Here is a 144179-nt window from a genome sequence, read left to right as displayed (position 1 = left end):
TCCGTGTGGTAATGCTTTTTCAACTCCTCTGGGTGAATAGAATACTGAGGAGCACAGTTACTGGATTGTCTGGTATGTTTAGCTTTGAGAGACACCACCAAGCTGGGCCTGGCACAGTGACTCATGCCTGTAACCCCAGCATTCGGGGAGGCTTAGGTGAGGGGAAGGCTCGAGGTCAGGAGTTTGAGAGCAGCCTGAAATCAATTTTTTTTTTTTCAAAAAGGAAACCACCTGTATTAAACCATTCTTGTATTGCTGTAAAGAAATGCCTGAGGTTGGGTAATTTATAAAGAAAAGAGGTTTTAATTGACTCACAGTTCTGCAGGTTATACAGGAAGCACTACCTACTGGCACCAGCATTTGCTCAGTTTCTGGGGAGGCCTCAGGTAGCTTTTACTCATGGTCGAAAGCAAAGCTGGAGCAGGCCCTTCACATAGCCAGAGCAGGAGTGAGAGAGAGCGGGTGGGGGAGGTGCCACATACTTTTAAACAACCAGATCTCATGAGTGCTCACTTACTATCATGAGGACACCACCGAGCCAAAAGGGATTCACCCTCATGGTCCAAATACCTCCCAGCAGGCCCCACCTCCAACACTGGGGGTTACAATTCAACATGAGATTAGGGTAGGTAGGACATATATCCCAACTATATTACAAACAAACTGCCTTCCAAAGTGCCTGTTCTGGCTGGGAATGGTGGTTTACACCTGTAATCCCAGCACTTTGGGAGGCCGAGGCGGGCGGATAACTTGAGGTCAGTTCTAGACCAGCCTGGCCAACACGGTGAAATCCTGTCTGTACTGAAAATACAAAAATTATCCTGGCATGGTGGCACAAACCAGTGATCCCAGCTACTCAGGAGGCTGAGGCAGGATAATTGCTTGAACCCGGGTGGTAGAGGTTGCAGTGAGCCAAGATGATGCCACTACACTCCAGCCTGGCAGACAAAGCAAGACTCCTTCTCAAAAAAAAAAAAAAAGAAAAACAAAGTGCTTGTTCCATGTTGCACCCCCACCAGCAATGAATGAGAGTTCCTGTTGATCCACTTCCTCACCAGCATTTGGTGTTGCCGTGTTCTGAAGATTTGCCATCCTAGTAGGTGCACAGTAGTCAAAACCAGATTTTGAAATGAAGTAACAAGGAACATATTTACCCTCCCCCTTGGAACCATAAAAGATCCAGTCAAAATATATGAAACCATGGACTTCAACACTTTGGACATCAGGCAATGAAGGACGGGAATTCCTGAGAGGCGGGAAAATGAGATGAGCACTAGGTTCCTCAGCTCAGCACCTTGAGAGAGTTTCTAGCCTGCCAGGGGTGGGGCGGGGTGGGGGGCGGCACCAAATAGAACTGGAAGACTGGTTTGAGAACATGGAGCTGAGAGCCTGAAACAACTAAGCTAGAGTTCAGAGGACCGGGAGCCAAAGAAGAGAGCACTGAAGAGAGCAAAGAGAGAGGTTTAGAGCATTTAGCAGAGTACTGATGGGCATGTGTGTGTAAGGAAATTACCCAGCTATGGGGAAGGAACTCTCCAAAATGATTAGAAGGAGCAATATGCCCCGCTCACACAAAGACAGCAATAGTGCCTTTTCCTACAGGCTGACTGGAAAACCTCATAATTTCACAGTAGGAGACTCAGGAATGTCTTGCCTGAGTAGTGCAAAATTAGTGCAAAATAATCAGTAGTGCAAAAAGATCAGACACTAGGCACTGATCCACACCCACCAAACAAATCATAAATCAAGACTTAAAAGATCAAGCTGTCTCTGAATAAATTAACTGCATTCCAGAACAAAGCTCTAGAAGATTTATAAGAATGGAAAATATTCAGCATCCGGTAAGGCAAACTCTCCCTTTTTTGACATCCAAAAAAGAAAAGAAAAGAAAAGAAAGGATTACCAGGCATTCACAGAGGCAGGAAAACATGACCCATAATTAGAATGAGGAAGTTATTTTTTAAAAAGACCGAAGCCAAATTCCTGAGATGAAAACTACTTTCATGGGATTAATGGGTGGGATTAATGGCAGAATAGGCACTGCAGAAGAAAAGATTATTGAACTTAAAAACATTGCAATTGAAACTACCAAAAATGAAGAGAAAAATAAATTTTAAAAATAAAAAGAGTATCAGTGAGTTTTAGGGCAACTTGAAGCATCCTAATAAATGTGTAACTGGAGTCTCTGAAAGGGCAGAGTCAGGCAGAAAATATTTGAGAAATAATGGCTGAAAAAATTCCAAAGTTGACGAAAACTATGAACGCACAGATTCATGAAGCTCGCCAAACCCCAAGCTTAAGAAACATGAAGAAAACTACACCAAGGCATTTTGTAATTGAATTGATTGCAGTGAGCCATGATTGTGCCACTGCACTCCAGCCTGAGTGACAGAGCGAGACTCCATCTCAGCAACAACAACAACAACAACAACAACAAAAAACAATGATAAAGAGAAGATCTTAAAAGCAACCAGAAGAAAAAGACATGGTATGTACAGAGGACAAAGATAAGGACAACTGTAGTTTTCTCTTTGGAAACAGTGCAAGCAGAAACACAGTGGAGATATCTGTAAGCACTGATAGAAAAAATAATAATAATTTTGATTTCTAAACGCTCCCCAAAATCTTTCCAAAAGAAAAGTGAAATAAAGACTTTTCCAACATATGAAAGCTGAAAGAATTCATCATGAGTAGACACAAACTACAAGAAACAGTAATAGAAATTCTTCAAGCAGAAGTAAAATTATACCTAAAAGAAGTCTGGATCTACACAAAGAACTGAAGAGCACCAGAAATAGTGACTACATGGGTAAATGTATAAGACTTTTTTATTATTTAATTTGCTTTAAAATATAAATTGTTTAAACAAAATAATGGCAATGTATTGAGTTAAATGTGGCAACAGCATAAAAGCCAGAGGGAGAGAGTACCATAGAAGATTCTTAGACCATATGTCAGAGTTTCTGAAACACAGCACCATTGGCATTTTGGGCCAGATAATTTTCCACTGTGAAAAACTATCCTGCGCATTGTAAGATTTTAGCAGGATCCCTGGCTTCTACCCACTAAAGGCCCCTAGACTCTGCATATCATCAACATTCCTCTGGAAGACAAAATTGTTCCCAGCTGAAAATCAGTGCTATATGTGGAAAGGTTTAATATCACTTGACGATAGTTGGCGATAAGTTAAAAATATACATTGTAAATTATAAAGCAAGTACTAAAATAATGAAATAAAGAGATAATAGGCCAACAGATAAAACAAAATTGAGAATAAGAAAACATTCAATCCAAAGAAGGCATAAAATGAGTTTAAAAGGAATAAAGAACGCATTAGATGGGATACACAGAAAACAAGGAAGGGTGACAGTCTTAAACCTAACCATGTTCAAAAAATCACATTAGATGTATATGGTTTAAATATCCAATTAAAACATAGAGAGTGTCAAACTGAATAAAAAATCAATACTAAATGACATGTTGCCTAAAACAAATACACTTTAAATATGAAGACAGAAACAGATTAAGAGTCAGGATGGAATAAAAGATATATAACACTAACACCAGTCAAAGAAAGCTACAGTGGCTGTGTCAATATAAGACAAAGATTTCAGAGCAAAAAATAATATTAGGGATGAGGAAGGTCATTTCATAAAGACAAAGGGGTCAATTTCCCAAGAGGACATAATAATAATAAACATGTATGCCCGTAATAAGGGAGCTTCAGAATCATGAAGTCACGAAGTAAAAGCTGATAGAACTGTAATGAAAAAATAGCCAGATCTACAGTTATGAATATTAATATTCGTCCTCAATAATTGATAGAATAAGCAGACAGGAAATCAGCAAAGAAATCGTAGAGTTGAATATTCTCAATCAACATGACCTGTTTGGCCGGGCGTGGTGGCTCACGCCTGTAATCCCAGCACTTTGGGAGGCCGAGGTGGGCGGATCACAAGGTCAGGAGATCGAGACCATGGTGAAACCCCGTCTCTACTAAAAATAGAAAAAATTAGCCGGGCGCAGGGGCGGGCGCCTGTAGTCCCAGCTACTCGGGAGGCTGAGGCAGGAGAATGGCGTGAACCCGGGAGGCGGAGCTTGCAGTGAGCCGAGATTGCGCCACTGCACTCCAGCCTGGGCGACAGAGCGAGACTCCGTCTCAAAAAAAAAACATGACCTGTTTGACATTTATGGAATGCTCCATGGCAAAGTGTTCTTTCTTCTCCAGTGGCTGCAGAACACTTACTAAGATATTCTGGGAAACAAAATTGGTCTCAACAAATCTCAAAATATTCCAGTCATATAAAGTACGTTCTCTGAACAAAATGGAATTAAAGTTGGAACCAATACCAGAAAGATGTCTGAAAACTCTCCAAATATTTGGAAATTATATAACAAACTTCTAAATAATTTATGGGTCCAGAAGAAATCAAAGAGAAGGTAGAAAGTATCTTGAATTTAATAAAAATGAAGGCATAATATATCAGAATTTTGGGGATGCCAGTAAAACAGTACCTAGAGGGCAAGAAAGGTCTCAAATCAATGACCTCAGTTTTCATTTTAAGAAAGTAGAAAAGTTTAATATGGGTCAAATTAAATTCAAAGCCAAAGAAAAGGAAAGAAAAAGGATCAATGGAGAAATCAATTACCACTGAAAACAGAAAAACAGAGAGAAAATGAAACCAAAAGCTGGTTCTCTGGGGAGATCCATAACCTTGGTAAACTTCCAGCTAAACCGATCCAGGAGAAATCAGAGAAGACGCAAATTACTGATGTTAGAAATAGGAATGCTGATATCATTGCAGATTATACAGGTATTAAAACAATAATAAGAGAATATTATGAACAATTTTATGTCAATAAATTCACGACTTAGATTAAGTGGACAAATTCTGGACAAATTTTGGCTACATTTCTGCTATTGCCTTATCGTCTTTCAACTTCTAAATGTTGGAGCATACAGGATTGCCATGTTCTCTTTTCAGCCCAACCAGCAAATAGGTCCCCAAAAATCACAGGGAAATTTGAGATGAAAACATAAACACAACATATAAAAACTTATGGGATGCAAAAAACACAGTGCTCAGAGAGAAATGTACAACTGTACACACCTACATTAAAAGAGAAGACAGATATCAAATCAACAACTTAACTGTGTGCATTAAATAACTAGAAAAATCAGAGCAAACCAAACCTAAAGCTAATAGAAGAAAAGAAATAATAAATACAGAGCAGATGAAACAGAAACGAAAAAACAACAGAGAGAATCAACAAAAGAAAAAGTTTCTTATTTGAAAGTAAAATATTAACAAACCTTTAGCTAGACCAAGAAAAAGAGACAATGCAAATACTTAAAATGAGAAATGAAAATGGGTACATTACTACTGCTTTACAGAAATAGTAAGGATTACAAAATAATACTATGAACAGCTGTCGTATTAGTTCATTTTCACATTGCTATACAGAATACCTGAGACTGGGTAATTTATAAAGGAAAGAGGTTTAATTTACTCACAGTTCCACATGGCTGGGGAGGTCTCAGGAAACTTACAATCATGGCAGAAGAGGGAAGAAAAGCAAGTACCTTCTTAGAAAGGTGGCAGGAGAGAAAGCGGGCAAAGGGGGAAGAGCCCCTTATGAAACCATCAGATCTCGTGAGAACACACTCACTATCATGAGAACAGCATGGGGGAGACTGCCCCCTACAATCCAATCACCTCCCACCAGGTCCCTCCCTTAACACATGGGGATTACAGTTCGAGATGAGATTTGGATGGGGACACAGAGCCAAACCATATCAATTTTACACCAACAAATTTGATAACCCGAATGAATGGAACAGATTGAAATTACCAAACTATCAAAACCAGCTCAAGAAGATCTCACAACAACAATCTACATAACCAACAGACCTATAAGAAGAAAAGAGATTGAATCAGTAATCAAAAACCTCCCAAAAAAGAAAAGCCCAGGACCATCACCATATTCACTAGTGAATTCTATAAAATATTTTAGGAAGAATTAATACCTTTTTTCAACATCTGCCCCCCAAAATAGAAAGGATACCTCCTAACTTCATTCTATGAGGTCATATTAATCCTGATACCAAAGTCAAACAGACACCACAAGAAGAGAAAACCACAGATCAATATTCCTTATGAATATAAATGCAAAACTCTCAACACTAGTAAACCAAACCCAAAAGCATGTTAACAGAAATATACACCATGACCATGTGCAATATATCCAAGGAATGCAAGAATGTTTCAACAAGAAAATTAAGCAACATAATAAACAACATTATGAGAATAAATGGGAAGAAAAAACCACATGATCATCTTAGTAGATGAAGAAAATGCATTTCACCAAATCTGACACACTTGCATGATAACAATACTAAGAAAACTAGGAATAGAAGGGAGCTTTCTCAAAATAATAAAGGGCATTTATGAATAAACAACGGCTAACATCATAATGGTGATAAACTGAAAAATTCTCCCCTGCTGTGGTTTAAATGCATGTGTCACTTTCAAATACATATGTTGGAACTTAACACCCAAAGTGGTGATATTAAGAGGTGAGGTCCTTGCGGTGATTAGGCCATAAGGGGTCCAGTCTCATGAATGGGATTAATGACCTTATGAAAGGGCTAAAGGGAAAGAGTTTCTCCCTTCAGCTCCTCCCACCATGTGGGGACACAGCAGTTCTCCCCTCTGGACAATGCAGCGACATGGCACCATCTTGGAAGCAGACAGTAAGCCCCTACCAGGCACAAAATTTGCTAGTGTCTTGATCTTGGACTTCTCAGCCTCCAGAAGTATAAGAAATAAATTTCTGTTCTTTATAAATTACCCAATCTAAACTGTTTTGTTATTCTAGCTTGAATGGACAAAAGCACCCTCAAAATCAGGAACAAGAAAAGGAGCACTTTTTCTTCTTCCTCATTTGCCGCCTGTATTCAGCATTGTCCTAGAATTTCTAGCCAGAGCAAATAGGCAAGAAAAAGAAATAAAAGTTATCCAAGTTGGAAAAGAAGAAGTAAAACTACACCTATTCATAGGTGACATATTCTATATATTAAGAAATCCCAAATAATCAATTTTTGAAACATACCAGAATAAATGAATGCAGCAAAGTGTAGGATACAAGATCAACACGCAAAACTCAGTGGTATTTTAAACACCAGCAATGAACAATCTGAAAAGAAAATTAAGGAAACATTCTGCTATGATTAAATGTTTATCCACTCCAACACTATGTTGAAACTTAATGCAACAGTACTAAGATGTGGGGCCTTTAAGAGGTGATTGTGTCATGAGGGCTCTGCCATTAACCACTAATAGCTAAACAGGTTAATGAGCTATTACAGGGGTGGGTTATTTATGGCGAGAGTGAGTCTCTTATAAAAGCCAGTTTGTCAGCTCTAGCTCCCTCTCCATGTGATGCCCAGTGCTGCTGCAAAACTCTGCGGAGTCCACACCAGCAAGAAGACCCTCACCAGATGTAGCCTCCAGAACAGTAAGAAAATCCAGCAATCCTACTACTAAGTATATATCCAAGGGAGATGAAATCAGTGTATTGAAGAGCAATCCTACTATATATATATATAATATATATATATCCAAGGGAGATGAAATCAGTGTATTGAAGAGGTATCTGCACTCTCATGTTTATTGCAGCACCATTCACAATAGCCAAGATACGGAATCAACCTAGGTGTCCATCAACTGATAAATGGATAAATAAAATGTGGTATAAATACACAATGGAATACTATTTAGCCATAAAAATGAATGATATTCTGTCATTTGTGACGACATGGAGGGACCTGGAGGACATTATATTAAATGAAATGAGCCAGGCACAAAAAAACCAGTACTGCATGATCTCACTCAAGTGGAATCTACAAAATGTTGATCTCAGAAATAGAGAGCAGAAAAGTGGTTACCAGAGGATGGGGAGGGCAATGGGTGGGAAGATGGAGAAGAAGGTACGAAGTTACAGTTAGATTGGAGGAATCAGTTCTGGTGTGCTATTGCACAATAGGGTGACTATAGTTAACAATCATATATCGTATATTTCAAAATAAGAGGATTTTTAATATCCTCACCACAAACAAATAATAAATGTTTGAGGTAATAGATTTGCTAATCACCCTGATTTGATTATTGCACAATGTATACATGTATCAAAACAGCACATTGTGCCCCATAAATATGTGTGATTATTATATATCAATTAAAAAGTACTATAAAAGGTCAGGCATGGTGTCTCACGCCTGTAATCCCAGCATTTTGGGATGCTGAGTCAGAGGGATCACCTGAGGCCAGGAGTTCAAGACCAGCCTGGCCAACATGGCGAAACCCCATTGCTACTAAAAATACAAAAATTAGCTGGGCGTGGTGGTGCGTGCCAGTAATCCCAGCTACTCAGGAGGCTGAGGCAGGAGAATCGCGTGAATCCAGGAGGCAGAGATTGTAGTGAGCTGAGATTATGCCACTGCACTCCAGCCTGGGCAACAGAGTGAGACTGTCTCAAAAAACAAAAAACAAACAAACAAACAAACAAAAGTTCTATAAAAGATAAATATATTTTCTTTATAAATTACCCAGTCTTGGCCAGGCGTGGAGGCTCACGCCTGTAATCCCAGCACTTTGGGAGGCCGAGGCGGGTAGATGACCTGAGGTCAGGAGTTCCAGACCAGCCTGGCCAATATGGTGAAACCCTCTCTCTATTAAAAATACAAAAAATTAGCCACGTATGGTGGTGGGGGCCTGCAGTCCCAGCTACTCGGGAGGCTGAGGCAGGAGAATCGCTTGAACCCAGGAGGCAGAGGCTGCAGTGAGCCGAGATTGGGCCACTGCACTCCAGTCTGGGCAGCAGAATGAAACTCCATCTCAAAAAATAAATAAATAAACAAACAAATAAATAAATTACCCAGTCTCAATTATTCAGTTATAGCAACAGAAAACAGACTAAGACAAATTTACAATAGCATCAAAAAGAATAAAGTACCTAGGAATAAATCTAACCAAGAACATGTACAACTTGTACATTGAAAACTACAAAAACATTTCTGAAAGAAATTAAAGAATACTTAAAGAAAAAAATTTCCATATTCAAGGATAATTCCAAAGATGGCAATAGCACTCAAAATTACCTACAGATTCAATATAATTCCTATAAAAATTCCAATGGCGTTTTTTGCAGAAATGGAAAACCTGATCCTAAATTCATATGGAATTAAGGAGCTCCAAATTGCCAAAGCAATCTTGAAAAAGAAGAATAAAGTTCAAGGACTCACACTTCCAGATTTGAAAATGTACTATGAAACTACAGTAATCAAAAGATTGTGGTAATGCCAGAAGTGTAGACATTTATAACAGTGGAATACAATTGAGAATCTTAGAAATAAATATATGTCTATGGCTAGCTAACTGATTTTTAACAAGAGTGCCAAGACTATTCAATGGGTAAAGAATAGTCTCTTCAACAAAATGTGCTGAGACAACTGGATATCCACATGCAAATGAATGACATTTGAGCCTTACTTCATACCATGTACAAAACTTAACACGAAAATGGATCAAAGACCTGTAAGAGCCAAAACTATACAACTCTTTGAAGAAAACATAAGTTAAATCATCATGACGTTGGATTCACATTAGTTTCTTAGATATGACACCCAAAGCATAAACAATAGAAGAAAAAATAGACAAATTACATTTTATCAGAATTAAAAACATTCATGTTTCAAAGGACACCACCAAGAAAGTGAAGACAGTCCACAGAAGGGGAGAAAATATTTGCAAATTGTATCTCTAATAAAACTCTAGTATCCAGAATATGTAGAGAACTTCTACAGTTCAATAAGAAAAAGACAGACAACCCAATTTTCAAATGGACAAAGGACTTGAATACACATTTCTCCAAAGAATACATACAAATAGTCAACATCATTAGTCATCAGGGAAACGCAAATCAAAACCACAAAATGGCACCACTTCACACCCGTTACAATGAGTACAATTTTTTTTAAACTAGAAAATAATAAGTGTTGGTAAGGATGTGGAGAAATTGGAACACACATGCATTGCTGGTGGGAATGCAAAGGGTACAGCTGCTGTTGAAAACAGTTTGGTAGTTGTGGACAAAAGTTAAATATTAAATTTAAACTCAATTAAACACAGACACAAACAATGGTCATCAAGTCCCGGAACATGTTGTGTGAGCCCCTTGAGGCATTGGTTCAGCACTGTTTTGGAGAAATCTTTATTTCAATCTATTCTTATATGTTAGTTATTGAAAAACAACAGATGATCCCAAAAGCAAGTTGACCTTTTTGTGTTCCTTAATCCCAGTCACGAAGGTCCCTGGTGACTGGACCTCACACCAAACAACTCGTTACAAAAAGAGCTGGGGTCCCAGACCATGCCGAAGCTTCATGAGACCTCTCCTCGTCTGTGCACGGACAAGTGGCTGACTCTGGAGCCCAGGCTCTTGCTTCCCAGTCTGGTGGTGAATCCTCCATAGTCTGGTGAGTGTAGTGGCTGACTCTGGAGCCCAGGCTGTTGCTTCCCAGTCTGGTGGTGAATCCTCCATAGTCTGGTGAGTGTAGTGGCTGACTCTGGAACCCAGGCTTTTGCTTCGCGGTCTGGTGATGAATGCCCCATAGTCTGGTGAGGGTAAATATGTATATATCTTTTCCCTTCTCCCCTTCCCATTGTAATTTGCTTATTATATCAATTTGCTTATTATATCATTTATTATATCTGCATTGCCATTTACTTGGATTAAAGGTTGTTCACCCTTAAAGGTATTGTGTGTGTGTTTTTTCTTCTCCCCTTGCGTGTTTCCCACACGGAACAGTAGTTCCTCAAAAATTCAAATACAGAATTTCATATGACCTAGTAATTCAAATTCTAGTTACATACCCCAAAGAATTGAAACTGGTACTTAAACAAATATTTGTACACTAATATTCATAGCAGTACTACTTGCAATGGCAAAAGGTGGGAACAACCTAAATGTCCATCAATGGATGATGGATAAACAAGCAGTAAGGAGGGGGGATAGAGAGTGACAGTCTAATAGATATAAAGTTTTCTTTGGGGGTGACAAAAATATTTTGCAATGTTATAGAGGTGTTAGTTACATAATATTGTGAACATACTAAATGTCACATTTAAATGGTTTCTTTTATGTTATGTGAATTACACCTCAATGAAATATCTATCTGGTCGCCAGTGGCTCACACCCGTAATCCCAGCACTTTGGGAGGCCAAGGCAGGTGGATCACCTGAGGTCAGGAGTTCGAGATCAGCCTGACCAACATGGTGAAACTGTCTTTACTGAAAATACAAAAATTAGCTGGGCGTGGTGGCAGGCGACTGTAATTCCAGCTGCTTGGGAGACTGAGGCAGGAGAATCGCTTGAATCTGGGAGGTAGAGGGTGCAGTGAGATCGTGCCATTGCACTCCAGCCTGGGTGACAGAGTGAGACTTCCTCTCAAAAAATAAAATACAATCTCTATTTAACATTTGATTATATATTTTCTAAAAGAGACTTGTATTAGTCAGGATAGGATAGGTTTGGTGCAGTGTGATCAAATCAGGATATTACTTTTGGACATTCAAATGTGAAATGTTATAAGCTATCATAGTGTAGCTGTTGAATAAAAAACTGAATATACACTTGTTGGAGTTCAAGAGACAGGTCGGGCTGCAGAAAAAAATCAGGAATCACAGCATTTAGATAGTGTTTAAAGGTATAGGATTAGGTGAGATCACACTGATAGTGAAAATAGGCTGTTGTTATGAGGTCATCTTGAGTCAGTTTTGGTAATTCGTATGCATATTAGTCCATTCTCACACTGCTATAAAGACATACCTGAGACTGGGTAATTTATGAAAAAAAAAAAGGTTTAATTGGCTCATTTTTCTGCAGGGCTGTACAGGCTTCTGTTTCTGGGGAGGCCTCAGTAAACTTACAATCATGGCAGAAGGCAAAGGGAAAGCAGACACATATTCACACGGCTAGCAGGAAAGAGAGAGCAACGGGGGAGTTGCTACACACTTTCAAACAATCAGATCTTGTGAAAACTGTACCACGAGGCAGCACTTGGGGGATGGGACTAAACCGTTAGAAGCCACCCTCATGATCCCACCAGGCCCCACCTCCAACACTCAGGGTTACAATTCAACATGAGATTTGGGTGGGGACACAGAGCCAAACCATATCAGTATGTGTCCCTTTCATATGGGTTATCTAATTTATTGGTGTGCAATTATTCATAGTATTCTCTTATAATCCTTTTTACTTCTGTAAAGCAGTAGTAATGTATCCATTTTCATTACTGATTTTAGTTATTTGCATCTTTTCCTTTTTTTTTCTTAGTCTAGCTAAAGGTCTGCCAATTTTGTTGTTCTTTTCAAATAATGTTTTTTGTTTTGTTGATTCTCTCTATTGTGTTTCTAGTCTCTATTTCATTTGTCTCTGCTCTATATTTATTATTTCATTCCTTCTGTTAGCTTTGGGTTTGGTTTGCTCTGACTTTTCTAGTTATTTAATATATTACAATTAAGTTGCTGATCTCTCTCTGAGTGCTGTTTTTGCTGTATCCACTACATTTTGGTAGGTTGTGTTGATATTTTCATCCATCTCTAAGTATTTTCTATTCCTCATACTTTAGAGGTATCTATTGCTTAAGAGTACATTGTTTAGTTTACATATATTTATGAACTTTTTAGTTTTCCTTCTGCTATTGAATTTTAGTTTTATTCCACTGTGGTCAAAAAAGATATTTTGTATGATTTCAAGCTTTTTAACTTATTGAGAGTTGCTTTATTACCTAACATGTTCTATTCTGGAGCACAGTCGAGTGCACTTGAAAAGAATGTGTATTCTTCTGTTGTTGGATAGAGTGTTCTATAGATGTATGTTAAGTCTAGTTAGATCTTTAGTGCTGCTGAAGTCCTCTATTTCCTTGTAGTTTTCTATTCATTATTTAAAGTAGATATTCAAAGTCTCCAGCTATTATTATGGAAATATTTTGCTTTTTAATACTGTTAATGTCTGCTCCATTTAATTCCATGCTCTCTTGATTGATGTGTGTATGTTTATAATTGTTATATTAATTCTTCTTAATTAATTGACCCCTTTATCAATGCATAATGACTTTATTTGTCCCTTATAATGATTTTTGACTTAAAGACTATTTTTTCTGATATTAGTGTAGCCACCCTAGTTTGTTTGGTTATTATTTGCATAGAATATCTTTCTCTATCTTCCCATGTTCAACTCACTTGTGTCTTTTGATCTAAAGTGAGTTTTCCATATATAGCTTTCAGTTGGATTGTGTTTTCTTAACTCACTCTGCCAATCTCTGCCTTTTGATTGGAGAGTTTAATCAATTTACATTTAAAGTTATTACTGATAAGAAAGGACTTATCTCAACCATTTTACCATTTTTTCTGTATGTTTTACACTGTTTTTGTTCCTTATTTCCTCCATTACTGATTTCTTCTGTTTGGTTTATTTTTTGGAGTGTGCCTATTTGATTCCTTTCTCATTTTATTTTCTGTGATATATATTATATATATATTAATTTCTGTAATATATATTACATATATATTACAGAGAAGTAATGTGTATTACATATATATTACAGAAAAGTAATGTGTATTACATGTATATTACAGAAAAGTAATATATGTTATATATATCACTTTTGCACCAACTGCTGCTATTCCACTTCTGGAACTTGCAGTTGGTGCAAGCTCATAGCAACGGCCGTGGGTTTGAGCAGGCACTGCATGATACAGATGGGAGCCTGTGGGGTCTAGGAAGTTGGGCTGCCACGAGGCAGTTAGCAGGATAGCATTCATTCCTGACTGTTCCTGCCTGACCCCACTTGGCCCTTCCCCATTGGGTGCTCATGACCCCACAAAAGGAGGAATGGCCAGAGGCAGATTACAGAAAGTGACATTTTTCAGGCTCCGAGTTTCAAAGCCTAAGAAGGCCCTTAGATTCTGCCTGCCATCATCAGGTGGAGCTTCACAGGGGAGGGAGTCACTGAAAGATAATATTTGACAGATTAATAGGATTTCATGTACAAGAAAAACATGGTGAATAAGAATAAGGATTCCACCACCTCTCCTTACTCCACCACCAGCCTCCCATCAATCAGGAACCCGTTACCAAGGCTATAGAGAAAACGATAATTTGGGGGAACAACGAGAGAGTAGATTTGAGTGGATCCCAAAGAGGGGGTCCTACAAGTTGCTCACGGGCTGAGACAGAGGGAAACATAAGAATACAGGTAAGTCTGTTGAGTCTATGAGCAGAGGCAAGCTAAGCCTGTATCCAGGTAAGACTCTGGAGATGTAGCAGGGGTGTTCTCAAGAGAAATGGTTGCATCAGGCCAGGCATCGTGGCTCATGCCTGTAATCCCAGCACTTTGGGAGGCCAAGGCAGGCAGATCACTTGAGGTTAGGAGTTCGAGACCAGCCTGGCCAACATGGCAAAATGGCGTCACGACTAAAAATACAAAAATTAGCTAGGCGTGGTGGCGTGCACCTGTAGTTCTAGTTACTTGGGAGGCTGAGGTATGAGAATTGCTTGAACCCAGGAGGCAGAGGTTGCAGTGAGCCAAGATTGTGCCACTGCACTCCAACCTGGGTGACAGAGTGAGACCCTGTCCAAAAAAAAAAAGGAAGGAAGGAAAAAAAGAAAGAAAGAAAGAAAGAAAGAAAGAGAGAGAGAGAAAGAAAGAAAAACAGACGGAGGGAGGAAGGAAGGAAAGAAAGAAGGGAGGGAGGGAGGGAGGGACCGAGGGAAGGAAGGAAGGAAGGAAGGAAGGAAGGAAGGAAGGAAGGAAGGAAGGAAGGAAGGAAGGAAGGAAGGAAGGGAAGGGAAGGAAGGGTTGCATAGACATCTAAGCCAAGGGAATCTTAGGCAATCTCTCAACAGAAGAATTCCTGAGAGCGAAAATCAGCCCAGAAGGGGCAGGAAGGTAGCCAGCTAGACCCTAAGAGGTCACGAGGTCACAAAACAGGGATGAAGGAAGCCACCCTCCCCACCCCATGACATGCACAGACAAATGACAACAAGAAGCAGAAGCCCTCTCTTCTCCAAATTCCAGCCTCAGCTGTAAGGGAAGAGAGAAGATCCTGTGTTGGCCAAGATTAGGATTCCTGCACCTCATCAGAGTGGGGGTTGGATTAGAATTTTAAAAGATTTCTATTTCCTGCATGCCTGAGTAGTGACTGCAATTTACGCTTATTGCTGTAGAGTGCAAGACCGGTAGTAGAGGCAGATGTGAGAGGGTGGAGGCAGGATGTGCACTGGAGAGAAAGACATGGTGGGGCAGACAGCACCAGATCTTCCAGACTCCGCGGCCAGTGCCTCTCCAGAGTTACACACCTCTCAAGGTTCCCACAGCCTGTTGGGGTGGGGTGAGGCAGGAAGGGATGCTCTGAGCATCTGTTAGGCTGACATCTGGTCTCAGCTCTGAGTTGCAGAACAAGAGCGAGGCTGCCAAGACCTTTTTGTTTCTTTTTTCACATTTCCTTGACCCAACAGCAAATGAATGGATTAATGCAGTAAAATAACCAGGAAGTGACCACTCCTGGCTCATCTATCCATTCATTCAAGGAACGATGTCCCAGGCAGCAGTGTAGGGAGGTGCTGATTCTTCCTGGCACCACCAGGGGGAGCTTCACAGAGGAGTGATTCATTGAAAGGGGAACCTTGAAAGGTGAACAGGATTTCATGGACAAGACAGGGTAAGGTGAGTGGCTCTATATCCAGACACATGAGGAAAGGCTGTTGGGTCTGGAATCTGGACAGAAGGGCCATGGCCCATTTTCCTCTGTGTTCCCATCACCCAGCAGAGAAATCGACCGAAGGAGGACAGATAGTCAGATAAATGGGTAAAGGAGTCAGTGGATGGATGGTTGCACTATGGCTATTTCAAGCAAGGTGGAGAAGACTCAAGAAACACAAGAAGCAAGTTCAAGTCTATAATACAGTCAGCCGAGGTGCCAACTCAACCTCATTTCAAGCTTGCCCTTCTGTGTGCAGTGCCCTGCTCCATGGCTCAGTGTGATGAGCTCCAGCTGAGGCCGAGAGCCAGCATGGTGTGGTGGATGCACAGCCCTCAGCTCAGCCCAGCCTCCCCTCCACCCCTTGCACCATCACACCCAGCCCTGCTCAACTCCGCGTGCATCTTGAACTGGCAGACTCCTTTCATATGGGCCGTCCTTCCTCCTGGAAAATCACTGCCCTCTCCATGTCCACTGAAGTCTGATTTATTCTTCGATCCATTTGGGGACCCAAAAGGGAGTCTTCACTCTATTGTATGGGTGCCCCCTCCCTACCACTGCCCAGCTGTTAGGGGATTGCTTCTCTGCCTTTGTAGCTGTTCTCTTCTCTCCCCTCTAGAACATGTGGGGTTATTCTACTTTTCTGGGGATATTCGGCTTAGCCATCATTCTTTGGGAAACCTTCCCTGATTCTCCCACACTGGAGGAGTTGCCACTTCCTGGATGCTCAAAGAACAATCTGCATTTCTCACATTCAAGTGTCTGTCCCACCACACCCAAGTCACATCACTCTGAGTGGCATGGCCAAGATCTGGACAGCAGCCGGTCTGAGATGAGGGCCCAGGCACTCAGTCAGTGAGTGACAATGCTCTCTGCCTTATCTCCAAGGACCAACAGGGAGCTGCCCCACAGTCATTCTGCACACAAACAACCCCCAGCCCAGTGGCTTACAGCAGGCTACAGTGAGCTGAGATCACGCCACTGTACTCCAGCCTGGGCGACAGAGTGAGACTCCATTTCAAAAAAAAAGAAGAAAAAAGAACTAATCAATACAAAATACAATAGGTAAATAATCACAGATAACATTTTAAATTGACTAAACCATAGATAAAGTAATAGTTCATAAAGAAAACTTGCAGAAGCAGAAGTTATATTGGCAAAATTTGACATGGATTCTTAAGGTCCAATGGATAAATCAAATCTTCACTGAGAGACCTATAAGAAAGATAATTTATCCTACTGAAGATACTTTCAGTGAAATAAAAATTAAAATGAACAACCAGAATGGACGCGATTGACGCAAACCCGAGAAAGAGCACGTCATTCTCAGGAATGACCAGATGGTGGCAGCAAAGACCAGTGATGGAATCAGCCCAGCCAAGGTTCTGGAAGTGTGGTCTTCCCACCAGTACCGGAAAGTGTAGAATCACCCCAGGCAAGAACAAACAACAGCTGCTGCGAACGTGTTAGAAAGGCAAATCCCTAACCCACTGAATCAGTAACTGCTAGGAGTGAGGCCCAGCAATCTGCATTTTGAGAAGCTCCCGGGGTGATTCTGGTGCACACTCAGGTTTACCCAAGAGTTAAAGCCTGCAGCCAAGCTCAGGGTTATGTTCTCCAACAGTAGCACATGCTACTCCAGGAGTTGATTATGTGTTTATTTTACCAAACAGTTTCTGCCTAGCCACTAAACTGCTTTTTTTGAAAGAAACAAAACACAGGCAGCTCTCTGTGAGACTCAGGTGCCTGCTGCAGTCAACCTTGAGTCCAGTCTGAAACAGGGACAGGCAGGGTCTAAGCCCCGTGTCTGCAAGAACAGCCCTGAGGCTGGTCACCCTTGCCCTAGCTGTCCTGCTGGCCTGGGCACTGTGGCCGCCGTCTCCACCTGTCTCCTTTCCTGCCTCTTGCTTCTCACATTGATTCCCTGGAGCTGCTAGTTTTCTGTTGGTCTTGGGTCTCCTCCCCATAATCTACCCTGGGGAATGGGGTTTGCATTTCTGGCTCTTGGCTCCTCCCAGCCCCGGCACTGGAGGTCAAACGTTATGCACCACAGAGCTCTCTTTCCATGGGTCCCTAGCCGATAAATTAGAGGAAAAACCCAAACCCGGCCCTCTTACTCCACCAGCTCTGTCCTGGTTCCTCCCACAAAAGGTTGAGTGATACCCTCAGTCACACCCCATGAGGGTGTTCCACCTGGGATGCCTGGAGGGAGGTGAAGAGATGATGGCATGACCCCAAAGCCTTAGAACAGAAGTCTGGATACAGCAGCTGACAGAGCATGGGCTGTGGAGGAGAACAGATCTGGCCCGGTCTCGGTCTATCACTTTCTGCAGGGTTCACCCAAGTCACCAAATGTCACCAAGACTCCATTGCTATTGAGGCCTCGGTTTGCAAATCTGTGAAATGAAGCCAAACCTACATTTCTCGCAGTTCACTAAATGAGCAAGCATGTAAATGCCCAGCACAGTGAGTCACACATGGTAGGGTCCCAGCACATGGACATCCTTCGCTTCCCTCAGGAAGCAGTAAGTTTCCTGTGCCTCGCAGTTTAGGAGCAGAAAGGGCCCCCCATTTTGTCAGAAACATTGTGGAGCATAGATTACAAACTCAAATGGCTACAGGATGCAGGAGAATCACAGAAACCAGTCCAGTAGCTGGATGGGGACTATGAGAAATGGGACGGTGTGTGCCTGGTCTAAAGGGCTCAGTGGGGCTGCTACCAGGCTGGTATGGGGCCTAGAGGCACCAGACTTTCTTGTTTTTCAAGAGAAGCTGGAAATGTGGATGTGGGTGTGAAGCCCTGGCTACAGCCCGTCACTTCTGTTCTACTCGACTGTAGCAGAGGGGACCCAGGCCCAGGTCCCTCCTGCTGTGGCCTGTTGCAGCTGGGAGTCTCCCGGGCTTTGCAGCTTGACTCCAGCACCCACTTACAAGAGATCTAGGAGCCTCTTCTCCATCTGTAAAGGGAGCTACTCTTCACACTGACTTTACCAGTGCAATGGCAGTTGTGAAAGGACTTTGAGACTGCATCCATAGTGGGGCCTTCCTGTCAACCAGGGAGAGCAAAGCGCATCTGATAAGGACTCCCAGCAAGGCACCATTAGAGCCCAACATGGTCAGGTTTGTTACCTTGATACAATGAGAGAGACTGCACACAGCACACCGGGGAGCATGGAGCATCCTCCAAGAGGAGTGACAGGCCACTACAGGATGGGGGGAAGGGCGGAGCACAGGGGCAGATTTACATAAAACAGGGCTGTAGGGAAGGGCTCTGCTGAGAGACGGACCTTGGCTCCTGTGCCCCTGGAAGCTACAAAGTTAAGATCAGTGTGGAAGGTTGTGTCTGAGGCCCCTTACCTGGAGATCTGCAGCTGGGTTGGAAATGGAGGCTGTTTCTCTGAGCCACAGTGATCCCCTGACTCGGGTCCTCCAGAGACGACTGGGAGGTCCCATTCTCACTTAGGATTCCAAGCAGCTCAGTCTCTGGCTGTCTAAGATTTCAGAGAAAAAGGTTTATCAGCACCTCATCCTCTGTGGTTCTACAGATGTGAGGTCCTAACAACAGTAGGTGCCCCTCCAGCACCGTCCAGGTTTCCTCTCAAAGTTGCATGCAGCCGGCTCAGCCGACTCCCTCCTGCTCCCGCTGCTGTGAGCAGCCACCCACCTCTATTCCCCACCTCCTCAAATGTGCCCTCCACCTCTGTGCTTTCCTGGATCCTGGATCTCCTTTTCTGTATTTGTTTGTTTTGTTTTGTTGCTTTTTGTTTTTCGGAGACGGGGTCTCTCTCTGTCACCTAGACTGGAGCACAGTGGCGCGATCATAGCACACCACAGCCTCAACCTCCTGACATCAAGTGATCTGCCCACCTCAGCCTCCCAAAGTGCTGGGATTAAAGGCATGAGCCACTGTGCCTGGCCAGGATCCTGGCTTTCTCTGGGGACATCATCCCTTTCCTGCCCTCCCTCTGGGTTAATTCAATAGCCCCTCCAGGGCCTCTGAATGCCAGCACCTGCCACCTCCTGGTCCCCATCAGAGGGGACCATGTATCCCGACTTGGCTACATATCATGGAGTGGATGGTTACCCAGCTCCAGTAAAGGCAGAGAACACCCAGAGACCTCCTCTGCATTAACACATGGGTCTGTGGGTGTACTTCTCCCTCCTCTCCCCTTTCCTGAGACCAGCAGAGAATCAGACACTGGAAGCATCCCCATCTCTTCTCTCATCCTCCTGCAGGGTCCTCAGGCCCTGCCCCACTCCAGCCAGCAGCAGGTGCTGGGCCCACATGGCCAGACTCTCCCTTCTTTCCAGCTGACATCCAGCTCTGTTTTCTCACCCACCCCCACTTTTTTACCTCCCCACTTGTACCCTCGTGTGGCATCCATTCCAGGGAGGGGTTACAGAGAGTAAACATAGTCCATAACCTATGTCACACATCAGATGGGGACAAGCGCTGGAAAAAAGTAAAGCAGCCCAGGTGGCTAAGAAGTGCTGGTTTGGGGTTTTAGACAAGGCCATCCTGGAAGCCTTCATTAACAAGGACAGGTGGCAGGGAGGTGAGGGAAAGAGAGAGCAGATGGGTTCCCTTCCAGGCAGAGGAAGGGCCTAGGCAAAGGACCTGAGGTGGACAGTGGGATCTGCTGAGGAGCCGCTGGGAAAGGTGAGGGCAGGAGAGGGCCTGGGAGGGAGGGACGACACTGCCAACCATCACCTGGCTGTCACTAAATAGGTTGGCTAGGATCCCACCTTAGCTTGTTGGTGTTTTAAAAGTGATTATCTTAAAGAGGCCCCATTCATAGTAGGTGAGGTGAAGCCCAGCGTCGTGTTTTAGATGACATTTGGCTTTCTGCACTAAGAGGTATAAAAATTGTTCTACCTCTACCTTTTGGACCAGTAATTACACACCTGGGACTGTATCCTTAACATAAGCCCAAATATCAGATCCCTCAGCTTGATCCCTTTCATTAGCCATGGGAAGGCAGGTGACTTCCTGGGCCTGGCACACTTTCCCTCCAGTCCCCAGGGCTCTGCAGTCCTACGTCCCCCTCCACACACCTGGTCTCCCATCTGGACCTGAACTGCCTCTCTGGGGTGGGACCTAGATCTGCCCCCCCTCCCCCCAGTGCAGGAAAAAGTCATCTTCCTCACCCTTCTTTTCTAAATGTCTTCAGTCCTGGGCCAGGTGCCTCTCTGACATCCCTTCTAATGGGCTCTAAAGATGGGCCTGTCTGACACAGGACAGGGGACAACTTGGGCCAGCCTCTCCCTCCTGCCACAAGTAGGAGGTCTTGTCTGGAAGTCTTCATGTGCGTATAACCTGGCCCCAGTGCCTGGTCAGTGGGCCCCACCCCTCACCACAGATGGCTGAGCAAGGCTACTCAGGGCCAGGCCTGGCCCAGCTTGTCTCCCTCCAGCCACCAGGGGAAGGACAGAGTCTTTCTTTGAGACAGGGTCTCGTTATCACCTAGGCTGGAGTGCAGTAGTGGGATCATAGCTCACTGCAGCCTCCACCTCCTGGGCTTAAGGGGTCCTCCCACCCCAGCCTCCCAAGTAGCTGGGACCACAGGCACATGCCACCACACTTGGGTGATTTTGTAGTGATGGGGTCTTGCTTTGTTGCCCAGGCTGGTGTCAAACTCCTGGCCTGAAAGTAATCCTCCCACCTTCAGCCTCCCAAAGTGCTGGGATCAGGTATGAGCCACTGTGCCCGGCCTGAGGCTTTCTGAGTCGATCAACCACCATGCAGACTAAACACTGCACAGAGAGTCTGGAATCTGCTCCTTATCTGGGGTCAGATGAGAAGAATGTCCCAGGTCATGCAGTCTGCATCCAGATGGCGTCTGAGATGTTCAAATGAGGAATGGCTCCTGCCCGTTTATCACTCGGTCATTTACAAACCATGGATGACCCACTCTGTGCCTGCCTGGCGGGGAATGGAGCCCACCAATGCTCAAACACATCTCACTGGGGCCTCACAGCCCAGGGGAGACAAGCACACTCCTTTATGAAAGATACATGTATGTGTCATCAAGAATTAGTTTGAAACTAGCTTTAAATGCAGTTTAATTAATAGCATCTTAATTACCCGGGAAAACAATGCTCTGGTAATTCTTCTTGGCACTCAAAGCAGACCATGTTTTCAACTGGGTTAGAGTGCCTGGTTGACCAGCCCCACAGACATCCCCCAACACCTGTGGGGTGCACACAGCTGAAGGCTACACCTGAATTCCTATCTCTAGCTACAAAGTCTCCAAGACCCTACCATGTCAGTATCTGGAGCTCCAGGCCTATCCAGAGGACACCCTCCTCTGCTCAGACAGCCATGAGTCAGGCCTTCCTGCAGAACTTGACCAATATGGCCAGTGGGACAGAGTCAGGGTCAGTCAGGGATGTCCGTCACACCTGTCCACAAGGAGCCAGTTCTTCCCAGCACGAAGTAGGCCTTTTCCCCAGGCCCCTTCCATGACATCACCAGGAGTCTGGGATCTTGTCTTCTCAGGCTCTCAAGTCAACAGCCCAGACTTTTTCTCTCATGGAGACTTCATCTTGCATGTGGATACTGTGTAGGCTACCAAGCTCCCTCAGATGTGTTTTAACATCCTGTATCTCAACAAGAGAGAATCAGAACTCTGGTCACTTAGCTTCCTGAGAGACCCTCCAAACAGAGCCACCTTTGGTATGTTCCCTCTGCATGGGTCAGGCACGGCACTGGGTGCTGGGACACGGTGATGACACATCTGAGAGGGTCACAGACCATGTGTGTGACGCACTGTTGGAGTGTGATCGCAGGTAATGATGGGGCTGCATTGCCTGGCAGCCCACTCTTCGTGCCCCAGGACTGCCCACGTGACCACCATTCCTCCTGGATACTGCTCTGGTGTCCTCCCTGCTCTCCCTGACAAGCTTCCTGTCCAGGTCCCAGCCCCACCCCTGAGCACAAATCGCAAGTGAGGTAACGATCCCAATACCTCTCGCCTCAGCACAAGCCCACCGTCCCCTGGCTCCTGCAGAGGTGAGAGGAGGGCTCTGGGAAGAGCCACCTGCAGCTGAGACTGGACCCTGGAAGGGAGGGTAAGTGCTCCAGCTCTTTCTTCCTGCCGCCACTTCCCAAAGGTGGGGAGGAGCTTGAAGCCACCCCTGAAGCCACTCAGTATGGCCTCCTGTGCTATGAGTCACCCAGCCCCTGGAGCCCTGATCAATCATTAAAGCTACATTCATGGGGGCTCGGCACACAGGCTCTGGGGCCACCTGCCTGGGTTCAGATCCCGGCTCTGTCACTTCCTAGTGGTGCAGTAAATTACTTCATCTCTCTGTGTCAGTTTCATCACATATAAAACGGGAGAGAATAATAGTATGAACATGATAAGGGTGTTGTGAGGAGCTTTAGGTTATAAAACCAAATTAGTGGGTTGTGAACAGCATTTAACAAATAAATGAATAAAAGAGCATGCAGTGAGGTTGGTATGCATGTGTGGCGCAAACCATTCCAGGTGTTTTTCTGCCTGAGGTCCCATTGTTTGGGCTTGGGAGATATGAGATGGATTCAACACAGGCCAATAGCCCTTCATGACAAGGCCGGGGTGGAGGCGTGTGCACAGGGGCCAGCACTCGCCTGTGTTGAGGACCCCATTCTTCTGGGAAAGGGGGAAAGAAAACACAGTCAGCAGTGGGGCCAGGACAGCAGGACACATGTGTCCTGGGAAGGCACCCTTGTGTGTGGCAGAGAGTACAAGGACTACACACCCAGGGCCTCAAAAGCCAAGCTGCACTGGTACATTTGACCCCAGGCAATGAGAATGTAAAGCAGGAGAACGATCCATTAGACAACTATCTAATGAGTTCCTACTACAGGGAGGAGCTACCTTTGTAAAGGTTGACTCAGGGAGCAGTTTGGGGAATCAGGAGCCGATGTCAACACTGGGTGAGGGGATTTGCCAACAGGTTACTGCAATAGCCCCAGCAAGAGCTCATAAGGACCCAGGTCAGTATGTCTGGAGAAAGAAGAGATAAAGGGTGCCCAACCCTCTGTACTTGGGGCTGAAAGGTCCCCCTTACCCAAGGGAGGACACCTGCATTGACCCTGCACACAGATCGGAGGGATTATGGAAAGAGAAGGCCACAGAGGAACCCCTCAGACCTCCAAGCACCAAAGCCACACAGCCAAGTGGATGAAGAACTCATGAGCGTGAGTCAGACGGCCTGTGTCTCGGCACATTACTCACCCGCCTGTGCTGCCAATTTTCAATTGATAAAATGGGGCCCAGAAGAGGACTGATCTCACAGGGGTGTTCTGAGAGCGAAAGCTAATGACAGTAAAAGCCTTCCGCTGCGTCTGGCACTGCGACATCTCCTGACCTCTCTCTCTCACATCAGACTTGCCTAGACACGGCAGTGACTGACAGCCTGGGAAGACACACGTCATTGAAACTGGGGGACTTTGCGGGCGCTGCTGCTCCTCTCTGGACCCAGCCTGCAGTGACCATGCAAGCACAGTGTGCGTGCTCCTCAGGGCTCAGCCTTCCCACTAGATGGGGCCTCCTCCTGTGTCTCCCCCGTCTGCATCCAGGAGCCCCTCTCAGCAGGTGCCTGTTTACTTCAGGATAGATGATTTTGAACCCATGGCTTCATTAACCAAGCACACAAGGTAGATGGTTGCTATCTACCCATCCAGAACAATTGGCTCCTAAACAAGCTTGTCCACTGGATTTTCACTGAGCCCTCCTCTGCCACTGTGTGCCAGGCACTGGGATATAGAGCAGAGGCACAGCATGTGTCTCCATGGGCATCCTTCCGAGGCAGTCCCCTGTGCACGACCCCACCCTCCCTCTGCCCTGGTGTCCTAGGAGACCCCTGCACCAAACCTACACTTTTCCAGTCTGAAAAAGAAAGTGACCTGGCTGATCAGTGCTGACCTTTCCAATCATGACAAGCTTCGGAATTCAGGAGAGATGGCTGGCAGCCTTCATCTGTCTCCTTGGTTTTCCCAACAAAGCCAACTGACTATAAAATGCAGTTTCCCTTAAACATCTGTTCTGCCTACCCAACTAGTCAACCAGGGTAGCTGTTTTCTGGTCTCCCCAGGGTGTGTCTGGAGTGTTTGTCAAGAATACTTCAACTTCCTTCTAAGTGTCCCTCCATCCACTCCAAGCTCAGTAGAACTTTGACGTAATGAGAAAGCCCTAATTCTTTTCAAAACTGACAAACAGGCTTGTTCCTCCATTCCACAGCTATTGATTCAGGGTGTTCTGTACCAGGCAGTGAGCCTAGCCACTTCAGCCCCTACCCTCAGCGCTGCACTCAGGGCGAGGAAACCGCCATGTGAACACATCCCCACCATGCAGTGTGATGAGTACAGTAGTGGATGCATGGTCATAACACAGAGGGGTTGGTGGGGGTGGGACACAGCTCGATTAGATCATAAAAGATGAATAGGAGTCATTCACATAGGCAGGAAGTGGTATAATTTACAACAGGATTATCTTACATTACAAGTAGTCTCATTCCATTCATACCAAACCCTACAAAGTATTGTCAATGCACCCATTTTATAGATGTGTAAGTAAGGTTTGAAGAGGTTAAGTAACTTGCACAAGGTCAGAGTTAGAAACTTGCAAAGAAGGGACAACTCTGTAAGATTTTTTAACTAACAGACCCTAGACCCAGAGCATGAAAGTAAATTTGTTCAAGGTTAGATAGACAGAAGGTGATGGAATCAGGAGTCAAATCCAGGCATCACATTGAGAGCATGGAGGTGGACAGATTATAGAGAATCTTTTATGTTGAGAATCTGGACTCTCCCATTGATGATGAAGAGGCTCTGAAGGGTTTTAATTGATGCAGCAACCTCACATCCACTCTAATTCATCCAGCCCAATAAGTATTAGCCATAGAATCTATTAGTGAAGAAGTAGCAATAATTTTCATCCACAATGTAAATATTTGGGGCAAAGACATTCTATTTTAAAATGTTGAGAAAAAGACTAATAGAGAAACAAGTAACAGGCAATTCTCAAAAGAGAAAATACAAATGGCCAATAAACATATAAAAAGGTACTCAGCCAATTAAACAATTAAATGATTAAAATGATAATAAATACCATTTTTTCTCAAGCTAGATTGACAAAATGGAAAAAGACAGACAAGACCAAGTGTTGGCATGAGTATGGGGAATTGTGTACAAACATCCGCCACTTACACGTGGTGTGACATGGTTTTTCAGCTTTGCAGTGGTGCAAAAGTGATATGCATTCAGTAGCAACCATACTTCAGATTTTGAATTTTCACATTTTCCCGTCTAGTGATATGCTGTACTATACCCTCAAGATGCTGGGACAGAGGCCATGAGCCACAACTCCCAGTCAGCCATGCGATTATGAGGGAAAACACCCAATACTCCATGATTTGTGACCAGATGATTTTGCCCAATTGTTAGCTAATGGAAACTTTTTGAGCATGTTTAGGGTAGGCTAACCCCAACCCCTTTGTGTAATGATGTTCCATACATTAGGTGTATTAAATGCATTTTCCACTTAACAATATTTTCAGCTTCCAGTGGGTTTATCAGGACATAGCCCCATCATAAGTGGAGGAGGATCTGTACTTCCATATGCTGTTTGTGGGAGGACAAGGGAGATACATTTATACCGCCACTTTACAGGACCATTTGGAGATTTAAACTTTGAAATGTGGAGACTGCTAGAATTGACCCAGCAGTCCCCATTGTTTTTGTATCACCTGGGGAAGTACCTCCATACAAGCATAAGGAAATCCATCTCAACACTGTTTAACGCCTAGAAATCAGACCTGACCCAATGCCCATCCATAGCGGACAGCTGAAAACACTGGGGCATGTTCATAACCAGAAATATTCTGCAGCAGCAGCTGAGAAAATCCAACTATTTCTATGTAGGCTAAAGTGGATATAATGTTGAGTGGAAAAGGAGAGAAATACAGAATGATACATATATAACAACATTTATGTGAATATATACTTGTTTAAGTATAATGTCCCTTATGTTAAATTTTATATGAGCTCATATGTATGTATGGAAACAAATTTAGAAAAGGTTTGGAAAACACACACCAAAACAATAAGGGTGGTGGCATCTGAGAGGTGGCCACCACTCAGAACTTTCATGGTGCTCTGATTTCTATGAAAAGAATACATATATATATGAATTACATGATTAATTTTCATTCTAATAAATGTAGAGATGGATTTTAAAAACCACTGACACATCAGTTCTCATGCAAAATGCTGTGGCCAGTGCTGTACAGAATGCCTACCAAACAGAATACAGATCTTGTCTGCAAGGGGCTCTGAGGTATACGGGAACACCTCCAACATGGTGTGGGACACATTTCAGAAGAGGAGTAGAAAATCTGTTTGGATGGGGGCATGTTCACAATGTATCAGGAATCAGGGAAGAATATGGCAACCAAGGAGATGCAAAGCTGGGCAGGAACCAAGGCAACGCTGGTTGAAAGGTGTGGAGGTAGGAGCTCCAGGGGCCTGTCAGGGAAGATGAAGATGGGAGGGGTGGGAGACACTGTGGAAGGAAGGCCACCATGTGGGGAGATGATGCTGACTCCAGTCCCAGGCAGCAGGGGACCCTGAGAGGTCTGTGAACAGGCTAGAAGCTTGCCTGAAACTTTGCAGAGAAAAGAAGCTTGGCATCCCTGCAGGGGTGGATTGTCAGGGTCGGGAGGCAAGAGACAAGTGAAGGGATTAACTGTCCCAGTGTGGGGGAAGATGTAGGATCTGGGCTGGGGGCAGGTAGGGAGTGGTCTCAACGTAGGAAGGAAACGAATCTGAGACATTAATTGGATTGAGATGGAAAGAAAGTGGAGAGAACAGAAACCAAAGGGATTTGGAGGCCATGCTTTCAACAAATGATTCATAGTTAGTGTCAGGGAGCCAGAAAATAGCAAGTGAGCAAGGTCTTGTCCCTTGGGAGCTGTAGAGAGGAGCCGTGGGGCCCACTCACAAAGCAGCACCTGCAGTCTCTTTCCCTATCGAAGCTCAGCTATGTTGTACACAAAGCAAGTCTGGGCACCGAGGACAGGCTGGCCAAGGGCAGGCAGGCAGGCACGTAGTCCTCTGGCTTCCAGCCACCAGACTCACAGGTTTCTGGGAAAGGCTGACACGGGCCACTTTGTTCCTTTGAATCTGAGAATATATGACTGGGGAAGCCTAAATTAATTAAATGATGCTGAGGCCCTGAGGCCCGCCTGAGCCAGTGCACAGGGGACAGGTTATGGAGGTCTGAGCAAACTGCACCCCCAGCCCCCAGTGCTGGAATCCAGAGAGGCTCATGAGCTTGATTGGAATGAAGCCTGTGCTTAAGTGCTTCCAGAGAGACAAAGAAATAATAAATCAGGAGCAGGTGCCCCACCCACACACTGCCATAACCAACACCAGCCTGCTTCTCCACAGAAATACAGTGGTTTCACCTCTCTAGAACCAGATGTTTCAGGGAAGCAACAAATGGCAAAGCCCTGGAACTGACATGGCCCCATGACCTTCTCAGAAATGAGGCCAGGCTGGGCTGGCACCTCCCTCCACAGCAGCACCCCCCCACCACAACCCACCCAAGACCTCCAAATACGCCCTAGACCTCACCCAGGCACTGGTGCAGCATGACTATCCTTCCACCCCTCCCAAACTCCCACACACCAGGACTCCCCCGTCCCCAGCAAGCCCCCCACCCCCAACATGGCACTGATCCAGCAAGGAAGAAATTTTAGTCCATCAGACTGTGGACACAGTTGTATCTTGTGGATAAAATGAGAAGAAGGGTTGTCAGCTAGAAATCACCAATTTGTCCCGATCCATACAAAATAATAACAATTAAGCTTCTACTAGGTATCAAGCATTGGGCTAGACACTTTCAAGCGAGCTATCTCGCAGTCTTTAGCCATCCTGCAGCAGGGCCACATGGCGGCCGGGAGCAGGATGCTGGAACTAAATCACCTGCATGTGAATCCCATCTTTACCACTTGTGAGCTCTCTGACGGAATGCATTACTTTACCTCAGAGTCTTTGCCTATAAGAAAGTAATATGAAGGTTGGTGAGAGAATTCAATGAGTTAATGCTTATCAAATGCTTAGAACGGTGCCTGATGCCTTATAAGCTCTTCTGTGTGTCTAGTAAACACGTTCTTTCCTTCCTCTGCTCATTCAACTTTCACTGAGCACCAGATATGAATGCTGCCCTAACAACTGCTATTTCTGGTTGAGAAAGGAGAGAAAAATGCTTCCATTTTCTCCTACAGGATTGGATGGGAAGTTCTCTGTTGCCTGCAAGTTATGCTCAGATAGAGGAGTCGGGAAAGGAATTTACCAAGCGTTCGAATGAAGGGGACGCCAGAGGGGCGGGGTCTCCGTGTGAGGCTTCTTGGTTGCAGTGGGGCCGGGGCCAGAACCCTGGACAGCTCCCCGCAGCTGGCCGGGAGAGGAGGCTTTTGCCAGCTCGTATCTCGGCTCAGACCCTCCGTAGCCTTTTGCTGCAGGGGCCTCTCGCCTCCCTGCAACACGGGCACCCCAGTATTTGGAGCCATGATGGATTGGGGTGGTGGGGGGCTGCCCTCTGATCTGGAAGTTAGAGAATGAGGGAGTTTAGTGTCTTTGGAGCCTCCTTAGGGAGCCAGCCCAGGACCTTCCTCCTCCCATGGATCTTCATCTGCCCCTCACCCCTACACTGTCAGCGTGCGGCCACCTTGGAGATGGAGCAGCAGGAGCACAACGCAGTGCTGGGAATAGGGAAGTAGTGTAAGGACCACAAAACAGGTCCCCCAGCCTGGGTTTAATTCCAGGATCTGTTGCTGGGAGCTTGACCAAGCAACCCAGCATCTCCATGCCCAGCTTCCTCACCTGGTAAGACCAGAGGAATAGCACCTACACTGCACCAGGATTGTGGGAGAATGGAGTAAACAGCACACATAATATTCCTGGCACAAAGCAAGTAGTAAATGAGTGTGCCTCCTGCCACACAGGAACTGAGGACTGGAGAGCTAGTCATAAGCCCTGAGACAACTTGGCTTCATGCTCAGGAACAGCCATGTGGGCCAGAGGGCTGGAGATGTGGTCTGCACCTTGAAGACCCTGGGAAAATTTCTCTCCTCTAAGATTCCTCTGTTCTTCAGCCACTAGACATTAAAAAAAAAAAAAAAAAAAAAAAGGTATCCTTCAAGTCTTCCTCTCTTTAATCAGACAGGGAAAACAGCATGTGCATAAATAATAATTGTTTTGTAGGCTGGGAGACTGCCCCTTTAAGAGCCTCATAATGGGAGAGTCAGAAGAGCCCAGAGGTCTCAAACTCAAATGAATAGAGAACCAGCAAGTGGCATAAGTGTGTGAAGTCAGCTGGGGCGAGACTAGGATGCGCTGGAGAGTGTGCATGTACTGACTAAAGGCTATCAAATAAAATTTAAAATAATTAGCCCACCCCCAAAGAGCCCTTCTGCAGCACACACTTCTGCTAAGGGCTGCAGTGAGTGGGCTCTCACCTCAACCTGAACCAGGCGGAGGCTGAGGCTGGGCCCCACTGAGGGGCTGTGACTTGTCCAAGGTCATCCAGGGCCAGGCCTGTGCCCACACTGGGACTCTTTTCCTCCCTCAGACAGCGGGCACTTCAGCCACTGCAGAGCAGGTGCTAGCAGCCCTTCAGTGGATGAGTTTCTCCTCCTTTCCCAGGGTGACTGGGTGGGTGGAGGGATTGAGCAACAGGTGACCAGGCTGCCCCCTCTCACCCTGACACAGTGGTCCCCATCCCTTCATCCCACAGCCATCTCAGGGACAGCTGGAGACACTCCAATGTCTTCTGGGTCCTCCACCAACCCAGACAGAGCCTGGAATCACAATGCCCACCTAACCAGAGGGATCAGCCAGCTAGCCAAGTGCCCCTCCCCGCCGTGTCTTTCATCTGTTCTTCACAAGACCCACAACTGAAAAATGAGGATAAACCGCATATTCTACACACTACAACAACATATGAAGTCCTTATACTGCTCTTAACTGTGTGACTGGCCACCTTAGCAGTAAGTACTATTATTACTCCATTTTACAAAGAAAGTAACTGAGGGACAGAGAGGCAAAGTAATTCCCTGCAGGTACTCTAATGAGTACATGACAGAGCTGGGAGCCATCCTGGTTGTCTGCCTCGAAAGCCCACACTCTTTGCACTGCATGGCGGCACTTCCTGCGGGGTGGGGGGCACGATGGGAGAAGCATCTGCGTCTAATGCTGCTTTGCTTTTGAGGCCAGAAAAATGAGAAGGCTCCCCTCTGACTCTGGAAGAGAGAGGCAAACTGTAATCTCAACAACACAACCCCCACCTCCAACCTCAACCACCCTGGAGCCTCTCTCCCGCCAGTCCGCCCACTGGAACACGGCCTCCATGTGCCATCCAGGGTCAACGCCGCTCTGGGGACGCGTCAGGCCCAGCGCACAGCCTGGGCAGCTCGTCCTGCCAGCTGAGCACGGGTGCCTCAAGGGGTGCGGCCCTCCCAGAAGGAAGGTGAGTCTCCCTGGAGCCTCTGACGACAGCGAAGTGGCTGGGCGCTCTCCGGGGAGTGGGCGCGGCACCCAAGAAGGGTTTCTTACAGTTCCAAGAGAGGACCCCAGCCACAGTCACTCCAGAGCCCACCCGGGGCTTGGAGGAGGCTCTGGAAAAGGAGGGATGGGGAGTGTGCAGAACAGGGGGCGGAGGCTGGCAGGAGCCGAGGGAGGGCTCGGTCGGGTGCGAAGAGTGCCTGGGAGGAGCTAGAGTGGGGAGGGGGTGCGGTGGCGGGGAGAGAAGAGGCGGAGCTGGGGGACCCGACCGCTAAAGCGGAAAGGGGGATTCCACGCAGGGGGAGTGTGGCCAGGCAGTGCGAGAGGGCGGCAGCGGCCAAGCTGATATTCGCGACCCCGGGTGGGGGCGAGGCAACTTCTGCCCTCAGTCCCCACAAGCTCCCGGCCGGGATTCGCTGCAGAGAAATTCTGCGGAGGGGCCGGTGGGTCAGAGCCAGGTCAGGCAGTTGCTGAGCCTTCCCCTCCCCTCCCGGCGGGGTGTGTGTGCAAGGGGCCAGGGGGCGGAGTCGGAGAAAGGGTTGGGGGTGTCCGTGTCCAGCGCTCGTCCGGATGCCGCTCCACAATCCAGCTGCGAGAACAGATGGACGCAGCGGCGGCTCACCTCGGGGGCTTCCTGCCCGCTGTGCGCCGAGGTCCAGGCTGAGGCGGAGATCGCGAGCCTCCGGCTCCCGCCTCTCTCGAGGGGCCGCGAGGAACAGGCTGCCGCGCCTCCCTCCCCAGGAGGAGAAGAGTGGGCGCTGACCCCGCGGGTCCTAGAACCGCGGGCGGGGGGCGGGCAGGGGGAGGGCAGAGGGTCGGCTCCGGGCGCGGAACACCCATCCCAGGGGCTGGTTCAGGACTTCCGCACCGAGACCCCTTCCTGGGCCTTCAGCCCTGGAGCATCTGGGGAGCGGACCCCTGTCCTGCCACGCCCCGCCCCCGGCCCCCGCCCCGCCGACGTCGCATTAGCATGAGCGACGCAAGTGGCCCGGGCACCACTCGGGGGCTGGGACTCGCCGCGTCACAGCCCCGAGTGGAAGGGAAAAAAAAAAGAGGAGGCGGCGGAGGAGGCAAGAGCCGACGCGAGGGGAGGGGAGCGCGGCGGCGGGGCTAACGGGCGGGCAACCGGGCGGGCGGCAACAGCATGCCCCTCTGCCAGCGCGGGCGGCCTCTCAGCGCGGTGGGGGCTGCTCTAGGCGCGCTCAGGGCACAGTGCGCCCAGTCTCCGGCCCCGGCCCCTCGTCGCGCCCGCCTTCCCGGCCGCCCCTGAGCCCAGCAGCCGCGGGTCCCGGGAACCGCTAAGAGCAGCGGCAACGCCTAGCCGGACGGAGTCCTTTCCTTTGCCGGGACGCTGGGCCATGAGCCCCGCGGCCACCTGAGGCACGGGGGGTCTGCTCGGCCAGGACCGCCTCCCCGAAGTACCGTGCCCTCGCCTCTGCACTGCGGGACGCCAGCGCTCGGCCCTGGCGGAGGCGTCCTCGGAAGAGCATCGGGGTGGGGGCATGGAACCCGCGGAACCTGCGGGCCAGGCCCGGGCGGCGGCCACCAAGCTGTCGGAGGCGGTGGGCTCGGCGCTGCGGGAGCCCCGGCGGCAGAGGCGCCTGCTGCTGGTCATCGTGTGCGTGGCTCTGTTACTGGACAACATGCTGTACATGGTCATCGTGCCCATCGTGCCCGACTACATCGCCCACATGCGCGGGGGCGGAGAGGGCCCCACCCGGACCCCCGAGGTGTGGGAGCCCACCCCGCCGCTGCCCACTCCGGCCAATGCCAGCGCCTACGCGGCCAACACCTCGGCGTCCCCGACGGCTGCGCGGCCAGCGGGCTCAGCCCTTCGGCCCCGCTACCCTACGGAGAGCGAAGACGTGAAGATCGGGGTGCTGTTTGCTTCCAAGGCCATCCTGCAGCTGCTAGTGAACCCCTTGAGCGGGCCCTTCATCGACCGCATGAGCTACGACGTGCCGCTGCTCATCGGCCTGGGCGTCATGTTCGCCTCTACGGTCATGTTCGCCTTCGCCGAGGACTACGCCACGCTGTTCGCCGCGCGCAGCCTGCAGGGCCTAGGCTCAGCCTTCGCTGACACGTCTGGCATAGCCATGATCGCCGACAAGTACCCGGAGGAGCCGGAGCGCAGTCGTGCCCTGGGCGTGGCTCTGGCCTTCATTAGCTTCGGAAGCCTGGTGGCCCCGCCCTTCGGGGGTATTCTCTACGAGTTCGCCGGCAAGCGCGTGCCCTTCTTGGTGCTAGCTGCTGTGTCGTTCTTTGACGCATTGTTGCTGCTGGCGGTGGCCAAACCCTTCTCAGCGGCTGCACGGGCTCGGGCCAACCTGCCAGTGGGCACTCCCATCCACCGCCTCATGCTGGACCCCTACATTGCCGTGGTGGCCGGTGCGCTCACCACCTGTAATATTCCCCTCGCCTTCCTAGAGCCCACCATTGCCACGTGGATGAAGCATACGATGGCGGCTTCCGAGTGGGAGATGGGCATGGCCTGGCTGCCGGCCTTCGTGCCTCATGTGCTGGGCGTCTACCTCACCGTGCGCCTGGCGGCGCGCTACCCACACCTGCAGTGGTTGTATGGCGCGCTAGGGCTGGCTGTGATCGGCGCCAGCTCGTGCATCGTGCCCGCCTGCCGCTCCTTCGCGCCGCTAGTGGTCTCGCTCTGCGGCCTCTGTTTTGGCATAGCCCTAGTCGACACAGCACTGCTGCCCACGCTCGCCTTCTTGGTGGACGTGCGCCACGTCTCAGTGTATGGCAGCGTCTATGCCATCGCCGACATCTCCTATTCTGTGGCCTACGCGCTCGGGCCCATAGTGGCGGGCCACATTGTGCACTCTCTGGGCTTTGAGCAGCTCAGCCTTGGCATGGGTCTGGCCAACCTGCTCTATGCTCCCGTTTTGCTGCTGCTCCGCAACGTGGGTCTCCTGACGCGCTCCCGGTCCGAGCGCGATGTGCTGCTTGATGAGCCACCGCAAGGTCTGTACGATGCGGTGCGACTGCGTGAGCGTCCTGTGTCTGGCCAGGACGGCGAGCCTCGCAGCCCGCCTGGCCCTTTTGACGAGTGCGAGGACGACTACAATTACTACTACACCCGCAGCTAGCATCCCCACTCCTCCTCCAGCCCACCCACCCGCCTTGGGTCAAGGCGGCTGCTCTGCAAGCCCACGGGCCAGCTCTGGCTCAGGGTCCACCTCCTCCAGCCAGTACCCCAACCCCTCCTCAACCTTGACTTCTGCCCGAATCCCCTCCCTGTGACCCATTCCATATCCCTTTCTCTCTTGTCCAGTGGGGCTTGGAGCACCGAGGCAAGCGAAGCCATCGCGCTCCTTGCAGAGGTGATGAGGACCCCGAGTCCCCATCTGCGGCTCCCCTGTGTAGAGCCTGCATCTGTCTGTCCTTCCTTCCATTGCTCTCAGTGCCAAACTTGGGCCGCTGCACCGCGGTGCCTCCGCCCAAATCAATAAACCGTGTCTGTCCCAGGAGGCCGAGTCTCTTTACTGGTGGGGGGTGCGTGGTGGGGGGCAGGGCCAGAGCAGAGGGGAGGGTGAACTGCGTCTCCAAGTCCCAAACCAGGCCTGAGCCAAACTAACAAGCAGGTGCCTGTAGCTCTTTTTCTACCTGGAAAAGGGAATAGGAAGGAAGCAAACCCAACAAAGGCTGTCACCCACGATCACCAAGGAGCACCACGCTCCCGTGGGCCCAAGACAGATCCTCCTTTCCAGGCCCAGCGCAGAGCCCGGGGGTGCCGCCCGGAGTAGCCTGAGGACCCGCTCCAGCTGGGCACGCCAGGCCCCGCCCTTTGAGGACCCGCCTCAAACCATCCACAGAACTCTGAGGCGCCTGGGCTGAGCTTCCCTTCAGACCAGAATCCCCGCCCCGTTCAGGCTTTGAGAAAGGAGTAGGAGCCGAGCATTCCAGCAGAGGAAGAAAAACGGCCCATCTTTTAGTCTGACCTCTGGAAATGTGTGTATGATGTGATATGTGTGTGTTTATTAGAGAACTAGGCTCTGTCCTAGGAGGAGTTGGGGAGCCGTGGTCGGTGTTTGCTGTGTCCCTGTCAGTTCTGAGGGTCTGAGTCTTGAAGGGAGAGATGCGAGTGTGCGACCTGGTGCCAACCCCCACTGCCACCCTATCCTGAGTGGGAGCAGCGGCCCAGGACTGTCAGGAAAGTTTCCCATCCTTAGTCCCAGCCCTGAGAGCCTCAGGCCAGCGTTTGCGCAACACTCCCTGTTCCGAAGACCGTAGTCTGATGATGGAGGCAGAGTCTTCCCATCCCAGCGTGAAGACGCTGCAGGTCAGGGTCGCCTGTGTGTTTGCTGCCTCTGTGGGGGTCTGCTCTGCTGTTGTGCGCATGTCTGTCCTCGATCTGCCAGTCGGGCTGTGTGTGCCTGGGCGGAGTCTGCCTTTGTCAGTCTGTCTGTGCTGTTTGTGTGTGGGGGTCTCTATCTGGGGTGGGGGATGCTTTGGTCTGAAAGGAAAGTCTGCCTCCTGCCGCAGTCCTTAAGCATCCCCATGTCTGCCATTAGAATTGTCCCAAGTCTGTAGCACCTCTGCTCCCCACCCATAGAGCCAGCAGGAATTGGATGGTAACAGAAAGGGAAGTCCTGCATGAACATTGAACCCAGTTATTGTTTCTTCTTATTATTTTGAAAGACGGTGTAGTAGGGTTTGAGACTGGTCTGGATGGTGGGGAGAGGAGGGCAGAGAGCAGAGACTTCCTCAGACCCAACCCTCTCCAGGACTCTGAGCAGCAGCACCCCAGGGCTAGAATAATGGGGTTGGGAAAGTGCGGTGACTGGGGAATGGTGAGCTAGGGGCAGGGGTCGTGGGCGGGACAGTGTTCTGGACCCCTTCTAGAGCCTAAATTTGTTGCTCTACTTCCTCCAGGAAGCCCTCCAGGTAGATTCTGGGGGCCGGGAGCTGGGATCCCTGGGCGGGAAGCAGGGGAAGGGATGGGGGACTGAGGACCGCGAAGAAGAGAGAAGAAGGGGGTCTTGGGGGAGGGAGGAAATGCAAGAGAGAGGAGGGAGGAGGAACAAGAGGAAGGAGAGAAGTGCGGCCAGCTTGCTTTCTCCAGTCGGGTGGCCGCGGGGACCTGGGCGACGTCGGAGGCCCTGCCCAGAACCCAGGCGGCAGCCCCCACCCTCGCGCTGCGACACGCCCCCCACCCCTTCCGGCTCACACCCCCGCCCACACTCCTGAGTGGTGCGGTGCAGCGGCGGCCAAGGCAGCAGAGCCGAGGAGAGCAGGTGAGAAGCAGGGCTGGGCTGGGCTGGCGGAGCGCGGTGCCGGGAGCAAGGGCGGCGGTCGGGGGCTCTATCCAGGGACAGCATCGGGGCCGAGAGGCCCAAGGACTCGTGGAGTCCTCCGAGTCCTGCGCAGCAGCGGCCGTCGGGGGTCAGCTGGGAAGCTGCAGGATTGCACTGCTTCTTTGCCTGGTCTTGGGGAGGCTTGACCATCAGGGCTTCGGGACTCCAAGCGCATGTTCTCACTTCACTTGGCCCAGCATCTGCTAAGCACTTTCTGTGTCTAGTCGGAGGGTCCGCGGGTCTGACCCAACTCGCCTGAATTGCTGGTTCGCAACCGCCTCTCCCGGGAGCAGGGGGTGGGGAAGAAGGATCAGCCGCTGGTGGCAAGTCTGAGCCAGGACATAGCCGATGACAGCCTGTGATGACCGGCCAGACTGGGGTTGGACCTTCCGGGCAGAGCAGGCAGCCCTTGGAAAGCCAGGCTGGCAGGATCATGGGTGCGAGGCACAAAACAGACAGACAGACATATTCACACATACACCCTCTAGGCATCCGCCCAGTAGTGATGCAGGAAGAGGAGCTGGCAGGTGGGACCACCAGGAAACCATCCCACCCAGCTCTGCCCTCTTCTTCAAGCTCAAGGTCCCTGAGGCCTGACTAGTGTCTCCCAAATGTGGGGGTGGGAGGGTCCGGGCCAGAGCAAAAGGAGGCATTGGCTGCATTGTCTGCAGGTCCTTTTCCAACCTGACCTTGTCCTTGCTGTCCCCTCAAAAGACTGCCATGCTCTGGTGAATGCTCACCAGGATGCCACCTCTTTCACTTTGCAGTTGGGGGCAGCCCCTATGAACCCACAGCACTGGGAGGCCTGGGAACCAGCCAGTCGAGAGTGTCCCTGCACTGTGCCAGCAAGGGCTTTACATTCTTTGCCCAGCACTGCAAGGCAGCCCCAGGCTTCTCCATCTTTGGGCCTGATTCATCCATCTTTCTCGACTCTCTGTTCCTGGCAACAACCCTGCCATGTGCCCATACGTGGACCATGCTTGCCTCTGGGTAGGGGTGGTGTTGGGCGGGGAGAAGGGTGAGGAAATGAGCTAAACATCAGCTTTAGACTTGAGAGAGAATAGAGTTTGGGCTGGTGGAAAACATCAGTATGTGCCTGTGGAGGCTTAGGTTCAGGGGGATCTCAGAGGATAGCAATTGTGACCCACAGCCTAATAATAACAGTCTTTGCCCTCTTGGCCTGGCTCACTTCTACTGTACCTTCAAAATTAATCTGCCTCTCCCCAGACTAAGGCTGGTGACCCCTAGGGGCCCTGGCTGCCCTGCCTCCCTACATACCTCCCTGGGCACTCCCATGGCATCTACACTGGCAGCCTGCAGACCCGAGACTACCTAGGTCACAGTCCCTCCAGCAGGCCCAGAGTCTCCCTGCCCTGGCCACAGGCCAGGCTCCCAATTAGCCCAGATGCATCCTGGAGCACAGGGCCTTAAAGGCCTCATTCACCCACACATGCATTTGTTTCCCTCAGTCAACCAACTGAGGAAATTCACCCTACTCCACACCAGAGATGTGGCCAGGCCCCAGAGATGAAGCCCTGAGCACAGTAGGTATGGTCTTACCCTTCAGAAGCTAGTGGGAAAGAGAGAGCTTGATCAGCAAAGCACTTATCTATTGGATTCCAGGCAGGAACAAAACCAGCACTCCGCCAGCAACCCCTGGTGGATTTGGATTGCCCTGGGGTGGTCAGCTGGCCTTGGGTGGCAACAGCCCCATGAGAGCAGACCCTCACTTTAGGAACCACTGTCTCCCATATGGGGGCCCAGAGAGAACACTGTGGTCAGCACACACAGCTGGAACTCGAGACTGGGGCCAGGCCTACAATGAGACCCCTATATACAACTGTCAGGCTCTGGCCTCCTCATGGAGCTGGGGTAGGGGTCTGTTGGTGGGAGGTGGAGGGTTTGTGATAGGTCTATGTGGCTGCTGTGTTGATGCTTCTCACTTCTTGGTCCCCAGGTCCACACTCTGCATCCCTGGATCAGGACTCACCAAGACACCCATCCTGGAAAAGGTCCCCCATAACATGGCAGCAAAAACTCCCAGCAGTGAGGAGGAGTCTGTGAGTGACTTTTGGAGTCCTATCTCAACCCTGCTTTCCCCACCCACATGCCCTTGCTTGCAGAACAGTCCTGACTGAGACTGGCCCCTAGCATTTGCCTGGCCCCAGCCCTGTCCTCTACTGGCACGAGGCCCAGGCTACAGCCCCGCCCCCAGCTTGCTGAGGATCCCAGAAGGGCCTGGAGGGGCTGAGATGGGCCTCAGGGTGCCAAGGGAATGCTAAGAGCTAAACTTCCAAATCCCTGGGCCAGGCTAGGCACTATCTTTCCTTTCAGGGCCTCTCTTCATCCCAGCTTCCACTTCTGATAGCTTTGAGCCCAGTGATTTTGCCTTAGGGTGGGGCTGAATTCCTACTCCAAGCCCCTCAAGTCCCAGCTCCAGCTGCTGTCTCTAGTTCAGCCTTGGAGCCTTAGGCACTATGTTCTCCACTGGCCTGAGACAATGCCATCCTCCCTGGGCAGGCATCCTCCCTCCCACCCCAGCCAGCCTTCGGGTGGCAGAGCAACACACCTGATTTCAGGTTGCTGCATGTGTTTCCCCTTTCCCACACTTGTCTTTTTGCCACTCCTCTTCCCTGTTCCCCCTTCCCCAAGCCCTCATTTGAAACCCTGAACAGAATTTTCTGGCTTCTCCCCAAGAAGCTGCTCACTCCATTGCCCTGACCTCTGCAGCTGACAAACATCTATTGTCACCTCTGGTCCACTGGCATGCTTCTCCACCCACCCCATTGGGCTGTGGCTTCCTTAAGAGCAGGCTCTGTTTCTCCATCGTCTCTCAGTTCAGCCCAGGATCTGACTCCCATGAACTGCCCAGGAAATACGGAGTTTTGGAGTATTACCTGAGACTCCCAGGTCCAAAGACCCTCTTAGTACAGGGCTAGAAGTCTGGGAGAGTCTGGGGAGGATCCCTGGGGTGGGGGGGCTGAGATGTCTGAGCTGCGATTTCCTGCTTTCTTTTTACCCACTGCTGATTCCCTGTTAGCCAGGCTAAGTCACAGTGCACTGTCAGAGCCTAGAAGAAGGCGGGCAGTGTCTGGTAGAGGCTCTAGCCAGACTTGTGGGCCCTTTTGGCCAGGCCATTAACTGGGCTGGGCTTTCTGTAGGTGCTCACCCACCCACCCACCCATCACACAGACCACCCCCCGCCGCAAGAGATGGAACAACCAGAATAGCTGGGTTGGGGGCCCAGACCTGGCTCGCTGGGGTTGAGCAGGGCAGCCTGGGATGCTGCCCAGATCTGTCCTCGCATCATTCCCCAGGGCAGAAGCAGCCCGTGGTTGGCATTGACACCCCACCCCTACCAGAGAAGTGAACCCTAGAGGCAGGATCAGACAGGCAGAGGCCGCCATTCATCCATCAGCAGCAGGGGCAGAGAAGGAGGTGCTTTTAAGGGGCCCCTTCACTCTGCAGCCTACGGGGAGGAACCTTTACTGTCTCATGGAAACTCATCACTGCACAGAGGAGAAGCCCCTGAAGGAAGGTGCCTCACTGTCTACCAGCGTGTCCCAGGAACCATGTTGCAGAATTCTGGTCATTAGGGCAGCACTGAATTATGTCTCTCATCCAAAGCCATCTTTCATCCTTCCAAATCTCTCCAGGTCTGCCTCCCGCCCCTCAGGTCTGGAGATCAGTTAGATTCTGGAGCCCCAGCTGAGAACAGTTTATAAATTAAGAGTGACTAGCAGCCAACAATATCAGTAACAGGACTATTTCATCTTAGATCCATCCTTCATGGCTTAAAAGCACTTTCACATGCATTAGGTCTTTAATCCTATGAGAGGGAGGGCTCACTACCCCCATTTTACAGGAGAAGAAATTGGACAATTTAAGCAATATTATTATAAGTTCTGCCTTCCTATTGTCAGTGGCCAAGTGAGGGACAAGAAGAGGAAAGGAATGGAAAAGGGAGTGAAAGGGAAGGGAGAGAACGACCCAGGAGAAAGAAGCAGAGTGGACATGGAAGACTGATTTTAGCTCCTTGTCTGCCATCAGATTTGTATGTTACCTTGGACTAGCTACTCCACTCTCTGGGACTCAGTTTCCTCATAAATAAATTGGAAGTCACAAAATTGAAGCCACACAGAAGCCTTCTGTGGTGAAAGCTGCTAGTAAACTGAGAGGCACAGCATGCGTATAGGAAGGCGGAGTCGGGGGGGTTCTTCCCAGGCTCTAGCCACACTTTGGGGCCCCCAAAGAGTATGAGTTTCCACTTGGGAATTCTTCTGGCAGTATAACACAGCAAGGTCGTAACATTTTAGATGTGCCTATCCGAGGCCAGTTGTTTCCCCCATTTAATTCTCTCTGTGTTCCTCTCAGGTAGGAATTATTATTTATGTCCTATGGATGAGGAGCAGAGGCTTGGAGAGATTCGGAGAGGAAGGACATTCACTGCATCCCCCCCACTGCCCCTAACACCCACATGAAACAAAATCCCCTGCCTGGGTTTTATAAGTAGGAGGGACTTATAAGAAGCTCAGGGCATGAATCATCTTCTGAGGAAACCTCTTGTAGGATTCTAGTCATTAGGGCAGCACTGAATTGTCTCTCATCCAAAACCATCTTTTATCCTTCCAAATCTCTCCTTAAGAGTGCCCCCTTCAGGTCCAGAGATCAATCAGATTCTGGAGCCCCAGCTGGGAACAATCCTAAATTAAGAGTCACCAGTAGCCAACAATATCAATAACAGGACTATTTCATCTTAGATCCATCCTTTGTGGCTTAAAAGCCCTTTCATATCTATTATCTGTTTGATCCTATGAGAGATAGGGGTTACTACTCCCATTCTACAGAGGAAGAAACTGAGGCACAGAAGGAGGGTGACTTGCCCAAGTTTGCAGAGCTGGTCAGTGGCAGGGTCAGGGTACAAACCCAGGTCTGTCTGGTGCCAATATCACCATATTTTCCTCTACACTTTACCCCTTTCTGGGGACAGAGCACAGTGAGGTCAGGGACCAAACCAAAACTTCCTAAATTCATAATTTTGCTGAGCTGAGCTCTAGAAATGGACAGGCCCCAGGGTAGAGAACAACACAGGGGCAGAACGACACAGATACTAGGGACCAACCTGGAGACAGGCATGGGGCGCACATATGAGAGGCACAATGCCTATGAACCCTCTTCTCCAGGGGCTGCCCAAACTGCCCGTGCCCCCCCTGCGGCAGACCCTGGCCACGTACCTGCAGTGCATGCGACACCTGGTGCCTGAGGAGAAGTTCAGGAAGAGCCAGGCCATTGTGCAGCGGTTTGGGGCCCCTGGTGGCCTTGGTGAGACCCTGCAGCAGAAACTGTTGGAGCGGCAGGAGAAGACAGCCAACTGGGTAAGAGGGGCAGACAAGGGACCCATAGAAGAGGGGCAGGAGGCAGACCTGGAGACAGAGGGAATTCGGTGAGAGGCAGGTATGGGACAAAGACAGGGCAGAAGGAGAGACGAGGGACAAGGATGGAGGATAGGGGTGGGAACAGGCAGGTGGCATGGATTGGAGGACAGGAAGGGACAAGGATGGGAAACAAACAAGATGAGGAACGGGAAATATGGATAGAGAAAGAGGAGGACAAATCGGGGACAGGAATAGGGGACAGATGGGGACAGAGATCGCATCAGGAAAGAAGAGAGGGTGAAAGGCAGGAAGGAGACACCTATAAGGACAGGCAGAGGACAGTGATGTAGCACCAAGCCACCAGGATGGGGACTGGGAAAGAAGAAAGGAGACAGGAGGGCGCAAAGGTGAAGGACAGGCCTGGTGGACTGGGAAGCTCCTGGCACATACCTGGGGCTTAGCATATATTTGTGGAATGAATGAATTAATGCTCTGGTGAAGTGTCCTGATTTTCTCTTGGGGCTGTCAGGATAGGACTGTTTGGAGGGATGTGACAGCCTTTCCCGCCCTCCCTGGCAGGTGTCTGAGTACTGGCTGAATGACATGTATCTCAACAACCGCCTGGCCCTGCCTGTCAACTCCAGCCCCGCCGTGATCTTTGCTCGGCAGCACTTCCCTGGCACCGACGACCAGCTGAGGTGAGGCCTTGGTGCTCCTAGCTCATAACCTGGGGACCCACCCAAGGCAGGGGCCCTTACCCCAGCGCCAGCAAAGAAAGGCTGAAGCTGGAGCCTCAGCTGAGCTTCCTGTGGCCAAATGCCCTGAGACAGTGGACGTCCAGCCCATCAGGTGGGGAGCAAGGTTAGGTGTGGCTGCACTCGAGTGACAATCACACGATCAGCCTTAGTCTGTATTTATCTTGCAGTGGAATGGGCACTCATGGAGGTCATGGGTCCAAATATCCCCACAGCCTCCACCTGGCTGAGGCCCCGAGAGGAGGCGTGTGGCCCTGGACCACACCAGTACTTGTCCCTGGGAAACACTGTCCCAGGCTGTCTGAGAGGGCCTCTGCTTCCCTCCAGAGCTTGCAGCTCTAAACTGAGGCCCCAGAAGGCTGGAAACAATTCCTCCCTGCCAGCAGCCAGAGCCTGTGCCATCTGCTGTAATTTCAGAGCTCACTGAGCCGTTGGAAGGGCCTCTGGCCGCTGATGACGATGGAGGATGGGGGCAGGGAGAAAGGGTTTCCCTTCTGGAGTCTCTCAGAGTCTGGTCTTAAGACCTGAGTGGGACAAATGGTGGGGACAGTTTAGAGGGAGGGCAGAGGGCAGGCCAAAATGTCCCAAGGGCAAGAGGCAGGGCCCACCTCACCTCTGGGCCGGGCTTAGCCACGCTAGGAAGACCTCCCCATCCCATCCTACCAGCTGGCCAGCCTTTCCTCCCACTGTAGCTGGGGTCTCCCCAGGGAAGAAGGAAGGTGTGGACGGATGAATGACTTCTGAAAACAGTTCTCACAACTGCATCTGAGGAGTATTTTCATCCCGGTGCAATTAAGCCAGGCCCAGCATCCCAGGATGACAGTTCCCGCTGCTCATTTCTCCAGTGCCTTTCCCCAAGCACTCAATTTCCTTTTCCTTAGTACTGGGGGGTAGGGGGAAAGGGACCAAATTACTGGCTTTTCCCAGGAGAACATTTCCACAAGACCAGGAGTCCTGCCCTGTCCAGCCCCAGGGCTGGCCTTTCCAAGGAAGAACTCCACCCTTCACCCTTCGTCCCTTGTGACCTGCTCTGTGGCCTCTCCTGGCTTCCATCTCCCTCTCTGCTCCCTCTCCTCTTCAAGGTGATTCCAGCTTCCTCTCCTCTCCCCAAGAGCTGCTCCACCCCCAATTCTCACCAAAGGACCATTTTGAATCCAAGGCTTGTGGTGGGCTCACGGCACTGGGCTGGAGGGCAGGAACCACATCTGATTAGTGCAGGAGCCACATCTGATTAGTGCACACAAGCCGGCATACAATGGGGGATCATAGAGTTTGGCAGCGGGGAGGAGGGAGAGAGAAGGGAGGGAAGAGGAAGGAGATGGAAGGGAAATGGAAGGAGGGAGGGGAGGCAGAATGGAAGGAGGGAGGAAGGGAGGGAGGAAGCCAGGCCCTGGGAGGAAAGGCTCAGGCCTCCCTTCTCCCTGCAGGTTTGCAGCCAGCCTCATCTCTGGTGTACTCAGCTACAAGGCCCTGCTGGACAGGTAGGACTGGGAGGGTGGTGCCCTGTTCCAGCACAGTCTGCCTATGCGTCCATCTCCCTTGCAGGGACCTTGTCTTTTTCCAACTCTGTATTCCCATTCCTGGCTCCTGGCACGGAGCAGGTGTCCCTGCCCTCACCCACTCCCCCACCATCAGGATGACCTTTAGCCCAGCTGGCCTGACTGTAAACTGTTCCTTTTCCTGGGGCAAGCGCTATCCTTCCTTGATCTTTTAAAAATGCCCCCTCCCTCCACATATATGTGCACAGGTGGAGTGAATTCATTTGAAGCTGGTGAACACATAGGAAGGCGGGGAAGAAACAGTTGTTAGAGTAAGGTGATGGGAGTCCTGATTGCCACTTGGAGGAATGGTGTCTCCAGCCAGAGCCTCTGTGTCCTCAATCCCCCCAAGTTCAGTGGACACGAGGCTGTTCTGACAGATGGAGAGGGCTGCTAAAGCACCGCAGGCTCTCTTTGATTTTAGGAGGAAAGTCCCTCTCCTGGCCAAGCTTAGGAGAGCAGGAGGGTATCTGAGAGCAGCAGGGAGAGTAAGAGGATCTGGAGGACCCAAGTCTCTCAAGGTACAGACTATAAGGGCATTAGAAGCTGGAAGGAGACAGAGAGGCCCAAAGAAGCATCCCTTGCACAGATGAGGAAGCTGCAACTCAGAGAGGTTAAGTAACTCATCCATGGTCACACAGCTGGGTGGTGGCAGAGCAAGGAGGGGACAAGGGGCAAACTTCACTCTCTGTTCAACTTGACTCAACTCAGTCTTTACCTAGCCTTGGGACAGAGGCTCAGACCCACAGCCCCTCCAGGGTAGGGCTACTCCCTCTGGAGAGGGGCAGGCAGGGCTCCCAGACTCTCAGGGTGGAGCAGCTCAGGCTGTCCAGGGCATTTCTGCACCACACGCTCTTGGGTGCTCTGTTCACTCCTCTCTAAATGCCATGGGTCACTAGGCCCTGGACTGCTGTCTCCTCATGGTGTGTCTTCGGTCTCTCCCTTCCTCGTGGACAGTGCTCCATTTCCTCCCAGAACTCGCCCCTCCAGCTCACTATCCTGCCTGTTTTCAAATAGCCTTGTCTCGCTGGGCCTGGGGACTTGGTGCCCATTCATCACTGACTGCCCCCACAAGACTTCACTTTCCTTCTGATCCCAGACTTCACATTTTTGTGTGCACACTCACACAAACACGAATACCCATGCATATCCACATGGAGGTTCCCATGTCCAATGACTGAAAAGGACTTAAGACTGGAACATTTTCCTGAGTGCCTGTTTTGAACCCTTAATTAATTAATTAATTAATTAATTCACTTATTCACTTTGCAATGTAGTTATGCTGGGAAGATGAAGAGAAATAAGGCCTCATCCTCCCTTCAAAATGTCCTTAAGCTATTGGGCAAGACAGTCACATAAACAGACACAAAATACAGCTGTGTCCCTTCCCCTGAGTCCCACACTCGCTCATCCAAGCCCCAACCATCCCCACTGGGGTGTCTCTCAGTCATTACAAATGAGCCAAGAGAGCTTTGCCTCTCCCTCCCAGCTCCCCAACTCCTCCCATACCTTGTTGAGCCATCTCTGTAAGTGCACTAGCGCATGCCCTGTTGGTGAGTCTGGGAACCTAGAAGTCACCTGTGCGTGTTCTGCTTTCTCCCTTGCACCTTCATGTGACCCATGGTGCTCAGATGTGGTCATTCTCCCTCCCCACCGTGTCCCCAAGCTCCCTCCTCCCTCCCTGCTGCCCTCACTTGAGACATCACTTTCCTTCTCTGCCGCAGCCTCCTTCCTTGTTCTTCCTGTGACAACTTTCAGTCCATTCTCCCCATATAAGCAGGGTCAGTAAAACAACAAAATGGAAACCCAGTCGTGCCCCTGCGTGCTGAAGCCTCCCGAGGGCTTTCACTGCACCAAGAATAAGGTGATAGCTCCTCCCCACTGCCACTGGAGCCCCACAAGACCTTGCCTGCCCGCCTCTCTGGCCCTGTCTTCACTGGGCCTCAGCCCTACTGGCTTCTCTCTGCCTTTGACCAGTGCTTCTCAAGCTGCCTCTGGGGAAGAACCAATATATTTTCTTTCATTTTGTAAAATTTGTGTAAAACAACAAAAAAATTGATTACTAGAAAAATGGCATGAAATATGAGACCAAATATTTTATTACAGGATTCAGCAGACATAAAACTCCCATCACATTGCTGCAAACATTTCTGGGTTCAGGCATTACACCAAGTCATGGGTCAGTCACAGCAGTTCAGTGCAATACTCATACTTTGAGTTGCAGTACTGTGGGACATTTCACCCTTAGGGCTCAGCTCAATCAACCTGCCTCAGTGAGACTGCCCCTGGTCACCACCTCCTGCCCCTGCCAACACTCTGTCTCACTACCTGAAAGTCTCCTGTTCACTGGTTTGCTGCTTGTGGTCTACTCCCCACCTACATATCCCAGGACCTGCACCCCCGTAGAGCAGGAGCTGCAGTCTTATTTGCTGCCGAATCTCCATATCCCAGAATGGTGCCTGGCCTATACAGAGGATGTGCTTCACAAATATTTGTTGGCTGAAAGAGTGGAAGGATGGCTGGCTGGCTGGCTGGATGGATGGATGGATGGATGAATGGAAAGATGAATGGATGGTGGATAGATGGTTGGAAAGATGGGTGAATGGAAAGATGGATGGATGGTGGATAGATGAGTGGATGGTGGATGGATGGGTGGATGGTGGATGGAAGGATGGATGGATGCTTGGTGGATGGATGGGTGGATGGAAGAATGGATGGATGGTGGATAGATGGGTGGATGGTGGATGGATGAGTGGGTGGTAGGTGGAAGGCGGGATGGATGTTTAGTGGTGGATGTATGGTAGATGTATGGATGTATGATGGATAGATGGATGGGTGGATGGAGGGAAGAAAGGGAGGGAGAGAGGAAGGACAGGCAAAAGGCATGCTGAGACCACAGGGAAAAAGAACTTCCTGCGTTGACCTCAGAAGAGGCTTCTAAAAGAGATGATAAAGGAGTAGGCTCTTGAAGGAGTTTTCTGAATAGAACAGTTGAGTTCTGGGGTTGGGGCAAATGCGTGCTGAGAGAAGATCAGCATAAGCAAAGATACAGAAGGCTAACTGGCAGGGTTTACACATGCCACACATGAGGCAGAGGTTTGGGAAAACTCTGAGGGTCTCCATGGGTTGCGGAAATGGGGCCCTCTACTACTTTAAACAGTGGAGAATTGAGCTCTGCATCTGCCACGGTGATGCAATTCTGGGTTCTGCGCCCCATTTTGCCTGATCGAGTTACAATAAAACCCATTCTCTGTCTCCCCTCAACCCCTGCCATCCCCTCGTGGCTGCCTCCCTTCCTGCTCCTCTTCTTCAGCCACTCCATTCCCACTGACTATGCCAAAGGCCAGCTGTCAGGGCAGCCCCTTTGTATGAAGCAATACTATGGGCTCTTCTCCTCCTACCGGCTCCCCGGCCATACCCAGGACACGCTGGTGGCCCAGAACAGCAGCATCATGCCGGAGCCTGAGCACGTCATCGTAGCCTGCTGCAATCAGGTAAGAAGCCCCTTGTCTTGGTGAGGGAAGGCACAGAGCATGCAGTGGCCATGCATTCACATCCATTACCTTCTCCGAGGAGGCTCAGTCTTCTTCCCTGAGTCATACAGGGAGCTGGGGCACCATGTCTCCAAAATGCAGTCCCCACTTCCAGTCAGTCCCATGTCTCTCCACCAGTTGGCTTCTAAGAATGAGAGCCGTCAGTTTGAGAATATCCTCACTGGACTCTCACTTCAGCCCTGATGCCCTGAGGGTCACGATCCAGACCTTCCACCTACACATCTATTCTTTTCCATGCAGTCACCCAGGCCCTGGCCTTTCTGGAGACCACACACAGGCAGACAGTGTTACAGACTGACAAATAGGACCTTTCATGTGCCAGCCTGTGGGCTCGGCACTTAACATGCATTCATCCCACTTAATCCTCACAGTGACCCTGCAGAGGGGGCCTTAGGATCTCCGTGTGACAGTTGAGGACATGAGACTCAGACAAGTTAAGTGGTCTGCCCAAGAATGGGAAGGACTCCTAGGTCTGGCCAGTACCCCAAGGTCAAGGTCTACCTGCTGCAGCTCGGGTCCTCAGACTGGGTTCCACAGAGCCAACAAGGACCCATGGGTCCTGGGGGACAGGCTGAGCATGAGGGCTCCTGACCTCTTCCTTGGACCCACTGCACTATATATTCCATATATTGAGCTTCACATAAATATTTCCTCTGACAAACGGTTTTTGTTTTTGGTTTTGCTTTGCTAAAACCCAAGTTTGGCAGCCATCCCAGGGACCCCTGTGGTACTTGCTCTACAATGTGATTTTGGGCTCACCTCACGTTTTCAGTAAGTTGGGAGCTCTGTGGAGCCCTGACATCTGAGGGTGGCTGTGACCTCTTTTCCTAGATTTGAAGGCCATCTAGGAGCTCTTGTAGCCCACCTGACACCCTGGCCATAGCCCAAGGAAGTTTCCCCATCTTCATTCAAAAGTCAAGCCAAATATTTCCCAGTTCCCACAGGCCACCGTATCCACCTCTTCCAGACATGCTCTGGGACCCTGTACTGGACCAGGCCATAGAGACACTGCTAGGGAGTTGGAGGGGAAGGGAAAACAAGGTACTCATGTCAGTCAGCTGAAAAGGGTATCTTGACCTGGATCTAGGAATAGACCCTTCACAAAGCCTGAGGCTCTAGCCTTCAAAGCTACAAAATGATAGAACCACAGGGCTGACATACAAAGCACACGTAGGTACACATGTGAAGGCGCACACACACGCACACATGTGTAGGTGCACATGCACACATGGTGTGTGTTGGTGTTCCATTTTAATCTTCCTCTGCATATGATTGCTGGCTTGCTTTTTTTCCTCCACTCACCAGCGTGTTTAAGGCCCATCACTGTGGCTCTATCTATTGCTAATTCACTCTTTTCAATGGCTGGGTAGACATGCCTCAGACACATACACCACATTTCACTTAGCCATTCCCCTTCTGGAGAACAGTGAGGCTCTTGCTACCATTTTGCTGTTGCAAACAAGGTCGAGAGGCACATTCCTCGTGTCTTCTGGTACACACGGGTATGTTTCTCTAAGCCTCAGGATAAAATATGCATTTATAAGTGCAATTGCTTAGTCATAGACATGCACATTTTTAGTTTTGATAGACACTGCCCTCCAAGAGTAGCTGTGCCAATTTATCCTCCATTCCCCATAAACATAATGGATTCCGTGAACCATAAAAGCACATTTTCTTTCGGCTAAGTTTAATGTTGCCTTTTTTGATTGGGGGCAGCGAGGAATCCAGCACAGTCAACAGCCTTGGCTTGGTCCCTAAACTGAGACTGCTTAGAACCACCAAACACCTTGGGAACCTTGGGCCTGAGCATCCCTGTCCCAAGCTCACCTGTGAAGGCTGAGTGAAGGCCTGGTGCCACGGGTCACCCAACAAGTGACATGTTTGACCTGTTTACCCCACAGTTCTTTGTCTTGGATGTTGTCATTAATTTCCGCCGTCTCAGTGAGGGGGATCTGTTCACTCAGTTGAGAAAGATAGTCAAAATGGCTTCCAACGAGGACGAGCGCTTGCCTCCAATTGGCCTGCTGACGTCCGACGGGAGGAGCGAGTGGGCCGAGGCCAGGACAGTCCTCGTGAAAGGTCAGCCGCAGTGCCCAGCACATATCCATGCCCATCTCATGCTCGTGCCCATCGGCTTTCCCCCCTCCAGGGTTGGGCCGGGGCCTCATCCCCATCAACCATAGTGCGGGAGCTCAGGGCCCACAGCATGTCCTGCAGCCAGCCACGGTGCCTTGCCACTGAAGGCACCTTTTATGCCTTCGTGTTCCATCTGACAGTATCTGGCTTTCTTGGTGGGACTAACTGGTGCTGGAACTAGGGACGTCTGGGAATATTGGGCGGGGCGGGGGAGTTAGCAGGGGGAAGGCTGGCTGCAAGTCAGCAGGTGTGTTTTCCTGGTGGGCGGCGCTCACAGAGTGGCTGGGGGAGCCCTCAGATGGGGGTGTGGGATGGAGCCTGCCTCCGGGAAAGTGTCTTTCACCTGATCTCTCCATCCTGGGACTCTTTATCTTCAAGCTGCCCCTTATCTTGTGGCACTGTTCTTATGAAAGTGTCCAAGCATTCCCATAAGAAAGCCAGGAATATTCTTGAAAATTTCTCATCACCCTTCTGGAAACTACTTTTCAAATCCAAAGCTGGTCCTATTCCAGAAGCTGATGGAATGCCCTCCTTCCTTGCCCGTGGTAGAGATACTGGAATGAGAAGCAAGACTTCTGTGAGTCTTTATTTGCCCCTCAGAATTTTACTGGGCCAGGTAATCTATTCAGACTTTCCACATCTGTTACTGAGGGCCCTGGGCTTGGCCCAGGGAGTATGGGAGACAAAGGAGATGAGGCCTCAACCCAGGAGCAGCCCCGTGATGGGAACGGGAAGAGAGGGCACGGGGAGGAGACTCACATCCAGGGGCATGCAGTGCTGACCCACTTCAGACAGGCGTCAAAAACGTGCTCCAGGACTTCAGAGAGGGGAGGGAGCCCTTCCGAGTGGGATTGTGAAAGGCTCTGTTAGAAGAGGTGGGAATGGAACAAAGCCCCATGCCATGAGTGAGAAAGGCTGGAGGGAAGGATGGTACCCAGGCAGGCAGACCCACCCTGGGCAAAGCCCGCCGCCCAGCAGGGACACACCCACCTTACCCCCAGGGTGAGGAGGAGAGCAGCTGCCCAGTGAAGGTGGCCTGAGCCGGATGTACTGGGCCTAGCTGTCTGACAACAGCCACTTGCATTTTCTGGTCTCTCTCTAGAAGGGTCTTCCCCCAGATCCAGCTGGCTCCTTGCCCCATGCAGAGCTCAGCCCAGGTGTCCAGCCTCAGGCCCTCCTTGGGCATCCTTCCCACACACTCTGTCACTGTGGCCCATTCTCTTATCTTGACTCTGTTGCTCCCTCTCTGAGGACAGTTTTGAATTTGTTTGACAGATGCTGATTATTTGCCTTTCCCCTCACCTCCCACCCCCTGCCTATAGGTCAGAAGGACAGGGGCCTTGTCTGTTTGGTTTAATTTCTGAGAAACACAGTCGGGGCCCAGTTACATTTATTAAATAAAAGAGTGCAGGGTGATTAAAAATGCCAGGCCCCAGTCTTATTCCCCCACTTACCAATTAATTATTCTCTCATTCAATTATTGGGCACCTCCTGAATGCTGTCCTAAATAGGGGGCTGCAGGAGCCAAAGAGGGGTGTGAGAGCTGACTGCCCTCCCGGACCTAACCTTGTGCTGGAGAATTAATAACTTAGCATTCCGAAGTGAGTTAATTCCCTCAGGAGACCGTGGTGTAATCAAATCCCACTCTTCTCCCCTCCAGGGACAGAGACAGGCATGAAAATAATCGCCTCTGCCTCCAGCATAGTTTCTACTTTATTAGCAGGCCAGGCCCAAGACACACCCTTCAGGGCTGGCCGGATTGCCCTGAGGTCTGAGCACTTGGACTGCGGATCAGAATTGATTTGTTAATGGCACTTGATCTGGCTTTCTGAATGGAAGTGCTGTTTCTGAGGGAAATGCGACAGAAAGGAGGGGACACACGCACCTCCCCTTGGGTAATCTGATTAATCCAGTTAGCGTCAACTGTGTCATCTACACAACAGGAAACCAATTCTTCACAGATTCCCCCTCCCCAGAGCAGTCCTGCCTATGGAACAGAAACAGAGAGACCATTTACAAAATGATTTCATTTTCCCAGTGAAAGAGTATGGTAGCTTGGGCCAGGGCTGAGAGTGAAGCTGGAGAGACCAGTGGGGTCAAGGCCATCGGAAGCGAGAACAATTCCTGGGCTTTTTATCCAAGCCATGAGTGGATGTTGGTGCCTTTTAGTAAGATGGGAAACAGCGTTGGGGAGTGGGTGCAGGATGGAGAAATCATTGCCACACATGTTGGGCTCGAGTTGCTTGAGTCATCTGGGTGGAGACATCAAGCTTGATATATATGTTTGGAACCCAAGGGAGAGGTCAGTACAGAGCTATAAATTTGAGAGCCATCAGCACATAAATGATCCTTAAAGTCATGGACCTGGGTGAGATAATCTAGAAATAGAAGAAGAGGGGGCCTGGAGGTCAGGTAGAGAAAGATGCAAAGGGGATTGAGAAAGCAGCCCGTGAAGTAAAGGAAAGCCAGAAGAGTCAGCGATTCAAGACAGAGGGAGCGGCCAGCCACGTGGAATGCTCTGGAGAGCTCGAGGAGGAACAGGACACAGAAGACCCGGTTTGGCAACCCTGAAGTTGTCACTGGGCTTACTGAGGGTCAGACTGGAGTAGCAGGAGAACAAATGGTTGCACACTGACAGAAGTGGTCCAACAGCAGAAAGAAATTGTCGATGAGGCAGTCAATGAGTTGAACCAGGGAGTATGGTTGACTTTTTCCAGACATTTTAATACTAAAAGGAGCAGAAAAACGAGCGAGTTGCTGAAAGAGGACGAGGGTCAAGGGGGGTGTTTTTAGGAGGAGAGACAAATGTATGGAAGGAATTTAGTAAAAGAAATTGATGAAGAGATAGGACATAAATGGAGGGGTGGAATTCTTGCAAAGGCAAAAGGAGATGGAACTCAGAAAATAAGAGGCCTTTGGTTGGTACAGGGTGAAATGGAAAGCTTGGGCCTGAGGCTGCAGAGGTAGGGGCATGCAGAGGCTCCCAACTGGTACCTCCTGGTCTCAGATCACTACCTTGAGATAAGAGGCAGGGAGTTGGATTCTGAAGACAAAATCGAATGTGTGAAATAGCCTCTTGCAAAGTGGGAAAGAAGACTTGAAAAACTTGATAAAATTTATGGACTATGTTGAGCTCATATATGAAGGTTCAAAGTGATACATTTTAGGAGAGGCTAATTAACATTGTTATGTGATCTTCCCCACCAATGCTCAGCTCCTCAGGTTAAGCCAGAGTTGGTGAGTGAAACTGGTGGGGATGGTGAAGGTGTGGCAGGGAATGGTCATGCTGGAATCTGAGCTGAGTAAGGAAGTGTGTTCAAGTCTGCTCAGGCAGGTTCAAGTCTGCTCAGGCAGCCATAACAAAGTACCACAGACTGGGAGACTTCAACAACAGACACTTGCTATCTTACAGTTTAGCAGGTGGGTTTCTCCTGACGCCTCTCTCCTTGGCTTGTGGATGCCACCTTCTCCCTGTGTCTTCCTGTGGTCTTCCCTCTGTGCATATCTGCATCCTAATCTCTTCTTATAAGGTGACCAGTCATATGGGATTGGGCTTCACCCAAATGGCTTCATTTAACTTGTCTCTTTAAAGACAATTTGGGACAATCAAGACAATCCCATCTCCAAATACAATCACATTCTGAGCTTCTGGGAGTTAGGACTTCAACACAGGAATTTTGGAACGACACAATTCGGCCCATAATAGGAATGAGGTGACAGACAGGGTAGATGACAGATGGTGAGAGCATAACAGGGCCAAGGGGTCTGGCTGTCTCAGTGACATGAGATGTATTCAGTGGGTATCAGAGGATGTGAACTAGAAAGTCAGGAATATGGTCAGAGTGTGAGATGCTTGGAACTGAGACTTTAGAGGTGGTGGGCTCCTGGTAGGGAGAAGTTCCCAGATGTGATATTGGCCATGGGCGCAGGGGTGAAACTGTCAAAGGTGTGGAGGTGGTGGAGCTGGGAGAAGATGGAGTCTGGGTGTCCACATGAATGCTCATGTTACCATAACGATGATTCCAGTAGCATGGGGGAAGCAGGTGAACTGAGAGCCCAGATATTCATGATGGGGACCTAGGAAGAGATGGGCGCAGCACAGAAACAAGGGGGATGATGGTGATGGGGGGTAAAAGCCTAACAGCTCCAGCTCCAAAGCAAAGTGGGATGAGGGAGGGGGAGTTGTTTAAAAGCAGCAACAGGGAGAAGGAAGCTGTCTACCCCACCTGGCCCTGGGGTGCATGAGTGTGAAGGAAAACAACAGCGTGCTTGAGAGGGTGGCAGGGCAGTGGGCACCTCAGGGGAGCAGCCCCTCGGGAAGTGTCACACTGCAGTTGAGGCAAAGTTAGGCGGGACACCTACAGAAGAGTTTAGCCATGCAGGGGAATGGCCTGTTTGAGACAGGCATGAAGGGCTCCAGAAGGAGGAAAGGAGAGGTGTGAGGACCGCGTGCACTTAGGGGACACGTGGCCTGGGGAGTGGGGTGATGGGGGAGCCAGGGAGCCCCCAGAGTGGTTGCCCAGCTGTCTCTGTTGGGGCTTAGGTGCTTTCTGACCCACAGCAGTATCCTGATTAACTCCATGGAATGGGTTGGTCTATTTTAGGGGAGCATAGCTCCCAACCCTCTCAGCTGAAGCCCTAAGATCCTGCCCCCACTTCCTGGAGCCTGGGTACAGGGACAGTGCCCATGGGCACAGAGTCCAGGCAAGCACTTGCTGGCAGGAGGCCTTGGCCAAGCTGAGCTCCTCTCAGCCTCGTGGGGGCCCAAAGCACCAGGCTACACAGGCTAAACCAAAGCAGCAATTCAGAGTCCTGAGGGGCTGGGAGGCCACGTCCACAGAGGAACTTGGGGCTAAAGCCAGGTGTGCTGAGGCCAGTGTGACTCAGCCCTGATTGCAGACTGGGGTTGGATGATGACATCAGGATTGTCTAGGGCATTCCTTAATAAAACAAAACAAAACAGATTCCCGGGCCCCAGTGATTTTCCAGAGGGACAGAGTGGGGCCAAGGAGTCTATTTTTATAGTACTCTGGTGTTTTCACATGCAGCCCAGCCTGGGACCTGCTTACTCGGATATTAGGAGTGCATCCAGGTCCCCCTCTGTGCTTGCTCTGTCCTGGGCACCTTCTGTCTTTCGTTACACCTGTGAGGTGGGATTTCATTCCCACTGAACCAAGGAAGAGGCTGCGTCTGTCTCCCTTAGGGGTGGCCGGTGGTGAAGCAGTGTCTGACACTGGAAGGGAGCGTCTACCTAGACAGCCTGAGATCTGCAGTGCCAAGGAGGCTGGGTGGGATTCTGAAGACAGGCTTGGGGCCTCAGAGGGAGTCTACACACCCTGTTAGGACCTCCCTCCCCACCGCCTCGAAGCTGTGGCCTTCCTGAACCCAGGAGGAGCCAACCCTTTATCCTGGTCTGGAAATTTAATTAGACATTCGGCCCCGAGTCTGGGAGACTACAGCACTTGTCAATTTGTAGGAAAAGGATGGCCGCTTGGAGAGCCCCCCACCCGCTAGCTTTCCCAGGTGCTGCCATGAAGAGCCTGCGACCAGACCTCAGAGGCAGATGCTCTTCGTTTACACAGTCCCGTAAATATTTATCCCCGACAGTCAATTAGAGTTGAGCCACTGCTTGCAAGGAGGGAACTGACAGAAGGCGGCTACAGCTGCAGAAGGCCATGGTCATGGTTTACAAGAACCATTCAGGATGGGGGCATTTTGCTATTTACATATTGTCATCCAGAGCTAGGCATGTCTGCTGATTTTAAAACCAATTACACATTAGCACTAACAGCCTCCCTGATTTAATTGGCCCAGAAATACCTCCCGAGCTCTCAAGACTGAATGTGATTTTCTTGCTCTGGGAAAGGGCTGGGCCAATGCCTCCCTCCGTCAGTAGAAGAATGAAGGCCTTTGGGGACAAGAGCATCCAGGCAGGAAAGGCAAGTGGTCCAGGGCAAGAGGCCTGCATTTGACTTACCGTGGCTGCTGTCTCCTGGGGCCTGGGGCCTGGGCTTCCTAGTCTATATGAAGATAGCAGTCTGCCCTGTGGGCAGGACCAAGGGGATGGGCTGTAAAGCAGATGGCCTGGCGCCTGGCACACAGAGGGTGTTGGCTAAATGGTAGCTCTTATTAGATTTGGGGATCACCCTGGGGATGCTTTGCCCAATGCCCACAAGCCCTCTGGAAAAATCTGGTGAACTTGAACATGAGTACTGTCCTTGTGGTCAGAGGCAGGGGCCCATGGGCCCTCGGGCTGCTTTGCTCTTTGCATGGAATCCTAATCCCTATGAACTCTGCGATGCATTTTGCTTTTCCTGGGCCATCCACATACCACTCTCTGTGTGCACACACACTGGGCTCCTCTATCTTTACCTTCTCCTGGTCACCATCTCTCTGGCCCTCGTTTTCCATTTTATGTGCAGCACAATAATGTTTGGGGTACAAGACAGCTGGGAGGTGGGTTTCTTTTTGTTTATGTTTTTATATCTCCTGCCTTTCTCCCCCACCATCCTTTCTGCCAGTTCTGGAAGCATTACAGCTCTTTATATCCTCTGCCTTTGTGGGAAGAGTGGTTAGAACCCAGAAGAAAGAGCACTTCTTGTTTCTTAAGTTCTTTTTTTTAAATTAAATTATACTTATTTTGGGATAAGTGTAGATTAGCATCCAGTTGTAAGAAGCAATACAGAGATCTCACATGTACCCATCTTCCCCCAATGGTAGCATTTTCCAAAACTATAGTACAATATCACAACCAGGATACTGACATTGATACAGTCAAGATATGGAACATTCCATCACCACCAGGATCCTCATGCTGCTCTTTTATAACCACAAGCACCTCACCCCCTTCTTAACTCCTGGGCAACCACAAATCTGTTCTCTATTTCAATAATTTTATTGCTTCTGGAATATTATATACACAAAATCATATAGCATGTATGATGCAGGGACTGGCTTTTCTCAAACAGCATAATTCTCTGGATGGAGATTTATCCAAATTGTTGCATGTATCAACAGTTCTTTCCTTTTTATTGCTGAGTGATATTCCACAGTGCTAGGTATCACAGTTTCTTTCATTATTTACCTATCAAAGGACATCTGGGTTGTTTCCAGTTTCGAGCTGTTAAAAATAAAGCTACTGTGAACATTTGTGTACAGGTTTTCGTGTGAACCTATGTTTTCACTTACTGGAAAAAAATGCCCAGGAATGAAATTTCTAGGTCACACCATAGTTGTATGTTTAGTTTTTTAAGAAACTGCTAAAATGTTTTCCAGAGTGACTGTACCATTTTACATTCCTGTCAGCAATATATGTATAATCCAGTTTCTATGCATCTTCACCAGCATTTGGTGTTGTCACTATTTTTTATTTTAATCATTTTGATAGATGTGAAGACAATGTAATCCACCACATTAACAGACTAAAGAAAAAAATAATATGATTAATCAATACAGTAAAAGCATTTGGCAAAATTCAACATCCATTCATGATAAAATCTCTTAGAGAACTAGGACCAGAAGGGAACTTCCTCAACCTGATACGGAACATCTACAAAAAGCTTATAGCTAACATCTTATTTAAAGGTGAAAGACTGAATGCTTTCCCCCTAAGATTAGGAATAAGAGGATACCTACTCTTACCACTCTGTTTAACACAGTACTGGAGTTCTGGTCAGTGCAGTAAGGCAAGAAAAGGCAATAAAAGGGATACTGATCAGAAAGAAAAAAAATAAAATGATCCCTATTTTCATGACATGATTATGTATGTAGAAAATAGTAGCAAATCTACAACCCCAAAAATGCCTAGAATAAATGAATTCAGCAAGGTTGCAATATAAAAGATTAACGTACAAAACTCAATTATAGTCTTTCACCTTTAAATATGATGTTAGCTCTAAGCTTTTTGTAGATGTTCTTTATTAAGTCAAGGAAGTTCCCTTCTGGTACTAGTTTAATAAGAGATTTTATCATGAATGGATGTTGAATTTTGTGAAATGTTTTTACTGTATCAGTTAATATAATCATGTTATTTTTTTCTTTAGTCTGTTAATGTGGTGGATTACATTGATTGATTTTCAGATATTGAACCAGCCTTGAATCCCTGAAATGAGCCCCAGTTGGTCATGGTGTATAATTCTTTTCATATATTGCTTAATTCTACTTGCTAATATGTAGTTCAATATTTTCTGCATCTATATTTGTGAGGGCCACTAGTCTATAGTTGGTTCGGTTTTTTGTTTGTTTGTTGTACTGTATTTCTCTTCTTTTGGTATCAGGATACCAGGTTCATAAAATAAATTGGGAAATGTTCCCTCCTCTTATATTTTTTGAAAGAGATTGTATAAATATGGTATCAATTCTTCCTTAAATGTTTGGTAGAATTCGTCAGTGAAATTATTTGGGCCTGGAGATTTCTTTTTGGGGAGTTTTAATGTTGCTAATTCAATATCCTTAACTCATTTATGCCTAGTGTTCCATTATTAGAACGCTAAGCTTGTGGGAGTTATTTATATCCTACTGCTTAAGGTCATCACCAAGGTCTGATTTTTCACAAAAAAATTTGCAACCTCCAGCATAAATGGGTTAATAATTATAGGGCTATTCAAATAATCATAATATTCAATGCATTGTGATAGCTTATACTTTTCAAGGGATTTCATGTAAGTTGTCAGATTTACGTGTATAGAATTGTTCATAGTATCCTCTTATTATACTTTTGATGTCTGCAGGATCTGTAGTAATATCTTGTTTCATTCCTGATATTGGTGGTTGTGTCTTTCTCTCTCTCTCTTTTTTTTTTTTTTTTTTTTTGTCAGTCTCTCTATAAATTTGATTGGCCTTTTAAAATAACTACCTTTCTTTTTGTTGATTTTTTTCCTGTTTTCAGTTGTATTGATTTCTGCTCTTTATTATTTCCCTCATCTTGCTTGCTTTGGGTTTTTTTCTGCTCTTCTCTTTCTAGGTTCTTCAGGTAAGAAATTATTGATTTGAGACTTTTCTAATGTAAGCATTTAATGCTATAAATTTTCCTCTCATCAATACTTTAGCTGTATTTCACAAATTTTCATTTGGTGTATTTTAGTTTTCATTTATTTCAGTGTATTTTTTAAAATTTCCCTTAAAACTCTGATATGGTTTGGCTCTAAATCTCCACCCAAATCTCATCTCGAATTGTAATCCCCGCATGCCAAGGCAGGGACCCGGTGAGAGGTGATTGGATCACGGAAGCGGTTTCCCCCATGCTGTTCTCATGACAGTGAGTGAGTTCCCAGGAGATCTGATGGTTTAAAAGTGCTTGGCAGTTCCCCCCTTGTTCTCTGTCTCTCCTGCTGCCATGGAAAAATGGTCCTTGTTTCCCCTTCTCGTTCTGCCATGATTGTAAGTTTCCTGATGCCTCCCCAGCCGTGCAAAACTGTGAGTAAAATAAACCTTTTAATTCATAAATTACCCAGTCTCAGGTAGTTCTTTATAGCAGTGTGAAAACAGACTAATACAGACTCCCTCTTTGACCCGTTAATTGTTTAGAAGCATGTTGGTTAGTTTCCAAATGTTTGGAACTTTTTACGTTATTTTTCTGTTACTGATTTCTACTTTGATTCCACTGTGGTCAGATAACACATTTTGAATGACTTTAATTCTTTTCAATTTGTTGAGGGTTGTTTTATGGCCCTGGATATAGTCTATCTTGGCATATGTTCCATGGGTATTTGAAGAGAATGATTGATGATATTGTTGATTTCTTGTACGTCCTTGCTGAATTTCTGTCTAGTTGTTCTAACAATTGTTGAGAGCAGTGTTACAGTTTCCAAGTACAATTGTGGATTTGTGTATCTCCTTTCAGTTCTGTTAGAGTTTGTTTAACATATTTTATAGTATGCTTGGTACAGATGCATTTAGGGTTGCCATGTCTTCTTGGAGGATTTATCCTTTACTTTTATATAATGCCCTTCTATGTCTCTGGTGAATTTTCTTTGCTCAAGTGTACTTTACCTGAAGTTAAGATAGCCATTTCTACTTTCTTTTGATTAATGTTTGCATGCTATATGTTTTTCCTTCCTTTTACTTATAACCAATCTATATCATTATATTTGATGTGCATTTCTTGTAGACAGCATATAGCTGGGGTAATGTTTTATAATATATTCCATCAATCTCTGTCTTCTAATTGGTGTATTTAGAACATTTACACTTTACATAATTATCAATGTGTTAGGGCTTAACTCTGACATTTTAGTTTTTGTTTTCCAATTATTGTTCTCTTTTTCTTGCCTTCCTGTGGGTTACATGAATATTTTTTAGAATTCAATTTTGATTTACCTGTAACTTTTTTAGTATTATCTGATTGTATAGCTTTTTCTAACAGTTTCTATAAGTATTACCTTGTATATACATAACTTATCACAGTCTATTAGTGTTGAAATGTTACCAGTTCTAGTGAAGTGTAGAAAGCTTACCACCTTTTATTCTCCTTTGTTTATAATACACTTGTCTTAAATATTATCTCTATATACATTTAGAACCACATCAGGCAATTTTATGATTTTTGCTTCAACACTGAAACATAGTTTAGAAGACTTGAAAGGAGAATGAAAATGAATTTATTTACTCAGATATTTACCCTTTCTATTGTTCTTTCTTTCTTCTTGATGTTCCAGTGTTTCTCTTTTTATCATTTCCTTTCTTTAAAAAAAAAACTTTCTTAGGGGCCAGCTGCGGTGACTCACGCCTATAATCCCAGCACTTTGGGAAGCTGAAGTGGGTGGATCATGAGGTCAGGAGCTCAAGACCAGCCTGGCCAAGTAGAGACAAACCCTGTCTCTACTAATAATACAAAAATTAGTCTGGTGTGCTGGTGGGCACTTGTAATCCCAGCTACTCAGGAGGCTGAGGCAGAGAATTGCTTGAACCTGGGAGGCGGAGGTTGCAGTGAGCCAAGATTGGGCCACTGCACCCTCCAGCTTGGGCGACAGCGAGAGACTCCATCGCAAAAAACAAAAACAAAAACAAACAAAGAAACCTACTTTCTTTAGCCATTCTTTCAGGATATGTCTGCTTGGCATAAATTCTCTTAGTTTTCTTCATATGAAAATGTTTTGATTTCCCCCTCTTCATTTCTGAAGGATATTTTTTCTTATAGAATTCTGGATTGATAGTTCTTTTTTTTTCGGCGCTTACAAAATATTACGGCAATTCCTTCTGATCTTCATGGTTTCTGATAAAAAAAAAAATCTGCTGTTGTCCTAGTTGTTTTCTCCTATAGTATGTGTGTGTGTGTGTGTGTGTATATATATATATATGGATGTGCGTGTATATATGTGTGTATATGTATATGTAATACACACACATATATATGTGTGTGTGTGCATATATATATATATATATATATATATATAAAATCATTTCTCTCTTGCTGCTTTCAAGATTCTTCCTTCGTCTTTAGTTTTCAAAAGTTTGACTATGGTATGTTTTGGTGGATATTTCTTTGAATTAATCGTGTTTGGGGTTAACTTATCTTCCTGAATCTTTAGATGTGTGTCCTTTGCCAAATTTGGGGATGTGTTAGCCATTATTTCTCTGAGTCCTTTCTGCTCTGCCCTCTTTCTCCTCTCCTGGGAATTTGGTGACATAAACATCATCTTTTGTCTCAAAGGCACTTAGACTCTGTTTCTTCTCCCCCAGTCTAATCAGTGTTGTTCTGTCTTCAGGTTCACTGATTCTCTTCTCTTCTCCCGAGGTTCTACTGCTGAGTCCATCCACTGTGCTTTTTATATTGGTTATTCTATTATTCAGTCCTAACATTTCTATTTGGTTCTTCTTATATCTTCTATTTTCTTGCTGAGAATTTCTGTTTCTTTGTGGAGACTTCCTTTTTCTTTTTCTTTTTTCATTTGTTTCAAATGTGTTAAAATTGCTTGTTGAGGCTTTTTTATAACTGCTTTTTATTTTTCTTTTAATTTTCATTTATTTATTTATTTATTTACTTACTTACTTACTTATTTATTTGAGATGGAGTCTCACTCTGTTGCCCAGGCTGGAGTGCAGTGGCGTGCTCAATGCAGCCTCCACCTCCCGTGTTCAAACTGAGATTTTCCTAGTTCTTGGTAGAATGAGTGATTTTCTGTTGAAACTTGGATATACTGTGTTATGAGACTTGGGATCTTATTTAAGCATGTTTTAGCTGGCTTCCTCTGACACAGGTCCAGCAAGAGAATGGGGGAGGTTATAACCAGGTGGAGATGGAAGCACAGGCTCCTCACTGGGTCTCTGTTGACACCCTGGGGGAGGGGGCTCCTTATTACTGCAGGGTTGGGGGGAGGAGTTCAAGCTCCCTACACGGTCTCTATTAAAGCTGTGTGGGGAAAAGGAGGGAGGGCTGGTTATTGCCCAATGGAGATGGAAGTGCCAGCTTCCATCTGAGACCATGTCTTCTCTGATGCCCCCAGAAGTTGAGATGCCTCATTACTGACTGGTGATGGTAGACATCTGGGCTCTCCACTTGGCCTTTGCCGGTGAGGGTGTTGGGGGAGGGAGGGATGACACAGTTTTTCTCTATGGTGTTTGGCTGAAGTAGAACGGTTATTACCTAAAAGTTTTATGTCTTGCTGTCCTGATCCTTTGACTAGAGAGAGCAGGCTTTTGTTGATTGTTTGTTTTTAACTATACCCACTTGTGTTTTTACGTTGCTGGGTTCTTCAACTGCAAGTTGGATATTTTAGGTAAAAAACAAAACAAACAAAACCCCACAGTGTATTAGTTTGTACAGCTGGCATAACAATACCACAGAGTGGTGGTTTAAACAACAGACATGTATTTCTCACAGTTTTGGAGGCTGGAAGTCCAAGATGAAGGTGTCACAGGGTAGGCATCTACAAGCCACCTTCTCACTGGGTCCTCACATGGCCTTCTCTCTGTGCACACATGCTTGGTATCTCTTTCTCTTCTTATGAGGACACCAGTTCTGTTAGATTAAGACTTTATTTAACTTTAATTATCTCTGTAAAGGCCCTCCCTCCAAACAGAATCACACTGAGAGCTGAAGCTTCAATGTATGACTTTTCAGGGCACAAAATTCAGTCTGTAATACCCAGAGAATCTGCTGCTACGATGTTCCTTGGGTTCTGAGGTCTCTGGCTGGTCTGCCTTCTTCTCTCCATCTTTCAGAGTCTTCTTACTTTTGTTTGAAATAAAGCGTCCAAGTTTTTAGGGGGAAGAATGGGGAAAAGTGTATGTTCCTGGAATCGGAAGACTCTCCATCCAGAGCTCTTGAAAGGGGCCTGATGTAACTCAAGTCAAAGCAGTTCTGTTTTGCAAGAGTAAGAAATACTTCTGTCTGAATTCTCATAGTCTCTGAGGACCGACAGCATAAAGATCACCCCCTAGGCCACAGAGTCGGGAAGAATATGAGATGTGCAATGGCAGATTTACCTCCCAAAAGAAGAACGTACTCCTTCATCTGGGGAGGAAAGATGCTCAGATGGGATTGGGAAAGGTTAAGAAGGTCTAAGCCGCCGAGAAAGAGCCCAGTTCATCCATCTCCTGGACTGTGAGAAGGAGGCTGGGCATGGCATAGAAATCTGACTTGTGCTAACTCCTCAGGGAATAAATCACAGCAAGCAAAGGCAAGTGTCCCAGAGAGGGTGGTGTATGTCTGGGGGTACTTGTGCACAGTAGTGCACATTAAAGAACTGCACCTGAGTCTTGCAGCCCTGCACAGAGGTACCAGGTGCTGTTTTATCTGTGCTCACCCGAGTCTCAGCCTGTAAGTTTCCAACCTCTAACGTTAGCCTCAGGGCTCCCCAAGGCCTCCTGGCCTCTGGAATTTCCACACTACCAAAGCTGTCAGCTCCCTCCTTGGGCGTGGGTGTCAGAGCAAGCTCCTCCTATTACTCAATCCCCATCTCTCACTGTTAAGCAGGGCTCCCTGAGGAAGATTGATTCACCACTTTAAAGGAGCCTCGATGTGCTCAATGAGGATGCCACAAGACAAATGGCTCCTGCCGTGTGCCTTCAGCCCGCTGTCCCGTGTTTCCATTACATTTGGGCCACAGTCATGGTGGATGAGCTTGGGTGTAGTGTTCATTTTCTGCCTTACACGATAAACTTGTCAGCATTTGACTGATCAGCTACTTATATGCAGGGAGTTCATTTGCAAGGCCACCTGGCTTCCCTCTCTGCTGTCCTGCTCCCATTTCACCCTGAGCCAGGACCTGGTTCCTGTTGGGCAGTGCTGGGATCCTGGGCCCTGCAGAGCCTGCACGTGATGGCAAGGCCTCAGTGCTTCCTCACAATCTGCCTCTCCTGCCTGGAGGTGACGAGGGCAGTGATGCCCAGGGAGCCATTCTTTCCTTGCATTGCCCAGTTGAAAAGGAGTGTGCCAGGCCTCCACCCTCCTGCCTCGAGCCTGCATCAAGGCCTGCTCCCAGCCACCTGGCTGAGCAGGCATGCTGTGGGCTGCCTCAGGAGCTGCAGTCTGCCCACTCTGCACTGGCTTTGGGGCTGTTTTTAAGGAGCCCTTGGTGAAGGCAGCTACCGAGCCAGGGCTCTCAGAGTTCACCCTGAGGTACGACTAACAGGGATGAAGTGTGCAGCATTCAAGCTGCCCATGGCCCCGGCTTGGCTGGCCTCCCAAGCTGCCAGGTATCCTAGACTCTGCTCTGACCAGACTGAGCTCTTCCATGATCCTTCAGTACTCCCTGTTGTTGCTGGCTAAAGTCACATGACTGAGCTGGGCATTCATAGTCCTTGTTGATGAACCTGAGCATTGGGGTTGGATGCCTGAGATCAAATCCAGCTCCCTCCACTTAGTGGGTGATTATTATCATCCCTGTTTACAAGAGAAACCTTATAAATGGCCTAAGGTCAAGATATTTGGTTTCTCTGCTCCTGACCTATAAAGGAAGCATGACAATGACACCTATCTCATATGCATCAACGTGCATGTTTAGATTGATACCTGGCACATAGTAGGTGCTCAACAAAGGTTAACTAATAGCATCACATCATTATGTTCTTCTAGCCCCACCTAAATCCTGCATGCCTTCACCCATAAGCTGGAGGTCAAGCCGATCACTCACAAGCTCTGCCTACAAGCCCGGGGATCTGTTCCCTGGCCATCCAAACCACTGTCCCATCCCCCACCTACCACCCTGCACTATTATACACCTCCTGGCATGCCTCTCCCTTCTTCTTTGCTGATCTGAGCCTGACCCAGACCTGACCAAAGCCTCCCCAAGGCTCTGAAGGCACTGGCTAGCCTAGCAGCCTGCAGGGACCCCTAGCCCAGCACATAGTGCAGGGCTGAGCACCATGGCCATCTGCAGGGATGCCTAAGGAGGGGAGAAGGGCAGAGCAGGGGGCCTTGCAGAGAGGAAGAAGCCCTACCTTGTCCCAGCCTCACCCTACCCCCACTCCCACATCAACCCATGAAGCTCAAAGCCTCAAAGTAGTTGGTTTTTGCCCTTCATAAGGACATGGCCTTTCCCTTTCCCAGTAGCCAGCTGGGCACCTCCAGGCCCCCTCTGTGAACTGAGTCCACAGATCCCAACTCTACCTGGGCCAGGCCAAGGGAAGCACACTAAAGTCCATTACCCAGCATGGGCTGTGCTTGCCTTGTGCAGAGGGACCAGGCTCCACCCTTAATGAGTGCTGATATGGGGAAGGGGACCAGACCAGGGGTCCAGAGGCTGCAAGTGCTGACTGTCCAAAGCATGGTGGTCTGGGAATGGCAGTGGGGTCATGTGTTGTGCAGCAGGGAATGGTGGGCAGGGGTTGGGGAGCACCTCTGGGCTCTGGTGCTATATAAGGCTAGCTTGACAAGAGTGCAGGTTCCACATCTGCACTGAACAAGCTGTGGAGGCCACATGCTCTGCATGTCAGGAGTCCTCCAGGGCAAGGCTGGCACTGCCAGAGGATGAGGGAGCTCAGGGAGGGCTTTCATTGGCAGAGGAGGAGAAGAAGGGCCTTGTCCTGGGCACAGCCTGCATGATGAGGAGGAGATGGGATGTGCACAGGATCAGGGAGGGGCAGGAGGTTGTCTCTGAGGTCCATGCAGGGATCTGGGGAGGGAAGGAGGTGGCCTTGAGGGGCAGCAGAGGTAAGCCATGGAGCCCGTGGTGCCGTGTTTAGAAATTTGGATTCTCCCTTGTGGGCAGTAGAAGCGGTTTCAGGTTCTGAGAGGGTAATGTGGTGACTGCATCCGCTTAAGGAGTTTACAAGAAGGGGAGTTTCACCAGGGCCTGGGCTGGCTCTCATTTATGCTTAGATCCTCAGGGCATGGCCAGATCCTTGATGCTGATGAGACTGAGGCAGGGAAGTCCAAGAGGCCATGCAGAGAGTGAGGAGGCATCCTGCCCATATAGGGACCAGGAGGGGTTCTGAAAGCACAGGGTTCCCAAAGCCTCATCCTCGACAGGAAGGAAGAGAGGATGTCCCAAGGCCAGGCTGGCTTCCCAGAGTGGAAGGTCTGCTGTGGGAAACATCTCGTTCCCCAGAATTTGCAAAAAGTGAGAGAAAGGGGATGCATGGGGCCTGGAGACTCCTTTCAGGCAAAGGCATCTGTGGACACTCCTGGTGAACTTGGAGAATTCACCTGGGCAGAGCAAAGACCAGTGCAGTTAGCTTCTGTGTACCCAGCAGGCATTGAGAAGACCTAGGGGATAGTCTTAAAGATTGCCTTACCACCCTGGGAAGGGGAGCTGTCCACACGCCCGAGGAAGGCAAAACGCAGGCGAGAGCTCCCACCGTCATATCCGCGATCCAGGCAGCAGGATGGAGGAAGGTGGGAAGCAGGACAAAGAGCACATGCTAGTTATCTTTGAGGAGGTTCCCCGGAAGCTGTTGTGTAGTTTTTTGAGATCTTGCTTGTAGAATTTAGACACCTGGTTACCCCTAGCTGTAAGGGAGGCTGTGAAGTATAGCTCTAGTTGATTACCCATGTACCAAGCTAAAAACCAGGGAGGGGTTCTACGAGCAAGGAAAGGACATGTAGTGTGCAACTAGGAGTCTCTACCATGTAATGCACTTTTGCCTGCAAATGCCATGCACCCCATCTTCCCACACACAGAGCACTCTCACCCCTACTGCCTCATCCTGTCCCAGCATCCAGCCCCAAGGTCAAGCTCTCCTGGTGATATGCAGTCCTCACCATTGGGTTTTGAAGTGACTCCTTGGAATTTTAAACCAATATGTTAAACTTTGGGTGGATTTTTTAACTTTTGGTGAACTTGAAACCAAGAGGCAGGCTGTGCACTCCCACACCCAGTACGGAGCAGAGGAGAGAACATCGTCAGCACAATGGACTCCTGTTTGGAAGAAACAGGAACAGGCAGCGGGAGCAGGCCTGGCCCCAACAGGTCCTGCCAGGTGGGCTTAGTGAACCTCCCTCTGCCCCATGGAGGAAGCTGCCAGGGAGGGCAGCTTCTGGTGCTCTCTGGGAGGAACGCATGTGTCCTTGGTGAAGTCACATCCTCTGTGCCTGACTCCCGCTCCTGAAGAACCGTCCTTGTCTGTACTCTTCCAGTGCCACCGGGGAGGGGGATTCCCTTTTGAAACCTGCTTCCTGTAGGAGAATGTCTAGAGGAGCCTGGGAATTGGTAGAGGCTAACACAAAAGCCAGCTGTGGGCCAGGCTTGGAGCTCCTTTGGATCCATTAGTCCAAAACTGTTCCTATGAGCTCATCCACATGCAGGTTCGGAGCAGCCTGGCCCTTCTGTCTACAGCTCTGCCTCCGAACCAACAGCTTGAGGGCAGGGAGGTGAGCAATACACTTCCTTCAGGTTTTAATGTGAAATTGCCTAATTTTAAAATTGCAACAACTGTTTTGAAATTGCAGTTTAGATGTCTGAAAGTCATAGTTCAGCACAAACAAGCATGCCTACACACAGATGTGGCTCACAGGAGCCCGAGTGGAGGGTGCTGTTGGGTGGGGGATTAGGGGACCCTCCACTGATGTGGGCTGACTTGAGGGTCTAAGCATCCCACTTCATCTTGGCATGCAGGACCAATAGCCCACACATCTGGGGGACAGCTAGTCACAGCTGGAGGGCAGGGCTCCTGCAGGGACCATGCAAATAAGTTGAGATCCTGGGATAGGACAGAGGCTCAGGACACTCTGGCTCACGTCACTGCCCACCCACAGTGGGGCAGGGTGGGGGTCAGGGCCACTCAAGACCTGGGTCTTGGTGTGATCCCAGAAGATGGGGCTGCCCTGTCCTGTCTGGGGCTCTGAGCGGGGAAGCCTGGCCTGGAGTGGGACAGGTGCTAGGGCTGTGCCTGCCTCCCCTGCAGACTCCACCAACCGGGACTCGCTGGACATGATTGAGCGCTGCATCTGCCTTGTGTGTCTGGATGCGCCAGGAGGCGTGGAGCTCAGCGACACCCACAGGGCACTCCAGCTCCTTCACGGCGGAGGGTACAGCAAGAACGGGGCCAATCGCTGGTACGACAAGTCCTTGCAGGTAAGCCGTCCAGGTGGCCCTGCAAGAGCACAGCCATGCCCCCAGCAAGAGAGTGAGCAGGCAAGCGGGCACAGCTCGGTGCCTAGGCCCGCACGTGCTTGCATCTGGCAGGCACACTCACTGGCTTCTGTTGCCCGAGAGGCTGGGTCTGAAGGGTCAGGATTGCCGGAGGGGTCTGAGATGCGCTGTTGATGTCAATCTCTGGACCAGCCAGAACTTTTCTCAGGAACCAGTGGCTGAACTCAACTCAAACTCCGTAACCTTCCTGCCGCCTGTGCCAGGAAGGTCTGGGCCACACCTGAGGCCCATTTCCCATCACCCATCACACCTGTCAGGTGGGGGTGTGCCAGGAGTAGGAGAGTACAACAGCCCCACTGAACAAATCCTTAATGCATTCTGAAAGAATAATGTCTGATGCCCAGAGCTGTCAGCTTTTTGGATGTCCACCCCCATGGCCTGGCGATTTCAACATACCTCCCTTAGTCCCTGAGAAGTAGAACAGCCCAGCATCTCCATGGAAGAAAGATCATAAGTGAGATAAAATAACTCATATATGTTCATTTATATGATGTCAGCCTAGAAGCAAGAAATTTATTTTGGCCTAGAGAAAAATACCCGTGCAGACAGGACGAAGTCAAGGTCAAATCATTCATTCCCGTTCTGCCATCTTCCTTTTATTCCCCCAACATGCCAATCCTGAACCTAGTCTTGTTTATTTTAAAGTCACTACACTTTTATATTATATGCCATATAGTATAAAACAGCACGCAAAAACAAAACATCTCTCTACTTTGGGTTAGCAAAGCTCACATTGATAAGCATATCTAGACAACATCTCGTTTTCCTTTCTCTCTGTCCCTACATTCTGCAGGTTTTCCTTTTTATTGGTTTGCATACTGGTTCCGTTATTTCTGATATGCTCTCCGGCTGCTGGGCCAGCTGTTTTAGCCTCCACAGTGGTGCTAATGGCTTATCATCTTTCACGGAGCAGCTGTCGGGGTGAACCGATATAATACATACACAGAATCTGGAACTCAGCCTTGGTAGCAGTTTTTAAAAGACACTGCTTTCCTTCCTTCTTTCCTTCCTTCCTTTTAGTGACAGGCACAGATAAGTACTAATGTGGGGGTGGGCACAGCCCTCCCCACCGTCTCTCATGGGTTAGTCTATGCTGACCTCCAGGTTCTTTTTGTCAGCAGGACAGATTATCAGGCGAGCCGGAGAAGCCAGCAGGGCTGCATGGACCCGAATTCAAGATGATGGAGAGCTGGTCTCAGGACAGCAAGGCAGGGGACACTGGGGGTGGGAGGGGAGGGTCTGCAAGGGGTGAGTTTGGGGAGAAGCTGTGGAAGTGAGTTTCTTTGTAGAATGGGAGTAAAGATCCAGGGATCTGACACACAAGGCGAGAGATTGAGAGGAGACCAGGAGAGAGGCAGCTCGGGACATGTGGAATGGTATGGTGCCCTGGTAGAGACTTTAGTAAAACTCCAAAGGTTGCTTGTTTTGTTCATTTAGAGATAAAGAATGAGTATCTCTTGGGTGTGGTGGGCTACTAGGCAGCCTGCTTTATTTGCATTACACTTTAAATAAAATGAAAAAAAAAAAAGGAAAGAAAGAAAGAAACGTGACAGAACATAAAACTTGAAAATAAATTTCTAAAACTTAAAAATCCTAAATTTTCTGTTAGATGTTTAAAATATTTCCTAAGTTTTCTATTGTAAAATTTAATTATAAAATTATGAAAATAAATTATCTACATAGGTAAACAAGTCACAATGAGTGTGTGCTGTTGGAAGAGAGAGACAATTAACTTCCTCATTATAAAAATAATAATAATGACAAGAAGTCATATTCTCTGCATTTAATCCTTCATCTTGCTGCTTCTGCCTATGGAAAGGAAGCCACAGGACTTCCAGAGGAAAGAGTATTTTGATAAAGACAGCAAAAGCTCTGGATATTTTAACTTTTATCATGGACATTTTCAAGCATATTCAAAAGCAGCATGTACATATTGCCAACCTTGGTTCATTTGTTTCCTCCAGATTATTTATTATTTATTTACTGCTGAATCACGTTAAAGCAAATAATTTCACCTACCAATACTTCAAAATAAAGCTCTCACAGATAACGATGCTTAAAAAAAAAACAAAATTTGTCCTCATTATTTTCTCGCACTATTTTTGTGCACTAGGTATGTTCCTTTCTCAAGTCAGCTAAATAGAGTCTTTGTAAAGTCACACAAAAAAAGTCGTAAGTAATCTCTACAGCTCCTATGGATCCTTCATACAACTCCTCTCCAATCCGCTTCTCAATCCATGAGCTGGGCCTTACCGGGTCTGCTTTCAAGGACAGTAAACTGAAGTCCAGAGAGTTGACATGTCTCGTTTAGGCTCTCATGGCTGCAAAACTTCATGTGGGTCTCTGACTCGAAGCCCAGGCGGCAACTCGTGGAGCATCTTCCGTATCTCTTTCCTTCACTTCATCTTTCCTTCACTTCTTCATCCTTTCTTCGCACCTTCTTTACTTCTTCATCCTTCTTTCACTACTGTCAAGGGATATTTTATTTCTCCCTAGGAATCTGCTTACCATCCAAAACAGACTGTTATTTTTCATTGTCACTCATTCCACACAATTATTGACCATCAATGGTGGTCAAAACAAACAGTGTCCATCAGACAAATAGTCACATAAAGCACTGCAGGATGGTGCCTGCGATGCGAGCTATGACGGGAAACAGGGCTGAAGGGCCTTGCCCATCCCCCCAAGGGCAGCTGCGCAGATGCGGGATGAGCTCCTCAGGAATCCCTGGACTGCTCAGTCAGGGAACTTGGGGCTCCACCTTCACTGCCCAGAGCCTTTATGGGAAAGAGGTCGCGAGTGCAGAGCAGTCTTGGATTCTCATATTCTCAGGCCACTGCAATCATGTGCAGTGTTCTCTTCAGGAAATAATGTACTCTGGTGTCCCTGGAGGAGAGGAGCCCTGAGAAGCCAGGGGCCTGACCTGGGGCCAAGGGGCTGCTTTGCAATGCTGACTCTCTCCCATGGTCGCCCACTACCTGTTTCTTGTTGCAGTTTGTGGTGGGCCGAGACGGCACCTGTGGTGTGGTATGCGAACACTCCCCATTCGATGGCATCGTCCTGGTGCAGTGCACCGAGCATCTGCTCAAGCACATGTGAGTCTGGAGCCCAGGGATGCCATGCTGGGCCGAAAAAAATATGGGTGGTCGCTGGGGGCTGTGTCAGTCTGGAAAGTGTCTTAGCAAAAGATGAATTTGAAAAAAATTGTGTACTCCATACACACACACACACACACACACACACGATGAATTTGAAACCCAGCTTTGAATGAGACATCATGTGCTTCATGGGCCATGGATAGGAGGCAGCAGATTTACGGCAGTCAGGGAGAAGTGTGGCAAGGAATTCTCAGGAACCTCTGCCTTGAGAGAGGGGAAGCCTACATCGACACCTATTGCTTATCCTGAGTGAGGGCCAGGCCCACGGCTGCCCCAGCACACGGGGAGTTCTCTGAGCCTCACTGTTTCCAAATCCCAAGGCTGGGTCCCTCCTTAGCTTCCCAGCAGGGCTCCTCTATGCCTTAAACACACGGTGTTCCTTCCTCCATTCCCAATTTTACCCATTCTCTCCTAGAATCTTCTCCCTGCATCCAAGTCTTCAATTTCTTCCACGAAACTCTAGGGTCATTGAAATCTAAACCAAGCCTAGTAGGCACAAACCTTGTAGATGAGAACAACACAGCTTGCTCTTAAATTTCTCTCCAAGTTTTCTGTAAGGGTGTAACATGGTCTAATAGGAAAACAATGAAAAGAAATAATGGGTTTTGGAGTCAGGTGAAACTGGATGGAACCCCGGCCCTGCCACTTAATGATTTTGGTGGAGGCCTCAGTTTATTCATCTGCACAGTGGTTCAGGGGCAGCTCGTACCCCCTGAAACTCCGTGGCCACAAACACCGACATCTAAGATGATTGCAGAGAGCAAAGAAGCGATGCTTCCCACAGCTCTCTGGCTGCAGAGCCTCAGGAGGTTGCCTCTGTGCCCGCAGGACACAGAGCAGCAGGAAGTTGATCCGAGCAGACTCTGTCAGCGAGCTCCCCGCCCCCCGGAGGCTGCGGTGGAAATGCTCCCCGGAAATTCAAGGCCACTTAGCCTCCTCGGCAGAAAACCTTCAACGGTAAGGACAACCGAAGTCTCCTTCAAGGGGTCACCTAGGGACCGCCCTGCCCCTGCCCACTAGCTCCCAGGGCTCCCTGGAAGTTTCCAAAGACCCCGGCTCCTCTGCCTCCCCTTGGGCTCCACCTCTTCCCCATCCCTCATGGAAATGTAGTCAAACTAAAGGAGAGATAAAACTCTGGGGAAATAACCTTGCTGAAGTATCCATCATTTCCATAAAATGCAAACGCAGGGCTATTTTTTTTTTTTTTTTTTTTTTTAGTTTCACCTGACTGAGCAGAGTCAAGGCCGGGAGATCATCCCCTGCTTTCGGGGGGAGTAAAAAACAACTGGTTTGAATAGGTCATTTGAATTCAAGCTATTTCAATTTGCTTGAATTTACACTGCAACTTGACAAGGGGGTCTTTTTCCCCAAGGGGAGGGGGCCATTCAGGCCCTAACGGGACCCAGGGAGGAGGGTCTGGGGCAGCAGGGAGCAGTGGTGGCAGCCGCATCCTGGCAACCATGTCTGCACTGTAGCTGTTGATTCTCCCATTCAGTAAGCAAACATCAATGCATTCATTCACTGGTTTGCTCATTCATTCATCAAACATATGCAGAGCTCTAGTGTGCACCAGGCCTGTGGTAAGTCTCTGAGAACACAGAAAGTTAAGTACCATGGGACCTGCACTCCATATTTGAGTGGAATAAGTAGACTCCCAGGCCAAATCGTGTGATACAGTAAGATTAATGCCAAAAGAAGAAACAACCATGCTGACCTGAACCCACAAAAATATAGAAGCTGAACTCTGTCAGGACTGTGAGGGAGGGCCTTGCAGAGATGGGCCTTGAAGGATGGATAGGAGTTCATGGTGCAAGCAGACGGGGAAGAGGCAGAAAGGCAGCTTCTTCAAGCTTGTACAGGTTCATAATGATGAAGGCTGGTTTGGAGACCAGCAAGTGAGAGAATGGCCAGAGCTGGGCCACAAAAAGGCAGTTGGGCCGCACTGTGATGAGTGTCACTGTCCTTCTGTTATGGGCCTAGAGCCTGCCCTGCCAATGGTAAGGAGCCGCTGGAGAGATCTGTGCAGGGGGTATGGGGACGCCCCGAAGGAGGCCGTGGGAAGGGCACATGTGAGCAGGACAGAGTGTGACCAGGCTGGGAAGCTGAAGAGTGGGAAGGACCTCTCCACCGGGAGCTGCCCGAGAGGACGCCTGGCTTCGGTGGGCATGGAGGGGCCTCAGGTGTTCTATAAAGTGGTGCTCACATTTCAGCTTTGCAGGGTTTTTCCAGAGCTAAGTCAGCAGCCAGGGCAGTGAGCTGGTGGGCTGCTGAGTCCTCAGCGGGTGAAGGAGTCCACTCACTTCCAGGGACCTGAGCAGACCCCATGTTCCCCAAAGCCCCCAGCTCCACCCTCCAGAGGCTGAGGAGAGCCAGGAGAGGCCCATGGATGGGGAAGCAGGAGGCTTTTCCCTGGCTGTCCTGAGGGACCCATACAAGGGGGGCCCATACAAGGGAGTGAGGCCCGAGTGGGCACAGCTTGGGGGAGAGATTTCCAGGTGGCCGTGGTGATAGTGAGCTCAGTCTGTCCCAAGAGTCTGTCAACAGGTGGGTCTAAGGGGCAAGTACTCGTGGGAACTGGGTCTCCTCCAAGTTCCCCTGTGTTCCCAGCACCCGGCCCCACTGAGAGCTGATCTGCTGTGAGCAGGAGGAATACTTCAAGGAGAGGCAGGCAGGGAGCATGGAGTCCCGACGGAAGCTGTGCATGTGGGCTCGGGTGCCCACTCAGGCTATGCACTCTCTGGTGTGGAGGCACATAGACCTTGCCAGACACTGCTCCAGTGGGCAGTTAGTCCGGACCCCAGACTCCTAATGGAGGAGGAGATGATTCAATATGGGTGCCAGCCAGTGCTCAAGAGTCTCAGTGCAGACTTGGAAAATGTTCCTGTTACTCTGACAGTGAATTACAAAATCCCGGGCATGTCACCTGTGACACAGTGAGTCCCGGCCTCACTAACACAGCCAGGCCACCTCCGAACCCACTCTCCAGAGTCGAGTCGACACCCTGCTCAGCTGAGCTCACCTTGGGTCATGGTAGTCCTGGCATGGTGTGTGTTCTGACACTTTCATAGGTCAAGGCATGTCTCTGACACTTCAGTGCATTCTTGGAGGGCAGGGACTAAGTCCTCACCTTCCAGAATGCTAGGACACAGACCAGGCTCAAGAAGCCCAGGGAAGCCCCATGGTGCATGCATACTGTTTCGCATGCAATGAAAACGTCTTTTCTTTTCCTTTCTCAGAATAGTAAAGAACCTTGACTTCATTGTCTATAAGTTTGACAACTACGGGAAAACATTCATTAAGAAGCAGAAATGCAGCCCTGATGCCTTCATCCAGGTGGCTCTCCAGCTGGCCTTCTACAGGTGAGTGAAGGAGGAGTGAGTCTGTACCCGGGAGGGCTGACGAACACGGTGCTGTAGGATCTAGGGTCTAGAAGCATCCTGGAGGGAGGAACAGCGCTCTGTGAGTCTGGAAGACTGGAGAGTGACCGAGGCTGCCTGAAGGAGGAGCAGACTGAACTGGGTTACAAATCCAACCTCAGAACGAGAAGGATGTGCCATCAGGGAACTGCCTGGGTGATGGCACAGGGACACAGAGCTCCAGAGGGCTGGACTGTAGAGTTGAGAAGAGCCAGGAAGGGATACGGACCATGGTTGGAGTCAAGGGGCTACCCTCCATCCCAACTTCCCCCACCTCACCCAAGCTCTATTGCTGCAACCTGTTCCTCCCCAGTCTTCCCAATCTTGCTAAGGAAATGGAACCAGCAGCCCCCCAGCTGATCAAGACAAAGATTTTGGACTCATCCTTGATTCCGTCCTTTCTCGTATCCCCACGCACTGCCATATCCATTCTCCTCCAAATGTCTCTCACCTACCCTCCACCTCCACTGCTATCGGCCCCTCCCAGGCCGCCATCGGCTCATGCTTAGCCAACAGCAGCACTTCCCTAAGGTCACTGCTTCCACCATTATCCCTGATAATACTGTCTTCATGAAGAGTGAACTTTGAAATATGCAAATCAGACTCGATTACTTTCCACATGAAACTTCCCAGTGCCTTTACATCAGGATTAGAACAAAAGCCTGGCTTAGAAGTGCCCCCTGTGGACTGGTCTCACCTGAGGCCTTCCCACACCCCCAGCTCTCTCCTGCCTCCTGACCTTTGCCCTGGCTGTACCTCTGCCACCCACAGAAGGTGTGCGTGTGGGCTTGGGGTCACCACCCTCTACACGCACCAGCCCTTTCCAGCCCAGGTTCCATCCCTTGAAGCCTTTCCCCACCCCCTTATCTAATGCAGCCCCCTCTGGCCCCCTTGCCACCCATTCTCTATCATACCACATTGAATTTTCTTTTTCTTTCAGGCAGTTGTTACTCATGTGAATTATCTTGTTTGCAGATTTGCTGGCTTTGTTTTCTAGACTGTCCCCGCAACCCTGACACTCTGGGCATCTCGCATGCCTCTGAGTCCCTAGCACCCACACCATACCTGGCACAGAGTAGGTGCCAGAGACTGAATCACAGATGGAAGGTTTTGCCAGGAATGGTTCGGCCAGGTCTGGGATTTAGACCTGGTGACCCAGGTAGCTGTGTGTCAGTGAAGGGGTGAACAGTAGGGAAATCAGGAGTGAAGGCAGGGAGAGAGGTGAATTAGCCTTACAGGAGGCGAAGAAACCAAAATTCGAAATAGATCTTCCTGGAGATGGGGCCAGCTCCTGACAGTTCCAGGGCTCCAGCAGCAGCGGCTCATCAATGCCTGCTATGAACGGTAAAGCTCTGCCCTCAAACCTGCTTTCAGTTTTCAACTTCCATGAAAGGCATAAAGTGACCCTGCAGTAAAGCTAGGGCAAGGCATTCTCACTAACAAGCAGGCAGCACTCGTGTGGACACAGCAGCCCAGTGTCCCCCTGCGGGGCTGTAATTCTCAAGGAAGTGAGTGCAGTTGCTTTGAGTGTCTGTCCTGTCTGGACACCTTGGGGAAGGTCAATGTCATCCCATATGAGGACTGGGCTTGCCGCTGAGACTTGAAGAGGCAGAAACCTCACCAGCACTGAGATGCTGCAGGACCTACCTGGCATTTGGAATGGTGGTCAGTGCCTTCTGATACGCAGAGGGCATGGGGCCGAGATAGGCCATGAGGTCAGCATCCTGCCGGAGCCTCGACTGGGGATGCCACCAAGACCAGCTGCTCAGGACCTCTCTACTGTGAGCACTTCCAAGTTTCAAGGCCGGGAATGGACATAGCCAGAGGCTCCTGGGTTCATCGAATGGCCAAAGAGGATCTGCTTCCCATGAGCAGCGTTCTTCAGGCTCTAAGCTGTAATAATCACAATTGTTTTTATTTGTCCCTAGATTCAGCAGAAACCCAGAAGCTGCCTGAATTGGGGTTGGTCAATGACTGGCCAGTGATGGCTTTTGCCTCCAGGGACCAGGACAGGAGCTCCTTGCCAGAGTCTTGGGGAAATATGTCAGAGTGTACAGGAAGGTCATTCCCTTGCTCACCAAGCAAGACAGTATCACACACCCTGCAGAACTGGACACGGCCTTCCCAAACCTCAAGGAGGCCAGCCAGTGAGGGAGAGACATGTCCTGAGAGGGCTGAGATGTGGGGCCATGACTTGCTGGGTGACACTGGGCTGTCACTGCTTCTCTCCAAGCTCTGTGTCTTTTTTCCTCCCCTACTCCCAACACCAAGGACCTTACTGAGTGGTGAGAAAGGAAGTGTGCCCGCCAGGGGTGCAAGCCCAGGGACACTGGCCCAGTTCCCACGCATAAGGAAAGAGGGGTCCCCTGGCTGGTGGGGAAGTGGCCACTGCTGCTTGGGTCATAGTCATCAGGGAGGTGAGGCACAGCCATGGTGCCCATGGGTCTGTCAGAAGCCCAGCCGCCCCTGGAAGGCCTGGACAGCCATTTACGCTCACCAGCACTAAGGCCCCTCCCCGCCTCCCTCCAGAGGTCATGCTTGAATCAGTTTAAATAAAACAGGATTCCCTCATGGGTGGGAATGATTAATTACACAATTATTCCATTCTGTGCTATTCCTCAAACACTCAGGTCTCACAGTAAACTCTAGGTTTTCCACCAGGTGGGGAATTATTTTTGAAGCGCTACCCATCACTTCTTTATTTTATGTCAGTGCAGCATCCCCGGCTGTATACAAGCAAACGTGGCTCTCCATGTGGGAGACTCCCCAGCGTCGTCTTTGGGAATTCCCTCTAGAATTCTATTAATATTAAAATGAAATATTCTGACAAGTCAAGTCAGGGCTGTGAAAATAAAGCTTGCTGAGGCGGTTTTTCTTTCCGAGTTTATGATTTCCCAAGAATAAATTACCACGTGCCATTCATCCTTCATCCCACGCAGGCTCCACCGAAGACTGGTGCCCACCTACGAGAGTGCGTCCATCCGCCGATTCCAGGAGGGACGCGTGGACAACATCAGATCAGCCACTCCAGAGGCACTGGCTTTTGTGAGAGCCATGACTGACCACAAGGCTGCTGTGCTGGTAAGTCCTGCCCCATCCCATGGCCACAGGAAACCAGTGAGGCTGCTGTGGGTTGCCCTGGGTTCAGCCCTCTGACCACCAGACGCTTTGGCTCCGAGCAGCCTTTCAAACCCTGCGCTGCCTCTGTGTTCTGTTGACAGGCTTCTGAGAAGCTTCTGCTCCTGAAGGATGCCATCCGTGCCCAGACTGCGTACACAGTCATGGTGAGTGATGTCGCACCACCTCACAACACTGCACTTGAGCTGTGCCTGGGGCCTGCCAGAATGGGCACCATGGCATGAGACCCTGTGTGAGGGCCCAGCCACCTGTTACTCAGGGACTTGGCAAAGCCACTTCACCACCCAGTCTCTTGTTTCTTCGTTTTAGAACCTAAGTAACGTAGCATTCCTGCTTTTGACATGGATTTTACAAGAATACAATGAGTTACCACTTTTCAAACCCTTTGAAACAACCATAATGATAATAATAGCACCTAATATGTATAGCATCTTGCAGTTTATACAAGAGGAGTCAACTGTGAGGGGAAGAGGCTCAAGCCTGGCAAGCGGTGGGGGTCACATACCTTCCCCAATCGCAGGCAAGGCAGTATCTGTTCCCACCTAGGGCTGCTTTTGCCTCTTATTCTCTGTATATTCATTTATACTACCTGTGAATAAAAAGTCTTTGCTGAAAATTAATAGGGAAATCAAACTTGTAAGGGAAATGTTTCCCTAGTTTAGAGAAATAATTTATTTTCTGGTACTGCAAAGCTATTGTTTGCAATAGCAAAATAGAGAATAAGCAGCGACTTGGACTACTCATTAATACCTTCATTGCAAGTCATTCTAATACAGTCTTTGAAGGATCATATAATCTATGAGAAGGAGCTGAACAAATTTCACTCTAGATAGTTGAAAACAGTTGCTAGATCCCTAATTCATCTAAATACTTAAGTGTTTGTTCTATTTGGGGAAAATGTAGCACCCGTTCATGTATTCAGTGGGCACTTTTTTTTTTTTTTTTTGGTCTTCATGCTTTATGCCAGGCAAGCTGCTGGGTGCTAGGAAACAAAATATGAAGTCCATAAGCCCTGTCCTTAGGGAGGTTACCGTGTAGTTGGGAGAAGAGGCCCTTCAACGTGAATACCAATCCCATGTGAAAAGAGCCCTCAGAAAGTAGCAGGGGACATGGAAAAGCCAACTGTTTTCTCTGCTTGGGAAAGCCAGGAAGAATTCCCAGGGGAAGTGGTGCTTCATGTGAGCCACAAAGGATGAAGAGAGGCTTGTCAGGCAGACACAGGAGGGAAAGATGGCTCAAGAAGGGTACCATGTGCAAAGGCTGAGAGCCTTAAGAGAATAAGACCCATTCGAGGAAAAGCAGAGCACAGCTTGCAAAGGACCGTGGAGCAGGGGAGATGTTGGATTTCCCTGTTACAAAGTGTGTTACGGTGACTGCGTAGAAGAAGGACTGGTTGCAATTGGGGGTGGGAATGTTTGCTGAGACGCAGAGTTGCTGGTTAAGAACCTTTCTAATATGGAGGGAGAGCTGGTGTTTGGACTGGAGCAGGACAGGGGCAGGGTGAAGGGGAAGATGTAAACTCCTCCTCTTGGTGGAAGAAACTCCTCCTGCATGGTGGACTGCACACAGGGTTACTGTCACTCTCTCAGAAACCCTCCAAAAACAACAGCAAGGGATTTTTGAAAGCCATAAATACACCAGGGCAAAGGGAACTGGAAAGGAGTGGCAGCAACGTTTTAGAGCTGGAAAGCAGAACACATGGCGACTGACTCAGCAAACAGTGAGAGAAGCTTGGGAGACTGGGTAATTTATGAAGAACAGATAATTATTTTTTATTGTTGTGGAGGTTGGACGTCCAAGATCAAGGTGCCAGAAGGTTTAGTGTCTGCCAAAGCCTGCCCTGTGCTTCCAAGATGGCGCCATGTTGCTGCATTCTCCTGAAGGGTCAAGCACTGTGTCCTCACATAGTGGAAGGTGGAAAGGCCGAGGGCTGAACACTGTGTGCAGCCTCTTGTATGAAGGCCTTAAACCCATTCATGACCTAATCACCTCCTGAAGGTCCCACCTCCTAATCCTATCATACCATTAAGCTTTAACACATGAAGTTTGGACAGGACCCAAACATCCAAACCATAGCAGTTGATGATCTATATAAAAAGCAGTTAGACCCTCAGTTCCTCTCTACCACCCCAGGCAGCCAGGCTATTAGCCCCTCTCCCCAGTGGTGAGCTAGAAGTTCATTCTCTGGAGAGGCTGAAGCAGAAGGACTCTAGACTTGAGAACACTAGGCACGGCTGAGGGAGAGAATACTGTATGGAAATTAATTGGTTAATTAAAGTCTTCTTACTTACTACTAAGCCCTCCAGCCACTCAGCTCCATACACACTGGGAACTAGCTCTGTAACCACCCCTCACCAAGCAAGAGATTAGAAGATTCCTCTGTGGTAAAATTAACCGGGCCAAGAGAGAACACTCACAGAAACTGATAGTTGGGGCCCACAGTGAAAGAGCCTAGTCAGCAGACGAGGTAGTGGTTTGTCAAGAGGCAGAGCTGCTAGTTAAGAACCATTCTAATATTGAAGAAGAGCTACTGTAAGGCCAGTGAAGCCCTCAGGTTAACAAATACATTTCACACATAAATCTTCTAATCATATTTTCAGTGCTTTATCCTTAAATACAAATAGCCATGGACCCTCAGACATTGAGAAGACACAAAAGAGTAAAACCAACACCAACAAACATTTTTGCTAATTAAAAAATATCTTTTTAAAAAAACTTGAAATGGACCAGGCACAGTGGTTCATGCCTGTAATCCCAGCAATTTGGGAGGCCAAGGCAGGCAGATCACCTGAGGTCAGGAGTTTGAGACTAGCCAGGCCAAAATGGCAAAACCCTGTCTCTACTAAAAATACAAAAAAGGCCAGGCGCGGTGGCTCACACCTGTAATCCCAGCACTTTGGGAGGCCGAGGCAGGCGGATCACCTAAGGTCGGGAGTTCGAGTCCAGCCTGACCAACATGGAGAAACCTGTGTCTACTAAAAATATGAAAAATTAGCCAGGCGTGGTTGCGCATGCCTGTAATCCCAGCTACTCAGGAAGGCTTAGGCAGGAGAATAGCTTGAACCTGGGAGGTGGAGGTTGCACTGAGCCAAGATTATTGCATCATTGTACTTCAGCCTGGGCAACAAGAGCAAAACTCCATCTCAAAAAAAAAAAAAAAAAAAAAAAAAAAACCACCACCACCACCAACAAAATTATCCAGGTGTGGTGGCACATGCCTGTAATCCCAGCTACTAAGGAGGCTGAGGCAGGAGAAATGCTTGAATCCAGGAGTCGGAGGTTGCAGTGAGCTGAGATTGCACCACTGCACTCCAGTCTGGGTGACAGAGAAAGACCCCTTCTCAAAAAACAAACAAACAAAGAAAAACTTGAAATGAAAAAAGTACAAGAAACAACTGAACAGTTTAAAAGTGATCATTGAGATTCTTTGAAAAATAAAAGGAGTTACTTCATCTATATGTGATAGGAAACTAAAAGCATTTTTCAGGAAATAAAAATAACTCTGGGGGAAAATATGGTAGAAAAAAATTCAGTGGAAGAATTAGAAGATAATCTGAGACAATATCCCCAAAATATCAACACAACAAAGAGGTGAAATACAAGAGAGAAAAGAGGCTTAGTCCAGGAGAACAATATTCCAAATAATTGTTGTTCAGAAAGAGAAAATGATGGAGGGGGTCCTCAACAAAATAATTTAAGAAATTTCCCCAGAACTGAAGAACATGAGTGTCCATATTTAGAGAGTTCATCAAGTACCTTGCTTAATAGATGGAAAATACTCATAGCAAAGGAAATTTCACAACACTAAAGATGAAGAGAAGATTCTAAAATCTATCAGAGGACAAAAAAATCAAATACAAAGATCCATAAAAAAGATGTAATTAATTTCTGAACAGCATCGTTGGAATGTGGAAGATAAAAGAGCAGTGTCTTCAAATTCTGAGAGAAAGTGACCTTCAACACACATTTCATACCCAGCTAAACTATCATTAAATTTGAAGATAGATCAAAGACATTTTTAGACAGAGAAAGTCTCAAATATTTTACTTATTAAGCACCATTTCTCATAAAGCTACTGGAGAATGTAGACTTCTAAAGTGAGAAAATAAAACATAAAAGAGGAAATCATAGGCTCAAAAAAATCAGAAGATTTAACACAAGAAAAAGATAGAGGGTTGTCCCCAGGATGATAGTAAAAGGAGATCACAAATCAACAGTTGTTGAGTAGACCTAGAGAGCAATCAGTCCATAAAGAAGCAAGAAGTGAGAGGATGAATGAAATTCTTGCTGCATGTTTAGGAATCAATTAGAAACAGATACATGGGGCCTGGTGTGGTGGCTCACACCTGTAATCCTAACACCTTGGGAGGCCGAGGCAGGTGGATCACCTGAGGTCAGGAGTTCAAGACCAGCCTGGCCAACATGGCGAAACCCCATCTCTACTAAAAATACAAAAAATAGCTGGGTGTGGTGGCACATACCTGTAATCCCAGCTACTCAGGAGGCTGAGGCAGGAGAATCACTTGAACCCAGGAGGTGGAAGTTGCAGTGAGCCAAGATCACGCTACTTCACTCCAGCCTGGGCGAAAGAACAAAACTCCATCTCAAAAATAAATAAATAAATAAATAAAAGAAATAGATACATGGAAAGCAAAGGAAGTAAAAAAACAATTTATACATTGTCAATTCTAGAGGAAACAAAAAATTCAGTAAGAAAGGAAATCTAATCATAGTACAGTACATGACCCAGCTGTGAATACTTGCTTAATTATACTTATGTATATTGTTCTGTATACATGATTATGCTGTATCTTGATCTAACTACAAAGAGTTAAAATGTAATCTTATTGGGAAGATGGGAGAGTAGAAGTGTGCTAGGGGAGCAGGGTCATAAAAGAACTGAAATTGGCCAGGTGCAGTGGCTTATGCTTGTAATCCCAGCACTTTGGGAGGCCGAGGCAGGTGGATCACGAGGTCAGGAGATCGAAACCATCCTGGCTAACACAGTGAAACCCCGTCTGTACTAAAAATACAAAAAAATTAACCAAGCGTGGTGGTGGGCACCTGTAGTCCCAGCTACTCCAGAGGCTGAGGCAGGAGAATGGCATGAACCTGGGAGGCAGAGGTTGCAGTGAGCTGAGATCGCACCACTGCACTCCAGCCTAGACCACAGAGCGAGAGACTCCATTAAAAAAAAAAAAATAGCTGAAATTTCACTGTTTATAACAAGAAGATTATAGGTAAAACTGAGAAATTCAGTAGTGGTAACCTAAGCATATATTTGGAGGAAAGAAAGTATATGCCCAAAAGAAATAGCTAAAAGACTGTAAGGAATTACCTCCTTGGGGTAGGAATCCGTGCTGGCAAAATGACCTTGGCTTTTGGCTTATTTGGATTTCTAAACGATATAAATATATGACAATAACAACTTTAAATTATTAAAATGTCTAGGAAAACACCCTCCAAAGCATTGCCATAGGGTTGTGTTAAAAATTTGAAGTTGATGAAAACAACCAAATCAGAGATGGGTTTGGGGAAAGGAGAGATACAAAGACGCTTACGAGGTGAATCTGGTGTGTGGTTGGACACGGAGGATAAGGAAAGGGGAAAAGAAGCAAGGAAACCTAATAACTGGTAAGCATATTTGCCAGTGGTCATGGAGAAAGGAAGTTCCAATGGCAAGGTGGTCCAGAGCCCCCATCACTTACTCTCCCACTGTTCTGTAGTTTTCCTTCCTCACACTTGAGTTTATGATCATGTTTTTTTGCATGGTTGATGAAATCTGCCCCCTACTACGCCATAAGTTCCACAAGGACTAAGTCTACAACTGTCTCGTTCTCTGTTGTGGCTCCAGGACCTGCGGCACTAGGCACATAGTAGGCACTCAATTAAGATTCCCTAAATGAATGAATGAAATACTGAATTATAAGTCATTTCACTCATTATTACTCATAGCTCTGAGCCAAACAACCTGTGAACTCAGTCTCTCTTGCTACAGTTATTCCAAGGTGGTAAAAAGAGGGGTGAGTTGACTGTTCACAGGGCAGCTGCTTCTATGAACCAACACAAATCAAGAATTAAATAGAGGAAACCAGAGAAATTAAAAGAGTAGTCTCCTTCACAGATAGGCCCACCGTTCTTTCCTTCTGTCCTAACAGGGCACATCTAAAGTAAGCTGTGGTTGTGTAATGTTTGTCTTTTCAGCCTCTAATTGGGTACGTTCATAGAGAACAGAGCCTGTCATCTTTATGCATTCATTCGCAACCGAAAGAGAACAGCTGTCAAATCCCTAAACGTGCCTTGTAAACCTATACCAAGTTCATTGTGAATGGGAAGTTTCTTCCTGTGCAGGGCTTTGACAGCTAAGTGGCCATCCTACAGAACTGTGAAACCCCAAGAGTTACCCTGATGTTGACCCAAAAGTGATTGTTATGGGTGAGGGTGGCCCCCTGAGTCTCCATCAGCCCCTAGAATTGCTCCAAATAAACATGTAGTCCAAAAAAACCAGTGTGCATACTACATACCCAGCCTCAAGTGGGGGAGCCATAGAATGAGTACCCAGCCCCACTTCCAGACACCCCACCTTCCATGAACCCCTCCTACATTGACATCCTGGAGCTTTCTCTATATTTCTATCCTTTGATGAAAGTTTAAATATATTGTGATAGTAAGAAAAAGAACTTTTATCATTCAACTGCCTCTTTCCCCTTGAAAATGTCAGCTGAGCCTGCTAAGGGGTCTAGTTCCTGTCTCAAAACGATTTCTTAGATTATGGATCCAGTTTAAATGAATTGATCCTGAGCCATGAAATAGCAGCCAAGATTCAGGAACAGATCTCACAACCTCTATCCTCCATCTCTTGTTCCCTGGGCTCCTACTGGAGGAGACAGCGCTGATTGTGGTGAGAGTCCGTTCAGGACAGCCTGGGATGCCCTTCACAATGCTTGCACAGGATCCAGCAGTCCCCAAGCCCTGCACACAGCCTTCTTCCCAAACTCTCTCCCCTGCCCAAGTAGTTGGTAGTTGAGATGTCCAGGCCAGCCCCATTCTTTCCACTTAGAGAACCAGCCAGGCGTAGGTGTGTAGGGGATGCTCAGACTCACTAACCTTTAGTTCAGATATCTCAAGCTAGAACCCAACCTGCTCTGGACTCACTCAGTGCACGTGGAAATGTGCAAGGGCCCAGGAGCAGAGGCCGCATGGTACAGCGGTCAGTCCTGAGCAGCCACTCATACACATTGTTGGCAGCAGGCACTGGATAAGAATGAGCCGTGGCTGCTGGAGTCACCAGTAGTCCTGTGGACTACAGAGGAGGGAACAAGGAGTTGCAGGGGGCCCACTTCTCATCTCCTGTTCTTTGCCCCCAACTACCCAGGCCATAACAGGGATGGCCATTGACAACCACCTGCTGGCGCTACGGGAGCTGGCCCGAGCCGTGTGCAAGGAGATGCCCGAGATGTTCATGGATGAAACCTACCTGATGAGCAACCGGTTTGTCCTCTCCACCAGCCAGGTACAGCCCCGTGCAGCCATCGCCCAAGCGTAGTGTAGTCAGTAAGCTTTCTAAAGAACAGTGACAACAAGCCCACTAGCTGGAGTCAGGCAAATCCTGCCTCTGCTTTTTCTGAACTACGTGACTGTCAGCAAAATGATCTGAATGTTCATTAGAAGATGGTTTACTGACTAGGCTTGGTGGCTTACAACTATAATCCCAACACCTTGGGAGGCTGAGGCAGGAGGATTGCTCGAGCCCAGGAGTTTGAGACCAGCCTGGGCAAAATGGAGAGACCTCATCTCCCTATTTTAAAAAATTAGCTGGGCATGGTGGTGCGTGCCTGAAGTCCCAGCTACTAAAGAGGCTGAAATAAGAGGATTGCTTGAGCTGGGGAGGTGGAGGTTACAGTAAGCCTTGATTGCACCACTGCATTCCAGCCCGGGTGACAGAGTGAGACCCTGTCTCAAAAAACAGAAAAAAAGAAGAAGGTTTCCCATCTCCTAAACGGGAGTAATCAACAGACCCTACTCAGCCGAGGTGGAGACAGTACAGGAACACACCCATTCTGGTGCCCTAACCGTTACATCTTACTACCTTTCCATCTATTACCGCGGTTTCCATGGGCTCTGACACCCAGCAGGTCTGGAGTGAAGTCTTGGCTCGGCCAGATTCAATGATGTAGGGAGAAAGCCCACTCCAGGGCCTGGCATGGACAGGGCCCTCTAAATAGGTCACAGATATTATTGTAAAGGGCCACGCGACCAACAGCAGAACATTCGTGGCCAGCCCAACATCTAACCAGTCGGCAGCGTGTCCTGTGTGAGGGCCACTGCCACAAAGACAGAATGCAATCCATTAGATAGAGGTCGTGGTTTAGGAGGGGAAATGCCCCACAGCCATCAATTTACTAAAATGCCACCTCATCTGCGAAAAGCTGGACGTGGGCAGTACTGGGGTTGATGAGCTGTGTTTGAGGACAGAAGCCCACTCAGTAATTGGATGTTGTCATTATGGCAGTGAGCGTGCAGACGTGAATAAACGAGGACAGAACACAGCACCATAAATTTCTCAGGAAATCATCCATGGGCAAAAAGTGCTTTGGAATGGCTTTATGGCCTTCGGCTATTGCACGGCAAATTTATCTGACAATGCGGTGACTCTATTAGCAAGACTAATGGTTTGTTCTGCCCCATTAAAACAGCCAGTGTCACTTCTGAAGGCCTAAGTACACAACACCAGGAACCTGTAGGTTTAAAACAAACCAGGCCCTGCACCTGCCCGAGAATCCTTTCTACTTTTTTCCATAGGACCAGCTAATAAAATTAATCTGGGGTGTGGGGGTTTTGTTGTTTTCCAACTGGAAAGTAGCATTTATGGCTTGAATGCTTTCAGAAACATACTTTCTTGGTTTGTGATCTGGATTACAAAATCTCAGCACTCTGAATTCAAAACATACTAGGTGCATAAGTAAAACTCCAGTTGATGGCAATCTTTGAAACACCCAATGCTGGGTAATTGGGCATGGCCAGGCTGCAGGGAGAAATCAGAGCAGCCAAGCAATACTGACAGTAATTAAGGATCTGGGGAAAATCGACAGAGAGGATGGGCCAGATTTCCTCCAGTTCATAAATTCCTCCCTCCGGAAAGCATCTAACTGTGGGGTGCCACCAGGGGACCATTTAGTAAATTACCTGATTGCCTCCATGCCTCAAATGGCCCCCAGGTGAAGGGGAGACTCAGCCCAAGACCCAGCACCAGGTCATGATGGGAACTTCCAACTCCACAAGTAGAGCAGATTGCACACCAGGGAGTGGGCTTGGGGCCCCTCGTCCTCTGATATCATGCAGTTAGATGGGTCTGTTTTTATGACTCTGGCTGTGTCCATCCATGCCGAAGCAATCACTTGATTTGGTTAATTCAGTCAAACCCCCAGGTGGAAAACAGTCAGAGAAGCCAAGCCCAGTCAACGCTGGCAGGCTGCATTCCAGAACAAGCAGCTTCTGACCTGTCCTCTCCTCCAGGTGCCCACAACCATGGAGATGTTCTGCTGCTATGGTCCTGTGGTCCCAAATGGGTATGGTGCCTGCTACAACCCCCAGCCAGAGACCATCCTTTTCTGCATCTCCAGCTTTCACAGCTGCAAAGAGACTTCTTCTAGCAAGTTTGCAAAAGCTGTGGAAGAAAGTCTCATTGACATGAGAGACCTCTGCAGTCTGCCGCCACCTGCCGAGAGCAAGCCATTGGCAACAAAGGAAAAAGCCATGAGGCCCAGCCAGGAACACCAACCTTAACTCCTGCCACTAGGTTTCACCTCCCAAACTCAGCCTCTAGAGCAGCCAGACCCTGCCGATCCCCACTCCCATCCCTTACCCCAGCTTGCCACAGCTCCCTGTCCTCAGAGTCCAACCCACAGATCACACAGAGTTGGAGTGTTAGGAGAAAAGGGTCCCCTCTTTATGTATGGGAATCGTCATTTTCAAGGTGCCTTTGGGCCTGTGCACTGGGAAGCGGGACCAGCCTGGCTCGGAGGCAGCCTGGATGCACTGGCGAGCCACAATGAGGACTCCTGTGGTCCTCGGAAGCTTAGTGTTCATGTCTCCTTCTCCAGCAGGACCTAGTGTGTCCAGGTGATGCTTCTGCCCAATGAAAGGATGAGTCACCTTATTACATGCAATGTACCTAAATGAGTTAGGAAGGAAGAGGCTAACTCCAGGTCATTACCTTTTTTCTTTTTGTGGGGAGAGGAGGCTGTGTTTTGAGATTCAGAGCATTCCAATCGTGGCATTCTCAGTGCCTCCACTGAGCCGTACAGTCCTGTGAGCACCCGCTCCTCCTAAACACACCACAGAGCCCAAGTCCATTTAAAATATAGTGACTTGGGCCCACAAACACATTTCTGCTTTTGTGCCCAGGGGCAGCCTTCTGTTGAGCTCAGAAAATTGTGTCCAGCTATTCTGAAAGGAAAAAAAATTTACCTGTGACTGCCCTGGAGTTGCTGCCACTCTCTGCTTAGCAGACGGCATCAGGGCCAGTCCAAGAAAAGTAAACTGCACAGCCCCAAGCAGATGGCGCCTGGTGCCAGTGGGTTTGCAAAGGACCTGGCCCCTTCCTGGGGTCCTGCCATTTGCGTTTTTTCTGCATCTTTTCCCCTCTCCTCCCCTCCTACATGTTCCAGTAGGTGGAGAAGAGAGATGGTTACTTTGGGTTTTTCTGTTATCTGTTTTAGGACAGAGATTTTTAAGAAAACCACCCTGACATTAATTTCAGAAAATATTAGTGATTCAAGCAGGATCCTTAGGCAGCTGGGCTCCTTTGTTTGGAGCAGGCTATCCAGGGACTCTGACAAAAACCCATGTGGTAGAGCCTAGAGCAGGGCTCTCTTCTGGCCTCAGGGACTGAGGGGACAGCTGGCAGGGAGCAGGGCTGGTAGGAGGGCACAGCCTCATCCAGAGTCAAACCTAGCCCCAGCTCCAGCTCCAGCTCCACCCCCAGCTCCAGCTCCAGCATGGGCAGGATAGACAGGTCAGCCCAGGCAGAGTTGAGATGTCTGGAGAGACTGTGATCATAGAAGAGATGCAAGAGGCACTTCCCTTTGGAGCACATTTTTATGGGAAGTCTAAAGGGCAGGGGAAGGGAGTGAGAAAGCAACCAAAGAAATCTACAGCACAGAGCCTGTGTGTACTGCTGCACGTCCCTCCAATCCTGCTGCTTCCTGCTGAGCACTCTGCTCTAGCCCAGGAATCCTATAGGTTTCCCATCTTTGGGCCACTGTGAAGGCTCTCCATACTTCGACCTGGACTGTCACAGGCCAGCAGAGGTGGGGTGGGCATTTGACCTTTGCTCAGCTCTTTGAAAACACAAGCAGCCTCAAGAAGTGAGTCCCTTGAACCCCTGGTTTTAGATGGAGGATCTCTATTACATGTTGTGAGAGATTTGGGCACCGCCCTTTGAACATACAAACTTAAGTCATTGGCCTGTAGATTTATGCTCCTTCCCTCCCACAGCCACCTTCCTGCTCTGCTTAGGAAGTTGCAGCACAAGGGTCCTGGGGTTTTCTGGGGAAAGGCAGCCCACTTGCTGTAAGTTGGCCCAAAGCTACTTGTCTGTTCTTTCCAAATGACCACAGTGCAGATCCGAGTTCTCCTCTGGTTTCTTTCCCTCCATGGATGTCTGGGCAGACAGAGAGCTCCAGCTATGGGACGAGGCAGCCCCACCAACCTTGGCCAAATGACACGCATGCCCAGAGACTCAATTCCCTCCACTGTCAAATGAGAACAAGAATGTCCCCACTTGCAAGACTATGAGGATTGGAGGGCATGTGTGTTGAGGACCTTGCTGGGTCAACAATTCATTTGTCTTTGTCTGGAGTCTGCCAGCAGCAGTAGCCAATGTTTAAAAGACACAGGGGCCAGGAGAGAAAAGGGAGGAAAGAATTAAGTCTCTCCTAGTCTATGGCATGCCATCACGGGGTCGAGTAGGGGCAGGGAGGCTTCATGGGGCCTACCTTTGGGATGACATTACCCCAGTGGACATTGTTTGAGTGGTTTTCTTTTAAACTATTTACACTGATATGACAGACCCAAACTCATATCTGCTCCAAGCACACGGAAAGGTAACTCACTCTGCACATTCGGATATCAAACCATGCACTGTGAGGGCTATAAGAAACGCAAACAGTAAATGCCTGGCAGGAGGGAACACTTCCTCTCTCTGAGGAAGAGGCTGGAAGCTGGTCTTCCCCCTCCAATAATACACGGGTGCACTGAGTCTTTATGCAACGGCAACACTGAGCCATGGCCAAGGGCATCTCTACGGGGATCCTGGGAAAGGAGCCTGCTCCAGGTGTCCCCAAAGAGATGGAAAATGAGATAGTCATTTGGAACAGTGATGCATATGTATGTGGCCACCTTACAATACTGCTAAGTTGCTAAAATACATAAAGTTAATATTTGAGTTCTATTTTTATAAAATAGTTCTAGATTTATGGCAATATATACGCGTATAGCCTTTCAATTTTAATTTCTAGTTTTGTGCTTTGAAGAAATATATGTATGATTAAAAAACTGTATATTGTAAGCATTATATTCAAATTATTTAAAGATTGTAAGCCTATATTCAATAAAAAGTAATGCCAAGAAAGATGATGTTGGCCATTGTTTCTACCCAGACTCGCTTTAAAATATAACGTCATAAATTCTCTCAGCTGGGTCAACAATTCATTTGCCTTTGTCTGGGGTCTGCCAGCAGCAGTAGCCAATATCTAAAAGACACAGGGGCCAGGAGAGAAAAGGGAGGAGAGAACGAAGTCTCTCCTACGGCATGCCATCACGGGGTGGGGCAAGGGGCAGGGAGGCTTCATGGGATGCTTGTGATCAGGTTGACAGAAACCTGGGTGTAGACAGAAAGTGGGTGTCTCCAGTTAAGCCTGCACAAACATGTGTGGACAATGTGCAGCAGAGAAAAGAGCACAAGGCTCAGAGGTCAGATGCCTGGACAATAAACACAGCTCTGTTTCTAACTTACTGAGGACGTCATTTCTCCTCTCTAGGCTTAGTTTCCGCATCCTTACAATGGGAATATTGATATCAGCATTACTCAGTTCCAGGGCTGTAGAGAGATGATATGAGACGGTCCCTGTTTGAAAACTTAGGAAGTGGTGTAAAAGCCAAGCCTTCTTGTTGCATGCTCACACAGACATATGCACACAGCTTCTTTTGCCCTGCACAGCTGACATACATTCCAAGCTGCAAGATGTCCTTATAGCCATGAAAATCCACAAAATCCGAACTGAGATTCCTCCAAATGGAAGCCCAAATGCCTTCCAATTGGACCCTAAAAAAGAACTTTGAAGTGTTTGGGTTTGTGGGATTCAGGATGCTGGAAAGGCACTATTCAAAGAGATAATGGCTAAGAGTAGTCCAGCAGGAGTGGAGGGGAAAGGAAAGAACAAGATCTGAGCAATGTGGGTTTTGCTCTTACCACAGATGTCACAGGCATCCTCGAAGTAACCAGATGCAGACACTGAGAGAAGGGCAAGAGCAGGCAAGCCGACCCGCAGCATGCAAAACCACGCCACCCTCCTGCAGCCTCGGAAGCTCCCTGCAGGGTGGGTGTTGGTACAGAAGCAGGGAAGAGTCCCTCCCAGGTTCATAAGAGCAGCTAGAAGTTTCCAAATTACTCCTAAGCAGTTCTCCTTGGAGAGTTATGTGAGAAAAAGAGAGAGAGCGAGAGAGAGACCGCTAGGTGGAGGGAGGGAGATTGAGAGAGACAGTGTGCAGTACCTTGGGTTCCCTTTATAAATTCAGCCTATCTCCCTGTTTTTGTGCTCCTGAGTTTTCATTTCAAAGAAGCCTCTTGAGTCTGCAAGGTGAACAATATGCCACATCTGGGACAAGCTGGCCACACATCCCGCAAAAGGACCTTTCTAAAAGCTGTTCTTTCTTGGCTCCCAGGGACCAGCTCTCTCCTTGTTCTTCTACTGTGTGCTCCTCCTAGCTCCTTCTGGGCTTTCTCTTCCTATTTCTGCAGTGTACATCCCAATGGACCCCTTAGTCTCTGTTTCTTATATTAAGGTGCAGCAATATGGGCTGAGGTGATGCAGAAGGGCCTCTCCACCTGCAAAACCATATACAAAAAAAGGGAAACGTTTTAAAATATATAATCAAGTTCAAGAGAAAGAAAGCAAGTCCTCACATTCCAGAAAAGAGAAAGATGTCCAGAGCACAGCACTAAGCAGGAGCCCAAAGTGAAGCAGAATAGAGCCTCAGTGGCTCCAGCTGGGTTCACCGTCCCTGCAAGCAGAGAAGACATAACAGCTCATGCAAGGCAGGAGAAGCAACTAAACTCCCTGCACAAACTGGGACCTCCCAGAGGCATGCCGACCATGTGACAAGAACTAGAAAAACGTTTCTGATCAGTGCAGGAGATGAGAAAAAAAGCCTGCCATCCACAGGGCTGTAGATGGGGGAAAAGACATCCATGAGAAAGTCAAACCATAAACTCATGCCATACGTGGACGAGGAGCTTGAATTCATACCGCTTATATGTACAGCAGGCACTCCAAGCCGATAATTTTTTTTATTCTTGCCAAACATATTTATTTATTTTTATTTCAATAGCTTTTGGGGTACATGTGGTTTCAGGTTATATGGATGAACTGTATAGTGGTGCAGTCTGAGATTTTAGTGCACCTGTCAGCTGAGTAGTGTACATTGCACCCAATACATAGTTGTTTTAAAATCCCTCACCACCCTCCCACACTCCCCCTTCTGAGTCTCCATAGTCCGTATCACTCTGTGTGCCTTTAAATACCCATAGCTTAGCTTCCACTTATAAGTGAGAACATACATGTTTTTTGTTATTGTTCCTGAGTTACTTCACTTAGAATAATGGCCTCCAGCTCCATTCAAGTTGCTACAAAAGACATTTCCTTCTTTTTTATGGCTGAGTATTATTCTATGGTATACACATTACATTTTCTTCACTCATTGGTTTATGGGCACTTAGATTGGTTCCATATCTTTGCAATTGTAAATTGTGCTGTAATAAATACACTTACACAGGTGTCTTTTTGATATAATGACTTCTTTTCCTTTGGACAGATGCCCAGTAGTAGGATTGCTGGATCAAATAGTAGATCTACTTTTAGTTCTTTAAGAAATCTCCATGCTGTTGTCCACAAAGGTTGTACTAATTTACATTCCCACTAACAGTGTATAAGTGTTCCCTTTTCACCACATCCATGCCAACATCTATTGTTTTCTGACTTTTTAATAATGGCCATTCTTGCAGGAATAAGGTGGTATCTCATTGTGGTTTTAATTTGCATTTCCCTGAGGATTAGTGGTGTTGAGCATTTTTTCATATGTTTGTTGCCATTTGTATGTCTTCTTTTGACAAATGTATATTCATATCATTTTCCCACTTTTTGATGGAATTATTTGGTTTTTTCTTGGTAATTTGAGTTCCTTGTATAATAGATTCTGGATATTAGTCCTTTGGTGAATGCATAGTTTCCAAATATTTTCTCCCATTTTGTGGGTTGTCTGTTTACTCTGTTTACTTTCTTTTGCTGCACAGAAGCTTTTTAGTTGAATTAGGTCTCATTTATTTATTTTTGTTTTAGTTGTATTTGCTTTTGGAGTCTTAGTCATTAATTCTTTGCCTAGGCCAATGTCTACAAGAGTTCTTCCTAGGTTATGTTCTAAAATTTTTATGGTTTCAGGTCTTAAGATTTAAGTCTTTGATCCACCTTGAGTTGATTTTTGTATAAGGTGAGAGAGAGAGATCCAGTTTCATTCTTCTACATGTGGCTAGCCAGTTTTTCCAGCACCATTTGTTGAATAGGGTGCTCTTTCCCCAATTTATGTTTTTGTACACTTTGTCAAAGATCAGATAGTTTTAAGCATTTGCCTTTATTCCTGGGTTTGCTATTCTGTTCTATTGGTCTATGTGTATACTTCTATGCCGATACCATGCTGTTTTGGTAACTATCACCTTGTAGTATAATTTGAAGTTCAGCAATATGATGCTTCCAGATTTGTTCTTTTTGCTTAGGATTGCTTTGGCTATTTGGGCTCTTTGTTGGTTCCATATGAATTTTAGGATCCTTTTTTCTAATTCTGGGAAAAATGATGTTGGTATTTTGATAGGAATAGCATTGAATCTGTAGATTGCTTTGGCCAGCATGGTCATGTTCACAATATTGATTCTATGAATCCAGGAGCATGGTATGTGTTTCCATTTGTTTTGTCATTTATTATTTCTTTCAGCAGTGTTTTGTATTGTAGTTCTTCTTTTAGAGTTCTTCCACCTCCTTGGTTAGGCATATTCCTAGGTATTTTATATTTTTTTGCCACTGTTATTAAAGGGATTGAGTTATTAACTTGATTCTCAGCTTGGTCATTGTGGATGTATAGCAGTGCTACTGATTTGTATATATTGACTTTTTTTAACCTGAGGCTTTCCTGAAATTGTTTATCAAATCTGGGAGTCTTTTGGAGAAGTCTTTAGGGATTTTCTAGGTCTACAATAATATCATCAGTGAACAGTGATAGTTTGACTTTCGTTTCTAATTTGGATGTCCTTTATTTCTTCCTCTTAGCTGATTGCTCTGACTGGGACTTCTAGTATTATGTTGAATAGAATTGGTGAAAATGGGTATCCCTGTCTTGTTCCATTCCTCGGGGAGAGTGCTTTCAAATTTTCCCCACTCAGTATGAGGTTGGCTGTGGGTTTGTCATATATGGCTTTTATTATTTTGAGGTAAGTCCCTTTTATGCCTAGTTTGTTGAAAGTTTTTATCATAAAGGGAAGCTGAATTTTATTGAATGTTTTTTCCACATCTATTGAAATGATCATATGGTTTTTGCTTTTAATTCTGTTTATGTGACGTATCATATTTCTTAACGTGCATAAGTTGAACCATCCCTGGGATGAAACCCACTTGATCATGGTGAATTATCTCTTTGATGTGCTCTTGGATTCAGTTAGCTAGTATTTTGTTGAGGATTTTTGCATCTGTGTTCACCAGGGATATTGGTCTGTAGTTTTCTTTTTTGTTATATCCTTTCCTGGTTTTGGCTTTAGGGTGACTTCACAGAATGAGTTAGGGAGAATTCCCTTTTTCTCAATATTTTCGAATAGTTTCAGTAGGATTCTAACCCAATAATTTTAAAAAGCCAACTTGGCCCGGATCTGTAAGACCCAAAGGACCTCATCAGACTCAAATACAAAACCACTTTCCACTCTGCACACACCAAACACCCACATAGGAAAACATTCCATTAAAAATGAGCTTGCAGAAAATACAAACAACACAAGAAACAACTCACATTGAAGAAAAGCATCAGAAATTAATTAAAGCAAGGCCAGCCATGCATAAGACAGAATTATCACTCAAATGAGTCTCTCCAGAGGCCCAGAGGTTAAGGTTTTTCAAGGGAATGGGTGCTGCTGACTGGTTGGGGATGCAATCATAGGGGTGTGGAAAACATTACTTGTGCACTAAGTCTGCCCCGGTAAAGAAATTATTAAAGAAACACAAGGAAGATAACATAAGGAGTTCCAACATACACACAGGAGTTCCAGAAAGAGAGATGACAGCAAATGGGGCTAAAAGACTATTCAAACAGAAAGTGAATAAGAATATTCCAGAATTGAAGAAACACATAATTCTAAAACTCACGGTCAAAGAAGAGATTACAATGGAAATTTTAAAATACTTAGAGCAGAGAGATAAAGGTACCTCATATTAAAATCTCTGGGATATAGCAAAAGTGTTTAGGGAAGATATATGGCTTTAAACACAACAGAAAAGAAGAAACATTGAAAATTGATGAGCTAAGTGTCACTTAAAAGGAAGAAAAAGAACCAAATGGTAAACTTAAAGAAAGCAGAAGAAGATAATAAAGATAAAAACATCATGAAAGAGTAAACAAACAAACAAAAAAAACAGAGAAGCTAAACAGAACAAAAGTTAGCTGTATGAAAAGACTAACAAAATAGACAAGTCTTATAAAACCAATAAAAAGAAAGTTAGAAATAAATAATATCAATAAAAAGTTGACATATTTCAATAAAGCGGATGTTAAAAAGATCAACTACTTTATGTCAGTAAATTTCAAAATGTAGACACAAATAGAAACATTCTTAGGGAAATATTATTTGTCAAAACTGGTGCAGGAAGAAATCAAATTCTGGATAGTCTTATAAATCATAAATAAACTGAAGCAAAGGTTTAAAATCCCTTTGGAAAAAAAAAAAAAAGGAGTGCAAAGTTTTATACACAAGTTCTACCAACCTTTCAAAGAAGTGATCATTTTCATTGTATCTAAGATAAATAAGGAGGTATTCTCTCTTTTTCTACACTCTCTCATTTATTCTCTGAGACTACTATAACTTTAATACCTAAACCAAACAAAGACATACAAGAAAGAAAAATTACAGACCCATTCCACTCATGCATATCTATGAAGAAATCCTAAACAAAATATAAGCAAACAAATGTTAAGATATTAAAAAGATAATACATCTATGACCAAATTCAATTTCTCCAAGAATGTAAAATCGTTTAATATTAGAAAATAGCTAACTGTCATTTACTCATTGACAACATAAAGAATTAAAATAATGGGATCATTCTAATCATTAAAATGCATTCAACAAACTTCACCATCCCTAATTTAATTTTTTAAAAGAACCTCCATAGAAAGAGGACTTCAAGGTCGTTGACGAGAGCCACCTTGTACTTGCCGCCTCCTTCACATAGAAGAACGCAAATAGCAAATAGATAATCACACTTCAAATAGAGCATCTAAGAGAATTCAACAGAGAAGTGACATGAAACACCAAGAGAGGGAAGCAAAAGAGCCTGCTCAGCTAGGATTGGCTGGGACCCCAGAGAGGCTCCCCAGTGTGGGGAAGCGGTAAGTGAGAGATCCCCAGTAGTACATATTTCTAACTTGGGCTCCAGTAATTCTAGCCAAGGAAGAGCCCCTTGACTCCCATGGGCCCTAAGACTACCAAGGGAGGTGCCTAAAGACCACACAACAGCATTGCTCCAAAGAGGGAGTTCATGCCAACTCCCATACACCTCTCCGAGTTCTAAGCAGCTATAACAAGGCACCATTTTGAGAGCCCAGTCCACACCATATTGCATCCTGCTGGAGTCTCAACAGCCCCTGCATTTCCATATCCCCAGAGCCCCACTGACATCCCTCACCCATGGTCACCACTGCTGCTGGCTGCTGCTGTCAGGGCCAAAGCATGAGTCATTAGCAGTAACCCTGTCTCCCCTAGTAGCGGGGCCACCATGCATTTTCATGGACCCTGAGGACACGCTACTTCACCCACAGCCACTGACCCCCATGGCAGGCTGCTGTCACTGGGTGCTAAAGTGTGCCCAACTGGCAGCAACCCTATCTCCCCCAGCAGAGGGGTCCCCATGCATTTTCACACACTACAAGGACAGGCTCCCCTGCCCACAGCCATCACCTGCAGGCAAAGTGCATGCCCCCCAGCCATCTGCCTATAACTGCTGCCACTGAAAGTGACCCTGCTCTCCCAGCAGCAGGACTACAGCATAGCCACTGCTGCCCAAACACAGGTACTCTGCTGGGAACCTGAAGATCACCCCACCCCTGCCCACCACATCCACTGCCCCCACACACAACTGGAGGTCCTGAGGAGAGGCCCACCCAGCTCCATACCACCCCACCAGTTCCCAAGCACACCATCTGGGGACCTGAGGATCACCCTGCCCAGTCTACCTTCACTGACAACTAAGCACTCCTCCCAGGGACCTGTAAACAGACCCACTGAACCTGCCACAAATACCACAGCTGGCACCCACCCACACCATGCCACCTGCAGGACTGGGGACTGGCTCACTCAGCCCATCATAGCCACTGCCAACATCAGTATGGATTGCTTGGGAGTCAAAGGGTGGTCCCACTACATGCTACAGCCATTTCCCACACCATGTTCACTGCCTGGGGACATGAGGACCCACTCACCTCCCCAACCTACCGCAGCCAATACTGGCACCCAAGCAAGTCACCTTGCTTGGGAGGCCCCAAAATAGTCCTGCCTGTACCCACGAACACTGGTGCTAGGGTATGCCACCCTGGGACCCAAGGACAGGCCCATTTGACATTCCTGTCCCCAGAAAAACTTCACCATGGCCTCCATGAACAACTGCACACTAAGCCACTGAAGAAATCACAAGCATTACCGATACTGTGTACAGCTAAAGAACTTAAACAAAGACTACACTTCTGTACACACCTAACCAAGTGCCCTACCCAACACCATAGATACATCTTCAGGAAAAAGTCCTCTCCTACAAAAACAGACCCAAAATACTGGAAGAAGTGACTGTTAGAGAAGACGCACATATATCAATGTAAGGACAAAAAGAAAAAAAATACAGGAAAAAGCAAGAATATATGACATGTCCAAGGAACCACAGTAATAATTCTCCAGCAACAGGTTCCAATGAAAAAGAAATTTATAAAATACCAAAAAATATAATGATATCAAAGAAGCTCAGTGAGACACAAGAGAACACAGATAGACACACAAAGAAATCAGAGAGACACTGCAGGATTTGAACAAAAAAGTTACCAAAGAGATAGCTATCATAAAAAGGAAAAACCAGAAATCCTGGAACTGAATAATTCATTGAATGAAATTTAAAAATATATATTTGAAAGCTTCAACAACAGATTATATCAAGAAGAAAAAAAAGAATTTCAGAACTTGAAGATAGGTCTTTTGAAATAACTCAGTCAGACAAAAATAAATTTTAAAAGAACTTAAAAGAATGAACAAAGCCTATGTGACATATGGGAGACCATAAAGTAACCAAGTATACGAATGCTTGGTGCCCCAGAAGGCAAAGAGAAAACCAAAAGGGAGGAATAGAAAATACATTTAATGAAATAATAGCTGAAAACTTCCCTAGTGTAGTAAGATTTAGACAGCTAGATACAGGAAACTCAGAGATCCCAAATAGATAAAATTCAAAAAGTCTTCTCAATGGCACATTATAGTCAAACTGTTGAAAGTCAATGACAAAAAGAGAATCCTAAACACAATAAGAGAAAAGTATCCAGTCACTTATAAGGGATTTGCCATCAGACTAACAATGGATTTCTCTGCAGAAACCTTATAATCCAGGAGATAATGTAAAGATACATTCAAACTGCTAAAAGAAAAAAACTATCAACCAAGGATCCTACATCCAGCAGTTATCTTTCATAAATGAAGGACAAACAAAAGCTGAGGGAATTTATCACCAGTAGACATGCCCTACAAGAAATGCTTACGGGAGCCCTATACTTGAAAACAAAAGAATGATATCTACCGTCATGATGAAAACACATGAAAGTATAAAATCCACTAGCAGAGCAAACACACAAATAAGGGAAAAAAAGGACTCAAATGTTACTACTATGGAAAACCACCAAACCACAATGATAAACAATAAGAGAGAAAGGAAAAAAGAATATACAAAACAACCAGAAATCAATTAATAGAATAAAAAAATAAGCCCTTACGTATCAACAATAACCTTGAATCTAAACATATTAAACTTCCTACATATATCTTCCTGCTAAAAGATATAAACTAGCTGAATGAATTTTTTAAATGACTAACTACATATTACCTAAAAGAAACTCAACTCACTTATAAAGATACACGTGGACTCAAAGTAAAGGGGTAGAAAAGATATTCCATGCAACAGAAACAAAAAGTGAGCAGAAGTAGCAGATAAAACAGACTTTAAGCCAAAAACAATAAAAAGAGACAAAGGAGGTCATTAAATAATGATAAATGCATCAATTTAGCAAGAAGATATAACAATTGTAAATATATATGCACTCAACACTGCAGCACCCATATATATAGCAAATATTATCAGATCTAAAGGGAGAGAAGACTCCAGTACAGTAATAGTGGGTTGTTGAAGTCCCCCACACTCAGTATACAAATAAATTGGATTTAAACTGCACTTTAGACCAAATGGACCTAACATTTACAGAACATTTCACTCAACAGCTACAGAATATATACATCATTCTCATTAGCACATGAAACATTCTCCAAGACAGACTATATGTTAAAACACAAAACAAATCTCAAAACAAACTTTAAAATTGAAATCATATCAAGTATCCTCTCGGACCACAGTAGCATAAAACTAGACATCAACAAGAAGAGAAACTTTGAAAACCGTATAAATACATAGAAATTAAACAACCCGCTCCTGAATGACCATTGGGTCAATGAAGAAATCAAGGAGGAAATAAAAAATTCTTGAAACAAGTGCAAATCAAGACAAAACATACCAAAATATAGAATACAGCAAAAGTAGTACTGAGAGGCAAATTTATAGTATTATAGTAACAAGTGTCTACATTTTTAAAAACAGTACAAAGGTTTCAAATAAGCAATCTAATAGTACACCTCAAGGAACTAGAAAAGCAAGAACAAACCAAATCCAAAATTAATAAAAGGAAAGAACTAATAAAGATCAAGGCAGAAATAAATGAAATAAGAGATGTAAAAACAATACAAAAGGTCAACAACATGAAAAGCTGGTTTTTCAAAAAGATAAACAAAACTGATAAACTGCTAGCTATACTAACCAAGAAAAGAAGAGAGAAGGCCCAAATAAAATCAGAAACAAAAAAGGAGACATTACAACTAATACCACAGAAATACAAAAGATCATCAGAGACTATTATGAACAACTATATGCTAACAAGCTGGAAAACCTAGAGGAAATGAATAAATTCATGGACACACACAACCAAGGTTCAATCAGGAAGCAACAGAAGACCTGAACAAACCAATAACTTGTAATGAGATTGAATCTGTAATCAAGTCTCCCAACAAGGAAAAGCCAAGGACTGGAAGGCTTCGCTGCCAAACTCTACCAAAATTACAAAGAAGAACCAATACCAATTATTCCAACTATTCCAAAAAATTGAAGAGGCAGAAATTCCTCCTAACTCATGCCACAAGGCAAGCATTACCCTAATACCAAAACCAGACAAGGACACACACCCAAAAGAGAAAACTACTGGCCAATATCCCTGATAAAAATAAATGCAAAAATCCTCAACATAATACTAGCAAATCAAATCCAACAACACATTAAAATGATAGTACACCATGATCAAGTGGGATTTATCCCAGGGTTGCAAGGATGGTTCAAACATGCAAATCAATAAACATGATACATCACATCAACTGAATAAAGGATAAAAACCACATGATCATCTCAATAGATGCAAATAAAGCATTTGACAAAATTCAACATCCCTCAACAAACTAGGTGTAGAAGGAACATACCTCAAAATAATAAAGCCCATATATGACAAATCCACAGCTAACATCATACTGAATGGGGAAAAGTTGAAAGCCTTTCTTCTTAGAACTGGAACAAGACAAGGATGTCCACTTTCACCTTTCACCATAATACTGGAAGTTGTAGCCAGAACAATCAGATAACAGAAAAATAAAAGGCTTCAAACTTGGAAAAGAAGAAGTCAAATTGCTGCTCTTTGCAAATGACGTGATTTTACACCTAGAAAAATCCAAAGACTTATCAAAAAACCTCTCAGATCTGATAAATGAATTCAGTAAAGTTGTAGGATACAAAAGCAACCTACAGAAATCAGTAGCATTTCTATATAACATTAATGAACTATCTGAGAAAGAAATGGAAAAGGCAATCCCACTTAAAATAGCTATGAGAAACCAAACTACCGAGGAACAAATTTAACCAAGGAAATGAAAGACCTGTACAAGGAAAACTGCAAAATATGTAAGAAAGAAATCGAAGATGACACAAACAATGGAAAAACATCTTATGCTCACGGATCAGAATAATTAACATTGTTAAAATGGTCATAATACCCCAAAAAATCTGCAGATTCAATGCTATTCCTATCAAAATATCAGCATCTTTCCCAGAATTAGAAAAAATAATACTAAAATTCCTATGGAACCAAAAAGGAGCCCAAATAGCCAAAGCAATTTGATCAAAAAGAACAAAACAGGAGGCATTACTTTACCTAACTTCAAATATATTACAGAGCTATAGTAACAAAAACAGCATGGTATTGACAGAAAAACAGACACACAAGCCAATGGAACAGAATAGATAACCCAGAAATCAATCCACATATTTACAGCCAAACTGATTTTCAACAAAGGCATGAAGAACACACATTAGGAAAAAGACATCTTCTTCAATAAAGGGTGTTAGGAAAACTGGATATCCTTATCCAGAAGAATGAAACTGAACTCCTATCTCTCACTATATACAAAAACCAACTCAAGACGGGATTAAAGGCTTAAATGTAAGACTCAAAACTATAAATCTACTAGAAGAAAACATAGAGAAAACACTTTAGGACATTGGTCTAGGCAAAGATATGGCTAAGACCTCAAAAGCACAGGGAACAAAAACAAAAATATATGAATGAGACTATATTAAACTAAAAAGCTTCTGCACTACAAGGAAAGCAATCATCAGAGTGAAGACAGAACCTGTCGTATGGGAAAAAATGTTTGCAAACTATTCATCTGATAAGGGATTATTATCCAGAATATATAAGAAACTCAAACAACTCAATAGTTAAAAAATAATAATAATAATCCCATTAAAAAAGTAGGCAAAGGACATGAATAGACTTTTCTCAAAAGAAGACACACAAATGGCCAACCGGTACCCACAAAAAAAATGCTCAACATCACTAATCATCATCACTAATCATTAGGGAAATACAAATCAAAACCACAATGAAATATCATCTTACCCTAATTAGAATGGCTATTATTAAAAAGATAAAAAAAAACAGATGCTGGTGAGGATGCAGAGAAAAGGGAACTCATATTTCTTGGTGGGTGGGAATGCAAATTGTACAGCCATTATAGAAAACAGTATGGAGATTTCTCAAAAAACAAAAAATAGAACTACCATCTGATTCAGCAACCCCACTATTGAGTGTCTGTCCAAAGCAAACAAATCAGTATATCAAGAGGATGAATAATGGCATCATGTACAGTCCTGCCTTCCTCCATAGTCTGCTGGGTTCAGCTGTGTTGGTGAATTCAGTAGTTCTTGTCCGATGATGCAAAACTCTTAAGTGTTGGGGGAAATTATTTATGACCCATAATAATGTCAAACTTCTACTGATATAATTCCTCTGTTTACCAATCGTGTATAAACCAATTCTCATCAAAGAAAAATGTATCATAGAACATACTGTACACGTGGAAAGAATTAAAATACACAGTAGCATACGTTGGGAGAATTAGTGAGAAAGGGTTTTTTAAATCCTTTACTATTCAAAAGGAGGGTAAAAATATCAACTACAATTGAATATTTAGAAAATAAAGAAGTGCTGTAATTGCAAGTGTATTGCGATTGTTAGGTTGGGCTAATTGCTGTAATAAACAACCCCCAAAATCTCAGTGGTTATGGAATAAATGTTTCCTTCTTGCCTCGGTAACCAACAAATGTAGATGGGTGGGGCTCTTTTCGGCTCAGCTACTCAGTGGTCCAGGTTCCTCCCACGTTTTGGGTCTGTCTCCCCAGGAACCTCCGGTCCTCCCTGGGATCTCATACCTGGCTACCGATAAGAAGGCGACAGCAGGTGTGGAGGAGACTTTTAAGGAGCCATGCCTAGAAGTAGTGGATGTCTTTTATGTCCAAATTCCAATCAGCAGAGCTGAGCAACTAAAAGGGAATTGGACGAATTCACAGTTTTGGCCCCACCAAATAGCCTCACTGGTGACAGAACGGGAAGGGGGAAAAGAGGTAGGGGAAGAGGAATGATGAACAAATACTCCCAATCAATCAAAAACAGGCAAGAAAATAGAAGAAATGCAAGGGTTTCCAATCCATACTACACCGCTGTCACTCTTGGGACCACAACTTGCCCTCCCTGAACCTCGGTTTTGTAAACAGAAAACATAAAATACTGACGAGGGATGGTAAACTGATTCAACCAGACAACGCAGGGAAAGTGCTTAGCACGCTGCCTGACACGAACTTACTGTGCCTGGCTGCTGCTGTTATTTATCACTAACACTTGCCACAGCAGGTCGAACGCGCGCGTTTGCGGACCCGGCGCTGAGGGTCACGTGAGCAGCTGGGGGCGGGGAGGATCCCCTAGCGCCACTCCGGCCCCGCCCCGCGCGTAGCCACGCCCACCCGCCAGGGCCGGAAGAGAGGTTGCTTAGCAGCGTGTGTTTCTCCTTAGCCTTGGCTGCGGCGGCCGAGGCCTGGCGATGCCCAAGAACGCAGTGGTCATCTTGCTGTATGGGCCCTACAGCGCGGCAGGCCTGCCGGTGGAGCACCACACCTTCCGCCTGCAGGGCCTGCAAGGTGGGCCTCCCCGCCCGCCGCGTTCGCCCCTGAGCGCCCCAGCCTCTGAGCATCCGTGCAGGTGGTGCCCCGTGCCTAGGCCTTCCTGCCTCAGACTCCGACGAAGCGCCACCTCTCCAGGAAGTCTTCCGCAGGATGATGTAGCAACCTGTGGCTTCTAGGGCTGGGCTAAAAGCGTGGGAACGCTCTTCTATCCAAGAGTGAGCTGTGGGCCCACCCAGTGCCCAGCAAATTACAGAAATTACCTCCCTAGAAAAAATTACATAACCCTGCTTTAAGAATTGGGAAACTGACGATCAAGAATATTAAGTGACTTTAACAAGTCAAATGGCTGGGAAGTAGCATTGCTGGGATTCCATCTCTTAATAGTTCATGCAACAGACTTTTATTAAGCACCCAGTGTGTGTTGGACACCCTTCCAGGGACTGAGGACACACTGTTAAACAGTGATGCATGTCTTTGAAGTAATCTCCTTGTTAACTGCTAAATGACAGTTGTGCCTAAGCTCTAACTGAGGCTAGGGTGGTGCCATGGGAACTAACCATAGTGGGACCTGTGACTAGCTATAATGGGAGGGGAGAGGGAGAGGTCTGGAAAGGCTCATTTAAGTGGAGCATTAAATGAGCCCACATTTGAGCAGACCTTTAAAGAATGAGTAGAAACTAACCAGGTAAAGAGAGGAATGCCTCCCAGGCAGAGGAGACTAATAATGTAGGCAATGCCTGGAGGCATTCAACAAATGATGTATTAATATTTGTTAAACTGATGGGGGATGAGGCTGGAGTGGTAGTCAGGGGCCAAATGCTGCAGGGCCACAGACAAGTTTTAGGCAGGGATGAAGCTGTTACCACTCTGAGAACAGATTAGAGTGGGGCAAGAGTGGAAACAAGGAAAACAAGACTGTTGGGGGTGGTCCAGGGCTGAGATGAAAGTAGCTTGGACCATAAAGGAGACCATGGATCAAAGTGAAAGCAATGGTACTTCCTGAGAGGATGGATATGTGAGGTAAGGGTAAAAAGAATGTTATCCGGATCTAGTCAGCATCTGGCTTGAAACAGTGCTGATGGATGGACATACTGTCCACTAAAATCGAAGACACCAAAGATGGACCACAATTTGGAGGAATATGTGGAACAGTTCCAGAGGAACAGTCTATTTTGGACATACAGATAGTCCCCGACTTAGACTTTTTGACTTTAGGATGGGTTTACTGGGAGGTAACCCTATCGTAAGTCGAGGCAAATCTGAACTTACAGTGGTTCTACTTAATGATTTTTCCACTTTATGATGGGCTTATCCAGGTATTAAGCCCACTTTCCATTTACAGTGCGTTTATTGGGACCTAACCCCATCGTAAGTCAAGGAGCATCTGAATTAAGCTTCATGTGCTTTCAGTTACCTTGACAGAGGTGCTGAATCAGCTCTGTTGTTCTGGAGTTCAGAGAAAAAGTCTGAAATGGAGATAGAAAGACGTGAGTCATTGACTTGGAGAGAACATATAGAATGAGATGACGGCCCAGGAATCAGCATTGATGAACTCCCATCATATGACCCAAACTAAGAATCTTCCAGGGAAAATACCCTGAAGTCAAAGGACACAAAAATTAGTTTTAGCTGAGCAATCGGGGAAAGCCTCCTGGAGGAGATGGCATTTGAGTTTGAGTTTGAAGGATGGGTAGGATTTCAATCAGCAGAGGAAGTTGCTTTCTGTGAGAGAACAGTTGATAGAGAAATTTGTGTTGCAAATACTTCCATGTTTGTATTTATCTATTGGGACTGCCATAACAAAATACTATAGACTATGGGACTTAAACAATAGAAATACATTTTTTCAGTCTAAAGGCTAAAAGTCCCTGATCAAGGTCTGGCAAGGTTAGCTTGTGGTGAGGGCTCTGGGCACTCTTCCTGGCTTACTGACAGCCACCTTCTCTCTTGTCCTCACCTGGTGGGATTTTTTAGGGAGAGCGAGGAGCAAGCTCTCTGGTATCAGTTCTTATAAGAAGAAATACACTAATCCTATCAGATTAGGTCCTCACCTTTATAACCTCATTTAACCTTAATTACTTCTTTAAGGACCTATCTCCAAATATTCACATTGGGAGTTAGGGCTTCCATATATGAAGTTGGGGGAAGGGGGCAACAATTCAATTCATAGCAGTGTTGCATGGTGATGTTTAAAATGTTTTGAAGTTTTGGCTAAGAACACAGCCTAAATAAGTGACTTTTCTCTTCCTTCCCCTCTGATGAGCCACACCTACTCACCCTCACCTCATAATCCACCTTTAGTTTATGTTCACTTTCTCTAAAGATAACGTGGGTAAAATATGTATTTAAAATTTTGCCATTTTACCCATGTTAAGCGTACAATTCAGTGACATTAATTATCTTTACAATGTTGTGGAACCATCACTGTTCTCTCTTTTTAAAATTTTTCAACACCTCAGACAGAAACTGTATTCATTAAGCAATAACACTCTGTCCCTCTGTGTCCAGAATGTATTCCTTCTGGTGGGTTCTTGGTCTTGCTGACTTCAAGAATGAAGCCACAGACCTCACGGTGACTGTTACAGCTCACAAAGTGGCGTGTCCAGAGTTGTTTGTTCCTCCCAGTGGGTTCATGGTCTGGCTGACTTCAGGAATGAAGTTGCAGACCCTGGCGGTGAGTGTTAACAGCTCTTAGAGGTAGTGCAGACCCAAGGAGTGAGCAGCAGCAAGACTTATTATGAATAGCAAAAGAACAAAGCTTCCATAGCGTGGAAGGGGATGCGAGCAGGTTGCCGCTGCTGGCTCGGGAGGCCAGCTTTTATTTCCTTATTTGGCCCCACTCATGTCCTGCTGATTGGTCCATTTTTACAGAATGCTGATTGGTGCTTTTACAATCCTCTAGCTAGACACAGAGCGCTGATTGGTGCATTTACAATCCTCTAGTTAGACAGAAAAGTTCTCCAAGTCCCTACCCAAACCAGAAGCCCAGCTGGTTTCACCTCTCACCTCCATCCCCAGCCCCTGGTAACCTGCAATCTACTTTGTATTTTATTTCAGTTAGCATAATATTTCAAGGTTTATCCATGCTACAGCATGTATTATAGTACTTTATTCCTTTTTGTGGCAGATATACCATATTTTGTTTATCCATTCATCTGTTGATAGACACTTGGGTTGTTTCCACCTTTCCGCTACTGTGAATAGTGCTGTTATGAACATTGGTAAACACATAACTGTTTGAATCCCTATGTTTCAAGGGAGTGAAATTGCTGAGTCATATAGTAATTCCTTATTTAACTTTCTGAGGAATGACCAAACTGTTTTCTGAAGCAGCTGCACCATTTTACATTCCCACTAGCAATGCACAAGGATTTCAATTTTCTTTGGTTTTAATTATAGCCATCCCAGTAGGTGTGAAATGGTAACTTGTGGTTTTCACTTAAATTTCCCTAATAATTGGTGATGTTGAACATCTTTTCATGTGCTTATTGACCATTTGTATGTCTTTGGAGAAATGTCTGTTCTTTGCCCATTTTTTAAATTCGGTTGCACTTTTTTTGTTACTGAGTTGGAAAATTTATTTAGATATTCTGAATATGAGACCCTTAAGAGATAAATGATTTGCAAATATTTTCTCCCACTCTGTAAATTAGCTTTTCACTTTCTTGATAGTGTCCTTTGCTGCACAAAAGTTTTAATTTTAATGAAGTCCAATTTATCTGTTTTTTTCTTATGTTACCTGTGATATGTTGTTTAAGAAACCATTGTCTGCTGGGCGCAGTGGCTCACACCTGTAATGCCTGCACTTTGGGAGGCTGAGGCAGGTGGATCACTTGAACCCAGGAGTTCAGGACCAACCTGGTTTGAAGTTCAAAACCAGCCTTTTTTTGTAGAAACCAGCCATCTCTATAGAAAAGACAAAAATTAGGTGGGTATGATGGCACGCAGCTGTAGTCCCAGCTACTCAGTAGGCTGAGGTGGGAGGATCGCTTGAGCCCTGGAGGCCGAGGTTGCAGTGAATCAAGGTTGTGCCACTGCACTCCAGACTGGGTGACAAGGAAGAGACTCTGTCTAAAAAAAAGAAAGAAACCATTGTCAAATCTAAGATTATGCAGATTTGCCCCTATGTTTTCTTCTAAGAGTTTTATAATTCCTAAATTTAGATCTTTGACCCATTTTGAGTTAATTTTTGTATATGGTGTAATGTAAGAGTCCAAATTCATTCAAAAGATATTCATGTGGATATCCATTATCCCAAGACCTTTTGTTAAAGAGACTGTTCTTTACCCATTGAATGGTCTTCGCATCTATGTCAAGCATCAACTATTCATTCATATCAGTCATTGTGAACATTTATTTCTAGGCTCTCAATTCTATTCCATTGCTCTATATGTCTATCCTTATGTCTGTATCACATGATTTTGATTACTGTAGCTTTCTAGTAAGTTTTGAAATCAGGAAATGTGAGTCTTCCAACTTAGTTGTTTCTCAAGATTGTTTTATCTATTTTAGGTACCTTGCAATTCCCCATGAATTTTAGGATAGGTTTTTCCACTTCTGCAAAAAACACCATTGGGAATGTGATAGGTATTGCATAGAATCTGTATAATCCTTTGTGTAGTATTGTTATTTTAACAATGTTAAGCCTTTTAGTCCATGCACACAGGATGCATTTTCATTTATTTAGATCTTCCTTAATTTCTTTTAGCAACTTTTATAGTTTTCAGTGTATAAGACTTGCACCTAATTGTTTGCATATATTCCTAAGTGTTTTGTTCTTTTAAATACTATTATAAATGGAATCGTTTTCTTTATCTCCGTTTCAGATCAATCATTGCTAGTGTGTAGAAATACAACTGCTTTTTGTGTGTTAATTTTGTTAATTTCTTCAACTTTGCCAATTTCATTTATTAGCACTAACAACTTTTTTTTTTAAGAACACTAGCAGTTTTGGGATATAAGATCATGCAATCTGCAAATAGAGGTAGTCTTCTTCCTTTCCAATTTAGATGACTTTTATTTCTTTTTCTTGCCTAATTTATCTGTCTGGTACTCCTAATACTATGTTAAATAGAAGTGGCAAAGGTGGGGCGTCCTTGCCTTGTTCTTGATCTTAGGGGGAAAACGTTTAGTGAGCCTCCTTCAATCAGTTGAAGGCCTTAAGAAAACAAATGTTGATGTTTTTCAAACAACAAGGGACTCTCCCCAAGACTGCAACATAGAAACTCTACTTCTATCTGTAGTCTAGCCTGTGAACCAATTCCTCAAAATCTCTCTCTCTCTTTCTCTCTCTCTCTATAGATAGATAGATAGATAGATAGATAGACAGATAGATAGATAGATTTATAATTAAAATTATATGAACAAAATGAGAATATCAATAAAGAGAAATTCTAAAAAGGAACCAAACAAGTCATATAGTTCATATAGTATGTTTGTGTGTATATATATATACACACACACACACACGCACACACACACAGATGGTCCCTGACTTACAATTGTTTGACTTACGATTTTTGACTATATGCTGATGCTTTCAGCTGTGTACATTAATAGTGAGTACCCATACAACCCCATTCTGTTTTTCACTTTCAGTGTAGTATTCAATAAGTTATGTAAAATATTCAACATTTTATTGTAAAATAGACTTTGTATTGGATAATTTTGCCCAACTGTAGGCTAATGTAAGTGTTCTGAGCATGTTTAAAGTAGACTAGGCTAAGCTATGACATTCAGTATGTTAGGTGCCCTAAATGCATTTTTAACTTACAATATTTTCAACTTACGATGAGTTCATCAAGACTTAAGTTCATTGTGAGTTAAGGAACATGTGTATATATGTATAATATATATATATTTGTGTATGTATATGTACACACACACACACACAGTCACACACATATTTATTTTATTGGTTCTCTTTCTCTGGAGAATTCTGACCAATACAACAGGTTCTTGTTTTTTCCTTTCTGCACTTTAAATATGTATCCCACTGCCTTCTGGCCTCCATGGCTTCCGGTGAGAAAGCTGATAATCTTACAGAGAATCTGTGTGTGATGAGTCATTTCTTTCTCACTGCTTTCAAGATTCTCTCTTTGTATTTTGACAATTTGTTTCTAATGTGTCTTAATATAATACTCTTCGAGTTTATTCTGCTTGGAGTTGGTTGAGCTTCTTGGGTAGGTATTTTCATGTCTTTCATCAAATTTGGGATGTTTTCAGCCATTATTTCTTCAGATATTCTTTCTGTCCCTTTATTTCCTTTTCTCCTGGGACTTCCACTAGGTATATGTTGTTATACTTGAGGGCATCCCACAGGTCTCCAGGGCTGTTCATTTTTCTTCATTCTTTTTCCTTTCTACTCCTCAGACTGAGTAGTCTCAATTGCCCTGTCTTCAAATTTGCTGATTTCGTCTGCTTACTCAAATCTGCTGTTGAATCCGTGTAGTACATTTTTCATTTTAGTTATTATACTTTTCAACTCCAGGACTTGTTTGATTCCTTTTTAGAATTTCTCTTTATTGATATTCTCAGTTTGTTCATACATCATTTTTCTAATTTCTTTTAGTTCTTTGTCTCTGGCTTCCTTTGGCTCTTTGAGCATATTTAATATAGTTGATTTAATGTAACTCCAATGCCTGGGCTTCCTCAGGAACAGTTTCTGTTAATTAATTTTTTTCCTTTGCATGGCCCATACTTTCCTAATTTTTTGTATGCTTTGTGACTTTTTGTTGAAAACTGGACATTCAAATATTATAATGTATAATTTCTGGAAATCAGATTCCCCTCCTTCCCCAGAGCTTGCCATTCCTAACTGTTGAAGGCTTAGCTTGTGGTCAGTCAGTGTTTTGAACGCAAGGAGCTTTAAAATCAAACCAACAAAAACCCTCTCCCATTATTTGTGTGTTTGCTCCATTTTGAGACACTCCTATAAAACTTGGCTAGGCTGTTTACAATTTTGCCTCAGCCTTTACTTCCTGCTTTCACGAACCTATAGATCAGCCAGTGATGAAATTGCAGGATCTTCATGGTCTTTTTTGAGCGTGCATCTTGATCTGAACCTGTACTGACTTTCTAAATTCCCCAGTATACATGGGTGCTTTTGAATGTCCTAATTTTTCAAAGAAACTCTGTCTAGATATTCTCTTAGGCTTTATGAGATCTGTTGTGTGTCTCAACTGTAATCTTTTACCCAGGCAGCTGCAGGTTTTTCATTTGCCTTACAATGTTTGTGAGCACTGCCCACAGTTTTTCCACCCTGTGTGAATTCCAAGTTAGGCAAACAAACACAAGTGCTTTGATTCAGTTCTTCAGGAAGCCTACAGATGCCTTAGAACAGACAAACACAGTAATCTGTAAATAAGGTCCACTCTGCTCCCTCTGGAATCAAGAACCAGAGTCCCATACTGGGAACACAGGCTGCTGTCTTCAAGACTGCCACCAGGTCAGGGAAGAGGTGCGGCAAGGGCAGGCAAATATGCCACAAAGCTTTCCTACCATTTTAAAGCTACCTTTTCTTTGATTCAGTATTCACTTGGTTGCTGTAGACCTTTGACCATTTTCTAGAGTTTTGACAATGTTGGTTCTGACCATTTCTGGGTTTGTTTGTTTGTTTGTTTTTGTGTGTCTTCAGAGGAATGGGAATTTGGAGCTGTCTGCTCCGCTGTTTTGTGGAAGTTTTATGTTCCTTGCTCCTGCCACAACCAGGATGATTGTAGGAGTTCCATTAGATCATTTATATACCAAAATTTTTATTAAAGCAGAATGCATAAGTGAACGTTTTGTTATAATATACAACTTAACAGTATTGGGGGAAACTCCCCATCTAGTTTGTCCACAAATCCTGTCAGCTTTACTTGTCACCTCTGCCTGGTCACTTATCTCCTGCCTACATTCTTGGCACTTCTGGCAGAGAGATGGCATGAGCAGAGGATAAGCACAGGGACTCTGAAGTCAACACCTACAGTTTGAATTGGGCTCCACCATTTAGTAGCTTTGTAGTCAAGGTGAAAATCAAGTGGTTTTACCTTTATGAGCCTCAGTTTCCTTGTTTGTAAAAGAGGAATGTGAATCCCTGCGTCACCGATGTGAGATTCTGATGAGCAAGTGCATGTAAAGTAATGAACTCCATGACTACACACAGTAAGGGCTCTGCAAGAATTAATTCTTATTGTTCCTGAGGAAGGTTCATTGAGAAGGGGGGGTGCAGGCAGCCTGGGCACTTCTGGGGAGCAGCAGGCTATTGGGTCTGGTTGGAGGAGGATGTGCAACAAGGGAGTCCAGCCTGTCTCATCCTTGGCAACAGGAAGCCAGCGAAGGTTCTTGAGCTAAAGGACGATGAAATCAGGGATGTACCTTAAGAGTCCAATTTCGGAAGAAGAAATTTAAGGAGAAGTGGCAGGGTGTGGGGTGGAATGAGCTATTAAGAAATATTAAGCCAGTGGCTAGAAATTACGTTCTGGAGTTTGGAAGAAAGATGAAGGCAGGAGATTTGAGTCAAGAGTAGCTATGACTTTAAATGACATCTATATGCTGATGAACTTCCAAATTTATGTCTTTAATCAGGACCTATCGTTGCCACTGGCATGTTGAGTAGGCATCTCAGACTTAGTATGCCCCAAATTTCCAACTAGACTCCTAGCACTCACCCCCACCAGCAGCTCTGCCCACTTCCCCTCTCCACTGCTCACAGCAGCTCCATCTTGCAGTTACTCAGGCCTGACACCCTGCAGGCACCTCTCCTCTCTTTCCCTCACACTCCCTGTTTAGTCTGTCAACACAATTTGTCAGCTTTGCCCTCGAAGTACACCCAGAATTAATCCCTCTTAGGCCTCCTGACTACCCCCTCTGCATTTTTTGTCCACTTGCCATCATCTCCTGCCTGGATTACTGCCATGGCCTCCTGACTCCGTTCCCTGCGACCCTCATCTGCTTGCAGTCTGTTCTCAGCACCACAGCCAGCTGATACTGGTAAACCTGAATCACAGCACAGCCTTTACCCCTGAGAACATTCCAGGGGCCCCCAGCTCACTCGGGGGGAAGCCAAAGGCTCACATGGCCCCCTAGGCTTCTCATGGCCCTCCAGGCTCCTTATGGCCCCCCAGGCTCCTTATAGCCCCTCTGATCTCACCCCCTCCTGCTTCTGCCTATCCTCTCCCTGGCCCGCTGCTGCAGCCACAGCCACCTCCTGCAGTCCTTCAGTGCTCCTAGCCAGCACCCACCTTGGGGCTTCACAGCCACTCTGCCTGGAATGCTCTTTCCCACGTGGTTTTCAGCTTCATTCTCTCAGTCTCAAGATATTCCTCAAAAGTCACTTTCATGGGCAGGCCTTCCTTGGACATCCCACCAAAAACGTCAACACTTCCCTCTGCCTCCCTCTTCCTGCTCTCCCTTCCCTCCTTATTTCTTCTTCGTGCTCGTGATTACCTACCTCAGCACGCACTCACCTGTATACCTTGTTACCCTTCTCCCCCACCTGGAGGCATGCTTTGAGGAGGGAAGGGGCAGGGGTTCTTGTCTGGTTCTGTTCTCTGCTGGGTCCCAGCCCAGAGCTGTGCCTGGCATATTGTAAGAATAAACCTTAGTTAAGAAAATCAACCTGCATAAAGCCGAATGCTAGAACCACAGGAGGCGAGACTGCAGAGGAAGCAAGGAAAGACAGACGGGACTGGAGTTGGCAGGACGACGAGACAGCCCCCCTGAGGGCAAGGTGTGTTAAGAGGAGCAGCCTGTGGAGGAGCAGGCGCAGACTGAGGAGAGAACTGGAGGCATAAGGGAGCAGGTGATGGCATTTCGAGAAGAAAATGACCAGTGGGCTCCAAACTATTGAGCAGAGGTGATTTCTAGGGAGAGAAGAATTCATGGCTGATTAAAGACTGAGAAAAAGAGTATTTTTCTAATTTGCCCTCAGCAGGAGAGTAAATTGAACTGTCATCCTAGAGGACAACTTGTCAGTGTTGTTAAAATGTGATCATATACTGTAGAATCCAGCTGTTCCATTTCTCAGTATCTTCCTTATAAAAGAAAAAACAAACCTCACGCACACACAAGGATGCATGCTGTGAATTTTTCTACAACATTCTCAGTGATAGCAAAAAATTGGAAACAACCAGAAAAAGGAATGACTAAATAAATTGTAGTGCATACATCATGTAAAATGCTACACAGCACTGAAGAAGAACGCAGCCGCTCCATGTGTGTGACAGGACTGGGGCACACGATGCAGTGCGAAGGGAACAAAGCGTGGTCTTGAATGCCATGGTCTTCCTGCCACTGAAAAAGACAGAGGGAGAGAAGAATTAGGGGTGATTTTTAAAATTTTGTCCTTTTCTATAATTTTAAAGTTTTTTTTAAAATACTATGAATCTGCATTACATTGATAACTTGATTTTTTAAATTTAGAGTTCAAAAAACATATTTGTTTTTACCATCAAAAGGACTTTAAAGAACCAAGAAAGGAGGTGGGTCCGAGACGGGTGGGGAGCTCTGGGAAGCCATTGAATTGCGATGGTTTCCTGACCTCTGAGAGGGCAGGCTGTGGACCTGGTGAGCTGAAGGCTTCCCTCCAGGAGGTGGGCGGGTAGAAACACAGCAAAAAGGAAGGCAGCAGGCGCAGGCGGCACTTCCCACAGTAGGGGAGGGGAAGAGTATTTGGAGAAGAGCAAGAGAAGCATTTTTATGGCTGAAGGAGACTTGAGGGTTGCAAGGTATCAGTAGGTGGTTGATTTGTAAAGTCAGTTCTGTATATCGATGAATGATAAGTCATGGAATACCGGCAGCCAACAAGGGCCAGGGTGTTCACCGCAGCGAAGCAGGGAGCATCTGCACCCCCCACAACTGTAGACCCAGCAGGCAGAGAGTGGTACCTTTGCAGGCCCTCCTCTGTAAAATCTGCATCTGAATTCTGTGTTTCTTTTAAAATTACAGCTCTTTATCATTTCCCGAAGCCCTGCTGGCTTTAGAAATAGGCCTGATCTTTTCTGAACTTACCATGCCTTTAGCAATCTGAAAATTTTTGTTCTCTCTTTATTATCCATGAATTATAATAACTCAGCAAAATGTTTCCACTATGACCTCAATGCTGGTGAAGCTAAACTAATGCTTAACAAAAAGTTCTAAGTAATTTCCCTGGCCACGCTTGCCCCTTGCATGCTGTACTTAAGTTTGCCAAATGACCCACTCAAAGGGCTTGGAAGGAATTGAAACCAATCCAGAAAATAGAATCCACCCTACGTAGCTGAGACACCCTGTGTGCCATTCTCCTGTGCTAGCTATGCATCGGCGGCCCTCGCTCGTGGGCGTGAGTATGCCTCTGTGCTGAGTAGAGGAGGGAGAGAGGTCTGTTTACCTTTACTTCCTGACCAGTGGCATTTAAATCATTCGCAGATGGTGCGCAATTCCACCAGCACCGGCAAGAAGGGAGCCTTTTCCATGTCCCTTTCGTTTATTTAGATCCCCCTTGAAGAATGAGGTGCCACTTCAAAGAGGCAGGCGGGCTGCAGGTGGCCTTATAGCTTCTGGTTGATTTATGCTGGAGTTTACCCACTGCCTTTGCACAGGCTTTGTTTCAGGGAGTATATTTATCTGACCTTTCTTTGACTAGACAACCCCACAGCAGCTCATGGGAGGAAATGGGTGCTCCATTTAGAGAGGTGGCATTTGGATGAGCTGCAGGAATTCCGGGGTGTCTAGTGTTTGATCCCTTAAGCCTGCACTGGCCACCTTAGAGCCAGCTCAACACCTCCCAGAGTGATGGGAAGGGAGTGTCCTGGGGCTGAATATTCAATGTAGACTCTGAGGCAGCTTGTCACTTTAGCAAGAATCAGACTTAGGTCACTCTGTGGGTCAAAAAGTGTCATGGGCAGTGCCCAGGGCCATTCTATGTTTGCTTCTTCAGTGAGCCTGTATTAAAACCAGGCACTTGGAGAGAATTCTGGTCAGTGAGGAAGACACGTGCCCTTTAAGACCATGAGAGCCTGTACTTTGCGCCCCTGTAGAGGGCAGAGTGATGAGTGGTGTGTCTCTTAAGAGGGTTTCTTCCTGTTGGACTTAATTTGCCCGAAGATGAGGTGGACCCCCACTATTCAGCACCCCTCAACTCTATAGGGTGAGTGATTCGGTGGGTCAAATACTGTTTCTGAGCTACACCATGCCGTGTAAGTGCCACTGTCCTCTTAAAACGAACTCCAAGCTCAGATGTCACATGAGGCTCAGTCAGCAGGCCCTGCAGGAGGGCCAGGGGCAGGTTACAGCGTGCTTGCCTCCTGGGGCCTCCTCCCATAGGGCTGCTCCTCGCTCACAGTCCATGCACCCTCACTTCTCCAGGCCTTAGAGAGTTGGCACTGGATTTTACCTGCAGAGTGGCAGCACCTTGCCTCACAGGTGGGGGTGGAGGGCTGGTGTAAGGTGGGAATGGAGAAGCTGTTTTGCTCCTGATTTCTTCCTGTCAAATTGAAGTTTGTCGTCAGACAAATGCAGCTCCCCCGTCCTGAGGGGTTGCTGCTGAGGGAACGTGGGATCCCAGAAATCTCTGCACATGGACTGCCTTTATGTCTCCCTGGATGATCAGCTGCCTTTCCACACGAGCTGGACCACTTCATTTAAACAAGTCATGGGTCCAAGCTGAGTGTCTTCTTCAAAGACGTTTGAGAACAAAACACTTAAACAGGATACAATAAATATGCCAACGAAAAAGATGCAACCATTTTTTAGAGACGCATTAGCTGATGCGGGTCAATTAGGGCCACCTCTGGGTACCCAGGGAGTGCTGTCTTGTTAATGGAGATCCTTGCTGAGTCTTTTTCTGAAGTTCCTTTCCAGAAGTGAAATTAAAATTGCAGAATTAAAATGTTCACAGTTGGGGCTGGATGTTCTTGAACTGATTGAAAGATGAAGAAGTGGACACACCAACATTTTGAAACAGCAATTGTCTCTGTAATTAAGTGCAATTAGCTGACATAACTGTTTGCTTTACTCCGTGTAAAACTGATTGAAATGGCAAGACTTTAAAGAGTATGCCCCCGTCTGTTTTCTCTTTCCATCCTAACCAAAATTCTCACCAACATATGAAGACCAACAAAGGTAATGATCGGCACACTCACTCTAATATTGATGTTATAGGATAAATATATCCAGGAAACTGGAGAGAAATACATTGGAAAAAATAGAGCTGTAGGCTGTCTAATGTACATCATTTCATCTAAGCCACACACCTTTGCATTTCCACAATAAAAAGATTAAATCCAACAATTATTCCATGACTGATCTCTGGGGAAGGAGCCATTGAATGTAAGTGATAATCAAAATGCAGATTCCAAAGGTAAGAATAAAAGTTACTTCATTAGCTTTTCTAAAAAACTTTTTTTTCGGATTATTATAGGCAATCTGGAAAATGCTGAAAGAATAAAGAGAAAAAAATTTCCCATAATCTCACCACAGACAGATATTCAATGGGTATTTTCTTCATCCTTACATACATATTTGAATTCATATTGACTATATATTTTAAACATGTATTATACATATTTGTATCCTAAGTTTTTGCTTATATTGCAAGTATTTTTCTTGCCATTAAAAAAGATCATAAACATTTTTATAAATGTCCAAATGGACGTTCCACCATTTATTTGGCCATCCTCTCATTATTGGATATATAAGTTATTCACAGTATTTTGCTATCATAATAATAGAGAAAAGACATCTTGTTGCAAAAATCTGCCTGTATTGTTTTATTTTTTTCTTTGGGAAGCTTTCTTTTAAGTGTAATTTCCTGGACTAAAGGTTAGAATCATTTTTTGAGGCTTTTGGTAGGTACTGCCAGATTGCCCTCCAAAAGGTGCTCAATGTGTACTTCCATCAGCAGGATAAGAAGTTGCCTGTTCCCCCGAGTCTTCTCCAGCACTGAGTGTGGTCTCTATGAGATTGAGCCTCTGGAAAGCCCAATAGCCCTTTACTAGAGAAAGCTCATTGTTTAACAGATCACTTTGGTGTGGGACAAATAGCAATTGAAACCTGAATTACTCAGGCCTCTGGCTGTGCTTCCCAGCAAAGGTGAGGGCACCTGGGACCAGCACCCACAGGGCAGTTAAGTGATACCCATGAGCAGCTAGATGACAGACAAACTACTGTCATCATGAAGACTGCTACCAATCAGGTTAGTTTGAAGTCTGATCCCATGTCACTCACCTCCTTTTCTGTCCTTCCCAGCTGTGTTGGCCAGAGATGGACACGAGGTAATCCTAGAGAAGATAGAAGACTGGAATGTGGTGGAACTCATGGTGAATGAAGAAGTCGTCTTCCACTGCAACATTAAGGACTTGGAGTTCGGTAAGCCCTTTGGCGATATTTCCAGCCAGGATTTTGCCTCCTCTGAGGAGTCCCTCAATTTCTAGTTGAAATGATCAGTATGTCATGACTGAATTCAAATTGGGTTTCTTTCTGAGGCTGAAACTTCTACTGAAAGCCCTGTGCTTTCAGTGGCACACACAGGAGAACATCCAAAACCACACAGTAAAGTGTGTGATGGTTTGAGTCTTCCCAAACATTGGAAACAGCAGAGGAAGGAAAATGAAGTGAAGCCCTGGACTTCAAGGGATGTGATGGAATTAAGGGATAACAGTTTTTTTTGTACTTTAATAATATACATTCTATTATTATTTGCTTTTGAAGCTGCTTTTGTTTCACTTGTTTATTCCATCCTGACTTGCTAAGATAATTTGAGTTGATATGCCAGCAGTGCATGACACTATCAGCAACATTCATGTGATGTCTTTGTCCTGGAGAGCTTCTGGCCTGGCAGGCTGGCACCGTGCATGCCTCTCTGTGCTCAGAAGTTAAAGCTTTGCAATCCACTAACACTCTATTAAAAACTAGTTAACATTTTACCAGCCCGTGGCCTTTGAAAATGCACTCTGAGTGGAAGCCATAGGTATGTCTGATATGATAACAAATTGTATATAAAGCTGACCAAAAGACAATTATATCTATTTCCCTAGGAGGCGATGGTAAACTAGACCCACTGTGTGAAAAGGCCAGGATAGCGGTGCTGAACTCCTACTGATCTCCTCGTGGAACAGGCATCTCAAGTTGATAGAACAGCAGCTGCCCCAGCCATTCTATGATACAGGGAGAAGTGGCTGTGCTGCAGTGTGGACATTGGGCTCTACTAGTCAGGCAGGGCAACTCGGGCCTGATCTCCAGCTTACACAGCCTCAGGAATCTCACCCGGCTGCACAGGAGCTCACAGAAATAATAAAAACCACATCATTTGTAACATCTCTCAATCCCAACCCATAGGGAGAGCCCTCCAATATCAGGTACACATTGAGCTGAAGGAAACAATAAAATGCAATCAAATAACAAGGTGCCATTCCTGACTAATAACACATAGTTGCCAGAAGCATCTGAGATTCCATTGTTTAGTACTCAAATTGCTCAGAACAGGTAAAATTAAAGAGAGGTTGGGGGAAGGGTGGGAATAAAGGCTTTTGAAAGTCTGAACCAAAAGCAAATGTTAATATTTGGAAACTTTGTTATTCCTACAGATTTATTTCGACTCCTGAGGGAATAAATATTTTAAATTGCTGATATAAAATTAGCTGAAATCAAATCTTCAGTTACTCTCATCTAAAACAAGAAAATGACCTGCCTTCTTTTGCATTAAGATTGTCTAAGGAGGGCACGAAAGAGTCCTTGGCAGAATGTGAGATGGTTCCCTGGTCCCTCTGGAGTAGAACACCGCCCCACAGAGTTAAAGAGGGTTTTCGCTATGTTCAGTGTGAAAATCAGTCTTGTCAAAATGATATTTTTACTTTCTAGTCTTACGCACCAATGTGTGATATACATTCTTAACTATACAGTAACGGAGAGGGAGAAATGCAGATACTGATCGAAAGACGTCAAATGGGAGGTCATGGTAAGAAGGCCTCACACCTATGAGAGAAAATCAGATTCCCTAACAGAAGACTCTGGACCCAGGGCACCTGTGCTGAAGGAGCAGGGCCTTCAGGATCGCTCAGAGAGCTGCAGCCTTGCCCCCTCTGAGAGCAGTCCTAACCATTGCCCCAGGCAACCTCAAACCCTCCTGCACCCCAGAACTTCAAAGGCCACCGGGGACCATAAAACTGCTTTCACATGTTCTTTCTCACACAGGACAAAGTAGGGGATATAATTTTTAAAACCCCAGCCCAAGCTTCACTTGTCAGCGTTGATTCAGGGATTGTGAATCACTTAGAACTCTATGGAACTATTTAAGCATCTCCTTACTGAGAAACTGGGGCTCAAAAAAGATTCTTCCTCCCAGTATCTGGTGCCGGTTTTCACATATCTTTTGTAACCCTAGATTTAGTCCCTTTTTGTCAAAGACCAGTTTAAGTTACTATAGATGTAGCATTCAATCTTTGTTTCAATATAACATTTTGCTACAAGAGAAATCCATTCTCATTAAAGAAAAATGGAAAAATACAGGTAAAAATAAAGTATAACTTTAGTAACATTTTTATATATTTCATTTTGGGTTTCTTCTATTTATGTCTAAATATTCATAAAGAGATAGACATGTAGAAATCGACTTCATCCATTTGAGATTTGTGCACAATTTTGTAAGTTTTTAAAATTTTTTCAACTTTTAGATACAGGGGGTACATGGGCAGATATGTTGAATCTTTTCTTAAACGTAACATTTTACGTAGAGCCTCTTCCCACGTGATTTGTTGATTGTCTGAGCATTTTGTCTTGAATCAGGAAATCTCTCCCTTGAGCAGTGATTTCTACTTTCATGGCCAAAACTTTTTCAATGCTGAGAACTGAAATTGCTAGCTTCCCCTGTCTGCATTTGGAGTGGGAACTTCATCTCCAAAGGCTGTGGAATCCTGTCTCCTCTAGCCCTGCAACCCCAGCATTAAACTGGTACCAAGTGCTTCCCTCGGCAGCCCCATGCCCTCCTCCAGCATCCCCCTCAACACCCCAGGTTGTATTTGTGCCTTCAGGGTAGCACCACAAGCGAAGAGGACCTGCCCTTTTTCGCTTCATGACCAGAGCTGAAGGGCAGGTAAGGCGAGTTAGTACACGGATTCTAAGAAAAACCGGAGAAGCTTCTGGGAGATGCCTGTGCCCAGAGCCCTGTGTTTCAGTTCGGATTAGAGGCAAATGATGCCTGAATCAGCATTGCTGGGAAAAATCACTGAGGTTTCCTCTGAGCCGTGGGATTGGGGAGTGTGGGGGACAGGTGAGGTAGAGGGAGGAGATTATAGGGTTATTCTGCCTTCTGTATTGTTAATGTTTTTAGTGGTGGAATTGATTTTTACTTCGTATTCTGTATTGTTAATGTTTTTAGTGGTGGAATTGATTTTTACTTCGTATGTAAGTGTGTGTTAGGGGTACTTTTCAAACAAAAACTTAAAATAAAATCAAGGCCGGACACTGTGGCTTTTGCCTATAATCCCAGCACTTTGGGAATCCAAGGTGGGTGGATTTGCTTGAACACAGGAGTTCGAGACCAGCCTGGCCAACATGGTGAAGCCTCATCTCTACAAAAAATACAAAAATTAGCCAGGCTTGGTGGCATGCGTCTGTAGTCCCAGCTACCCGAGGGGCTGAGGCAGAGGATCACCTGAGCCCAGGAGCTAGAGGCTGCAGCGAGCCTAAATCACACCACTGCACTCCAGCCTGGGTGACAAAGTGAGACCGTGTCTCAGAAAATAAAGATTTTGACATAGAAGCCACCTGTCTATGTGGCCTTATCCTCCTCTGTCACTGATTAAGAAGAACTTTCTCTTTGGAAATGTCTGAAGAATGTACTGTCATCCTCCTCCTTCGCCTCCCTCTCTCTTGAGCACGCACCTCCCGTCCCAGAAGCAGGAGACACAGCTTGCTCCCCATCAAAGGCAAAAGTGCCCTGTGGTTCAACGTGCTAGACATTCGGGTGCCTTCATGCTTTTAAAATTTAACCACTGATTAAATCACATTTTAAGTTTTATAAGATGCCAAGTCAATGTCATTATTATTAACATGTAAAGAAAGTGTCTTTTAGAATAAAGTTAGAAGCATAGCTGTGTCTTAATTATTTGTTTTTGTTTTTGAGACAGAGTCTTGCTCTGTCACCGAGGCTGGAGTGCAGTGGCGTGACCATGGTTCACTGCAACCTCTGCCTCCTGGGTTCAAACGGTCCTCCTGCCTCAGCCTCCTGAATAGCTGGGGTTACAGGCACTTGCCACCAAGCCCAGCTAATTTTTATATTTTTAGTAGAGATGGGGTTTCTCCATGTTGGCCAGGCTGGTCTCCTGACCTCAAGTGATCCACCCACCTCGGCCTCCCAAAGTGCTGGGATTACAGGCATGAGCCACACCGAGCCTGGCCCTAAACTGTCTTTAAATGAAATTTGGAATCTCTAAACTTTTTCCATTTACTTCTAAAATTTAAAAAGAACAGATTTTCAAGGGGCCTTCCTGGGTTCCTGCCTGGGGCCTTATTGGCTATATCTGCTCCCTTGGTAGAATTGCCCTTAAAATCTGACGATTGGCTGGAGGCTGTGGCTCACACCTGTAATCCCAGTGTTTTGGGAGGCCAAGATAGGACATTTGCTTGAGGCCAGGAGTTCAAGACCAGCCTGGGCAACATAGTGAGACCTCATCTCTACAAAAAGTAAAAAATTAGCTGAGCACAGTGGCATGCTCCTATAGTCCCAGTTACTTGGGAGGCTGAGGTGGGAGAATGGCTTGAACCCAAGAGTTCAGGACTTCAGTGAGCTACAATCACACCACTGCACTCCAGCCTGGGTGACAGTGCGACTCTGTCTCAAAACACAAACAAACAAAAAAACCTGATAATCCTTGCAAGAGGGCCATATATAAGGGAACTGTGTGAAAAATCAGCTCCCCAGGTAGGTTGCTGGGACGTCTCAGTGGTGTGGAGACGAAGGGAGGACTGAACACATGGTGCTGAGGGAGGACTGGACACATGTCCTGAACAAAACCACACTGGGATTTGTTACTCTGGTTCCCCGCTTCAGACCTTCATCCCCAGCCCTGCAAGCATTACAGTTAGAGAAAGAGAACATCTCAACTGGTGACAACCGACAAACGCCCTGGAGGTGTAAGATTTCCACTAAAAACACAACAGTTGGCCAAATCCAGGTAAAAGACAAGAAAATGCTAGCCCAGGTCTCGGACATAAGGCATGGAGAACTATTCTTCCCATACTGTCTGAACATTGAAAAGGCTGGTGGAAGGGAGCTTCCTGTGAGACAGTGGTGTAATCAGGCGCTCTAGTGGCAGCTGTGAGTGGATGCGCCCACTCATAGGATGGGGTACTGCACTTCTGCCCCGTGCAAATCAGAGCACACACACGAGGCCTCCAGAGTCAGGCAGCAGCAGACTGAGGGCACCACACTGGTGTAAGACAACAATAGGCTGGACAGCGTAGTGAGTGCCAGGGACGTGGGGAGCAGGCAGCTAGGCTAACAGCGGTGGCGGCAGCTCAGCTCTAGTGATGCTGCTGTGCAGGGTATCAATCTTCTGAATTGTTCCAGAAAAGCTGGAAATCTGGATTTTTATTAGAAACTTTTGGTTTTGAAATGTTGTTCAATTTTTCTTTTTAGCCAACAGTAAAATTTTACTGAAAGGCATTTTTAAAACAGCCCAATAATATGTCAAGATTTATCATTTTTTTTCTCGTGTTAACTTTTTATTTTGGTGGCTTGATCTTTTTTTTTTTTTTTTTTTTTTTTTTTTTTTTTTTTTTTTTTTTTTTTTTTTGACAAGGCCTTGCTCTGTTGCCCAGGCTGGAGTGAGTAGCATAGTCACAGCTCACGGCAGTCTCAAACTCCTGGGCTCAAGCAATCCTCCTGCCTCAGCCTTCCGAATAGCTGGGTCTACAGGTGCATGCCACCATTCCAGGATATTTTTTCTTATTTTTTGGTAGAGATGGCTTCTATGTCACCCAGGCTGGTCTCGAATTCCTGGGCTCAAGCAATCCTCCTGCCTCAGCCTCCCAAAGTGCTGCGATTACAGGCACAAGCCACCACACCCAGTATGGTGGCTCAATTAAAAAAAAATGGTGCCAACTGAAAAAGCAGAACAACCACATTTGTGGCCCATTACTATGATGATCACCTGCTCCTGATCAAGGAGCATGGGACACCCCTTGCGTGGGACACTCCAGTTTATACCTTTGGTCTGAAAGTCATTTTCTTTTTTTTTTTTTTTTTTTTTTGAGACGGAGTCTCACGCTGTTGCCCAGGCTGGAGTGCAGTGGCGCGATCTCGGCTCACTGCAAGCTCCGCCTCCTGGGTTCACGCCATTCTCCTGCCTCAGCCTCCTGAGTAGCTGGGACTACAGGCGCCCGCCACCGCGCCCGGCTAATTTTTTGTATTTTTAGTAGAGACGGGGTTTCACTGTGGTCTCGATCTCCTGACCTTGTGATCCGCCCGCCTCGGCCTCCCAAAGGAAAGTCATTTTCCACATGAATTCCACCATCACCTTTCCCACAAGGCCCCTGGCTCTCCCGTCCACAGCTGTAGTGTGTGCAGACTACTCTTGTTTTAAGGAAACCACTTGACCCAACCTTTTAGTTATGCAAATGAAAAAGCAAAGACTCTTTGCAGATCTATGAAATAAAGACACTTGAGAAGCTGAGACCTAAAAAGCCTGACTGTTCCTGTGATCAGGTACAAGGTGGCCCAGCTGTAGGCAGAGCTCATCCCCCAGATCAGGTTTTCTGAGGGGAAGAGCCTCCAGGAAGATGTGAGCCTACTTTGCCTGCATGGTCACAGGTCTTTGTGAGCATTTGTGTCCCTGTTCTGTGGATGTTCTGTTTAGAGGAAGTCAAGAGCTGAGACCCAGCAGACTCAAGAATGGTGAGTTTGCCCCTCCTCACATGGGAGGAACCTGGCAGGTGAGGCTCAGTCCAGACTGCACCACTGATGTCTCCATAAGAAATACTGAACACCAAAGCTTCTGATCCAAGGAATGCACTGGTATGGCAGTCTCTTGTCAGCAGACTCCAGGCTCCATTCCCATGTTCTGATTTAATGGGTCTGGGAGCAACCCAGGAATTTGCTTCTTTCACATGTGAGCCACCTGATTCCAGCGCACACAGGCCAAATGCACTGAAAGAAGTGGCATCAGGGTGTCAGGACAGGACTATGTTGTCCCTGTAGGTAGCAGTGGGCATTTCCCCCCGAGGGGAATGGGGCTACCCTCTGTCAGTCATTCTGGGAAGGGCTAGGAAGGTTATCCCCCACCCAGACCAGGGAAATGGGATGCTTCTTCCCTCTGGGCCTCATGTTCTTGGGCCTGGATTCCAGGGACACTAGAAGGGCTTAGAAATACTCTGGGTTGGCGGTTTTGAGAGAAGCTGGTCTCTAGAGCATGGCCAGTACCCCATGGGCATATCAACTTCTCCCTGATTCTTATATCTTGCTAACAGTCACAGCACCACTGGAGCTCTGATGTGGAGAGATCGACTCTTCTACTAGATCTGCACCTACTCCTAGGGTGGAGGAAGGCCTGGCGGAAGAGAATATACTCCCAGGGTGAGCACAGCAGCAGTAGCAATGGCCTTCAGTCTCACCCTGGAACCTGCTGGAAGTGAATCCAGGCAGTGTGGACTCCCAGAGCCCAGAATTACGAGGGAAACCACTGGGCATGCAGCCCCCACCACTCCTGTCCAGAGTGAAAGCACGTTAGATGATGCAGGCTGGTCCTTTGACCACACAGGAGGACTTGGGGTTTTATTGCTAATCTGCCACTTGTACCCTGAACCAGGAAGAGTCAGGCCGCATTTGGGATATATATATGTGTATATATATATGCACATAAATGATGTGCCTTTATTGACATATCTATTTTTTAAAATATGCATTTACATTAGTGGGTCTTTTTCTTTGGATACAAAGCAATACAGGTACTCCTCACTTTACAGACAGGTGTGCTCCAGTGGAGGGCAGCAGTCAAACGTGACTCTTGAGAGAGAGGAGGGGAATTGAGAGAAAGGGCACAGCTCCCTAAGGGTGTATCAGGTTTCAGCTCATTCAATCTGCAGACACTTTCAGCAGAGGCTGATATGGTCACCCGGGGAGGGAACCTGCAGCTAACTGCACCTCTATCACTGATGTGAGTGTGTGATAAATGTTGGAAAACTAGGTTGAGAATCAGAGCTATATGTTTTGTACAAATTGCTGCGTTTTTTATTAACTTTTATTTTACACTTAGAAGTATATTTCTGAGTTGCTATAACTATTGTACTACAAATTGTTCCCCAAGTCATTGTGATTTTTCATACCTTTTAAGTCTGACCACTGACCCAGACCTTATTCTACACACATACAATCAGGGTACCCCAAATTTGTCATAGTTCCTCAAAGTAAAACATAGTTTCTTCTCTGCCTTCCTTGTGCTGCTTCCTCCTCATGGAAGGCCATGCTGTGTTCTCTGGTTGACAGACTCTTACCCAGCCTTCAGGTCCCTTGTCACCTATCAGGCCCTCCTTGAAGCCTGCACTGCCCTCCCACCACTCCCACTGCCGTGGCACCACAGACGACCTTGGTGGAGCATCACATGCCGGCAACACTGGCTTGCTGGTCTCTCCAGTGACTCTGTGTGATGAACCCATCAATGACGATCTCTTCTCTTTGCCTTTGTGCTCTGGATGAGAAGGGTCAAAATCAGCAGCACGTTGAATAATGGTGGAAGAAATAACAGTAGTCGACCGGGTGTGGTGGCTCACACCTGTAATTCCAGCACTTGGGAGGCTGAGGTGGGGGGATCACTTGATGTAGGGAGTTTGAGACCAGCCTGGCTAACATGGTGAAACCCCGTCTCTGCTAACAAAAATTAGCCAGGCATGGTGGTGGACACCTGTAATCTCAGCTACTCGGGAGGCTGAGGTGGGAGAATCACTTGAATCCAGGAGGCGGAGATTGCAGTGAGCCAAGATTGCACCACTGCACTCCGGCCTGGGCCACAGAGTGAGACTGCATCTCAAAAGAAAAGAAAGAAAAGGAAGCAAAGGAGGGAGGGAAGGAGGGAGGAAGAAGAAAGGAAGAGAGGGAGGGAGGGACAGTGGTCAAAACCACTGGGAAGTTGGGGTGGTTAATTGTATGTAACCAATTGACTGGGCCATGGGGTGCCTAGGTATTTGATCAAACATTATTCTGGGAGTTTCTGTGAGGATGTTTGTGACTGAGATTACTATTTGAATCACTAGACTGAGTAAAGCAGATTCCACCCCCACTCAAGGTGGGAGCCTCATCCAGCCCATACCTCATCCAAATCTGAATAGAGCAAAAGGTGAGATTTGGGGAAATTTGCTTTCTCTGCCTGACTGGCCTCAAGCTGGGATGTTGGTCTTCTCCTGCACTTGAACTGGGACTTACGCCACTGGCTGTCCTGGTTCCCAGGTCTTCATATTTGGACTTAAACTACCACCTACTCTTGGGTCTCCAGCTTTCAGCCAGCAGCTAGCAAGCCTTCTCAACCTCCATAATTGTGACAATTCCATACAGATACAGGTTTAGCTATAGATGTAGATATAGACTATATAGATATACATATAGATCTCCTATTGGTTCTGTTTCTCTGGAGAACTCTGACTAATACAGAAGTCAAGAATTAAGGCTGCTCCTCAGTCCCAGAGCCTCTGACTCCAACTACCTCTGCTAACCACCATCTAAGCATGGAGTGTTCTGGTCCATGATGTCTACCAAGTTCCAGCCACCAGATATATGTTGCAGGTATCTGGAAGGAGGAAGGGACAAAAAGAGGGGTTTGCCCTGCTCCCCTTTTTTTTCTTTTTTCATCAGAGGCCTACAAGGACAGTGTACCCCGCCCCACTCCCTCGAGGGGAGGGGGAGTGCCGGGGGCCTCCTCCTTACTCTACACCTCTCATGTCTCTTCACCATGCCAGACTAGAGTCAAGCTCAACAAGGTCTTCTTTCCCCGCCGATTCCACCAAGCCCCTTCCCTTGGCTGTGGTTTCACTGGAGAGTAGGTAGGGACCATGAGAATCTCCACTTCATTAATTCACACACATCACTAATTAGATGACAAGGCATTCAGCTACTTAAGAGAGTCATAGTTACTCCTTTACCTGCATTTCATTGAATTTCTTCACTTTGGCATTCAGAGCACTGGGCAGAAATTATATCATGTCAACACCCACCACGGGTCTTTGCAATACCCCCTCCCTTTTAAGAAGAATTATCAGAATCCTCACAGAGCCTCCATTTGCATGACCAAACCTAGCTATGAAAAGGACTGAAAATTGGAGCTGTTTAGCCAAGCAGCAGCATTCCGCTAAAATATCTTGTTAGTAAACAGATGGGAGGAGCCCATGCATGGTGGCCAGCAGCCCCAGCCACACACTGGCACAAGATACGTGCTCACAGAATACCTGCTACATGCAGTGAAGGGAACTCGGTCACCACTAAGGGCTTGTGATGCCTGGTCTTGTGATAAACTGAGTGCTTTAGATCTGGGGACATTTCTAGACTGTTCTAAAGTCCTCTCATCATAACTCCTTCTTCCTGCTGGATACAACAGGCAGACTCATCATAAAACATCAACATTCCCTAATTAATATGTAAATGTAATGTTATTCCAATAAAAATGCCAACAAGACTTTTTGAAAACAAGACAACCTGATTATAAAGTTTATATTGAAATATGAATAATAGCAGCCAAAACTAGAATCGAAATCTAAAAATTGACAAACAGAGAAATGTAGTATATGATAAAGGGCCTTTCAAATCACTAGAGAAGAGCACTCACTCTTAAAATGTGGTTAGGACAATTGGACCACCATCTAGAGGAGCAACTCCATTCCCACCTGTCTCTATCCTACTATAAACTCCAGATGGATCAAATACTTACATGTAATAAAGAAAATCACAAACTTGAAATTTTTCATAAACTTGGAATAAAGAAGGCCTTCCTAAACATGACTCAAAACCCAAAGACATAGAAAAAAAAATTATTAAATTCAACCTCATAAGAAGAAATGTGGTTTTGTGTTTTTAAAAACAAAGCAAATCACATCAAAAGTGAAAATACTTGTGGAAGAAGGCATTTGCAACTAATATTGTTAACCTACAGAGAGCTCCCACAAATCACTAAGAAAAAGGCTAACAGCCCACAGAAAGAAGACAAAAATGTAAGGAGACAATTCACAGAAAAGGAAACATAAATGGTACATAAACAGAGGAAAATATGTTTAACCTCATTCTTAATAAGATCAATGCAAATTGAAGCTGAGATACTAGGCCAGGCGCAGTAGCTCACAATCCCAGCACTTTGGGAGGCCGATGTGGGTGGATCACTTGAGGTCAGGAGTTTGATACCAGTCTGACCAACATGGTAAAACCCTGTCCCTACTAAAAATACCAAAAAAATTAGCTGGGCATGGTGGTGCACGCCTGTAACCCCATCTACTCAGGAGGCCGAGGTGGGAGAATTACTTGAACCCAGGAGGCAGAGGTTGCAGTGAGCCAAGATTGTGCCACTACACTCCACCCTGGGTGGCAGAGCGAGGCTCTGTCTCAAAAATAAATAAATAAATAAATAAATAAATAAATAAACAAACAAGGAAATACTAAATCAAAAAATGTTATAGGACTCTGTGTTGGTAAGGATATGGTAAACAGGCACTTGTGCTTGATAGAGGCAGAGTAAGTTGACAAAATGTCTACAGAGCAATCTGGCATTGTCAAAAAAATCTAAAGCATATATCTTTATACCTCTCTAAAGGGATTTGTTCTAAAGATACTATCTAAATCTATACAACAAATTTATGTGCATACAAGGAAATGCTTGCAATAACAAAAGATTGAAAGTTGCCCTGTGTCACTAGCAAGGGCCTGATTAAATAAACCCTGGTTCATTCATTCAGTGGAATTCTATGTGTCCAGTCAAAAGAATGAGAGAGACCTTTGGAGTACTGTTATGGAAAGTTCTCTAAAATATATTGCTAGGGTCAAAAAAGTATGGTGTGGAGGAATGTATATACTGTTATGATTTATGAAAAAATGAGAAAGAACATATGGGTATGCATTGAATCTGCTTAAAATAGCAAGAAACAGGAAGAAGCTACCTCTAGAGAGGGAGGCCTGGGGTGGGAGAGGGACAGCAGTGAGCAGGAGATCTTTCACTATACATCCTTTTTATCTTTGAAAATTTGTATATATTACCCATTCAAAAATAATGTTTTAAAAATAAAGCAGTTGTGTTTAGATTGACAGAGAAGCCAGACCCTAGCATAGCAGAGGGCCATGGAAGATATGAGAAACAGGAATCAACTGGAAGACTGTTTGGACTAATAAGATAATTCAGTTTGGAGAAAGATCCAAAAGTCACTTGCCTCAAGAAATGGTGCAGGGACAACTGGATAGCCACAGGCAAAAGAATGAAATTGGACCCCTCCCTCACACCATATACAAACATTAACTCAAAATAGATCAAAGACCTATATGTAAGAACCAAAATTATAAAACTCTTAGGAAAAAACCTACGGCTAAATCTTCATGACCTTGTATTTGGCAAGGGTTTCTTATATATTAAACCAAAACACAAGCAACAAAAGAAAAAATAGATAAATTGGACTTCATCAAAATTAAAAATATTTGTCTCTCAAAGAACACCACCAAGAAAATGAAAAAATAACTCACAAAATGAGTTTTTACAAATCATATATCTGATAAAGTATTTGTATCTAAAATAAAGAGCTCTTACAGCTCAATAATAAAAAGACAAATAGCTCAATTTAAAAACAGGCAAAGAATGGGAAAACCATTTCTCCAAAGAAGACATACAAATGGTGACAAGCACAGGAAAAGATGCTCAGCATCATCAGAGGGAAATGCAAATCAAACCCACAATGACATACCATTTCACACCCACAAATATGGGTTCTATCAAATAGTCAACAAGTGTTGGTTGATGAGGATGTAAAGAAATTAGAACCCTCATACACTGCTGGTGAAATGGTAGATGGGTAGCCACTTTGGAAAACAGTCTGGCAACCCCTAAAAAAGTAAAACTTTGACCCAGAAATTCTATTCCTAGGTATATACCCAAGAGAAATGAAAACATATGTTGACACAAAAAGCTGTACACAAGTCTTTATAGCAGCATTTATTGATAGCAGCTGAAGTTGGAAATAACCCAAATGTCCACCAAATGATGAATAAACAAAATGTGGTCTATCCATACAATAGAATATTGTTCCAACATAAAAAGGAATGAAGTTCTGATATATACTACAACAGGCATGAACCTTGAAAATGTCATTCTAAGTAAAGGAAGACCATGTATTGTATAAGTTTATTCATACGAAGTGTCCAAATAGGCAAACATTTGGAGACAGAACGCGGATTAGTGGTTGCACAGCACTGGGGGAAGGGGGACTGAGAAGATGAGGGCTAAAGAATAAGGTGTTTCTTTTTTTTAACATGATGAAAATGTCCTATAATTGATTATAGTGATGGTTGTACAAGTTCATGAACATAGTAAAATCCATTGAATTGTACGGTTTAAATGGATGAATTGTACATATGTGAATTATACCTAACTGTCAAAAAAGTCAGTTGCCTCCTCCCTCCAAACTATTTGAACAACATTAAAGGCACGGATACAGTGTTTACATCTATCTGTATGTACTGGTTTTGCAAAGATGTCCATATCACATTTACATGAACAATTTTCTGGTGTGTGTATAGTGTGTGCACAAGCAAATATATGCCAGCAAGAATATTCTTGCCCAAGGTTACCTGAAAGCAAGATGAGTAGGTAGGAGCATAGGAGGAAAACACTCCTTTACTCCTATGTTGTTTGATTTTTTTTACAATGAGCACATGCTACTTTGTTAGCACACAACAAAAACTAATAAAAAACAAAAATTGAGCTCCTTTGCTGGCATTCATCAATGATCAAGCCCTGGTCACGTGCCTCACATGGACCATCTCAGATGTAACTCCTGTCCGTTAATCCTCACAAGAGCCCTACACACCCTATACAGTGTTTTCTCCATTTAACAGGTGGGGAAACTGGGTCTTAGTGGAGGTGAGGGACCTGACCAAGCTCACTCACACAGGAGAGAAGTGGCCAAGCCTGGGAGCACAACCCATATCCACAGGATGGACCCCAGTGCTAAGCTTTCCCACTCCATCCCTTCCCATTGCTGGAATGGGACTCAAGCTATTTTTGTAATTTCCCCAAAACTGACCTTAGGAAGTCTACTTCACCATAATCAATGACAAGCACAACCAACTACAGTGCCCATATACAATTAACCAGGTTCATGCAAAAATTCTCAGGTTTCACCAGAACTTAGGCAACAGCCTAAATAACACCAAATAAGATTCAGAGCAGCTGGTGATCGGGCTCCAAGACTTGACTGATTCTTGTTTTTAAAATGTTCCAGTCATTTAGCTGTTCATTAGAAATTCAGCATCACTGGGGAAATGGGTTAAATGAGCTAAATACCCAATTCATAATGGAAAAGTATCTTAAGCCACTTGTTGATTGCTGTCTTTTCTGAAGCAAGCATGGAAGCCAGCTAGCATGCAACATTTGAATAGTGTGTGCTTCTTGGGAACTGTCTTCAGAAGGATATCCATTTTCCTCTGTTTTGAAAATGCTTCCAAAGCATCTAATAGTATCTCAGTGGTTTTCCTTAGAAATGGAAGGAAAAAAAACCATTGGCCTCATTGTATTTTTAACTGTCTTAAAGTTTTTCTCAATTTGCTACATACATTAGTGCTTTATAAGAAGGGTACCAGTATTAGTGCCCGGAGTTCTAAGTGTTTCTAAATGTATTTCTGTACACCACTCAAGTATTGGCCTCTCTTCTGGTTCTGTTCATGTGTTCTCCCCTGCACACTCTATGGTCATATCCACAGCTTTGGCTCTACTTCCCAACATCTTTCTCCAGCCCTGATTTCTTTGTTATGTGCTAGATCCCAAATCTGAAAGGTTAAGTCAGGAAATGTTCATCTTCAAGCAGTTTAAGCCAGCTGCAATCGGCTTAAGAATATAGGAAATATATCGGTTTGTATACCTGAAAAGTCCAGCTATAGGCATAGCTGGATATGAGTGTTCAGTCAATGACAGCAGGACTCTGTCTCCATCTCTTGATGCTGCTTTCTTCTCTATTGTCTTTGTTCTCAAGCAAGCTCACCCCAAGTAGTGACAAGAGGACCATCAGCAGCTCCAGGCTGACATTTCACTAGCTTAGCAGCCCGTGTGGGATGAAAGCCTTTCCTATGCAATATTTCCCACTATTGTATTGTATTATATTGTTTTATATTGGCCCCAATTGGATCATGTGTCCATTTCCAAACCAATCTCTGTGATCTGGGTTGGCCAGGCCTGGATCACATGCTCATTTCTGAACTAGAAAAGAGGGAAACTCAGCCCTACTGAAATCAACAGGACAGATTGTGGGAAAGGGGTTCATTTCACAAAAGGAAAATGGTGGGTCTGTTTCCAGAATAAAGGTGAACAGATACTGAGTTCCCCAAAACAAAAATTGTCCCACATCTCCCGAACCTCTCCAGCTGGATGTCCCACAGACAACTTATGGCAAACCGAACACGTTTCTCCCAGCTCTGAGTCTCTACAACTGTATTCCCGTGTTGAAGTTATGATCGATTAACTACTTCCTCAATTTGGAAACTTGGGGACAGCCTCACCATCTTCTGAAGTAAACTGATCTGCCCTTTTCTCAACAATGCCAGTGCTTTCGCCCTGCTTTGGGATTTGGCGTCTCTTCCCCAGGCTGTTTCACTGGATTCCTATCTCGTTACTCTGTCTCCATTATCTCTTTACTCTGTCTCCACTATCTCCTCCTGTAAACCACTCTCCACATGGCTGCTAAAATCATCTTTCCCAAGCATTGATCTGCCCCTGTTTCTTCCCTGTGCATTTGTTATTTTTTGGTTTTCCATCGTCATGTTCTACTTGGGGACCTCTCCACACTGTGAGCTTGGTGGAAACAGTCTTGACATGAGCAAGTAACACACGCTCCACCAGGGGGATGCACTGGCCCCAGACCTCGACTCTAGGGCTTGTGGCACATGGATGGTAAGAGAATGAATGATGTGTTCTGTGGGTCTGGCAGCGGCAGCTACATCCAGCTTCTGGGGTCAGCCAGGGCAATCATGGCAGCCACGACATCCAGCATCTAGCAAGGTTAATGGGGTAAGCTGCCATTTCTGGCCTCAGCAGCATGACCATGGGCTCCTTCCAGGCCTGGTTTTGTGGTGTGACATGGGCTGAACCTCTGGATTCAGAGCCTCTCCTTGTGTCCCCGTATTTTATCCAGCCTGCTTCTCCAGCCTTCTAGGCAATTCCTTGAGATCCTGTTTTCCTCTCAAACAATTCCTTTTGAGACTATCTCAGCCAGAGCCAGCTCTGTTGCTCACAGCTATAAACCTTGACCGAGACACTCCTGAGTGGTTTCAGAAGAAAATCTAAACACTTCAGCCAGGCATAAGAGACCCTTTATGATCTGAGCCTCACTCACCTGTTCCCTGGCCCATTGCCCACCCCACAGCCCTAAGTGATTAGCTAAGCAGGCCTTTCACATTTACAGGCCTCTACCCTCCTCTCATCCCCTTCTCCACCTGGTAAATGCTGCCCAACTCAAGTAGCGACTCCTGCCATCATCTTTCCCCTCCTCCCTTCTCTCCTAGCAGAATGGTGGGCTCCCTCCTCTGGTCCCCTGCAGCCTCGCTCTGCATAGGCTCTGATGAATGCTTGGCACCCTATATCTCTGTGTGTGTGTGTGTGTGTGTGTGTGTGTGTGTGTGTGTGGTCTTGGGAGGGTCATAGAGCTCCTCAAAGCAACAGCATGTCATCTCCCCCCGCCCCCCACCACGTCTTTGTGCCTCCTACCCTAGAGTCCAGCACAGCACTTGTCCCATAGTGAGCCCTCAACAAACACACAATTAACAAAGGATGGAAATCAATGCTCCATCCTGCCAGCCCTGGACACAACACCCAACAGTTGCTTGAGGGCCAGTGTGGCATTCTTAATAAAGTATGTTGGAAAATGTTTGAATGTCTCGGGGAAGAGTGCTTAGTACAAATTATTGCGGACATTTCCATGGCATCTCTCTTGGGGATTATCAGTTGACCGGCTGGGAAAGCTGTCTCTCTCAGGTTCTGGTGGCTGGAAAAGCCTTGTGACTGTGGAGCAGGGAAGACGTGGCTGTCTCTTTTGGCCGCTGTGGTGGACAGGGGCTGCTGCTGTCGCTGCCTCCCTGCCTCTCCCCACTCTCAGCCTACGTGGTCCCCTGGACTCCACGCCTTGCCTTACTGCAGCTGAAACTCCTGTCCAGTCAGAGCACATCGTCCAGGCCACAGCAATCAGCTTTTCTTAGGCCAGTGTGAGTTAGACTTCCTACCACTTATAATAAGAACTGAAATGGTTTTTGCTACATCAGCCACTAAACTCAACAGTGGGTGCCCAGCAGGATTAAGTGGGCCTCCTCTTACACAGGAAAGAGGCGGCTCCCTGCAGCTCCTGGCACACCCAGCTGTAGTCCAGGACTTGAGTCCCCCACACCCCGCTGTAGGAGCTGACTGCTTTAGCTCCACATTTTCCCCCTCACCCCAGGCTCTTCTCTGTCTCACCCACCCCAGCCCAGCCCTTCCTTCCTTCTCCCCATTCCCCAGGGCTCTGCCTCCTCCCCCTTTTCAGGAGTAAACACTTTCCTGTTTTCTCCTCCGGCTAATGCCTCCTCACAGCTAATGCCTCCCTGTGTTTGATTCCAGGCAGGCATAGACCACAGTTCTGGAAACTTCACCCTGTTACCTGCTGTGAGCGAGGAAACCATGGCATGGGCGTTATGGATGTTTATAATTTCTCAGCAACCTATGAGCTAACAGGCCTTGCTATCCAGATTCTTAAAACTGTGTTTCAGAGAGTGAAGTCGCTTGCCCATGGTCCCAAGGCTGGCTGGGGGCAGAGTCAGGGCTCACACCCAGGTCCGTGTGAGCCAGATGAAGCTGAGATGGGCGAGCAGAGTGCTGATGAGCAAAAGAGGAGGCAGCGGAGGAGCCGAGAACACACAGATTCACTTCATGAGACGTGGAGAAGGTGCTAGAACATGTAAGGGCTTTTAGCCAAAGTACAAACGTCTATATTGTAGAGGTTGTCCTGAAAAAACTGTAACTGTGAAATATTTGGGAAAATAACCCCCTTTTCCAATATGTTGTTCAGTTTGTCACAGTGACTGTTGCCATTTTCCAGACAGCTTGACTTGCATGTTATATGACTTATGGCCCCTCCCAGTGTGCAGTTGCCAGCACGGACAGCTGCTGTGTCCTTCAAAGCACACATTTCAACAGGCTCTAAGATCCCAGCAAAAAAGCGCCCCAAATCCCTTTACTGCACAAGACAACCTTGGGCACGCCTATGTGTAAGCAAACGCTTAGAGGGTTGCTCTGATGGAAATATGTGTGTCATTTTATGGAACGGGGGCATAGGAAAAAGAAAAGATTGCCGTCTTCTTTGTCAGCCACACAATATGCACAGCTCGGGGGTGGAGATGCAGAGCCGGGATGTGAATGCCCGCTCCCCTCTTGCTGTTTGTAGTATTGAAAACGTACTCAGCCTCTCAATTCTCAGTTTTCTCACCTATAAAATGGGGGTGGCAATAACATGTCCCTGCTGAGGCTATTATGAGGATAAAATGAAATACTGTAAGGAGCTGAGCCCACTGGCACACAGTTAAGCCAGCAGTAAATGTGAGAGACCATCATTCCAGGGTTTTTTGTTTGGGTTCTCATTTTTACTCAAAGGACATATATTGCTTTTCCACCATGAAAAACATGAAGTTTGGTTTTTAGGATCATCTACAATAAAGCAGCAGCATTTGGGTTTTGTTTGTTTGTTTATTTGTTTTTTGGCCTTTCCTTCTGGGCCCAGCAGTCCTGAGAAGGAGGTGACTGCAAGATGTTTTCATCTTACACTTCACCTGAGGAGAGAGGTGACAGAACGCAGAGGCAGATAATGTGTAACGGAGTTCCACCCCAGCCTCCAAATTTTGAGAATTCTTTCTCGTTATGCAGGAAACTTCCCTTGTGTATTTAAAGAGAAAACAGCTCACATCATTCCCTCCCTCCCCCCACCTATGGAGAAAACCCAGTGAGCCCCAACAGACCCACACTGACTGAGCTGGCAGGCACTGAGCCACCGCAAGGACCAAGCACTATGTCGGGGCTCTCCCTGCACTGCCTCAGTCACTTCCCACAGCCTTATGAAAAAGCACCTCAGTCAAGAGGCAGCGTGGCTTAAGGGCTCAGTATACGAACTCTAGACCTAATCGGCCGGATGTGAATCCCAGCTGTGTGACCTTAGGAAAGTTACTTGACCTGTCTGAACCTCAACATCTTAATCAGTAGCATAGAAGTAAAGACATGCCTCATAAGGTATAGTGAGGATTAGGTGGAAGGGATGGAAAACAATGGCGGCTCCCTGGTAAGGAATTGAAATTACTTGATAAATATCAGCTGCTATTATTGTTCTCACACCTACCTGGTAGCAAAGTAGAATGGGCCTCCACAGGTGTTCTGCTCAACATCCAAATCCCCTTCTTCTGGAAACCATACCCCAATTTTGTTTGGCGGCTCCTCCCCCATTCATTGTACACAGTCTTGGGTAAACTGTCAATCAAGTGAACCCAAGAAAGATATAGATAGCCCCCAAAAAATTGCCAATCAGGTATTTTCTCTTGGAACTTGGCTGGGCACAGTGGCTTACCCCTATAATCCCAGCACTTTGGGAGGCTGAGGCAAACAGATCAGTTGAGGTCGAGTTTGAGATTAGCCTGGCCAACATGGTGAAACCCCATTGCTCCTAAAAATACAAAAATTAGCCGGGCATGGTGGTGCATGCCTGTAGTCCCAGCTACTCAGGAGGCTGAGGCACAAGAATCACTTAAGCCCAGGAGGCAGAGGTTGCAGTGAGCCAAGATCGCCCCATTGCACTCCAACCTGGGCAACAGAGCAAGACTCCATCTAAAAAAATACAAATAAAAAAAAATATTTGGGGGCAGAAACAGGACAGAAGTGCAATTTATAACAGGTCAGACATGTCTAGTAACTTTCCTAAGGTCACACGGCTGGGATTCACACCTGGCCAGTTGGGTCTAGAGTTCGTATACTGAGCCCGTAAGCCATGCTGCCTCTGGACTCAGGTGCTTCTTCATAAGACTGTGGTGGGAACTGACTGAGGCGGTGTAGGAAAAGCCCCGACACAGGAGTGGCAGTACAGAAGCTACAACGCTCCTGAGCACTGGCACCAGGGCAGGGAAGGAACCCGGGAGCTTGGCTTTCACAGGGTAATGGGACTAAAAATATCCCACGTGAGGCTGAGGGCTTGCAGCAGTTTCTCTGCTTAAAACCAGGTGTTGGGATGTGGATCTACAGGTCAGGAAATATGGCAGAAACAAACTCTGACCTACCACCTGGAAAACTGGTTTATTTGAGGTTCTGGATCTAAAGAGGAGGCTGGATAAAGAACTTAATCAAGATCTCCTGCTGGCTTCTTGCCTGGACCTAACATCTGTCTAGCATCACCACAGAAGAGAATCCATAAAACTTCATTATAATGTTTAGTCCAAATGAGATTAGATGAGGCTTAGTAAAGACACCACAAACACGAAAAACTGATGCACAAGGCAGGAGAGAGAAGAGAAACAAAACACACAAAAGGCCTAAAACACTCCATTCTAAATAAGCCGGCAAATCAACATTCCAAATATAAGGGAGAATGCAAGTACTAAAAAAGACGGCCAACAAAGTCAACCTCGTTGGAACATGAGCTCACTCCAGACAAAATTAGGTTTATAAAGCAATCTGACAAATGCTTCATAATTATAAGCTGCTCCAAGAGATTTTTTAAATAGCATCCATGAAAAATAAAATACTTTTAAACAGGCAGAAATGAAGAACGTATACTAAAATGAGAGATATCAAGGACACATGAACAATTTCAAAATCTTAGAAAAGTATAGTCATTGACATTTTTAAAAACTCACTAGATAGGATAAACTCTATATAGAAACTAATAGAGAAGAATATGACTGAATTGGAAGATAGTCCTGGAGAATTCACCCATGACAAGACACAGAGACACAGAAATTAAAAGATTCATTTGAAAAAAACAGTTATGAGACCTGACGTCTACTTTGAGATGCTCTAACACCTATCTAACAAGGGTTACAGAAGCAGGGAATGAGAAAAATAGCAAAAAATATATATTTGAAGAGATAATAATTCAATTTATAAAATTGAAGAAAGGGTTCTCAGAGTGCACTATGAATATGGAGCCAGGACAAAGAAAGATAAATCTACACCTAGAGAATCTGTAACAAAACTGAAGAACATCAAGGGTAAAAGAGGAAATGTTAGGCCAGGTGAAATGGCTCACACCTGTAATCCCAGCACTTCGGGAGGTCAAGTGGGTTGATGACTTGAGGTCAGGAGTTCCAGACCAGCCTGGCCAACATGGTGAAACCTCATCTCTACTAAAAATACAAAAATTAGCCAGGCATGGTGGCAGGTGCCTGTAGTCCCAGCTACTGGGAAGGCTGAGGCATGAGAAGAGCCACTCCAGGAGGTGGAGTTTGCAGTGAGCTGAGATCACACCACTGCACTCCGGCCTGGGCAACAGAGCAAGACTCCATCTCAAAAAAAAAAAAAAAAAAAGAAATGAAATGAAATGAAATGAAAACGTTAAACCTACCAGAAAGGAACTATAAATTGCTAAGAGTACAACAACTAAACTGATGGAAGACTTTTCATCAGCAAAATGAGAGCCAAGACAATGGAAGAACAATTTTCAAAGGACTGAGGGTTAAAAAAAAAAAAACAAAACTGTCAACTTAGAATTTTATGCCAGATAACTATCATTTATTAGGAGTAATAAAAGAGTTTTTATAACTAAAAGACTAAGAGGGCTTACCACCTATAGATTCTCACTAAAGGCATGGCTTATTTTAAGGGCCACTGGGGGCCGGGCGCGGTGGCTCAAGCCTGTAATCCCAGCACTTTGGGAGGCCGAGACGGGCGGATCACGAGGTCAGAAGATTGAGACCATCCTGGCTAACACGGTGAAACCCCGTCTCTACTAAAAAGTACAAAAAACTAGCCGGGCGAGGTGGCGGGCGCCTGTAGTCCCAGCTACTCAGGAGGCTGAGGCAGGAGAATGGCGTAAACCCGGGAGGCGGAGCTTACAGTGAGCTGAGATCCGGCCACTGCACTCCAGCCTGGGCGACAGAGCAAAAAAAAAAAAAGGCCACTGGGTTTTGCTTTAATCAGGTGTGGTAAGACACACAAACACAGAAACGGCTGTCATGAAGAAAGAAGTTTGTTTTACTCACAGCTAGCTAGAAACAGGAAATACGCATTGCACGGTGGGTCAGGGACAGAGGGAGTGAGGAGGAAATGTGGGTAAGAGCCTTTTTATTACAGTTTCTATGGGAAGAAAAGGACAAAGGAGGGGAAGCAGGCTTAGGACTGGTTGGTTTGATTGGTTTCAGCAAGCTTTTAATCCTCATGGGGAATGAAAAAGGGGCTGTCCTTAATTATCTGGTACTGGGCCCTGGGGTGATTAGGGCCTGTGATTGGGGAATGGGCTCTTCATTGGTTGGTTTGCATACAGAAAGCCTATTCTCAGGGGAGTTGTTTACTAACTCCAAAAATTGTTTGGCCCTGGGAGTGGCAGTCCCTCCAGGGTTAGCAATGACCAGAGATGTCAAAGAATCAGAAAATAAAAAACATGATCACAAGATGGGTAGATTGTTTGAGGCCAGGAGTCTGAGACCAGCCTCAGCAACATAACAAAACCCCATCTCTACAAAAAAAATTTTAAAGGTAGACGGGTGTAGTAACAGGTGCCTTGTAGTCCCAGCTACTCCGGAGGCTGAGGCAGGAGGATCACTTGAACCCAGGAGTTCGAGGCTGCAGTGAGCTATAATCATACGACTGCACTCCAGTCTGGGCAACAGAGTGAGACTCTGTCTCTAAAAGAAAAAAAAAAGATCAATTACAAAGTTGTATTTCAGTCCAAAGTAAAACAAACTAGGAGGGAAATTGTGGGATTCAAAATACAATGCTAAGCACAAGGATGAATAAAACATCATTAAATTTAATTAACAATAAAAAAATATGGGCGGGCACGGTGGCGCAAGCCTGTAATCCCAGCACTTTGGGAGGCCGAGACGGGCGGATCACGAGGTCAGGAGATCCAGACCATCCTGGCTAACACGGTGAAACCCCGTCTCTACTAAAAAATACAAAAAACTAGCCGGGTGAGGTGGCGGGCGCCTGTAGTCCCAGCTACTTGGGAGGCTGAGGCAGGAGAATGGTGTGAACCCGGGAGGCAGAGCTTGCAGTGAGCCGAGATTGCACCACTGGACTCCAGCCTGGGCGACAGAGCGAGACTCCGTCTCAAAAAAAAAAAAAAAAAAAATAGCTGGGCACAGTGGCTCACACCTATAATACCAGCATTTTGGGAGGCCGGGTCAGGAAGACTGCTTGAGCTCAGGAGTTAAAGACAAGCCTGGGCAACATGGCAAAACCCCATCTCTTCTTGCACTTTTTGTACAAAAAGTAGAAAAATTAGCAGGACATGGTGGCTTGCATCTGTAGTCCCAGCTACTGGAGAGGATAAGGTGGGAGGATCGCTTGAACCAAGGGAGGTCAAGGCTGCAGTGAGCGGAGATCATGCCAGTGTATGATCCTGTCTAAAAAAAAAAAAAAAAAAGAATGTAGTCATATTAAAATAATATAATTTCTGTGTTTAACAATATTATTTTTAGATAAGACTAAAATGGGAGTCATTCAACAAGTTCCTTTGTTAAAGAAGTTAGAAATACTAAACAGATTTCTAAATAAAATCATGCATACAAAAGAATTATTAAGAAGAATGGATACTAAAATGAATATTAATATGTATTGCTTCCAAACCAGCAGATGATAATTTGGATTATAAGAAAATTAAGCTGGGTGTGGTGGCTGACACCTGTAATCCCAGCACTTTGGGAGGCCAAGGTGGGTGGATCATGAGGTCAGGAGTTCGAGACCAGCATGGCCAACATGGAGAAACCCCATCTCTCCTAAAAATACAAAAATGAGTTGGGCATGGTGGTGCGTGCCTGTAATCCCAGCTACTCGGGAGGCGGAGGCAGGCTTGAACCCAGGAGGTGGAGGTTGCAGTGAGTGGAGATGGCGCCATTGCACTCTAGCCTGGGCGACAAAGCAAAACTCCTTCTCAAAAAAAAAAAGAAAAGAAAAGAAAAAAGAAAATTAAAACTTTTATTCAACAAAAGATGGGATAAATGGAAAGATAACCTACAGTTTGGAAAATGATACCTGTACCACATGTAACTGTCAAGGCTCAGATTCTAGAATTTATAAACAACTGCTAAAACCCAAGATGAAAAAGAAAAGTAACAAAGAGCTTCCACTGTATTTGTTATTCTTCATTGTTGTAAAAATACGGAAAGCATGTAGAGCAAGACAGAATTTCATCAAGATGAGTGCTTGATGGATATACTGATATCTATTCTCATATCCTCTTCACTTTTCTGTATATTTTATTTTATTTTTTTGAGACAGAGTCTCACTTGGCTCACTGCAACCACCACCTCCCGGGTTCAAGCAATTCTCCTGCCTCAGCCTCCCAAGTAGCTGTGACTACAGGCATGCACCACCACGCCTGGCTAATTTTTGTATTTTTCATAGAGACGGGGTTTCACCATGTTAGCCAGGCTGGTCTCAAACTCCTGACCTCGGATGATCTGCCTGTCTTCGCCTCCCAAAGTGCTAGGATTACAGGTGTGAGCCACCGTGCCCGGCCTCCTTTTCTGTATATTTTAAATATTTCATAATATTATTTAAGAATTAGAAAGAACCGTAAGCATTATATCAGGACCAAATACATCCCCATTTGATTCCCATCTTTACCTTAATTACCACAGTAGACAGCAAGTGTGGTCACTGTCCCCTCCCAACCATGGTCCCAGCGCTGAGACTAGCCGACAGAGACGGTGCAGACAGGGAGCTTGGTGGACTCAGCTCTGCCAAGCAGAGGTCTCTGACCCTCCGCCACATGGGTGGCGGGTGTGGTCCTCCAGTTGGCCTCACCCTGGGGAACCAGCAACAGGGGCCCACTGGCTGCTGCATGGGGCTCACAGGGAAGGAAGAAAGACAATGCTGCCAACTGGAGTCCCCTTTCTGCTGGCTTCTCAGCATTGCTCACTCCCCAGCACCTCAGGACCTTTGGGCTAGAAATGTCTACATGAGGAAATCCAGTTCAGCAGTTAGGAGGAAGATCGGCAAACTGAAGTGGCATTCAAGCCATGGGATATTTCAGATCCACATTCTACACTGTTTGTCTATAAGCTTCATAGACACAGTTGCTCCTTGAGCAACAACTTAACCAGCAACTCCAATTTAAAACCAAAAAGCATGTCAATACAATCAGAGTGTTCAACTTAG

General features: G+C 46.3%; 3 protein-coding genes across 4 annotated transcripts; all 3 read left to right on the top strand.

The window, feature by feature from the left end:
* The first annotated feature begins 31677 nt into the window (after positions 1-31677).
* SLC18A3 (solute carrier family 18 member A3) lies at positions 31678-34859 on the top strand. The gene has a single exon (XM_001107292.4). It carries the CDS (start codon positions 32880-32882, stop codon positions 34476-34478), a length of 1599 nt encoding a protein of 532 aa, XP_001107292.3. The 5' UTR covers positions 31678-32879; the 3' UTR covers positions 34479-34859.
* Positions 34860-36178: 1319 nt separating this feature from the next.
* CHAT (choline O-acetyltransferase) lies at positions 36179-90923 on the top strand. 2 transcript variants are annotated; one of them, XM_015147028.3, is made up of 15 exons: positions 36179-36626; positions 38644-38746; positions 41870-42061; positions 42641-42759; positions 44244-44297; positions 47668-47848; positions 49810-49987; positions 68330-68499; positions 71572-71672; positions 72564-72692; positions 74972-75094; positions 78091-78232; positions 78373-78435; positions 85665-85802; positions 87806-90923. In XM_015147028.3, the coding sequence occupies exons 2-15, from the start codon at positions 38711-38713 to the stop codon at positions 88073-88075; spliced, it is 1896 nt and encodes a 631-aa protein (XP_015002514.1). In that variant the 5' UTR covers positions 36179-36626; positions 38644-38710; the 3' UTR covers positions 88076-90923. The 2 variants fall into 2 exon arrangements, with proteins under 2 accessions (XP_015002514.1, XP_077802498.1); XM_077946372.1 differs by having other exon boundaries at positions 36350-36633.
* A 13671-nt stretch (positions 90924-104594) lies between these two features.
* C9H10orf53 (chromosome 9 C10orf53 homolog) lies at positions 104595-119737 on the top strand. Its single transcript, XM_001107169.5, has 3 exons — positions 104595-104691; positions 118885-119004; positions 119673-119737. The coding sequence occupies exons 1-3, from the start codon at positions 104595-104597 to the stop codon at positions 119735-119737; spliced, it is 282 nt and encodes a 93-aa protein (XP_001107169.2).
* Positions 119738-144179: the final 24442 nt, after the last annotated feature.

This window comes from Macaca mulatta, chromosome 9 (assembly GCF_049350105.2).
Source record: "Macaca mulatta isolate MMU2019108-1 chromosome 9, T2T-MMU8v2.0, whole genome shotgun sequence".
In the NCBI taxonomy this organism is placed as follows: domain Eukaryota; kingdom Metazoa; phylum Chordata; class Mammalia; order Primates; family Cercopithecidae; genus Macaca; species Macaca mulatta.
Note: the sequence above shows the minus strand (reverse complement) of the source record. Positions and strands in the feature narration are given on the sequence as shown.

Bases quoted from the DNA above. Each gene is read 5' to 3' on its own strand.
- CHAT (XM_015147028.3), top strand. From the start codon at position 38,711: ATGGCAGCAAAAACTCCCAGCAGTGAGGAGGAGTCT. The intron at 72,693-74,971 runs GTAAGGACAACC...TTCCTTTCTCAG, and splicing joins TCGGCAGAAAACCTTCAACG to AATAGTAAAGAACCTTGACT. The intron at 75,095-78,090 runs GTGAGTGAAGGA...CATCCCACGCAG, and splicing joins CTCCAGCTGGCCTTCTACAG to GCTCCACCGAAGACTGGTGC.
- SLC18A3 (XM_001107292.4), top strand. From the start codon at position 32,880: ATGGAACCCGCGGAACCTGCGGGCCAGGCCCGGGCGGCGGCCACCAAG.
- C9H10orf53 (XM_001107169.5), top strand. From the start codon at position 104,595: ATGCCCAAGAACGCAGTGGTCATCTTGCTGTATGGGCCCTACAGCGCG. The intron at 104,692-118,884 runs GTGGGCCTCCCC...TGTCCTTCCCAG, and splicing joins CCGCCTGCAGGGCCTGCAAG to CTGTGTTGGCCAGAGATGGA. The intron at 119,005-119,672 runs GTAAGCCCTTTG...CTATTTCCCTAG, and splicing joins CATTAAGGACTTGGAGTTCG to GAGGCGATGGTAAACTAGAC.